At 36.5% G+C, this 143,913-nt stretch overlaps 1 protein-coding gene across 1 annotated transcript; it reads right to left on the minus strand.

Annotated features, from left to right (window-relative positions):
• Positions 1-7,909: 7,909 nt before the first annotated feature.
• Positions 7,910-108,348, minus strand: LOC150084964 (Golgi resident protein GCP60). Its single transcript, XM_090375673.1, has 8 exons — positions 108,119-108,348; positions 81,245-81,386; positions 74,497-74,637; positions 65,725-65,838; positions 26,541-26,628; positions 24,036-24,240; positions 14,401-14,685; positions 7,910-8,321 (listed from the first exon to the last, which is right to left on the minus strand). The coding sequence occupies exons 1-8, from the start codon at positions 108,321-108,323 to the stop codon at positions 8,098-8,100; spliced, it is 1,404 nt and encodes a 467-aa protein (XP_090231799.1). The 5' UTR covers positions 108,324-108,348; the 3' UTR covers positions 7,910-8,097.
• Between the last annotated feature and the right edge of the window lie 35,565 nt (positions 108,349-143,913).

The raw sequence follows: 143,913 nt of genomic DNA on the forward strand, positions 1-143,913 counted from the left end.
GAATATTTCTGAAATCAGCATAAAAAAACAGTTAACATCTATTAGTTTATAAGCATCAAAAACCATACAGAGGGTGTATCAGGAAAATAAGACCCTCATTCATTTTACTATCCTCAGAATCTTACACATCAACCAGATCTCTGTGCTTAGTTATCAAGCACTTTAGCAGCACATCACCAGTTAAATGCTGAATGTATAAACTGCAAACCTGCATGATGTCCCTTCACAGAACTATTCCTTGTTTATCATATGTGACCAAGAAGCCAGTACAAGTTTTGGAAAAAGTTTGGGGAGTGAACTAATATTTGGGAAATGAAGCTTATCAGCTATTTGAGTGGACATTCTTTTGAGTAGTCTCCTTGACACTGTGTACACCAATTCCTTATACAACTTTTGGAAGCATTCTTGATTAAGCTTTTTTTTTTTGGAATTACCAATAGTTCCTGTGTTGTACTGTGAATGCTGTTTGCTCCAAACAGCATCACACAATCACCCATAAAATTGTTTTTATAGTATTCCTGACTGACCTATGTGGGACAAATTATAATGAACAGTGCCATTCAAGTCAAAAAATACAATAACCAGGATCTTCACATTTAATTAAGATTATCTTGCTTTTTTGGGCCATGGAAAAGACATTCTTTCCTGATGGGAGGAATCATGCCTTTATTTATGAGTCACATTACACCCACAATTTATCACCAGTAATGATGGAAAAAACAAAGCATGTGGGTCAGCAGCACTGATGAAGATCCTGACAATGAGATCTCACCACTCTCTGTGATTATCATCCACAGTAATTGCTCTTGCAATTACTGGGGTAGATATGAGACACAAACTTGGCCAAAATGCACTGCATTAAAATTCAATGACATATCACACAAGAAATACCAGTTTCACTAGAAACCAGCACAGTTAAATAGTGACCACTCCTGATAAGATCAAAAACATTTCATTGACATCTGTTGCACTCTTCCCTGATTTGAAACAAAATTTGATGCAAATTGGCTATTTAGTGAAATCACTCATTTTAAAAAATGCAACAAAACACTACACACCTATTCAATACATGCTAACTCAGACTGATTGCAAATAAATGGGTGGTTCATGCATTATTATATCTAGGTGAGTCAAACATTTTGTGAAAACTTGCTATGATGCAATTTCAAGATACAGGCAAGTCAAACTCAGCCTAACTTGAGGATATGTGCGCCCTAGGCAAAAGTTTTTTGGGGCCCATGTAAAAATGTTTATTATGAAACGCCTTATTTTAATAGTAAAAAAATAGGGCATAGGGGCCTTTCGAAAATTAGGATTAGAAAATCAATATAAAAATGTAAAGCATAAAAATGTTAAGCAAATAAATCTGCATATATTTCTAAGGAAATGTATAGAAATCTGAATATATCGGCAGAATATATTTACAACAAACAAAACTACATTACAATTTTAAAGTATATTTTATAAGGAACAAGCACTCATGCTTGTCGTTACACTACTGGATATCACTGATTTTGGCTGTGTCCATTGCCTTATGGGCTCCAGGCACAAGCCTAGGCCTAAGATAGGCCCTGGTCAAACTTTTTAATCACACCCTGTATATGTTTTTCTGGTTATTTGGTTTTTAGGAGCATTAGCAACTAAGGCCATATTGCTCCGGGATATGCGGTGGTCATTCCTTAACCTTTCCGCATACTCCGTATTTGGTGGTGACGGGCTCGAACCCCGGTCTAATCAAGAAGCGTGTGCTACGCATTGCTGCTCCTTCCCACCTGGCTACGGAGGCGCGTGTTTTTCTGGTGGACTCTTCAGAGTACATATGTAAAAGTTTATCAAGATGGTTTCAAATAATGCATCCATTTAAGAATGAACTGCCAGAAACTCTGCTAAGTACTGCTATCACTTATCAGTGTTTTTGAGTAATAGCTCACATGTTTATAACAGATGGTGGCATAAAATTAGCTTTGAAAATCTGAGATCACATACCTGATAGCTTCAAATGTCTAATTTAAGATTATATCATTCAATTAATCTTTATCTTACAAAAGCTAAATTTCTCTGAATTCATATACAAAAGTTGATGAAACTGAATGAAATGATATCTCCAATCGGTAAATTGGGTTTCTCTTTTTATGAATAAACTTTTATAAATTTTTTTACAAGCATTATGGTGAAATTATTTCATTAAATATGAATTTGATCTTATTTTGATTTTGTTATCCAGCATTAGAAAGGCATTTATGTATTCAAAGTTTCACTTTTATAAGTTTTCTGCTAGGAACTGGCATTTCAGAGTGCCAGTTCCTAGAAGAAAACTAACTCTCAAGCCCACACATTTGAAGAATTCATTTGTGTAATGGTTAGCAAAATTGTTTATACTGTGGAGTATACATGTGGTTAATTAACATAAAATCTATGTGGAAACTACCCATAGAGAATGATTCTTCCAAAGTCATGATACGTAACAAGAGCCTCTTCACAGAAAATTGTAAAAAAAAAAAAAAAAACTTTAAAAACATGTTTTTAAGGTATTCATGGTGACAAATCTGTTACACCCAATGGGTGTAACAGATGTTACTTCCAACTGTATCTCTATCTATTACTTCCAACTCTCATTTATGAAGATTATTATTTTTTTTTTATCAATTCCTTTATCTCTTACTCAGCTTTCCAGGTCTTGAGCACTTCAAATTTGCATAGGTTTTAAAACTTTCATTAGCAACTAATTTTGTCGATTCACTTTTAGTGAAGACAAAATTAGTTGTTTAACCTTTTTAATTCAAAGTTTTAATTCAAAGATTCTTACACTTCCAGCTTTACTTATTGTTTATTTCCATGTTTATTAAACACTGCTCCTAGATATACAAGAAATTTTTAATTTTTAATTAATGCTGTCTGTAGCATTCAAAAATGGCAATTTTAAAGAGCCATTACCTCTTCTTTTACCAACAATTTTATGCCAATTTTTTATTATTTATTCTAAACTAAGTTTTCCTCGCATCTCCAAACTTTCAAAACATTTGCTTGTTTAACTAATTTTCATGACAAATTCCCTACAACTTTTATTTAATCAGTTTCCTGAAGATCTGTCAAGCTACTATTTAATAACACAATATCATCAATACACAATAATGACTAAATTTGACATCTCCTGTAATAAGCACTGTTAGTAATTTGCATTCTTCATTATACAGTCCATGAAAATTATAAACTGTGAGGTGTACCTTGCCTCACTCACAAGTTTAACCTGAAAACTGTTTTCAAATTATTTCTTCAGTCCTTATGGCAGATTTGCCATTTTTATACAAACCTTTTTTATCCTTAAAATGCCATATTTTTCCTAAAATTTGGAATAGCAGATGTCTGGGTATATTGTCACATGTCTTTTCAAGATAAACAAATCCAGGTTTTTATTATGTTCCTAAGACTTCTATAATTTACCTTGGTGCAAATTTGGACCCTGGTTGGCCTAAAACTGTTCTTCTACAAAGTTATATTTAACAACACTTCTAACCCACTTGGATTGATTTTACCTATTACATTAAGGGGTTAAATTTCTTTTTCTTTGATATATTGGTGCAAGTAATGCCTTGCCTCCAACCTGAAACTTGTAGTTTGAAAAAATTATCTCTGGATGATATGACAAAACCACCTGGATAGTTAGTGTCCACACTTAACTATTTTCCTCCAGCTTCCTGCATTTCCATATAATTTCATCTGCACTTGCTGTCTTTACCATGTTTGATATTTTCTATTGCCCTTTCTACCTCAACAATAATTTTCTCCATTTCTATCTGGATAATGATGCGGAAAGGTCAGGGAATGACCACCGCATATCCCCGGAGCAATATGGCCTTAGTTGCTAATGCTCCTAAAAACCAAATAACAACAACAAAATAACCTGGCCAATTAAATTTTCTTTCAAACTAGTTTTAAAGCTATAGTCGCAATACTTTTTTACCTATCTAATTCCGCCATTTAAGTTCCTGATGGTGGTATCTATCTTGGTAGTTGTTCTAGTTATACATTTAGTGCTGTTCTGGTATCCTGAAAAGCATAGTGAGGATCTTATCTTACCAGGAAAAGTTTATAAAATATAAACTAGCTGGGATATCATCTAGGGAGACTAGGGCTGAAAAACAGATCCCAACAAGTCTAACTTAGAAGATATCGGAGTCTCCTTCTGGTTAGATAGCTATAGACCCCACAAGCAGCTTAATAGTGATGTATACATGAATTAAAAGTATTAATAATTAATGAAATTCTTATTAAATTTTTTTTCTATATAAAACATATGAAGCATGAAATGCACCCATCGTGATCACTGAACTTTTTGAACACAATAATGGGAAAGTTAAGAGAAAATTTTTAATTTGTTTCTAGAATGTATATCCTAGAAACAAACACTAAAACAAATAATTTTTCTTATTTCTGGAGTTTTAAAATGTGTGCTGCATTTTGATAGTTTTGTAAAAATAATTATAGTTTATACTGCTGATCCCCCATACTTGGCAAAAAAATGGGATGATAAAATTTAATTGTGACTTTACTCACTGTAAATTCTCTAAATATGATCAGGATAATTTATTTTCAGACACATTAAGGAAGAGTGCTTGTTACAACTGGGTACATAAAATATTCTGTTATGCTATGAATTTATTTCCAAGTTTTAAAATAACCAAGACACAAAAAAAAAAAAAAAATCAAAGGCCATTCACTTTTAATCAACTGAAGTAAGTACAATTCTGAAGAAAAATACTGAAATTATTGCTACAAGAAAACATAAAAAAAAAAAAGAAGTAAACTATGACTGCATTCAGATATCTTTGAATCTCCATAATTATAAAGAAAATTTGATGCCTGCCACAAACATTTTTTTGATTGATTTACTCCCATTAGCATTATAATCATTTTAGCATACAAGTACAGCTTTCTTGATTTGAATCTCAAAGTTTAAACCATTAATATATGACTATTGAAGCGTATGCTGCAAAGATCAACAGCAATATAAAAGTTTATTAAAATTCTACAATGGATAGATACATGGTATGATTAGCTGTCTTATCAGTGCCAAGATACAAGAAACCCTACTGAGAGGGGTTTTTTTTTTGTACCACTTCACCTTCTCCAGAGAAATGCAAAGTATTCAATTAACAAATGGTACTTATCATAAATATTGCTATTCTTTGTGGCTAAAAGTACCAATATAAACAAATATAAGAAATGAATGTCACAATGAAATTTGAGATGTGTTTGAAACCAATGTTATCAAAAGGATATCAAAAGAGGTGATTTTTGTACCTCTTGATACCTTCCTTTATTTGGAGATTTCCTTCCAATATTCCATAACAACATCCACAGAGTGGTAACTAGATGGTAGTCAGTCAATGCAAAAGCTTTGATATGCAAAACTTGTCCATGAAAATTCTTTGTATATTTGGCTGGTCATTCAGCGTGTAATGTTATGAAGGTATGCTGATTATGAAGTTATATAAATCATATATTCTTACTGTTTGAATGAAATTTTTAATTTCAAGAATAGCAAATATGCTGCAAGTAGGAACACTGATTAAATTTGGACATCAATTCTCGGTCTCAGTTTTTCTCTCACAAAAAGTTATTTCTGTTTGTTTTTTTAACTAATCATTTATAAAAATGAATAATTAAAAAATAAAACAAATAATAAGATGGAAAACAAGAATGTTGTGGTTTGTCATCTTAAATTTAATTATCGCTTTTATATCACTTTTCACATGATATAAGAGTATTTTATTAATTTTAATAAATTTAATTATAATAGCATTAGATTTCATTGTACCTGGTGCAGCAGTTCACAACTTATGCTATATGTATAGATAGTGTGGTATATACTATTATGAAATGGTAGATGAGGCAAAAAATTGGTAAGTTACCTTTTAAATAATAAAAAAAATGTTAATGCAATAAAATGACAATTTAGTAGCTGGTACTTAAAAAAAAAAAAAAAAAAGGCTAAAACCCTTGATTTAATGAAATTTAATTGTGCATCACTAGGAATGCATGCATTCCTGATGAAAGGAGGCCACCTTTGCAAATTTAATGATGCACATCCCACAATTTTTGCATATAACCTATTTTTCCATTTGTTTTTGCTTATGAATCTAGAAATTTCATGCTTAATAACTGACTTGATAGTGATGTATCCATGTACAGAAATGGCTCTTTGTGTTGAATGTCAACAATTGGCCTTCCTTTCTTTTTAACTTCCAGAAAACAAAAGATGTACCTAAAATAATGTACCATTAAAAAAATTAAATAGGCAATTTATCATTAAAAAATAAATATCCAACTTTCAATCATTACTTCATGAAAAAAATTGCTAGCTGGATAAGATAGTGAATTAGTTGACTAGTTCTTTCAAACTGTAGTCAGCTTGAAAACAAAATATAATGCCAAATAGAATGTATAAAGTCACCGAGGATGAGATAAACAGTTTTGGAAGACTATGAAGAAATCTACTGAAATTACAGGACTTTGCTATATAACGACTCAAAGATTTCTGAAAACATTTCACATACGTCTACAAAAATATTTTCATAAAATTTTAAAGAAAATCCTTTAAAAAAGTGATTTTAAACACTGTTACTAAAATTCAACTGTCTTAACACAATTACTGCACTATATTATCCTTACATCTAAGTAAGCAACCCTATCATGACGAAATATGGACACACAAAAAATTACTACTATGGACATAATTTTGACATAGCAACCTATCATTAGTATGTTCTTAAGTCTATTATGATGATAAGTAAACGAATATGAGGGCAAAACTGATGAAAGAAATGAAAAGAAATATGTACCACATAATTTATTTAACATCAGACACAAAATTAAACTGTATGAAAGACTAGGTGTACTATTATAGCAAAAATTACACTTGGCAAATTGCTTGTAGATAAAGCTGAGTTTGAAATGTGTGTATACATATAAAAATTTATTAAAATAACATGACATATGTAACGTCTTAACTGAAACTACCACAATGTACTATACGTTATGAAATTATCTATAAGGATACAACTGTATACTAGTGTACAGTTGCAAACTAGTAAGTATGCAGATGTACTAGTTTGCAATGTAACTGTATATAAAAATTAACTTCTTAACATAATTATATTCCTACTAGCTGAAACACAAAGCTTAAAATCGGTCAATGTACAACAAAACAATCTTTAATAAAATTTTTTTCAATGAAATAAATGATCTCACATGTTATCCTGAAATACTTTTTTTCACACATTTTATCCAATACAATTTACTAGTAATGCACTTCAGGTGTCATATGAAACTAGCACTTTAAAGGTTTTATTATCCATTTTTAATGCAATAACGTTTTAATATATATCTCTAAAAAGTAATCTGCATTAAAGTTGTCAAATACTACACTGAAAAAAAAAATTACTTCTTTTTGCTTGGTAGGATTTCTCTTCTGGCATTATGGCACAACTAGAAAATTAAATATATATATATACACACATATATATATATTTATTTATTTTCAAACATTAGAATTCTGCTGCACTCCATTTGAAACAACATAACAAATGCAATTAAAATTTAATATTATGGAAGATTCTTCAGGAGACATTCTTGGGCACTTCCAGTTTTAGTGAGGAAGACTAAGTAATGCTATAAATATCCTGCAGTGCATTTCAAGTGGCAAATGATGAATGATATAAATTAAATCAGAAGAAAATACTGGCTACTAGTTTTTACCAAGTCAAGTTAAAAACACAATAAAAAAATACTCTATCAAGCGAGCAAGATATCGTGGCTTGTTATCTGCAGTAATACAGATTAAGACATTTTGAGAAAAGAAACAATTTATACTTAAATATTAAGATTCTACACAAAAAAACAAAACAAAACAAAACAAAAAATTTTATTCTGTGATGATGATTTATCTTTGGAGGTGGCCACCTGTGTGTCTGTATACACTTTGTCCTTTACCAGCCTGCACAGCAGTAACAGTTTTATACTTACTGAAAGGGACAGTTTCAGATTAAAGTTGGTTGTCCAGACAACAAAAAAATGAGTTAACGTTAGGCTGTACGCTCATTCACGGGTATAGTACACTCTATAATATAAAGTTTTTGATCTCCATAGTGAATAGGAATTATCAAATTTCAGCAGATAAACACCCTGACCAGGATACATATGACTACCTGCATATACTTCTTCATGACAGTCCCTTCTGTAAACTGGTATAATAATACTAACTGGTGGTCGATCTGCTTGTGGCACACCTTTCTCTACATCACTTGGAGTCTGGTCAAGGTCTAAACAGAAAAAAGGAATGAATGTTTTTTGTAATGCAAAATTATATACAAGTTATGAAGCAGAGCCAGTAATATGCTAGTTAATCACCAAGTAGATGGTTATATTTATGAGGCAATTCTCAATTAGATATCTGAATATTCAACAATAAATAGAGAGTCAGAAGGAAGTTCAGTAATGCCCAGAAATCTCACTGTGTGAGAAGTTTAGTCTAATTGAGTATTACCTTAGGATAATTTAATTCAAGAAACAAGTTATTTATTTATTTTTGGTTTTTATGAGCATTAGTAACTAAGGCCATATTGCTCCGGGATATGCGGTGGTCATTCTCTGACCTTTCCGCATCCTCCGTATTTGGTGGTGACGGGCTCGAACCCCGGTCTAATCAAGAAGCGTGTGCTATGCACTGCTGCTCCTTCCCACCTGGCTACGGAGGCGCCTAGGCTCCACTGGAGAAGAGACAATCACCAAGTTGTGATTTGTGAGAAAAAGATCAAGCGTGTTGGCTGTATGGTTAGGATTTTCCGGTATTCTTGTAGGTAAATGAACAATCTGTGCAAGGTCGTTAGTAATTGCAAAAGCCTCAGCATCTCGACCAGTTGGGTCGGTGTGACTAGAAAATGGAAGCCAGCTGGAGTTGTGAACATTAAAATCACCAAGGAAAATTACCTTACTGTTAGGAGAGAGGAAGTGAAAGAGCTCCAAGTGATTAGTGGAGTTGGGAGAACGGTAGAGACAACAGATGAATTTGACACAATGAGGTAGAGAGATTTTAAGCCAGAGAAGATCAAAGAGAGGAGATTACAAATTGCCAAGTCTCTGACAGGGAATATCAGAATGGACATATGCACAAGTACCACCTTTGAGGCGAAAGGAATTATACAGCGAATAATTTGGGCAACTGAGATGAGCAGTAGTTGAATTAACCGATAACTGAGATTCTGTCAGAAAAAGTATATGGGGTTTGGAAGACTGCAAGTGGAAATGGACACCATTGAGATTAGAATTGAGACCACGTATATTTGTGCAATGAATTAGGAAGTGTTTGGGAGGTTTAGATCTTTTCACAGATAAGCTTACTGTATTAGTTTGACAATTCATCGTGTATTCAATAGTAAGAAAAAGTGGGGGGGACATGCTGTATGAAGTAATGAAATTTTTGGATATGGCATACCATGATAAGAATATACTCAGATTCCTTGACATAACATGGCCTCGACAATGCCCCCCCCCCCCCCCCCCCCGCATACACACTACTCGGACTTCCTCCAGTCACTATCTGGCAGAGTAGAGGTAGCAAGATTATAGACTAGCTGATCTGGAAGCCTCCTAGAGAGTTACCAATAGGTTCGGTCCGGTGTACTAACTAGCAGCCGGCCTGCGAACACCGTTTTAGAGCTGTACCCTCGAAATGTAAGGAAGATTGGATCTCACCACGTTGTTCATCATAACCTCAAAAGTCATCAATCATACTGCATGATGGAAGAGATGGGGAGGGTTGACCGGAACTTAGCTCTGGAGACTAAATAGGGGTTCCACCACTTCACTAACAGTAAAACTTCACTAACTGCACTAACATAGTAAAATATCTGATAAGTGATGTAGCAATTGCTTTATACTTTTATATGAGACTTGTCTCTTTAACCACAAATTCTGCTGCATTCAGAAAGGTAAAATTAAAAATAAAATTGAAAAGAGAATTAAAAGAAACTTTCTCAATACAAAAGTGTACACATCTGCTGAAGTTTACTACTATTAAAAACTATAATGGATAAAAGGATGGTTGAGTGGGAGAAGACAGAGTGGTAATCAATGGGTACTAATCTTCGTGAACTAATGTTATTAGTGGAGTCCCACAGGGTTCGGTGTTGGGTCCACTGTTGTTTTGCATATTTATCAATGATATTGATGAAGGTATATCAGGCTTAGTGTTGAAGTTTGCAGATGATACAAAGGTTGGCAGGGTTGTTAATGACAGTAATGGAAGTGTGCTACTGCAACAGGATCTAGAAAATTTGGGCAGATGGGCTAAGAAGTGGCAACTGAAGTTGAACCTTGACAAATGCAAAGTACTGCATATGGGTAGAAATAACCCCAGAGAAACGTACCAACTGTGTGGTACTACACTTAAGGTGGTAGAAAATGAAAAAGATCTGGGAGAAATTGTGCAGTCAGGTATGAAGTTTTCTGAGCAATGCAGACAGGCTGCCAGGGCAGGTCATGGGGTGTTGTCAATGATAAATAAGAATTTTCCTAGCAGGGAAAATGAGGTGACTGTTCCTCTGTATAAGGCAATGGTCAGGCTATGCCTTGAGTACTGTGAACAGGTCTGGAGGCCTCATTTCAAGAATTTCAAGAAGGGCAACAAGATTGGTGAGGGGAATGAAGGGATCCTCTGACCAAGAGAGGCTTAAGTCCTGCAAATTGCAGTGGCTGGAGACTAGGCACCTGCGCAGTGATTTGAATGAGGTGTATAAGGCCTTGAATGGTTGAGCACGCTGAATTCTGATGGGATCCTTCCATTTGTTCAGATTATGAACCTAAGGGGGCACAAATTCAAATTAAGAAAAGACAGATGTAGAATAGATGTGTGGAAATTTGTCTTTAGCTAGAGGGTGGTTAATTGCTGGAACAAACTTCCATCTGTTGTTGTGGAAGTTGATAGGTTAAATAATTTTAAGGAGGAACTGGAAAGGCATTTGGAGGGAATGGTGTGATTTTTTTTTTTTTTTTTTTTTTTTGGCTGATGCTGCATAAACTCAAACACTTGCTTTCTTGCATCACATGGATGGCACTACTGCTACTACTACTACTAAAACGGGGAATATGAGGGAAACCAAGAGTTCATATGATCATTTGCATTTGGTTAAGAGACAGAAGTAAAACTTAACATTGTATTTATTCCTTAATTTGTATAAAATTCCACGATTCCTTGTTTTATACAAAAACAGCACACAATTAAGAACATAAAAGGCACAGACTGTTAAGAACATTAAAGGATAAATTTTGCTTGAACTATTTGACTGCTAGTGCTTCTATATTAGTGATTTCATTTCCAAATGGGATTTCAATTTTTACTAATATCTGTGCCGAACTTACCAGAGGGAAGTGAAAAGTAATGTATATGCCAACTGAGTTCCATTCTGGAGTAATTACTACTAAAACTTAACTAGTGGTGAGTATTCCCTAGTGTTTGACAATGTACTGGAACTGAATTAGACTACATTATTTATATCCTGAATGTTCCACTGAGATTAATCGTGATTTAAACTGGAGTACTTTATTGTAGTTTATAATATCTCTTGCTGAAATTTTAAGTAACATGCTAATTGATTATGGTAAAGAAAAATAATTTTAATGTTTTGTGCAAAGAACTCTTTGGTGTGGGTGAATTCTCTCTATGCTTATCTTCTAAAATGATGCTATGTATTAACTGTGGAGGATATTTTCTATTTCAAAAGGTATCAGTTTAATACTGAAACTCTTTTTATATCATTTTCATTAGAACTATTTTACTACATTGTAAACTTGTGCATATTCAGGTGGTAGATGACTTTCATCAACCGGTGAAATACCACCACTTTGCTTATTGGAGGCTTGAAGTGGTGAAACCCATGTTTAGTCTCTAGAGCAAAGTTTTGGCATCCCCCTCCCCCCATACTTCTCCTTCAACCCATGCATGGTACTAAGTACTTTGGTTTTGATACCTTTCGTGTTTGGGGTTTTCATAAAAAAAAAAAAAAAAAAAATATATATATATATATATATATATATATATATAAAAGAATTTTCATTTGTGTAGATTTTCTGTGGATACATATCTTAATAGGAGGTTTTCTTTGATAAAGTAAGCTTCAGAAAACTAATGTAATTGTGTTATTCTAACACAAGAGTGTGCTTTAGCCTATTATGAATAGAATTAAATTATTGAAAGCAGTTATTAATGGTTTGTGCTCATTGGTAGTCAACAACACAACTCATTGTCCACATAAATGAATAATTTAATATTTAAAGGAACAGGATTTAAAATGAAATCTATAGATTCCAAGTAAATTTCTGTTAATAGGACCAAAATCCCTAAATACATTAAATAACCCATAAACCTGTTTATCAATGGCTGAACTGAATTTGAAATGTTTTGCCCAAATAAGAAAAGTAATTACCATATTTTTCCAGCCAATAAAACACACACATTTTAGAAGGAAAATTTTTGGAAAAAATATTTTATTGTATATCTGAAATGCAAATTCAGAAGTATTCATTAAACAAAATGTCAATGAAAGGGTAGCCATTTACTCATTTACTAACCATTTACTTATTAAAATTATTTAATGATCAAAAATATTAAATTAATCCTTCAAATATATTTTGAAGGATTAATTTAATATACAAATTAATTTAATTAATTTGTTAATTTAATTAATTTAATATACAAACAAATTTAATATTATACAAATAATTTTGAACAAAATTATTTGTATAATATATAGTGATGGGAATCAAATATACATTGTCTTAGCAAAAGTCATGGAACATTTGTGGTTATGAACAAAACATCTATTTATTCCAGTGGGCTCCAAACTTTTTTGGTCGCGCACCCTTAATTTACTTAAAAGGACTAGCGTGCACTCCGGGATAAAAAATTAAATATATAAGTTTAATATATATTTTTTTATTTATAAATCATTTACATGGAAGTCATTATATCTAAAATCACAATTTTAAAAGATCACAAATAAAAAAATACAAAACAAAACTAAACGTGCATGATCGATGGCATGATCAAATAAAGCCATGAGATCAAACAAAGCTGCATATGGAAGTATTAAAAAAACATTTATTTATAATTTTTATTTTCAATTACGTTTCGAAAAACTAAAGTTTTCATAATTAATAAAGACAGCCATTTCCCGACTTCAATAAGGGTTGGAACTCTACGCAAGTCGGAATTTCCCTAAATGCTTATGCAGCACTGGCAAATTTGATTGAAGAAAAAAAATCATACATTTGGATCATATAATTTTAGTCAATATTTTCCAGGTAAAAAAACCTGTCTTATGGTCTGGAAAATACAGTAATTTAATATTGTTTAACTGGGGCTGAGTTGTATGGTTTTTAGTGGTGTACGAAGTTTGCATAATTGCATAACAGTGTGGTCAACATCAACATTAGTGTACAATAATGTCACCAAACATCCATTTTTTAACTGAACACTAATCATGCATTATTTGTAACTCTAAATTTTGAAAAATTCATAAGAGAGATGAGCTAATCTTAATGAAAAATGAGATATTAGCGGTCTTATTTCTTCTGGTCTGTAGATTACTACCACTCTCATTTGCTTCCAACTAACTCACAGCACAGATTCTATGCTGGCAGATGTAACCATAAATGGAGCACTTCCACAAAATCCATTTGCCAGTTTCTCTTCTGCTCTAAGGGACATTCAAAAGTGCAAAAATAATCAATAGGAAATATGTACCATATAATTTGCTTGGTTGTGAGTTATACAAAAGACCACATTTACAGAGATAGTCATGTTTCTTTACATTCCCTAATAATGTTCAACACAGCATTTTTTAGCCATTTCATGCTTCAGGCAAGTGTCACAATACTCTACCTAGTTTTCTTAGATTTATTGACAATATTTATAACATTTAACAGGGTTTTAAAACATGCCCCTCTGGTGACAAAATTTTGAACTATTTTTGATTTGTGTTTCTTAAAAAATTCCATTAAAATAAAGTATAATTATGAAACTTTTCTGGGGCTTAGTTTTTCCAGTTATTTTTTAAAAATACTTAAAAGGCTATAACCACGTTGATTTCTTTGTTTCAACAGCCTTACATTTTTAATTTATTTAATGATATGCATGAACATTTGGTATGTAAACATTTGTATTTATCCCAAGGATAAATACAAATGTTTACATACCAAAGAACAAGGAAATGTAAATTAGAATAACAAAGTAATGCAAGAAGCTTTTTAATATGGATTGCTTGTATGTGTGTGCATGAGAGAGAGAGAGAGAGAGAGAGAGAGAGAGAGACAGACAGAGTGAGAGACAGCGAGCAAGCATACCTTCTTCCTCCTCCTCTTCATCTTCACTTTCACTGATGTGTACTGATACTTGAGTGCCTGGATTCTTGGTCCATTCAAAGTACACTCCAAAACCTATATCATAGCTATCTGTTGAAAATTCCCAAAATAAACAGAATCCATCTTCGTGCGTGGGAACTCTCACTGTCACTGTTTCACCATGACCAACTTTTATAATACCATCACCACCTTGTTTTCTGATAGAGTCTTTGAATTCTTTAATATCTTTACAGGTCCACATAGAAGCTGCAGCTATTGGAGGCATATCTGTTGAGAAGAATTTAATCTGTCAGCAAATTTCATAATTATGTACATATAATTTCACAACTGAAAAGATATTCAATAAAATACTTAAGAAAAGTTCAGTAATTATTTTTAATAGTTTTAAGGCCAAAGAACGTCAATATTAAAAAGATAAACTAAAAATATCTCTCACTGCATTTTTTGGAAGTAATAAATGGCAAATTAATGGCTAATATCATCAAATAACTAATTATAATATCAAAAGAGCAAAATTATTATATAATAATCATAACACGAGGGGCATTGGAAAAGTTTGTGGCTTGAATATGAAATGGTGGCAGCACAGTGTTAAAAATTTCTGTACTTATTGTATAACACTTCAAATAATAACCAATCAAGTTTCATGCAGTTTCAATAATGTCTTTATTTAATTACAGGTCCTTAAGTCAACAAAGTTGTCTGAATGAGGAAAGATGTGGAGTCATCCAATATTTGAGGGAGAAAAGGGATTAACACCAAAGGCAATTCATGAGGATATAGTTACAACAATGGGGGAGGATGCCTTTTCCTATTCCATGGATAAGAAGTGGGCAGCAGAATTTAAACAAGGGAAAGAAAGCCTGGAAGATGACCTATGCTGAGGAAGACTTGCAACGTCTATCATTCCAGTTGTTCATGTGTGCATGATCTGGCATTGATTAATCAACGAGTGACAGTTTGGTACATTGCCACTGTCGTAGGCATCTCATCTGAAGGTGTGTAGCAACTAATAACAGAGGTTCTCATTGCAAAAAAGGCATCAGCATGATGATTTCCACAGTTGTTGACAGCAGATCAAAAATGTACAAGAGTTGTTAAGCGAAGTGAAGGGAAACGAACATCTGCATCGTTTTCAAGGTTTGTGACAACGGACGAGATGTGCGTCCATCACTTTCAGCCAGAGACAAAGGAAAGTTCAAACAGCAGAAACAGTTCTTCTCACTCTCAAAAGAAAGCCAAGTTAATTTCTCTGCTGGCAAGGTGATGGCATCAGTTTTTTGGGATGCTGATGGAGTGTTGCTAGTGGATTACCTTCAGCAATGCCAGACAGTCACAGGGGCATATTATGCAAACCAAGTAGAGATATTTTCATGAAAACATCAAAGACAAATTCTGAGATAAACTCAGCATAGGGACCTCATTCCGCCAGGACAATGCACCTGCTCACAACTCTGCCACTGCCAGGGATGCACTGCATGAGTGCAGCTTTAAAATCTTAGACCATCCCTCATATTTGCCAAATCTAGCACCATCAAGCTATTTCCTAATTTGAAAAAATAACTGGCTGGCATCCATTTTCCCACTGACAGTGACATCACTTCTACAATGGATGCATTTTTGGAGGCCCAAGAGAAAACTTTCTTTGCAGATAGAATCAACATATTGCAGTATCAGTGGAAAAAGCATATTGCCTCGAAAGGGGACTATGCCAAAAAGTAACATGTTACCAGTCTCCCAAATAAATAGTTCGTAATCAGGTCACAGGCTTTTCAAACACCTCTCATATAATAAGATCAGTTAATTAGCCTATCGGTACATAAACAGAATTTGGGCATTTTCTTTACACAGCTAGTGACAAACAGGGAGCACAAGTTTCAATTAAGTGACATCTAGGTGATGATACAAAATAATAGAATAACAACAAAGTATAACTGCTATATCATTATAGCCATACAAAATGATCAAATTATAGATAAATAATCAATAAAAGCAAAAAAATATATATAATAATAATAAAGTGTTTGTATCATGACATGGAATATGGTGCACAAAGGACAATACTTAATTACCACAATTAAAGACTGTAGCAATGCTCAAAGGAAGAGAATGTAATATAACTGATTATGATAGACAAAAACTGAACTGAGGAAGAGCTGACAGCACATGAAAACTAAAAATGAAAAAATAAACAGAAAAGTTGTTGTTGTTGTGGTGTTTTCTGGCGCAAGGGCTACTTAGGCCATATTGCGCCTCCCAAATTATTGCTTTTTTACCTATTATGCTATTCATAGAGAGGTTGCTGTAGATCTGAAATGAAACTAAAAGACATTCATCAGGCACTGCTGAACAAGTTACATTCAAGGAGTATATGTTTTACTGTAAGTGGGTACAAGCAGAGCGCACACTGCGGAGGATCGTTTCCTGTAAGCAGATAGAGATGTGTGAGGTGAGTGTGACCTATACGAGTTCTGGCTAAGATTACTTCTTCTTTTCTATTTTTACGAAGGCTAGAAGTCCATAATTGTGGTTCAGGTTTTATTTGGAATAGCTTGTTATTTGTTTGCATTTTCCACAGACGTGTCCATCGTTCCATAGATGTTCTTCGTATATTATGTCTATAATCAGGATATGGGACTAGGTCATTTGTTGAGGATATGATGGAAGGATACTTAGCAGCACTGTCTGCACGTTCGTTTCCTGGAATACCACTGTGGCCAGGGCTCCACGAAAAGATAAGTTTTCTGATGCTCATGAAGACGCATCAGCTTATGTTTCATGAGCTTTAATAAAGGATTTTTAGGTGGGGAAGTCCTTTTCAAAGCTAAAAGAGCACTCTATGAATCAGTATATATTATACTTTTATTTATTGACATTAGCGAGATGTTTTCCAGAGCAAGCTTAATGGCATGGAGCTCAGCAGTATAGCTGCTGCATTCGGTTGGAAGTGAAATAGAAACAGTTGTATTAGGGAAGACAGCAGCTGCACCCATTCGATTGTCAGACTTTGAACCATCAGTATAGATCTTGGTAAAGTGGGGGTACTTTTGTGAGTGAGCAATATGTAGTTGTTGGATGTTAATATTTGCTATAGACCCTTTACCCCATTGCTCAAAGTATTCATCAGAAGAAAGTGTGAAGTTAGTCCACGGGGGATCCGGATCTTTTGTTTCTCTGATGATATTATCAAGCTGAATATTCCAGCTTTCTGTTAGATTCTGCAGTCTGATACCAGAAGGCCGAATTGTTCTAGGTTTATTTGCATAATGAGTTTTCAATTGAGGATTATGCAACAGTGGCCAAACTGGATGAGTAGGCAGGCTTTTAATTTTAGCTGAGTAGTTCATCAGCAACATCTTTCTTCTGATGCTAAGTGGAGGTTCGTGAGCCTCAACATAAAGACTTTGAACTGGTGATGTTCTATATACACCTAGGGCTATCCTAAGAGAAGAATGTTCGATGGGTGCAAGACAGACCAAGGTGCTCTCCCTAGCTGAGTCATAAACAGGTGCTCCGTAGTCTAGCAGAGATCTAATTAGAGATTTATATAAGTGGAGCAGGGTATAACGATTGGCACCCCATGATGTACTGGAGATGACCCGGAGGATATTTGTTTTCTTTGTGCAAGTGGTTCTTAGATACTTGATGTACTCCTGGAAGTTTAACTCCTTATCAAAAATTAGCCCTAGGGGGTGAATACTGTTCACAATTGGTAGTGGATGATCGACCAAGTGCAACTCAGGTTCAGGATGCATTGTGCGCTTGATGCAGAAATGTATAGCTGTGATGTAATGTATAGCAGAAATGTATAGCTGAATGTATAGCTTGTGGCTTGACAATTTGTATCCATTTTGTGCCATCCATAATTCAATGTTATTAATGGATATTTGTAGATGCCTCTCAATATAGTTCATATTCTGGGAATGGCAGGATATGGCAAGATCACCTGCATAGAGATATGAGTCAATGGTATTTGGAATGCTGTTTGTGATGTTGTTTATTCGTATTGCAAGCAGAGTGGCACTAAGAACAGAGCCTTGTGGGACTCCTTCTTGAATGTATGTTTGAGATAAAACCTGCTGGTACCTCACTTGGAAAGATCTGTGCAGAAGGAAGCTTTGAATAAAATATGGTAAATGGCCTCTCATATGAATAGAATGGAGATCTCTTAGGATACCGTAGCGCCATGTGGTATCAAAGGCCTTCTCTATATCAAGGCATATCATGACGAGATGTTGATTCCTGATGAATGCATTTCTTATGATGGGGATTCGGCTTTGGTCATGAGGTCTAGGAAAGATCTATTCTTCGGAAAGCCAAACTGATTATTACTGATTATGTTTTCGGATTCAAGGTACCAGATGAGTCGATGGTGAACCATTTTTTCCAAAGTCTTACTCAGGCAGCTGGTTAGAGAAATTGGTCTATAGTTGTTAGGAATCGAATGGTCTTTTCCAGGTTTAGGTATGGTTATTACGTAAGAATGTCACCAGGAAGTAGGGAATATATGTTCTGCATATATTCTATTGTAAAAGTTTAGCAATGAAATTAGTGATTTCTGATTGAGGTGTTGAATCGTTATATTGTAGATTCCATCAGGGCCAGGAGAGCTATTTCTTGAGGTATATATAGATTCTTTCACTAATTTCATTGCTAAACTTTTACGATATGTTCCATGCTGTGTTTTTTTCTCTTTTCGCTTTGTTACAATCACCATTCCACCAGTGATTAGTATGCCGATGGTTTCTTATTTGAGACTGTGGGATGGCGGCTTTTGCAGCTGTTAGTATCTGCATTGTGTTATGATCGGTGACAGTGTCAATAGCAGAAGACTCTATGATGTCATCATCAAAAGATACATGGCTGGTAAATTTTGTCCAGTTTGCTTTGGAAAATTTCCATTTTGTTTTTGTTTCAGTTTGTTTGGAATGGGTGGTTTGAATACTACAGATCAGCGGATAGTGGTCACTATTTAGAGGACTGTCATGTACTGCCCACTCTATAGTTGGGAAGAGGATCGGAGAGCAAATTGAGAGATCTATTGCACTGGTTGACCCAGTAGGAAAATGGATATATGTCGGTAAGCCGATAACACAATTCAATAGTGTCAAATTCTCTCGGTCAAGTAACATTTCAATGAGTTCACCACGTCCGTCTGAGACCAGAGATCCCCATAATGGATGATGCCCATTAAAATCTCCTAGTAAACAAATAGCAGGAATATATATTATATAGGAATTTTTATAGCATTATATAGGAATTTACAGCATTATATAGGAATTTTTCTAGCAGGGATAAGGAGGTGATTATTCCCTTGTATAAGGCAATGGTCAGGCCACACCTAGAGTACTGTATACAGGCCTGGAGGCCTCATTTCAGGAAGGATGTAGAGCTGCTGGAACGAGTACAGAGAAGGGCAACTAGATTGGTGAATGGGACAAAGGGGTTCTCTTACGAAGAAAGGCTTAAGTTTTGCAAATTACAGTGTCTGGAAACTAGGCACCAGCGGGGTGATCTGATAGAGGTGTACAAAGCCTTGAATGGTTTGAGCATGCTCAATGCTGATGGGATTCTTCCTCTAGCTCAGAAAAATCACCTGAGAGGGCATAAATTCAAATTGAGGAAAGACAGATGTAGGATAGATGTGCGGAAATTTGCCTTTAGCCAGCGGGTGGTTGGTGGGTGGAACAGACTTCCATCCCTTGTCGTGGAAGTTGATAGCCTAAATAAGTTTAAGGCTCAGCTGGACAGGTATTTCGAATGAACAGAGGGGTGAAGTGGAAGTGGTTATTTTTATTTATTTATGTTACTTTTTTTTTTTTTTTTTGGCTGATGCTGCATAAGCTTGCTTTCTTGCATCAAATGCCTCTACTAATGCTAATGCTAATGCTAATGCAGGTGGTAACTGAGAAATTAGATTTAGCAGTTGCTGAATTGTACATGATTGGTTCGGCAGAAGATAAATTGAGGCCAGTGTCAATGTGATACCGATTACTATACGGGTAGCAACAGCTTCTAATGGTGTTTGCAATGGAATGTGCCTGGAGGGGACTCGTGATTCCACTCGTATAGCTACTCCTCCATGGGGGCTATTAGTTTCAGATCGATCCTTTCTGAAGATAGTATAGTTTTTGACTGAAACGGTGAATTAGTTCACATATATTATCAATATTGCTGCGAAAACCTCTGCAATTCCATTGTATGATTTGTTCCATTATTTGGTTTTGTGAGTGGAAGAGGAGACTGTTTGCTTTTTGTGAGTGGCTTGTTTATATCTGTCGGATTTTGATTTTTCTTTTCTTGAAAAATTTGGGCGTCTTGAGTCATTGCCTTCCATATCATCATCTGCATGTATTCCAAGCAGATCTTCTGAGTTGGTGGTATCATCTGTGTCCATGCTTGAGGGGCGAGATTTCTTCACCTCAACTGGATCTAATTTTTGCAAATTTTCCGCTGCTTGACAATGAAGATGTCTCTGGGATGGAACTGTCAGTGGTGTATTACTGCATTGATCGAGCCCAGTCTGAGATCGATGTATCTGGAGGGATGGACACTTCTGTCTGACATGCTACTGACTGGTGACTATAAGAAGCAGAGGCACAAGTACATTTTGGATTACTTAATCTTACTTGTTTTCTTGCCTCTTGGTAGGAAACTTTCTTTTTGACTTTATATTGTATTTTTTCCCCCAACTTCCAGAGGTTGCAGTCTTTGGAGTATGCCGGATGGCTGCCGTTGCAATTTGGACACTGTGGGGTTGGTGCCTTATGTGTGAGTTTGACACCCACAGTTTGCACATGTTGCATCTCCACGGCATGCTGTCTGGGAATGGACGAATTTCTGGCATTTAAAACATCTTAGGGGGTTCGGAATATATGGCTGAACACAACAGTTTAAATATCCCGCCTTGACTGAAGCTGGCAGGTTTGGAGAACTGAAAGTTAAAATTATACTCCGGGTAGGAACTAAACTGCCATCTTTTCGGATCATGATCCTCTTTGCCTGAGTGGCTTTTTGTTCTTTAAGTTCCTGGGCTATTTCATCTTCAAGAACGTTCAATAGATCCCATTCAGTGATCACTCCCTTTGAAGAATTGAGGGTGGTATGTGGTGTGATTTGAACTGGGATTCCACTCAAGGATGTCAGACTTAATAATAGTTCAGAGTGTCGAAAATTGGTGGTCTCTATTAATAAATCTCCAGATTGGAGACGTTTCACCATTTTTGGTGAACCTGTGGCATGTTTGAGGCATCTCTGAATGATAAAGGGGGAGAGCTTGCCCACAGGTTGTGTTGACAGAGAATGTATTATCAGGAATGCTGGTAATTCCTGTCTGCCAATGTCTTTCTTCATTCTCTTCGAGAGAGAGAGAGAAGTCATGGTCAGTGTTGTGAATGTCATTTGGTTGAGAGCTCTTCAGCTCTAAGAGTGGAAAATCACTTGTTTCCATCTCTGCTCCTTTTATCCCCGGGGGTTGTCTTATCCCCCAGGTTACCAGCCCCGCCACGTGGGGACAGGAGCAGTGCCACCAGTGACCAAGCGGTTGTTGAAGTAAGTAAAGGGTTAGTAATGAATATATAGAATAAAAAAGAAAGGTAGATTTCCTCTCTCGGTTCTTAGTTTTATCCTTTAAAGTACAAAACCACTTCAAGTAAACAAAAGAACAGGTGACGCTAGAAAACAAACAAAACTATAACACTTTGGGAGAGCACTATATATTCGCAGGAAGAAAATCGCTTGGCACTCAGGGCCAACATAAAAGATTAATATTCCAAATAGTAGTACCTTATTAAAAGTGCACAAAAGAGGTAATACAAGTTTACTGCTGAGGGCATTATGAATTTTCATTCTGAAATTGGAATTAGTTAAATATAGTGCAGTATCAATTTGTAGCCAGGTTAATCTGAGCATCAACAGAATTAGGAAAGATCAAAAGATTTCAGTTTGCTGACAAGGAGACCACCAAGGTTTTTGTTTGTTTTCTGGATGGGAAACATACCAAGATACAGTCAGACCTCTCCCTTTAACGAACTTCCATATAGCGAAATTTTCTATGTAGCAAACTTTTTTGATTTCCTCTTGGAACAAGGCATTATCAAGAATTTCAAAATGCACATACTGAAAAAAAATTATACTGAGAATAGAAACCAACCAACCTGTAGATTCTATTATAGATTTGTGGATGTGCATATCAGAGTTGGCACAAGTGTGGATTCAAAATGTCACTGAAACAACGATTAAGAATTGTTTTGTGAAAGCAGGTTTTGCTAAAATGCTAATTAACAGAGATGAGAGGGCTGAACTATTAGAAGACATTGAGCAATCTTGGGAAGAGTTCCAAGGGAGGTTTGATCGAGGTTCAAGGTTTGATCAGTGGAGAAATTGTTCTTGACGAATTTTTAGGAGTTGATATGATGTCATAGTAGCTGAATATCCGAGCAACTCCAACATTTTGGAGTGTTTGTTTGTTGTTTGTTATTTGGTTTTTGGGAGCATTAGCAACTAAGGCCATATTGATCTGGGGATATGCAGTGGCCATTCCCTGACCTTTCCGCATCCTCCGTATTTGGTGGTCACGGGCTCGAACCCCAATCTAATCAAGAAGCGTATGCTATGCACTGCTGCTCCTGCCCACCTGGCTACGGAGGTGCCATTTTGGAGTGTATTTAAAGAACCAGTGACAATATCAACAATGAGTTGGATGAAAATGAGGACAATATTAAACCTTCCAAACAAATGTTGGCAGCATTTGAAACTTTGCATCGAGGCCTTTAGTGAGAAGAAAATATAACAGAAAATATATCTGAGTGTTTAAAGTTTAAACAAATGTGAACATTTTTATGAACGGACAGTAGAATCCGGTGTACAGTAGAATCCAGTGTACACCAAAATATAGCCAAATATTTTACAACATAATTCTTAAAAGTGTACTAATAAATTGTGAGCATCATGTAAATAGTCATTTCTTAATATGTATGCATTAATAAATTGTTTTAAAATGTTAGAAAATTTATTCATTCGCAATTCTTTCCCATCTTTTACTATATTTCATTGTTGAAAAGGAAGGTCATATTTCTTTATAATGAAATTTCTGTATAATGAATTTTTTCAAGGGAACGATCAATTTCGTTATATAGAGGTCCGACTGTATTTCCGATATGTCAATTGCTTCCTGTAAAAGCTTAAATAGATGTTTAGGTTAGTTAGAAGGTAGGATACACTATTTTTAAGTGCAGGATGTTGGTGAAGAGGTGTATGCAATTAATGTAAGGGATTTAATTAATAGCTCACAAATTGTTATGACGCTTTTCCTTGTTGTTTGCCGATGAGTTAAATGTAATCTGCACCATTCCCCAAATGAAATGATAACCTCGCCAATTTCAATCTAGCCTTAATCTCTCATAAAAACAAAAAACTTTATATAAAACAGTGTGATTAAACAAACTGAACATTTTATATCAGATATTTAGAAAAAAATAAACATGTCATTAAACTTATTTGTTTTTCAAAGTACCTACCAAAGGTACTAATTATCATAAAAAAATACCTTGTTCCATTCACAATCACTGAAATATTACTAAAAGTTTTTATTTTAAAAATAAATTAAAAAAACTAACCTGATTCTTCTTCACTAGTTTCTCCTCCTGAACTTTCAGTTGGTTGGTCCTCAGTTTTATGTTTACTTTCAACGTCAGAAGCCATATTATTCTGACACTGCTGGTTTAGATGTTGGTTGTTTTGATTTTTAATTTGTTGCTGAAAAATTTGCTGCATATACTGCTGATAGTGCTGTTCCTGCAGTTGTCTAATTAATATTGCTTGCTATTAGCAAAGGGTTGGGTAGAGAAAGAAAAGTCATGAGTAACTTATTATAATGAATATTAAATGACAGAAAAAAAAAATCTATATATAAAATCTAACAAGTTTTACTGCCAGAAATCTCACTCATGCTTTTTAGCATGTAATCTTACAGACCTAGCCTTTATAAATTAATATAATATGAGATATTGACATTCTCATCCTTCCTGGTACAAACAATTGAATTTGCAAAATTTTTAGAAGAGTTAATAGAGATAAAAGTTTTGAAAGCTCTGCTCTCTTATGCTCGGTATCAAACACAAGCAAGGTTTAGTCTCTAAGCTGCTGTATGTTAACTTTATCGGGAATAATGTGAATAACCATACCCTTCAAAATATTTATGAGAATATGAACTGAAACAAATAGTTCACAGCAACCAGTAAAGTTGCAATAGCGTATGCAACAAATTTTATACTCTAGATTTTTTTTTTAGGGTAATTTTTACATCTGATATAAGTAATCTTTTTTAAACAAAATTAAAAATGAAAATTTGTAACTTTCAAACAAAGGTTCACTCAAAGAAGCATGAGAAATATTTGACTTACCATGGAAAGAATGAAGCAACTTTTATTCAACACAGTCATCTCTAAAGGCCAGAAACTCATGCAATGTTCCTTTGACTTTTTCTGGACCTCTATCCACTCCTGCATAAATGATATCATTATCTGTCCCAAGCGTTTCCCATTTCAAATGTTTTTCAATGCATGGGAAACAGATAGTAATGCAAAGAGACCATACCTGAAGAACACGTGAATGTGACAGCAATTCCTAACCTAAATTATTGATGATTTCTATCCAACTGGAAGCATTATCATACAGGAAGATGATCTCTCCCTGGAAAGTTTTCCACAATATTTGAGCTTTAACTGCTCAAGAAATTTCAGTAGCAAAGAAATATTTACTCATAATGGATTTACCTTTTTGAAGGTAATAAATGGGTATTGCATCACTCCCTTTTTTACCCCAATAAATTGATGCTACCACCCTAGTATCTGATGGTGCCTTTTGATCTTTCATGATACCCTTTATGGACTGTTCATCACAGTGGTCCCTGAATCACTGTGATGAATCCAAGTTTAATCCATAGTTGTCATCAGCTAGTTGGCAAACTTGCTTGAATCCTGGACAAATTCCTCAAGAAATCTGACCAGAATTCAAGCAAGTCTGCACAATTCACCCACCCCCCAACTTCTGATCTGCATTCAGATCTTTTTTTTTATTAAGTTTCCTTCAAAACCTTTTCACAATTTAACAGAAAATACAATATTAAAAATTTTGTAATAATACAATATGTAAAATTTTAAAAATTTTGTAATAATACAATATGTAAAATTTTAAAAATATTAAAAATACAATATTGAAAATACAATATTAAAAAAATACAAACTTTACTGAAATTTATGAAAGAAATATTATGAAAAATATAGAAATTTTTCATAAATTTTAAGATTTTCTTTTCTGTACTGCAGAAAACCCCAGACTATTGTGACATATATGAAATGCTCTTTTTATGGTCTTCTTGCCACATTTTTTTTTTTTTTTTTTTTTTACTGATGACTTCAGAAGAAAAAAATTGATCAGGTGACCATAATGCTCTTTGTACATATCACAAACACTTCCCACTGCTTCAAATGACCATACACTAAGTATGGCAGTACAACACAAACATTAATATTTTCATGTCTTTTTTCACAATAGCATGTGAACTATGAAAAATAAAATGCTTCACCAGAAGCACACTTTCTGATTCATTACATAGGGTTCTATCTTTAACTGACCAATATATTGTGACCAGTTTCAGAACTATCTGGTTTCATCATCAGACAAGTAGCTTCAACTATTGCCATGCTGAGCAGTGAATAAATGTATCAAATCTAAATGAGCAGCAAAGCAGTGTTCAGAAGAAACCTTTCAATTAAAAATATAACTTTATGATAATTAAACCCCTATTAGTAGGCAGTATAGGCTCAATGCATTAATCAAGTAAAGAATGCAGGGTACTATTTCAACACAGGAATTGAAATAATTTAAGAAATAACACTTTTTCTGTCTATGTAATGAATATAATGTTTTTCTGTAATAAATAAGGTTTACTACTGGATAACATTATCTGACCAAAAATGTTATATTAGTTTCTTCAACTATTTGATAAATGCTTTTTACTGATCGTAAATTTTAACTATAAATAAATTTCCCTTACATAATGAAAACAATTTTTTTTCTTCTCGTATATTCACAAATAACTTTATCTATGATATCCTTACCTGTTCGGGATTTCCTGGATCCTGTTGCTCAGCATAAGCTTTGAACTGATGGTAAGTCTGCCTATTAAGGGCTTCTTGTATTAATCTCCTGTAACGGCACACATACAGCCCCTTCAAATACAAGTTGGTAAAAATAACAAAATACAAAAAAACTTAATTGTGTAAACAAAAATAAAGAAGAAAATGCACATAATAATAAGAATTGGCCCTTTTTAGAGGTCAGGAAAGAAATACAAACAATATTCTTTGACACCGTCCAGATGTGAAAACTGCCTTAATTTTTAAAGTAGTAAAATAAAGTCTGCCTATAGAAAAAGACTTTTTAGCAGTTTCCTTCTTTTCCAGTTATTCTCTTTTATATATAGGGGACTTTATTTTTCTAACTTTAAAAATTTGTAAGTTAAATTTCCTGTCTGGTTAGTGCCAACAACCGTTTGTATATAAGAATCAGAGGCGGAATGGGTACACTGTTGTTTATTCTCCTGCATGTTGATTTATATCTGATGAATGTTTTTTTTTTTTTTTAAAACCAATATTAATTCTAATGCTACATAAACCGATATTCAAGTTACAAATTACATATGAATAAAAGCAATTTTCCACTTACGTTACAAACAAAAAAAATTTAATTCATAACTACTGATCACTATTCCGAAAGTAATTAACTCTAAATAATGATGCTAAAAAGCTTCAAAGTCTAAAAGTAGCCAACTTAAAGTTATCTAACGCATTTACAAAATGATCAATTACAAGGAGTGTACAGGCAACCCCTGTATAACACAGTTTCACTCTAACACGGTATTTTTGAGCTTTTGTGCAGGGAAAACTCTGCTATTATGTTGGATGTAATTTTTCAACATTTCCATTCTTTTTTTATGAGTCCCTGCTTTTGGCTTGCTAGTTGTTATGCAATAATATATATATATATTTAAATACATATTGGGAAATCCCAGTATTTTATTTTGTTGGGGAGTCCCCATGTTAGGTTCTGTGCTATTGAACTTGTGGAAAAAAAATCTAGATTTCAAGGTTTTATTACTATGCATAATGCGCCAGACCATCCAAAAGATTTAAATCATCCAAATGTTGAAAGTTGTTCTTACCACCTAATACAACTTCTTTAACTTACCTTTAAAACTCATTACACCAGAAAATCTTTACAATGTATTTTGGAAAAAATTTATTCCGAATCTATTGAAGTGATGGAAGAATGGAAACATTTTTCAATTGTGGAATGTATCGGAATCATAGCTTTATCGCTCAAAGTAAAATCAACCATCAACATTAACTGTGTGTTGGAAAAATGCATGGCCAGAGTCAGTCCATTCAGGAAATATGGTTGAACTGACAGAAAATAGAATTGGTGCAATAGTAGAACTTGCTAAGTTGGTAGGAAGGGAAGGTTTTGATGATATGACTACTGAAGATGTTCAAGAATTACTGGTAGGAAAAGAGGCTGGTGAAGCAGATTTGGTGTAAATGACAATGGAGGTAAATCAAATCAATTCAGAGGATGACAGCACAGATGAAAATTCCGAAGTTCCAAATTTTACACTAAAAAGCATACGGGAAGGCATCAACTTAGCCGAGAAATTAGAATCTCATTTTTTGAATGCAGATCCTTCGAATGAATGGAGCACAAAATTCAAAATGGAGCTTAAAAAAATGCTTAGCTCCATACCATTAAATTTACAAAGATCTATCAAGCAAAAGGAAACCAGCCCAGATTACTGATTTTTTAGAGAGAGCAGAAGATACACGAAGAGTAGATGCAAAAGAAAGTTCAGAAGATGTAGACAAAGAAAATGTTCTTGTTTGTGCTTAGCAGCGATGAAGAGGAAGAAAATTAAAAGAACGTACATTATCTGACATATACGTATCACAGTTTGTATGACATTTGTTAAGTTATTACTATTTTGTAAAAAAAAAAAAAAAATAATAATAATAAAAAAATAAATAAAAATAAGTTTCCAGTAGCTATAAAAAAAAAATGGTGTATTATTGTTGGCTTTTGGAATGTATCCCCCCTTTTTGTACCGGTTCTTAGTCCCATATAACACGGTTTCGCACTACACGAGATTGTATAGGAACCTAACTACCATGTTATACGAGGGTTACCTGTATGTCGAAGAAATGTCTATAAATGATGTGAAACATAACCTATATAAGCAATAACAATGGTAGGACACTTTTATGGGCCTTCTTCACAACGTGGTTGATTATCAGACTCAGGCAAGGGTAGCATAGTTTTTTCTCCCGGAAACTCTGCTTTTCCATCCAGAAAAACAGAAAACTGAACACACAGAAAACCTGTAAGCTGCTTCCTTAATGGAAGGAATCTGAATATAACAAATATAGAAACAAATTCAGAAAATAATTGATATAATAATCAATGATTAGAAAAACATTATGATTAGCGAGTCGTTATGCAAATCGATGCAACTGCAGGTGAACTACGGCACGTGCGCGGTTGTTGTTGTTGTTATTTGGTTTTTAGAAGCATTAGCAACTAAGGTCATATTGCTCTGGGGATATGTGGTGGTCACTCCCTGATCTTTCCACATCTTCCGTATTTGGTGGTCATGGGCTCGAACCCCGATCTAATCAAGAAGCGTGTGCTACGCACTGCTGCTCCTGCCTACCTGGCTACAGAGGCGCCACGGCGCGTGCGCAGGTCGGGACACGGTAAAGAAAACACACGATACCGAGTGCCATTAATCAGTGTTATTCTTGTTCTTCAGATGGGAAAGGCAGTGGACTTAGGTGAGTTTGACAAAGGCCAAATTGTAATGGCCAGACGACTGGGTCAGAGCATATCCGAAATGGCACGGCTGGTGGGGTGCTCATGGTCAGCACCTACTGAAAGTGGTCCAAGGAGGGGGAACCCTTGAACTGCTGGCGAGATGTTGGACGACCATGGCTCATCGATGCTTGAGGTGAGTGAAGGCTCTCCCAGATGGTACGTGGCAACAGAAGGGCGACTGTCGCACAACTCTCCGGTAATTGAAATGCTTGTGAAGGGAGTAATGTGTCACAACACACAGTACATCGAACCCTGCTGAAAATGGGGCTGCGTAGCCGCAGGTCACTCTGAGCACCCATGCTAACCACGGTTCACTGGCAACAGTGCCTACAATGGGCATGCAAGCATTGAAACTGGACCTTGAGTGACTGGAAGAAGGTCAACTGGTCCGATGAATCACGTTTCCTGTTGCACCATGTGGATGGCTGGGTACACGCAAGTCGTTTACCTGGGGAAGTGATGGTGCCTGGATGCACCGTGGGACGAAAACAAGCCAGTGGCAGCGGTATCATGCTTTGGGCGATGTTCTACTGGGATATCCTGGGTCCAGTCATCCATGTGTCGGGCACCCTGACGTCTACCACCTACCTAAATATCATTGCTGACCAGGTACACCCTTTCATGGCAATGGTCTTCCCCTCTGGTGGTGCCATCTTTCAGCAGGATAATGTGCCATGCCACACCGCCCAAATCGTTCGAGACTGGTTCGCAGAACATGAGGAAGACTTCCAGGTGTTTCCCTGGCCTCCAAATTCTTCAGACATCAATCCCATCGAGCATCTGTGGTTTGTGCTGGAACAGCAACTCCGATCTGTGGTGTCTCAACCACGGACCTTACAGGAGTTAAAGGATCTGTTGGTTATGTGTTGGTACCAGATGACACAAGACACATTTACAAATCTTGTAGCGTCCATGCCTACTGCCAGGTACAAGCTATTTTGGCTGCACGCGGAGGACCAACATCATATTAGGTAGGTGGTCATAATGTTTTGGTTCATCGGTGTATACCTTTGCAAATCATAAATTTCCTATGTAACTTCACAATTTCGAATACACTTCTTAGCATTATGTTTACCAACAATTAATGGAATACTGTAAATATTAGACTTGAAAAAGTATTTAATAACTTTTTTTATTCATATATAGTATAGGCTTTTTAACCATCTAGATGGCCCCCTGGTATATTTGATATAATGAAAACAGTGAAGCTTATGAATTTAAATATCTAATAGAATCACATTAGTGTGAATTTTAGTATTCCCCAAGAATGATATTCACGTTCAATTTCAAAACATTAACTATTTTTTAATTGTAAAATATTAGCCATAAAAAAATTCTTTATGGCACTACGTACATAAAAAAAAAAACACTGCTCATATAGTAAATTAAGAGTTTTAGTTTCATTATTTTTTATGCAAATGTAGCCCTGATTTTTGTTGATGTAAAGATGCTTGCTTCTTTTGGTTTAGTTAGAAAAAAAAATTTTTGGATAATCAGACCACTGTTTCTAATTAATGTTTTTGATCTTATTATATATTATACTGTCAGAATTAAAAATAAAATGTTTATTAAAGTTTCTCATTTTAAACTACATGTATTTTTTGTCATTTATCCAAAAAACTGTTTCATGAAGTGAAGACAACCACACTCCAGCTATTGTTAAGGTTTTTTTACACATTCCCTGAAGTGCTAAGCATCTCATGCCAACAATTATCTACTCATCAAGTAACAATGCAATCAATTACTTGGCTACTATCATACTACAGCTGCATATAACAGTCTGACAAGGTTTTCAGCTGGGACATATTCTATAAATTAAAAGAAAATCATCCAGATAAATTCATAACGAATCACTGAATAGATTTCATAGGTATTTCAGCTCTCACTATTAAAAGAATGAAGGTTGAAATATAAAAATAAAGGGATCATTTTCAATGTCTGGAAAAAAAAGTGGCCATTATGATGGAGTCTCCAACCATCATTAAGAATCAAAGAATCCACATAATCATTACATAATAACCTTCCACATTCTAAAAGCTGTGTTGCAGTTGCATGCTATAGGCTTTCATATTAAGGTTAGCACTGCACTAAGTATATAGCTAAATCATTACTGCCGACCGGGCTAGCCGGGTGGGCAAAGTGCCTACCTGGCAACCCAAAGGTCGCGGGTTCAAATCCCGCCTCGGGTTTGGATCAAAGTACTGCAAAAACCTTGGAGGTGTATTATGGCCACAGAAGCCAATGCGCCAATAACTACCAAAAAAAAAAAAAAAATCATTACTCTGATTCAACAATAAAAATATGGTTTAATATGTAACTTGCTTCAGTGCAAGAGGTGTGGTGTTTAATTCTACACGAAACTTTTTTTTCTCTCTTTTTTTTTTTAATTTAAACTCTGAAGCTGTTTTCTGTTATTTTTGAAATTATTACCTTCCTATACAATGGACATTTTAGTATGCTGCTCATTAGAATTTATCTGTATAAAATTCCAAGACCATTTAATAACACTAAGTAAAAATTGTATCGGGGACAATCGGAACTGCCCGTGACTCACGACACTTCAAGTATATATAAACAATCATACATTGCAAGATAAAAAAAAATTAAAAGAAACTGCAGCCATTATCAATCTACTGCAAGATGGAAGCTTCCTCAACAATTCGTATTGAGGGAAATGGACCATATTCTGCTACGCTGGTCCAGTACAGGTTGGCTGGCAGATCAACCATATTTAGAAGCCAGGGGCTTGAACCCCCAGTCTACTCAAAGAACATGCACTCCTGCTCCTGACCAGCTACAGAGGCCTCCAAGACCTCTGAGGCAATGCAAGATAATGTATATTAAGTAGTGAATTTATTATGGGGGGGGAAAGCAGCACTGCTCTTGTAGCAAAAAAGCATTCCCAATGCATATCAGTGGACAAGGACATATTACTAATTTAACTGTAGTTAGAACCATTAATATAATATAAACTCTGTCAATTTTATTTATGTGACATAGGTTCGTCACCATTGTCTACAATAATATGATCACCATTTATGAATAACTTCACTGCAAATGAGAATTTTGTATTTTTGTACAGAATACTTATGCTTTTTCATGTAACTATTATTAATGTTCTATTACTTGCTCCCATACATTTCAGAGAGTGAGATAATAACATTATATTAGTGAATACATGGTGTTACTCAAAGGTTATGAATATAACCTTTGAGTAATACCATGTATAACCTCTGAGTAACACCATATTTAAAATAAAACAGATGTTTCTTTTTTCAGATATGCTTCCAGTATCTCCTGTGAATTTTTCAGAATTTCCAAGACATCACTAAATCTTTCTTCTTGGCTTCAATTTCATCCATGGGAACAAAGTCCCAGAGAAAACCAGAGTGGGAGAGGGGGGGGGGGTTGCAAACACTTGGACAGAAACTGTGAGGCAGGATATGAATAACTTAACATTTGGATGTTGCAAAAATGGCAAAGGAAAGTGTTTTGACCATCATCAAGAGACTGTACAGAAAAATCTGTTCTTGGCAGGTGCCCAAGCTGCAAGGAAGGAGATCTGTAAGATCTTCTGGAGAGGTTTGGTGCTCAGGATAGTCCTGAGTGCTTTAAAGGGGTCGTAACATGTGATGACGCAAGGCTCTTCCATTATGACCCACAAACCAAATGACAATTCATAAAACGGGGACACCCAACATCACCTGTAAACAAAGAGCCAAAACTTTCCAAATCATCAACAAAACTATGGCCACCTTCTTCTGGGATCAAAATGGCATCATTTTTATCAATTTCTTGTAAGGTGGAACAACTATCAACAAAGAAAGTTATTACTATTATTGTAGCTACTGGGGTTTTAGGAGCATCAGCGACTAAACCCATATTGCTCTGTGTATACTGTCTGTAAATTGTGTGTGTTCTATGATCGATTTTTTGTGTGCTGGAAGAAAAAAAAAACCATGCTATGCTCACCTAAGACCAACTAACTCAGCCATGATATGAAAAAGGCCCACAAAATTCCTCTTGTAATTGATGGGACTCAAACTCAGGTCTTTTCCACCTGGTGTAGGGAGGATGGCAATCCTACCAACTGTGCTACGCATGAGGGCTAACAAAAAAAAAGATACTGCTTGTTCCTGGAAAAGCTTAATTGAGCTCTGAAAACCAAAAGTCCTGAACTGAATCAGCAGGACATCAAGTTTCATCAGGATAATGCAAGGCTGTACACAGCACAGATGACACCGTCAAAGACTGCCCAGCTGGGGTGAAGTATAATGCCTCACCCTATAGCCCTGACCTTAACCCATCAGATTTTTTTTTTTTCTTGTTTGGTAGATTGTTTGTTTGTTGTTTGTTATTTGGTTTTTAGGAGCATTAGCAACTAAGGCCATATTGCTCCGGGAATATGCGGTGGTCATTCCCTGACCTTTCCGCACCCTCCGTATTTTGTGGTGACGGGCTCGAACCCCGGTCTAATCAAGAAGCGTGTGCTACACACTGCTGCTCCTTCCCACCTGGCTACGGAGGCGCCTTGTTTGGTAGACTAAAAGCATAACTGCATGTAGGTGTTTGAGAGTAATAAGGAACTCATTTCTGATATTAAACACTGGTGTAAATGTCCTGATTTTTACCAAAGTGCATTCACTGCCTGGAAAAAACACTGGAGAAATGCAATGTGTGGTTGTTTTTACATTGAGTGATATTTTCATAAAGTTGAAAGACTACTTTACGTATGTGAAGTATGGTTATAATATCCCAGATAATAAAGATGTTACAGCTTATAGTGTGTTACTTATTGACTTGCCCTTGTATATTTGTGGTTTCTAACTTTTTTAGAAGCTGACAGACAGCTCACAGTTGTAGTCCATGTTCAAGTGTGTAAAAGTCACAGATCTAATTCTGGTTTTTGCATGTGGTGATGGTAAAATGTCAGTGAATGAACAGTACAAACAAGAACAAATTAAATTTTGTGTATACCAAAAAAATCTGAAATGCTAATACTGATATAAAGTGGTAGATGACTTTCATCAACCGGTGAAATACCACCACTTTGCTTATTGGAGGCTTGAAGTGGTGAAACCCATGTTTAGTCTCTAGAGCAAAGTTTCCGGCATCTCCCTTCCCCCATACTTCTCCTTCAACCCATGCACGGTACTAAGTACTATAGGTTTTGATACCTTTCGTGTTTGGGATTTTCATAAAAAAAAAAAATATATATATATATAACAAGGACTTGATGAAATTCTGAAAAGACAAAAGCAAAGACATGGCATATCTGAATTCTTTTTTGATCAAAACAGCATAATTCCCTTCAATTTCACATCAGAAGGCTGAACTGTGACCAAAGAGCTGTATATTGAAGTGCTTCTTTTTTTGAAAGATGTGACTCTCTCTCAAACAGAAGAAATCAGAGAAATAGAATTAATGGAATTGAATTTTGCTGCATGAATGAAGCTAACAGTTAAAGTATAAGAATTGGAACAGATGTGTACAAAAGAACCAGAATGCTTATTGCTGACTCCAATATTGTTTAATTACCCTTCTGAATAAACTGCTAATGAGAAGCATTAAAATGAACATTCATTATTCAGTTGTTTTTAAAGGAAGGGAATAAACCTTTTATCTTGTTTCTGTTTTAGTTGATATTAATAATGGATGCATATCTCAAACTATTACCTTTGAATAACATCATACATGAAACCTGACTATGAATATGTTTGAAGAATTTTTTGGCCAGTGCATTATTTCAAAAGGATTATTGCCACTACATTCTCGTAAAATCTGTAGATTTTTTTTATTTTGTGTGGAAAATGTTAAAAGAAAAAGCATATAGCAATAATCCACAATCATTGGGGAACTTAACATTGAAATTGTGATCAAAAATGAACCCTGTGCCACTTTGGCAAGTGGATGATATGATAATCTGGACAGATACATGTTTACATGCATAAAGTGGACATCTCCAACACTTATTGGATTAATGTATACCTACATAAAAGCATTATTATTAAATAATACCACTGCAAATTTTGAATTGGCATTATTTTAATTCTTGCATATAGAGTTTTGTTTTAACCTTTTCGTGTTTTCCTGAATACATATGTATAAGTCTTTCAAGGTTGTTTCAAGTACATTTCAAATAAAGTGTCCCTTGACAAATCGTCTTGAAATCTTTAAGTGCTGTTATCTCTTATCTGTGATTCTATAATTGTAGATAAAGTTAATAAGAGATCATTGCTGTCAGCCATCACTGTGCAATTTTGGCTTATAAGAGTTGAAATTTTCTGTAATTCAGATCCAGAAACTGAATCAAGTATTGAATGAAATTGAATCAATTGATACATAAATAGACACAGAAGATAGTATCACATAAAAAAAGAAAAGTAACAAGATTATGAAATTTTTTACCTTTTGTTTTTTTTAAATGATTTCATTCTAATATTAGGTAACTAAGTCAAAATAAAAGTAAATATTTAAAAGAATTTATGCAAACAGTAAAATTTATACCATACATATATATAAAAATAAAATAACACTATTATACCATGTGAAATTTCTTAACAAAGAGATTTTATTAAACTCATATATAATACAAGCTCAATACTACACTAATTTGTTAGCAGGTGACGTTTCAGGTTTCTTGCTGAACCCCCCCCCCAATCTTCATACCATAAATGATACACTTTGGAGGAACCAAACTTCTTGTTTCCTGTACTGTAATATAAATAACGGTGCCAACTTGATTTTATTATTTTGGGTTTCTATTAATTTTAACCTAAAATGTCTACAAATTCCATTTTATACTTATAATTTGTTGGCATGTATTTTACATCAGAAATAGAGACATTATGCTGCTGTTATTGATTTCAATTCTGGCAGGTTAACACTTGATGATAATGCTGGGGTTGTGACTTGTGCAACAACATCCTTTCTTGATTCAATTTATGTTTTATGTCTTATACATTTTTTTAAACCTGTCTTTCCTTCTCTCTTTCTCCCCTTTTTATCTCTCATTTTTCCTCCATTACTTTCTTTCTTTGTTTTTCACCTCATCAATCCTTCCAATTTTTTTCCCCTTCTTTCCTTTCATCTCCTTACTCTCTCTTGTTCTCTCCCTTATTATTTTTATTTTATTTTTGAGTTTAATAAAACATTTGTTAAGAATTTTCACATGCTATAATTGTGTTATTTTATTATTATATTATATTAATATATACAGTATAAATTTTTCTGTGTGGATAGAAGCTACGTAACATCCTTTCCCAATTATATCATTTATGCATAGTGTTTTCATTTTTACAAAATTTCAAAAAGAAACTTACTTCATTCCATACATCCCACCACTAATGAAAAACTCACTCTGGAAAGAGTTAAATGAATAACACTGTACTTCACATTGCTGTCGCTCAGAGTCTCATCAACTCCAATCAGAAAAAGGCTTGAGCCCTTTTCTGATTGGAGGTGATGATTTATTCATTCTAGTATTCCAACCTAATGTAACATTAGTAAATAACAATGAAATGCACAGCAGGCTTGTAACAGATTTTTCCTTATATAGACCTAATGTGGCTATTCAAGTCGCATCTGACATTTTTTTTTTTTTTTTTTTAATATAAATCTGGAATTGGGGTTTATATATACTATAAGGTCTGGAACACTTTTACTGATAAGTAGATCCTAATTAAGAAACAACATCTGCGTGGATTTTTAAAATTGTGTACTAATGACACAAAGATTTGTGTTTTACGCAGAATAGTGTTAGGTTAACTGGGGAGGGGTATACAATTATTATTAGTCTGAACTAATAATAAAAATAAGTCAATTAAAAAAATAAAGCTCATAAAAGTCAATTAAAAAAATAAAATGTAAATTACTGTTTATTCTTGATACAGCTGAGGCCAAAAGGAGTTGACATATTCATTGTGACTACAAACATACTGAACTAGTTATTAACAGCAGCCAGGTTTCAGGTGCTACAATTCAAAATGGAACATGCATTTTTTGTGGCAGCATACAGGAACCCACAACCTCCTTCCTTATGGCTGCACCTTCCAGCCACTGGATCACATAGCCAGCACCAAGAAGTGGCACAAGGCAACTCAATCTAGCAATCATAATTTATCTCTCACCCTACCCTCATGGGTAGGCAGTGCAAATTACAGGAAACATATCTGCATGAGCAGCCTTCAAAAATTTGGCTCATTGCAAGTAAATAGTTTTCTGAATTTTTTTTTTTTTCTTAAGGGGAAGTGGATGGCTAGATGAAATGTCAGAAATTAGAGGAAGGGAATAACAGAAAATTAGCAGGGGAAAATGCACAAGAAATATGAAATGAAATAAACTATGTAAATAATTAATAATAGGTAATTTTCAATTCAATAAAAAAATTTTTATAATAAACAAATAATTTTATATTATAGACTCTACACAACTGTTTGTGTTCCATTTAAGTTGTTGTTGTTTTTTGGTTTTTAGGAGCATTAGCAACTAGGGCCATATTGCTCCGGGGATATGCGATGGTCATTCCCTGACCTTTCCGCATCCTCCGTATTTGGTGGTCACGGGCTCGAACCCCAGTCTGATCGTTCCATTTAAGAGGCAAACTGAATGCTTAACCTAGTTTTCCTCTTACTATGAAATTCTTTTGTTGTGTTAATGTTTATATTTTTTATTGTAAATAAAGAAACCAATTTATGTTGATTTATTAACCAATAATAATAAATAATATTTTCTTTGATAACTGCAACTTTTTTTTAATATAAATCTGGAATTGGGGTTTATATATACTATAAGGCCTGGATTTAGTCCAAAACATGTATTTATCTTCAGTGGCGGATTACCCATTAAGGCAATAAGGCGCGTGCCTAGGGGCTTTTTTATTATTATTTTTTGGGGGGCCCCAATTATAATTTGCCTAGGGGCCCTAACTATCCTTAATCTGCCACTGTTTATCTTTCCCAAAGGAAACTAGATGTGTTTCTTCTTCCTCAGATACCACCATGACTTATGCCCTGTACACTGCCACTCCCTTGTGACCTTTAATTTTTTTTTTTTTTCCATTTCAATTACTTGAATTTTCTGTTGTACAGATCTAAAATAAAACTAGTGATCGTTTGCATAATACAAGAAACTACAGATCCCAGGACAGTCCATGAATAATCACAATAATTAATTAATGATTAAAAAGTAAAATTTTATAGTCGAAATGTAAATATTCAAACACCAAAAATTTTAATGGCATGGACAAATCTGGTTTTTAATAAATAACACACGCTACAGTAACCGTTCCGCAAAACGCATATGCTATGCGTAAAAGGATACATCCGGGTTATGTTTACAAACAGAAATCAAAATAATATAAACATAAAGTACACTAAAAATTGAATAAATAACTACGCTAATTGGGCCCAATCCTGGTTGAGAATACAACCTGTTTTTCAATATAACAAGAATTCTTAAAAGCCCTAGAAAAGAACTCAAATTACATTCTCTTCGCCCTACATTGATGATGACACAACCATCATTGCAAGCAGCAATATAAATTTCAAAGTTGATCGTGCATCTACATTATTTATTATTACTACAGGGGACACAAACGCCTCCATCTAATAACACTACAAAAATATCCTTAGAACGTATTGCCAAACTTCACGGGATCGATTACTGGCAGAGTAATTGAAACCGTTCCCCTCATCTTCTTACTCCTTTCCTAACATAATACTTACCAAAGCGTTACAACGACGCAACCATAAACCTGACTCCGAGATCACAGACTTTCTCATGCGTCAATTTAGTCTTGTATCCCTAATTTTGATATTTTTCCCTCCTTCGTACCCACAAAGAAACTTAAAATTAATATATCATATATATATCACCTTTTGTATAAGAATATAGAAATAGAATTTGAACAGAGAACACTAGTCATGAGAGTAACCTTCTTCACACGAAGTTCAACAGTGCATGAACTTTAGATCGATGGCAGCGTAAGGCGGCAAGCAGTCGGGAGCACCGAGCATTTTCGGACGAATGACGACACCAATATAATCTCTGCGTTGGTCTCAAACTTCTTGAGCATAAAATTTTCTTCGCTGAAATATATTCTCTCTGAATAACTAAACAAGTCTTCCTAATTAAATATGGATGAACAGTGAAGCTTTCACAGTATCATTCAAGCACAGAAAATGAAAACAAACTTGGTAACCGTTCCTTCGTTCTCTTTTGTTTTAATGAGAAGAATTATCACCCCTTGCACACACATACGAATCTTTGAGATATTAAAATAGGAGTATTTGAGGTACTCGTATCTTGTGCTTGTTTTATACTCAGTAAACAACTGATGTAACGATGTTGCAGCTTCTTATTCAAATTCGAATAAGAAGCTGGAACATCGTTACGGTTCGCCATACGAATTTGTCTGGCGTTTATGTATTAACTGCCTTCTGATCTGATTTGATTTGATTTCGATTTTATTGGCGCATTAGCAGCTAGGGCTATAATGCGCCAAGACCAACTGATCCTATAATCCTGACGAGAATACCATTTTGTAAAATTCTCCATTTCAAGTCGCCATTTTAGTAGTGACTGAATAAAAACTGCTGCAAGGCAATCATATCTGGCTTATTTTAAGATATTATTATTATTAGCCATAAGGTGCAAGGAAGCCTGAGGCTTATGCTGCACCAGCCAAAAAAAAAAAAAAAAAAAATCCCGTGTTACCCTGAGAGAGAGTCCGAAGTAGAAGGGAATCACCAAGAAAGAAGAATGATGATATCCAGCTCAGGACCCTGGGTTTGCCAGGCCTATACTCACCAGATGTGAGCCCCTGGGGTATTTATTATCATCGGACAAGGAAGCCTGAGGCTTTTGCTGCACCAGCCAAAGGGAAAAAAAAAAAAAAAAAAAAAAAATTTCAGAGTTACCCTGAGAGAGAGAGAGAGAGAGAGAGAGAGAGAGAGAGAGAGGGGGGGGGGGGCTCACATCTGGTGAGTATGGGCTTGGCACACCCAGGATCCTGAGGGCTGGATATCATCATTCTTCTCTTTCCTTGATTCCCTTCTACTTCTTACTCTTGTTCTTTCTCTCTCTATATATATACATATATGGTTCTGACCAGTCTGAACTATATCGTTCACTAAATGGATGTACACAATTCATTCAGTAATAGAATAAATTTTCATGGGAGGAATCATGATTTCAATTGCAGTCTGTTTATCTGAAAGTATTATGCTAACTTCAACTATTTTATCAAGTGATGAAAGAGTAAATGGAATTGGAGGAAATTTAGGATCAAATGAAAGATTTTAGTGATCCATGAATGCTACCACTAAGAAACCCCCCACTACTTCCTCACAAAAAAAAGTATATGTAGAAACAATTATAAATTATATTCCTTTCCCACAAGATTTTATAATCATGCCTCTTCTGCTTTGCGATAATCAAAAAAGTTCAGGGGCTGAACTAATATTTGGGAAATGATGTACTGGCTACTTGGATAAACCTCCTTCAAAGTAGTCTCCCTGATACAGCAATAAATGATTCCAACACTCCTGCAACTTCTGAAAGAATTCCTGACAGGTTTCTTTTAGAACTGCTAATAGTTCCTGTCTCGTGTTATAAATAACTGTATTCAGAAAATAGGATCAATCACATATATTAGTATATAGACAGACAGCAGTGTAGTTAACCTGTACACACCAGATTTTTTTTTTTTGATAAATAGCTCAAACACTAAACTACAGACTGAAAAAAAAAAAAAAAAAAATCTTTATTCGGTATTGAATTGGGCTGCCTTTGTTTCTAATAATGGCAAGTGTACGGAGCAACACAGATTCTATAAGGTATTTTCGTTTTGGTCTAATTGTAACCATTCTTCCAGCAGAATATTGCTTAGCTGCAACAAAGTTGAAGGAAGAGGACTTCATTGCCAAATAGCTCTCTCAGCATATCCAAGACTTTCTCAATAGAATTGAGATCAGATGAATCTGGGACCATGGAAGATGGTGGAAATCGGTGTCATGTTCTCTGAACCTTTCTTGTCTTGCATGACCCTAGCACGATGCACTCTCATCCACAAAGTGGCCGTCACCGTCGGGATAAAAGTGTAACACTGCAGGGTACAGTAGATCTGATACAAAATTCAGGTACTCCCTGGATGACATTCGACCTTCCACCAGTATCAACAGACCCAGTCTGTACCTACAAAACATTCCCTATACCTTGGTTGTCTTATCAAGGCAAGCTGGGTTCATCACTTCACAAAGTTCTCGAAACACTCTCTGCTTACTATCTATGCAAAACAAAGTATATCATGATTCTTCTGACCACATGACTGTTTCACTGTCCAATCATGATATTCTCAGCACCGCTGCAAGCAGATTTTTCTCTGAAACAAGTGGCAGGCAACTGCCAATACTTAATTTCTTCAATTCCTTGCAAATAGTTCAGGCTAAAATAGGACAGTTCTGGGCTTGGTTGAATTCAAATGTTATTTGCTGCACACTGGATGCGCAATTTTTCTGTACAGTCCTCCTTAGAGTATGACAGCTTTGCTCTTGAAGTATATCTGATACATTTATGTTTTGAGATGGGGAAGAACCACTCATCTTACAGTCATTAAAAATCTTTGAGATGGATGCTTTTGAGAAACCAGTTGTCTTTTGCTTTTTGAATTGTGGCTCATGCTAAATGTGTGCCCATGATAAGACCTTTTTTAAAGTCTGATAGATCATGCATTTACCCCTTTCTGGCTACAGATTTCACCAGTCTTTATACTCAATGAGGCAATATGTCATCACTCCACATCACCATCCTGTCATCACCTTCTGCCAGTAGCAAAAGTTGATGACATTGTAAAACAGATATCATATTAAGAGTAGGAGATCTGCAGATTTACTTAACAAGTACAGATCAATGATGAAAAATAGTCATGAGTTAGTTTAAATTTGAAAGTTTCTGCAATTCTGTCCAGACACGATAGGAGGGAGTACATGATGAGAGCCTTGTCAATCAAATCTGCCCTGGAAAGATTGTGCAAGGCTCATGGGGTAGAAATTTTTTCAAAGTGGTCTGTGTTTGTTAACAGGAGAGACTGCTTCTACAGGGATGGGATATACTTAAAATGGTCCTTGAGATTGTCACAGACATTCTCTCAGATATGCCAGACAAGCTGTACTTGCTACCTGGGAGTCTAAAACGCTGATGGAACTGATATTCGGGTGACACTCAAGTCACGTGGACCCAATTTCGGCGAAGTCCGGACGGTCTGTGGTAGCCAAATCCTCTGCTTGCACCTTCACGATGGTGGGACTGTTAGTAATCCTGGGTATAACCTCCATGCACAAGTACATGGTGGGTGACCACCCAGGTGTGAACCAACGTAAGCAGGGGTCCAGGTGTGGCGCCCACACCACATGGAGGAATGGCGCCCCTCTATGTTACCAGGCAGTACTAGGAGGTAGATGACTCTCATCAACCAGTGCAGAGGGTACAGCTCTTATTGGAGGCTTGAAGTGGTGGAACCCATGTTTAGTCTCTAGAGCTAAGTTCCGGTCAACCCTTCCCTATCTCTTCCATCATGCAGTATGATTGATGCCTTTTGAGGTTATGCTGAACATCGTGGCGAGATCCAATCTTCCTTACATTTCGAGGGTACAGCTCTAAAACGGTGTTCGCAGGCCGGCCGCTAGTTAGTACACCGGACCGAACCTATTGGTAACTCTCTAGGAGGCTTCCGGATCAGCTAGTGTATAATCTTGCTACCTCTACTCTGCCAGATAGTGACTGGAGAGAGTCCGAGTAGTGTGTATGCGGGGTGCATTGTCGAGGCCACGTTATGTCAAGGATCTGGGTATATTCTTACCACCATGTGTACGCCATATCCAAAAATTTCATTACTTCATACAGCATGTCCCACCCACATTTTCTTACTATTGAATACACAACGAATTGTCAAACTAATAGAGCAAGCTTATCTGCAAAAAGATCTAAACCTCCCAAGAACTTCCTAATTCATTTCACAAATATACGTGGTCTCAATTCTAATCTCAACGATGTCCATTTCCACTTGCAGTCTGCCAAACCCCATGCACTTTTTCTGACAGAATCTCAGTTATTGGTTGATTCAACTACTGCTCATCTCAGATGCCCAAATTATTCGCTGTATGAGATTCCTTTCACCTCAAAGGTGGTACTTGTGCATATCTCCGTTCTGCTATTCCCTGTCAGAGACTTGGCAATTTGGAATCTCCTCTCTTTGATCTTCTCTGGCTTAAAATCTCTTTACCTCATTGTGTCAAATTCATCTGTTGTCTCTACCGTTCTCCCAACTCCACTAATCACTTGAAGCTCTTTGACTTCCTCTCTTTGCAACTTGACTTTCTCCAGTCCAACTTTCCTAACAGTGAGGTAATTTTTCTTGGTGATTATAATGTTCACAACTCCAGCTGGCTTCCATTTTCTATTCACACCGACCCAGCTGGTCGTGATGCTGAGGCTTTTGCAATTACTAATGACCTTGCACTGATTGTTCATTTACCTACAAGAATACCGGACAATCCTAATCATACAGCCAATACGCTTGATCTTTTTCTCACAAACAGCCCTTCTAAGTACGCAGTCGAAGTGAGAGGTCCTTTAGGCACTTCAGATCACAACTTTATGATTGTCTCTTCTCCAATGGAACCTTTATCGCATGGCTATTCCCAACCTCGTGTTGTTTGGCATTACAAGAATGCAAAATGGGATGACCTGTGAGACTTCTTTTCTTCTTTTCCTTGGTCGGATTACTGTTTCAAAACTTCTGATGTCAACGTTTGCTCAGATCGTGTCAGTGAAATTATTCTTACAGGAATGGAATCCTTTATCTCACACTCCACTTTAAAATCTCGTCCTTTATCTAAACCTTGGTTTTTCAATAAATGCGCTAAGGCTGTTCAAGAGAAGAATGTTGCATATCGTAATTGGCTTGTTTCTAATTCTCCAGATTCATTTTCTGTGTACACCAAAGCTCGCAACAATTGTAAAGCAGTTAACCAGTCCAGACTAGAGTTTGAACAGGCTAAGAGTAGAAAACTTGCTTCTTGCCCTAATGGTAGCCGAGCATTCTTGTCTCTTGCCAAAGCTATTGGCCACAACTTTTGCCCATCTCTGCTACCACCTCTGTCCAAACCAGATGGTTCTGTTGTCACTTCAGCCAAGGATAAAGCTGACCTGCTAGCATCCCATTTTTCTTCCAACTCATGTATTAATGATCTTGGTAAAACAATTCCCAATACTCTCCATTCAATGCCCCCTGTGGTCTTCCGTCAAAAGAATGTCAGAAGGATTTTGACGAATCTTGATGCTAAGAAAGCTCCAGGTCCCAATGGTATTTCCCCACTTGTTCTCAAAACCTGTGCTCCTGAACTTACTCCTATTCTTTGCCGCCTTTTTTCACTTTCTTATTCCAAAGGTGTTTTTCCTTCTGCTTGGAAATTTGCTCATATCCGGCCAGTTCCTAAAAAGGGTGATAAATCACTCCCATCCAATTATTGTCCCATTGCAATTACTTCTACTCTTTCTAAAGTAATGGAGAAATTAATTAACCTCCAACTCTTAAACTACCTAGAAATCTTCCATCTGATCAACGATCGCCAGTATGGATTCTGTCAGTGTCGATCCACTGGTGATATTCTGGCTTATGTTACCCATTTATGGATTAATTCAATGGAAAGGTTTGGTGAAACACAAGTAGTTGCTCTTGACATCTCAAAGGCTTTCGATCATGTTTGGATCTAAACAAGCTTCCATCTTATGGTTTGCCAACTTTTTTTAGTAATTGGTTATCCAGTTTTCTCTCTGATCACTCATTGAGGATGATGGTAGATGGCTCTCTGTCTTCTGACTTCTCCACTAATGCCGGTGTCCCCCAAGGTTCAGTTCTTTCCCCCACTCTTTTCCTCTTGTATATTAATGACCTTCTTCCATTGAGTGGAAATCCTATCCATAGTTTTGCCAATGATAGCACATTGCATTCCACTTTCCATTTTGAGAAACCTTGTCCTGCTCAATCAGCTTTAACTTCTCGAAAATCTGCTACCAATTCCTTAAATGCCGATCTTCAGGTAATTCTCCAGTGGGGCAAAGACAACTTAGTTGATTTCAACCCTTCTAATACTCAGTGTTGTCTTATATCTCGCAAAAAGGATTCTTCTGCTCCTACGCTTATCTTTGGTGACACTCCGATTTCTAGGCAAAATGATATATCTCTTTTGGGGATTACCCTTACTTCTAATCTCTCTTGGCACAAGCACATTACAAATATTGCTTCCTCTGCATCTAAAAAACTTGTTTTTCTCTTTCGCTCTCGGCGTTACTTTTCTTCCAAACAGCTGCTCACTCTGTATAAATCGCAAATCCGCCCTGCATTGGAATATTGTTCCCACATCTGGGGTGGTGCCCCAAAAACCTCTCTCAGGCTTCTCGATTCCATTCAGAAGAGGGCAGTTAGGTTAATTAATGATTCATCTTTAACAAAGTCTCTGCACTCGCTGTCTCATAGACGTACTGTTTCTGCTGCATGCCTCTTCTACAGATACTTCCATGGGCACTGTTCTTCTGAATTGGTTCTATAATTCCCACTCTCTCTTTCAAAACAGTCCGAACACGTGCCGCCACCAGCCAACATCCATTTACTGTTCAACTCCAAACTCACAGAACCAACTTTTCATCTTCCTCGTTTATTCATTCAACTGCCGTTTTCTGGAACAACCTTCCTTCATACGTATTTCCTGAAAATTACAGTCTACAAAAGTTCAGGTCCAATGTGAACAAATATCTTCTTTTGACTTCTCAACCTCCAACCCAAGCACGGTACTAAGTACTATAGGTTTTAATACCTCTCGTGTTTGGGGTTTACATAAAAAATAAGAAGGGTGCAAGAGTGTTTGCTGATGCTATTGAGGTGTGTTAGGTGGGTCAGAAAACTGCTAGGTCGGGGATTCACAGACTAAAAGATTAACAGTAGCTGCTGTGGCATAGGTGAAAGTGATTCTTGCTCTGCTTCTATTGGAATGAGCAGCAGCCTGGAAAACAAGATGCAGGATATTTCAGAGACTGCAGGGAGTCATTGTGGTACAAGTAAACACACTGGGTTGTGTTAGGGTAGCTAAGAATATGAACAGGTGCATGTATACTTGCATATACACCAGTGCTAGGATTTTGGTAAATAAATTTGATGAATTTGAGGTATTGCCAAAAACATCAAAAGCAGATATTGTTGGGGTATCAGAGACGTGGTGTCTCACAGATTCTTCACACAGAACATACTTCCATCTATCGTTGTGGAAGTTGATAGCTTAAATAAATTCAAGGAGGAACTAGACAAACTTTTAGAGGGAATGGATGTGTAAAATGTATTTTTTTTTTTTTTTGGCTGATATTACATAAGCTTTCTTTCTTGCATCACATGCTTCTACTACTACTATCACAAATTTTCTTTCCATCTATTGCATTTATTCTGTCTGCAACTGTCTTAATACAAAGGTTTGTATTTTTTTGGCCACAAGAAATCTTGTGCTACTAACCAGAAGTACAATTTTATTTTTTTCTACATATCTTAGTTTAAGTTTAACTTGTATGTAGGCGCCTCCGTAGCCAGGTGGGCAGGAGCAGCAGTGTGTAGCGCACGCTTCTTGATTAGACCGGGGTTCGAGCCCGTGACCACCAAATATGGAGGATGCAGAAAGGTCAAGGAATGACCACCGCATATCCTCGGAGCAATATGGCCTTAGTTGCTAATGCTCCTAAAAAAAAAAAAAAAAAAAGCTTGTATGTAATCTACACCTAAAAATTAACCAATGCTACTTCACATAGCAATTCAGTTGCAATTATTAGTAGTAGTTAAACTTTTTTTATATGTGTGTAATTATATATGTATTGTATTGTATAATAATAATTAGCTTAATCATATTTAGCGCCCAGACATACACTCTATATTTTATTTAACTTAACATATAATAGCACCGTAGTAGTAAAATTATTCACACATCTTAGCATAATTGTCTTTAAGACATTTGTATTAGTACTTAGACAACAAACACACATTACATTAACCTTAGTACCAATTGTTTCACATAACCTTTCAAATGCAATTATTACTAGTAGTTAAACTTTTTTTATATATATATATCCTAGTATAATTGTATTTAATTAAATTATTTGTATTTGGTACTCAGACAACACTCACACTACACTAAATTATAATAGGAGTATGTTTTCAGAGCATTGGATCAACCAAATATGGTTATCACATAGATAACGCCAATCCTGTTCTCATATTTATATATATATATAAATATCAGTATGTATGATAAGGATATTGAATAAGAATGTATAAAGCGCAATATCTTACAATATCAAGAAAAGTAAGTACAATATCTTTCTTTTCATTATTATTTATTTCTTAAATGATTAAATACAACACACACACACACACACACACACACACACACACACACACACACACACACACACACACACACACACACACTAAATAATAATAAGAGTATTGTTTCCAGGTAATTGGATCAGGTAGGTATATTTCTTCTTTTCATCCATAATCCTGAAGCTCGCCCAGCCAAACTAAGGAAAGCCTCACCAGAGACATTACAGTAGGAGGCCCAGGTCCACATCCAGGAATGGATGCTAGGAGATTGCACATCCCAGTAATAAAGAAGCCAGTCACAACTGAACGATACAACCCACACATCATATGCACTGACTGACTCAGCAGAATTTGCAAAAATCATCACCTAAAGATATCAAGAGAAGCTGAGGAGAACCTCAGGAACATCTCAAAAACACCTAACACCTACACAATTTTTTTTTTTTTTTTGGTAGTTGTTGACGCATCGGCTTCTGTGGCCATAATGCACCTTCCAAAGCTTTTCCCCATTTACTTTGATCCAAGCCACAGGCAGGATTCGAACCCATGACCTTTGGGTCGCCAGGCAGACACTTTACCAACCCGGCTAGCCCGGTTGGCACCTGCACAATTACGCTTATTTTATTCATATTTAACTATGCTCAATTTTAAAATCACACCAGTTTTGTTTTCCATGATTTGATACATTTAAAAACAAAAAATACTTTTTTTTTTTTTTTTTAATAATTAAAAAAAATTAAATAAGAGTCTCCAATAAACAGATGTTAAATCACAGGAACTCCCTGACTTGAATAATACTCGACTTATGGAAATTCGACTTTATGTAAGTTTTTGCCGGCCGGTGCAAACTTAAAAAAATCTTGAAAACGTATTTTGCATCCCATAGGAATAAATGGAGGTATAATGACAATTATTGTAATGTGAATCCAATAACACGTTTTTTTTTTTTTTTTTGTAATTCGTTCCAAGCCTTTGGAAGTTGAAAATTTCGCTATATTACTAAGCTATTTATCTCTCTCTAAAAGGTCATATTTATAATGGAAATTGCACTACCCTTTCATCGTTATCATATGTTCCATTCTAGGAATCAGTTTTGAACGCCTTTGTGATATTTTTCTAAAGCACGTTTCTGGAAGTCATGACCATAAAAAAAACTTGCACTTTCCAGTTTATTTTGCTTTTCTGTTAGTGCAATCTATTATAAACGGGTAGTAAACTCGATCTTATTGCATTTGCGATAATACCGATAACTGCAATTGTGTGAGTTTTTATGTTATTATGGTGAAATGCATTCCCCTTCACTGAAATCTTCAATCATATAAAAAACAAATTTTCAGAACCTTCTCTTCATTCCTATTTACTTATTACAATTGTGATGTGAAAGGGATCAACAGAAAGCGCAAGTGCTGGCAGTGCCAGGAAATGAAACAAAATTGATTTAGAAATGAAGATGAAAATGATTAAGAAGTATGAAGCAGGACAAAGCGTATCATCTATTGCAAGGGAATTAGGTCTCGCTGCTTCAACAGTGAATACTATTTTAAAGGACAGTGTGCGTATAAAAGAATATGTCAAAGGATCAAAGCACTTATGATCAACAGTGATCACAAAACAGCGTTCAGGTGCTATATCGAAGATGGAACAGCTGTTAATAATATGGATGGAAAATCAGATTCAGAAGCGAGTGCCTCTGAGTCTAGTGACCATTCAAGCAAAAGCAACAAGTATTTATAAAGATATTAAGGATAAGTACGGCAAACCCCAACCCACGTTTGTGACAAGCAACAGGTGGTTTAATAGGTTCAAGCATTGCGCTGGTTTTCCACAACGTTAAAGTATGCGGTGAAGTAGCCAGTGCCGATTCTGCAGCTGAAGAGAAATTTTTTTATGCGTTGGAAAAAATTATTGATGAAGGCAGCTATTCAACGCAGCAAATTTTTAATGTTGACGAGATTGCTCTGTATTGGAAAAAAATGCCAGATCGAACATATACATTGCCAAAGAGGAAAATACAATGCCAGGTTTCAAGGCATCAAAAGATAGGGCCATGCTCTTGCTTGGGGCTAATGCAGAGGGAGAGTACAGATTACAACCATTGCTTGTGCACAATTCTGGAAATCCACGTGCATTTAAGGGCATCAATAAAGCCACCCTACCCATGCATTTCCGATTGACCCAGAGAGCATGGATAACAATATCTCTCTTTGAGGATTGGTTGAAATGCTGCTTCATTCCCGAGGTTGAAAAATATTGTAGACAACGACATTCCTTTCAAGATTTTACTTCTATTAGATAATGCTCCTGGACATCCTAAGCATCTAGATGATTTCAATTCAAACATGAGTCATATTTCTACCGCCAAACACGACTTCACTCATCCAACCTATGGATCAGGGTGTTATTCCGAATTTAAAAGCATACTATTTACACACAACATTTACTCAGGCAATTTCTGCAGTAGACAATGAGAAAAATTTTACGTTAAGAGACTTTTGGAAATCTTACAACATTTACCATGCCATCTTAAACATTAATAAGGCCTGGGCAGAAATTACTAAAAGTTGTTTAAATGGTGCATGGAAGAAAATATGCCCACGGCACGTAAAAGGCTTCAAAGGATTTGAAATAGACGAATCATACGAAGAAGTTATAGAAGATAAGATTGTAAAGGTTACAGAGCTACTTAAGTTGGAGGTTGATGCCAAAGATGTAGAGGAGTTAATAGAGGAAGAAGAGAAGGAATTATCTAACGAAGAATTTATAGACTTGCAGGCAGTGATAGTGAAAAAAGAAAATGCTGATGAAGCTCAAGATGAACCAAATGAGGAGCCAAGATGCTTCATCACCAGAGAGAGAGATGGCAATGGCATTTTGTGAAATTGCATCGGCAATGGTGAGGTTTGAGAAGATGAATCCTGACAGCAAACAATTCTTAAAAGTTAAGAGGAGTGAATGATATGCTTGCTTGCTACAAAGAAATCTACGATGAAAAGAAAAAAGCCACCATCCAGTCATCCATTAATATGTTCTTTCGTAAGGTTGAGCAGCCAACCCCTTCTAAATCTCTACAGCCCTCAACCTCTGCAGCGGCATACTTATCAGCTGAAGACATCGATTCTGGCAACGATGCTTAAGAGGTAAAACTTATTGACATTATGCCTGTCTCCTCTCTTTTTTTGTAATTTTATAATTTTGAAATTTTTTTAAATTGCACAGTTTTGTAATTTTTCCTGCGCTTGATATAAAATATTGAATAAATAAAATAAATAATTCTATTTACATGTTCATCGAACATTTCTTTTTTGATTCAATCAATTCAGCGAGCAAAGTTGCGAGTGCTGCACAAGCATGGAGGAAATCCCAACTTACCTAAAATTGACTTGTGTACTGTTCCGTTGAACGCAACCCTTACGTAAGTCGGGGAGTTCCTGTATCTTTAAAATTACATTTCTGGTCTCCACAAAAATCCCATTCAAACAGTAATTATCATTTCATAAACTGAAGTTCTGTGGAGTTTGCATATTCCTTTGTATTTATTACTGCAAAGCATAAGTTATATAAAACTGCATAAATTAATAATAATAGTTATTTTCAGATATTTACACAAATAACACTAATTTCAGGATATATCACAAAATTTTGGTTAATATCCCACCGACAACTGGTTAACCAAAAACTATTGATTAACCAAACTGAATTAACACTTTGATTAACTTAATTTGGTTTATATCATGTACAACGGTTGCTACTAACTGTAACAAGTTATATTTGTGAGACGCTACTACCACCCTCAACAAAGATATAGACAAACTAAGCAATACAAAGAGAAATTAACCTGCAAATTTTTACAAATGATATAAAAGTTAATTTCATTTGGTTAATCATTAGTTGATCAGACCACATAATTCCTAATTTTAAATTACATTTTTAACAAATATGAGCAATCATTGGATATTATAGCAGATGTCCTTCCAATCCATCTTGTCTAGGCACAAAAGCATACTTCACATCTCCAAACACATTGCTTACCTAGTATATTCATAAATCTGGCTGTCACCACTGCAATCAAACCCAAAAATAGGATGAAATGTAGACATCTCATTGCTACTAAACTGTTACATTCTTTTACTTTCATCAGATCAACTACTAGATGCCATCTCCACACATGACCACAATTTTCCAAATGACATCCCCTGACTGATGCCCCTCTGCTCCTCCTCCTCCTCCTCCTCAGATGCAGGGATAAAGTAAATCCTCAAAAATACAATGCCTGAATTCCTGACCATCTACTTACACAGCATGCATCTGCCTGTTGTGTAAGTAAATTGCCTAAGTAGCTGGCCAGGAATGCTGGTATTTTGCTTACTCTGTCTATGTAATCATAAAGCCAGTCATTCGGTCATCAGTACGATAAACTTGTTCAGAATTCAAACACAATTCAGTTATCTCCTGAAGGAATTTAAACTGAAAAGGCTCTACAACATCAATCATAACCAGAAAAGTTTTCACTTCTTATTTACAGCACTTTTTAAATTCATTGATCTGCCCATCAGTAGCACTGAAACTGCCATTATACATAATACAGGATATTCATGCAGTTTAGCATTTTTTGCCTACTCAGTTGTAGTCTTTTCTGATGTATCACTTTAACTTAAGCACTCACAAACAGAAAAAAACAAATTCCTAGCAGAGTGTAATCTTATTTACTCAATAAAGATAAGTTTAATTGAAACAACTTTTCTGTATTGAATCACAAACATGTAATATACTTATCAACTTATTTTCTTTAGCTAAAGCCATTTCTACTAAATACAAGACTCAATTTATCTTCACACTTCTCTCACCAAATATTAATTTATATCTGTTCATTTATTTTTGTAACCATTAATTTCTTTCTTTAGTTCACCACCTTATTTCCCTCCATTTTATCAGACAAGATCTAAACTATTAAGCTACAGTTATTATACCTCAAAAACCTCAAAAATCAAGAGGGCGCTGACTCTCTTTAAAAATTACAGCTGTGAATTACAGGCTCCGAAAAAGCGATAAGTGTTTGCCTTTTTATTTACATAATTGTTATTTTATATTGTACTTTATACATAGTCTTATAGTTATAGTTAAGCTGGTTCTTTTTATTTTAATTTAGATAAAGAGTTTTTGTGGATTACTACTTAATATACGTAAAACCGTTATTTTGTTCGAATCTTGCAGCCATTGTTTTTGTATATAGTGGTAGAGAATTCAAATTTTTAATTGAGGTAACTAGGTAGCTCTAACGTATAATTTTATAGCGTAATACGCTTCACTGTTTCTATTAGATAGTGTAGTATTGACATTTAATTGATTTAATTTATTGATCTTATTAATTTTAAATATATCATGCCCCAAACTAGAGCAGTAAAGCAACGGGCACAAAGTGGCAGGAGTGCTGTGACTCGGGGGAGAACCGAGGGGAGCGATTCTCCAATGCATAACATCCTAAAAAATTGTGCAATTTGTGAAATGTTTGCCGAACTCTCTGGAATGGAACATGATATTGCCATGGGGGATGTCTTTGTGTGTGCGCAATGTAAGCAGTGTAAGGAAATCAGGCGACAACTCAGCATTGTTATGGGCCTATATGAGAGCTTGAAGGACAGGGTGGATGCCCTCGAAGGATCTAAATTGAGGGGCCCATGAAGCTCTCAGCTGCCCACATCAACGCCAGAGCTTGCACTTGGTCATCATGCAACACAGCGGCAACCCCCAAGGCAGAATGCGCTGGTCCCACAGGAACTAGTAGTTGTTGGTGACTCTATTGTCAGGGAAACGGGGAACATGTTTTGTAAAAAGGATAGATGGAACAGGACCAAGGTATGTCTGCCAGGGGCAAAGGTTGATGACATTGTAGAGCAGATATCATCTTTTAAGCGCACAAAAGGTGATATAGTTGTACACGTTGGCACTAATGATGTTAAGAGTAGGAGACCAGCAGAATTACTTAGCAAGTACAGGTCACTGTTGAAAAAAAGCAGGGAATTAGGGTTGAATTTGAAAGTGTCTACAATTCTGCCCAGACACAATAGAAGGGAGTATATGATGAAAGCCTTGTCGATCAATTCGGCCCTGGAAAGATTGTGCAAGGCTCAAGGGATAGAATTTTTTTCAGCTTGGTCTGTACTTGTTAACAGGAGAGACTGCTTCTACAGGGATGGGATACACTTAAATAGAAAGGGTGCAAGAATATTTGCTGATGCTATCGAGGCAGTGTTAGGTGGGTCGGAAAACTGCTAGCTTGGGGAGATACAAGGACTAATAGTTTAACAGTAGCCGCAGGCAGAGGTGAAGGTGATTCTTGCACAACTTCTATTAGAATAAGTAGCGACACCTGGAGTGAGGGGTGTTGGGGATTTCAGGGACGGATGGCAGTCATCGTGAAATAGGTGAGTATATGGGATGTGTTAGGGTGACTAGGAATAGGAGCATGTATGCTTGCATGTATACCAATGCTAGAAGTATAGTAAATAAATTTGATGAATTTGAAGTGTTGGTCAAGACATCAAAGGCGGATATTGTTGGGATAGCAGAGACGTGGTGTCACAAAGATATACGGAATGCAGAACTGGAATTTGGGAGTACAATGTGTACAGAAAGGATAGACAGGATAGAAAGGGAGGAGGTGTTATGCTGTTAATTAAGAAAAACAAATTCGAAAGAAGTGCACCCAGTTGATATCGATGAACAGTGCACTGTTGAGTCAGTTTGGTGTGACATAAGCACTGCGAAAGCAAAAATAAGACTAGGAGTGTGTTATAGGCCTAATGACTCAAATGAGTACAATGAACAATTGTACAGAGAAATAGAGTGGGCTAGTAAATTGGAATGTCTTATAATTGGGGATTTTAACTTCCAGATATTAACTGGAACTTGTGGGTTGGTCACTCACACACTAGTCAGACTTTTGTGGATTTATTGGATGATTGTTTTTTGCAGCAGCATGTTCGAGAAGCAACCAGAGAGAGTAATACTCTTGATCTGGTTATCAGCAGTGAGATTTAATTACCATCAGGGGTAAAGGAAAGGGTTTTTGCTTACATAAAGGTGAGTACAGTGGTCTCAGAAAGTTTTTAAATTCTGTACTGTGGGATCAACTGACGATGCTACCAACAGTAAATTCTAAGCGGGAAGCATTCAAGGAATTAATCGTGGATGCTACTAAAAGTTTCATACCTATTAAGAAATATTGTTCAAGGTTTAGGCCTAAATGGTTATCAAATGAACTAATGGGACTCGTAACAGAGAAGAAAAATGCATGGGATGCATATAAATTATCAATCGACTCAGAAGCCTATGGCAGATATAAGCTAGTCTGTAATCAGGTCACAAAGCAGGTTAGGCAGGCAAAGGCAGATTACGAGAAATCCTTGGCAAAAGATGCTAAGAAAAACAGCAAGAATTTCTTTACTTATAGGGGATGAATCTGATTGGTCCACCTGACATCGATGGTTCGACTGTTGATGATCCTGCTCAGATAGCAAACAAACTGAATGAGTATTTTGCATCTACATTCACACATGAGGAATTATTAAGATTTGAAAATGGCAGAAGGTTATCAAATTGTAGCAGGATACTTAATGATTTTGTAATAACTGAGAGCAAAGTGGAGGAGAAATTGTTGAAGTTAAACATAAGAAAAGCCTGGGGTGGATGGGATCTATCCAGTTATATTAAAGGAGGCGGGAAAGCAACTAAGCAAACCCTTAGCTATAATTATGAGAGCATCCTTGGACTCAGGGGAGGTTCTCACAGACTGGAGATATGCAAATGTATCCCCAATTCACAAAGGGGGATCGAAGGGTGGCACGAGTAATTACAGACCAGTTAGTTTAACTTCTGTTCCGGGTAAAATAATGGAGTCACTGGTTAAAAATGCATTGCAGGATCATCTAGACAAGACTGCAGCAATGGCGCCTCCATAGCCAGGTGGGAAGGAGCAGCAGTGTGTAGCACACGCTTCTTGATTAGACTGGGGTTCGAGCTCGTCACCACCAAATACGGAGGATGTGGAAAGGTCAGGGAATGACCACCGCATATCCCGGAGCAATATGGCCATAGTTGCTCATGCTCCTAAAAAAAAAAACCAAATAACTGCAGCAATAATTCAGACACAGCATGGGTTTGTTAAGGGAAAGTCTTGTGTGACAAATTTGACAGGATATTATGTTGTGGTTACAAAGGAACTGGATGCAAAAAATAATTTGGATATCATATATTTGGATTTCAGGAAAGCTTTTGACACTGTTGTGCATGGAAGACTATTGTACAAATTGGAGCACAATGGTATTAAGGGTAAGTTGCTACAATGGATAAAAGGATGGTTAAGTGCGAGAAGACAGAGGGTGGTAATCAATGGGTGCTGCTCTTCTTGGACTAATGTTATTAGTGGAGTCTCACAGGGTTTGGTGTTGGGTCCACTGTCGTTTTGTATATTTATCAATGATATTGATGAAGGTATATCAGGCTTAATGTTGAAGTTTGCAGATGACACAAAGGTTGGCAGGGTTGTTAATGACAGCTATGGCAGTGTGCTACTGCAACAGGATCTAGATAATTTGGGCAGATGGGCCAAGAAGTGGCAACTGAAATTTAACCTTGACAAATGCAAAATACTGCATATGGGTAAAAGTAACCCAGAGAAACGTACCAACTGTATGGTACTACACTTAAGGTGGTAGAAAATGAAAAAGACATAGGAGTAATTGTGCAGTCAGATATGAAGTTTTCTGAGCAATGCAGACAGGCTGCCAGGGCAGGTCATGGGGTTCTGTCAATGATATACAGGAATTTTGCTAGCAGGGAAAAGGAGGTGATTGTCCCTCTGTATAAGGCAATGGTCAGGCCACGCCTTGAGTACTTCGTACAGGTCTGGAGGCCTCATTTTAGGAAGGATGTAGATTTGCTTGAGCGTGTATAGAGAAGGGCAACAAGATTGGTGAGGGGAATGAAGGTATCCTCTTACCAAGATAGGCTTAAGTTCTGCAAATTGCATTGGCTGGAGACTAGGCACCTGCGCGGTGATCTGATTGAGGTGTATAAGGCCTTGAATGGGTTGAGCACGCTGAATTCTGATGGGATCCTTCCACTTGTTCAGATTACGAACCTAAGGGGGCATAAATTCAAATTAAGAAAGGACAGATGTAGAATAGATGTGCAGAAATTTGCCTTTAGCCAGCGGGTGGTTATTTGCTGGAACAAACTTCCATCTGTCGTGGAAGTTGATAGGTTGAATAAATTTAAGGAGGAACTGGACAGGCATTTGGAGGGAATGGTGTGATTTTTTTTTTTTTGGCTGATACTGCATAAGCTCATACGCTTGCTTTCTTGTATCACATGCCACTACTACTACTTCCTGCATTCACACACTGCATGCAACAATCACGAAACAACTGGAATGATTAGTGGAAGGCCGTGACTGGTATACTGTTAAAAGTTCTCACCACAGCTCTTTGAATAGTGTTGACATCATCAAAATAACAGCCTTTCAGTGGTGCCTTGAGCTTTGGGAACAAAAAGGAAATTGCATGGGGCTAGTCTGGTGAATATGGTGGGTGCATCGATGAGCAGACGTTTTTGATAGCCAAAAACTCCAAAACAATGAGAGCCTTGTGGCTTGGTGCATCATCGTGCAAGAGCAATAAACTGCCATCTTCTCCATACTAAGGCTGCACACAATGGATTCTCTGAAAAACATTTCAAAATGTCAAGATAGTAGACAGCAGTAACACTTTGGCCACCGGGCATGAACTCTTTGTGCACAATTCCCTAGCAATCGTAGAAAGTGATGAGCATGGTTTGATTTTTGACCTTTCTTGACAAACATTTTTGGCTTTGGGAGGGTTTGCTGACTTCCAGTCCACACTTCTGATATGACTCCACAATGAAGTGTCATTGTGGAGTCATACCAAAAACACCACATCTCATCACCTATAATGATTGAATTCAGGAAGCTGGGTTTGCTTTCAGTGGCCTCAGTGAATTCTCTGCAGTGTTCAACTTGTACCTGTCATTGACCATTTTTTAATAAATGTAGACCAAACCATGCATGGACCTTTGTGTTCTTCAAATCCTGGGTTATTATTTGTCAAATGGTTTCCTTATTAAAGCAAAAATCTTCTGAAATCATTTGAAGTAATGCACATAGGTAATGATTTCCTGGACATTTTCAATTAACTCTGGCATTCAAACCATTTTTGCTGGCCCCAGATGTTTGTCAACTTCCAGTGATTCTCTCCCATGGGTAAAACATTTATGCCGCTCACACATTCATGAGACAGGCAATTCTCTCCATACACTTGCTTCAACATTTGAAATGTTTCCATGGCAGTTTTGTCCAGCTGGAACAGGGAACAACCATCAAAACTTGATATTGGTCTTTGTTCCATTGTCCTCCCACAACACGGACACAGGAGAGATGTGCAGTTCAGCTCACACTATGTTCTGAAATGGTGGAAATTTCCACAGACCCTGACTAGTTCTTCCTTGACTTTATTTAAGCTATCAACTTCCACAAAAACACATGGAAGTTTATTCCAGCAATCAACCACTCGCTGGCTAAAGGCAAACTTCCGCACATCTATTCCACAACCATCCTTCCTTAATTTGAATTTGTGTCCCCTCATGTGTGGGGTCTGAGCAAGAGGAAGAATCCCATCAGCACTGAGCTTACTCAATCCATTAAAAAGCTTTAAACACTTCAATCAGACCACCTAGCAGGTGCCTGGTCTCCAGATGCTGCAATTTGCAGAACTGAAGCCTTTCTTGGGAGGAGCACCCCTTTGCTACCCTCACACCAATCTCGCTGCCCTTCTCTGTACTCATTCCAGCAGCCCCATATCCTAAAATGAGGCCTCCAGATCTGTATGCAGTACTCAAGATGTGGCCTGACCATTGCCTTATACAATGGGATAATCACCTCCTTATCCCTGCTACCAAAACTCCATGAGCTGTCCCGCCAGCCCTCAGAGAACTTCATATCTGACTGCACAATTAACCTCAGGTCTTTCTCATTTTCCACTACCCTGAGTGTAGTACCGCACAGTTGGTACATTACTCTGGGGTTACTGTTACCCATATGCAGTATTTTGCATTTTTCCATGTTGAACTTCAATTGCCATTTCTCAACCCATCTACATCCTGTTGCAGTAACATACTGACATTAACTGACACTCTGTAGCCGATTGAGCAGGAGCGGGAGTGTAGTAGTATACGCTCTTTGAGTAGACCGGGGTTCAAACCCCTGAATACGGTCGATCTGCCAACTCGCACTGGACCAGCGTGGCAGATTATGGTCCATTTCCCTCAACATGAATTGTTGAGGAGGCTTCCATCCTGCAGTGGGTTGATAACGGCTGCACGTTACTGACATTAACCACACTGCCAACTTTTGTATCATCTGCAAGCTTGGACATTAAGCCTAACATACCTTCATCAATATCACTGATAAATATAGAAAACAACAATGGGTCCAAAACTGAACCATGGGGTACTCTACTAATAACATTAGTCCACAAAAAAACAATGTCTATTGATTACCACTCTGTCTTCTCCCACTCAACCATCCCTTTATCCATAGTAGCAACTTGCCCTTAATGCCACATTGCTCCGGTTTGTACAGCAGTCTTTTATGTGCAATAGTATCAAAATTTTCCTGAAATCCAAGTATATGATATCGAAATTATTTTTTGCATCCAGTTCCTTTGTGACCACATCATAGTATCCAATCAAATTGACCAAACAAGTTTTCTCCTTCAGATCCATGCTGTGTCTGAAGTATAATTGCAGCCTTGTCTAGAAGGTCCTGCATTACTTCTTTTACCAGTGACTTCATTATTTTCCCTGGAACAGAAGTTAAATTAAGAGGTTTGTAATTATTTTTCCACCCTTTGATCCCCTCTTTGTGAACTTGGGAAAAATTTGCAAATCTGCAGTCCACAGAGTCCTCCCCTGAATCCCAGGATGCTCTCTTAATTATGGCTAAGTGTTTGCTTATTTCCTTTGTTGCCTCCCTTAATATAATTGGATAGCTTCCATCCACCCCAGGTGCCTTTCTATGTTTAACTTCAATAATTTCTCTTCCACTATCCTTTCAGTCATTACAAAGTAATTTTGCTAAGTTTTCTGGAACGAGCTTCCTTCACAAAAACTGCAATCTACAGAAATTAAAATCTAATGTCAATAAGTTATCTTCTGTGTTTTCAGCTTTAGACCTATGCAACTTAGTAAGTACCTATAATTTCTAATACCTTTCATGCTTGGGTTTTCATGAAAAAAAAGTTAACATATGCAATACATTACAATTCAGGCATGTTCAAATTTTTCCTTAAATTAAATGAACTTTTTCTTTTTCTGTAATTAAGAGAAGTGAAAAAATACAGTTATCTCCTTATCAATTAATTTCTAAGATTATAACTTTATAGAAAACTTAAAACTGTACAGTTTTAAGTTCTCTAAATGAAGCTGTTCAGTTTAATTACACTGTATAATATTTATTACTCTCCTCTATGCCTTTTTTTTAGTCTCTTTTTCTCTCTTTAGACATATATCTCTCCACGAGTCTTGCATAACAATCATGCGATGCATGCACAAAATACTTAAAAGTAAAAGTAAATACATTTTATTATGGTACTTTGGTCAAAATTAATTTTTTTATTTTTTAAGTACAGGTAGTTCTCAACTTTACGAGTTAATTCGTTCCTAGTGCACGCTCGTAAAGCAGGAATTTATTTCCCATAGACATAAGGTTAAAAATATGGGTTACGTTCTCAACAATGAAATTAGTTAGCAAATTAATTTATGTTTAAACAATGATTGATTTATCGAAAGAAATGAAAATGTAGCCTGTAAAATCATGCAAATTATAATAATAGAGAAATTATTTACGACTTACATATGTCAAAGAATATTTATTCTTTGTCATCATCGACTAAATGCACACTCATTGATCACTCATTATTGGCTCGGCACTCGTTGGTTTGTTGCACAAGGAGTCGTCTTCTTCAGAAATGTTTCAAGAAGCGTTTGTTTCCAAGATAATCTTCTCTTTTAATTATAAATTTCACGATTGCATGCATAAGCATTTTTTAACGGCACACACAAATTGCAACTAACACGATTCATGTGGAGTAACAAGATTACGAAGCTAAAAAAAAAAAGGAATGAAAAGAAGATTCTGAAAATTGATGTTTTTTATATCATTGAAGATTTCAGTAAAAGGGAAACACATTTCACCATAACTTTTTATTTTTTAAGTACAGGTAGTTCTCGACTTTACGAGTTAATTCGTTCCTAGTGCACGCTCGTAAAGCAGGAATTTATTTCCCATAGACATAAGGTTAAAAATTCCAGCTATTGGCATTTTCGTAAATGCAAGAAGATCGAGTTTACTACCCGTTTATAATTGCTTGCAGTAACAGAAAAGCCCAATAAACCGGAAAGTGCAAATTGTTTTTATTGTTTTATGGTCGTGACCTCCAGAAATGTGCTTTAGAAAAATATCACAAAGGCGTTTAAAATTGATTCTTATAACAGGAACATATGATAACGATGAAAGGGTAGTGCATTTTAATGATTTGAATTGGTAACTAATACAATTTACAAACCACGCTCACTACCTTTTATATGGCCTTAAGGCCACGCTCATGACCTTAAAAATGACATTTTAGAGAGATAAACAGCTTAGTTATACAGTGAAAATTTCAACTTCCGAGATCTTGAAACCAATTACCAAAAAAAAATGTGTTAGTGGGTTCACATTACGATATTTTAACAATACGATGGTGTCTCTGGAACTGATTAATATCGTAAAGCGGGGTACACTGTATTGTATAGCTACACACGTGGTTTGGAATGCAGTATTTATGAATGTTTCACATTACCCAGGAACTCGTAAAGCAAAAACTGCCTATACTCTCAATATATTTTTATCAATGCAAGTTTAAATTAATTTGATCATTTCCCAAGTGATTGAATTAGTTTATATTTAAGACCATACCAAACAACCTTGGACCTATGAGGAAGGTATATAAAACAGCACAAGCAGTTTAGGTTTGACATTTTAATTAATTACCTGCCAAAATTGGAAAAAAAAAAAAAAAAGATGAGGGTGGGGAAGCTTCAGTTAATTACAAAAATTGAATTATCAAAGTGTAGAACAGGACTTGAAGATCATGCTTATATTCCAAAGAACTTGCATTATACAAACATCTACCATTATAGAAAGCTCTAATGAAGCTTTAATCCTGTGCACACCTAGTGAAATGTAGCAGGGCTCTATAATGGAAGGAGCCCATAGGCATATAATCATGAATGAGACTTCTACAAGCTCAGGCAGTTTTGTGAGGATACCATATTTCTCCATGTATAAGATGCACCCTTTTTCGAAAAATTTAGGGTATAAAAACTGGGTGCATCTTATACAGTGGTTGTAGATTTTTTTGTTTGCATTTCCCGCTTTTTCACACTTGTTGTCTTTGCGCTCATTGTTTCGCACTTGTTACCGGTATATTAGGTTACGTTTTGCCATGTTCTGCCCAGAAATGGCTCAGGAAAGATTTTCGTGCAGTGCTGAATTCAAGTTAAAAGTGATCCAGTTTGCAAAAATGAATGGAAATCGTGCTGCTGAACGTAAGTTTGGTCCTCCTCCAACTGAGAAAACAATCTGAGACTGGCTACGGGAAGAAGAAACCTTACTGAAAACGCCACGGCAGAAGAAGGCCATGAGAGGCAAGTCAGCAAAATGGCCTGATTTAGAGAGGGAATTGAAGAGCAAAGGGCAATTGGAATTTCTGTGTCCACAAAGATGGTTCAGCATGAGGCAAGAAGAATTGCTTATGAAAAACAAGTTACTGATTTCAAAGGAGGACACAATTGGTGCTTCAGGTTCATGAAACGGAATGGATTAAGCATGCGTACACACACTAGACTTGCCCAAAAGATGCCTGAAAGCTATGAGCAAATGGTCCTTGAATTTCATCGTTTTTGTCATTCAATGTCGGAAGACACATCAGTTTGAGTTGGGACAGATTGAAGGGGGACTTCATCCATATTTGCAATTTGATGTCCCAAGTAACAGAACTGATAAGAAGGGGGTCAAAACTGTAACTGTGAAGACAAGTGGACAGGAAAAGAGCCATTATACAGTTGTTCTAGCTTGTTGTGCCGACGAAACCAAGCTGCCTCCTATGCTGATTTTCAAACGCAAAACAATGCCAAAAGAAGACATTCCTCGAGGAGTGATTGTCCACGTTCATGACAAGGGTTGGATGGATCAGGATGGGATGAAGATCTGGTTTGAGAAAGTTTGGAGCAGGAGACCAGGTGGGCTCTTACACAAACCTGCCCCATTGATGCTTGATCAGTTCAGGGCACACATAAAAAAAAACACAAAGATTGCTGCAGAGCAAAAAACAAAACTTGCCGTCATACCTGGAGGCTTGACATCCCAGCTCCAACCACTTGATGTCAGCATTAACAAACCCTTCAAAGCTGCCATGAGAGACGAATGGAACCAATGGATGAAGTCTTCTGGGGACAATTTGACACCAGCAGGAAGAGTGAAGAAACCAACTACAGGAGAAGTTTGTACCTGGGTGAAAAGATCCTGGGATAATATCAAGATTGAGATCTTTGTGAAGTCATTTAAGAAGTGTGGCATTTCAAATGCCATAGATGGAACTGAGGACGAGGCAATATATGAAGACAGTGATTCGTCATCAGACACAGATGAGGACAAGCTAATGGATGGGAGTTTTGACAGTGATGAGGAGTTGTATGAATTTTATAATGAATAAAACTTGAGTTCAATAACTTTATGTAATACATTTTTTTTCAAATTTCGGGCCCCAAAATTAAGGTGCGTCTTATACATGGGCAAATACAGTAAGTGTTTCCTGCAAACAGGCAGCCAGTATAACAGCTAATCACATGATCACCCAGAACAGAAGCCCAGATCAAATATGATGAAATAATGCAGCTGATGCCTTGCAGCATTTACTATATATATATATATATATATATATATATATTTTTTTTTTTTTTTTTGCTCACATGTAGAGAAAAGGTAGATCAGGATTCCATCCCTTGCTCTATAAGATAAGTTTTATGCACATTTCATAACTGAAGAACTTGACTAAGAAAAGTATAAACACATTAATAATAGCAAACAACTTTTATAGCACTTTTACTTATAATAAAGTATGACACTGCTGTAAAATAAGTAAATTTCAATCTGTACATATATATAAAACAGATATATATATATATGTGCACCATATATAATCAACATATTTAATCCATGTTGCTGATGTTTAGTAACCTACAACAGCAAGTTCCATTATCTTTAAATGCACCTTGAACACATGCACAGTAAGTATCAATATCAAGACCCTGAAACACATAGTTAAGATCTGAAAACTATTTAGGTGAGTTATTTATATACATAAACACAACTGTGCAATTTTTATAGGAATGATAATGCAATTTCTGAGAGTGCATTTAACTGTGTGTGTGGAGAAGAGGAATAAGAGTTCAGTATGACGCATCTGACTTTGTCATGATGACTTTCGGTTATCAAGGATGAATGAATTAATGGGGCAATGGCATCCTCCAAATCAGCACTTCAACCTTTTTAAGAACTCATCTCACTTAATCTTTAAGAAATATGTAATGATCCACTAATAAATTATTATAAATACTTTTGGAAACTTTTTTAACAATTAAGAGGTTCTTCCCATTTAATATATTAATATATATATTTTTAAAATATAAATAATACATAAAGTATATGCACGCACACACTTTTTAATATTAATTGTATTCAAATATGTAATCAAAAACACAAACAGACATAATTGCCATGATCGAATACTGAGGGGGGACAGAAATTTTTACTTTTTTTTTTTTTTTATCTTACGTCATCAAGGAAATAAATGAAAATAAAAGGACAAAAGAACCTCTGTAAAACACTTTCTGAAGTGTTTTACAGAGGTTCTGCTATACTGAAAGCAGCAGCTAAAAGAGTGAAAAAACTTTTTTTTGCAACTTGCTATTTTATATGAAAAAGGAACTTAATCTAACTTGTGCTATGCAATCTAGAAGCTAAGAAATTTTTATGGAATGAGTGGTTTCAGGGGTTATTAATGCTGTATCTATGTCTGAGTTACTGGTCAGAGATGAACACAAAATATGACATCCCTGCACTAATACTTCATTCAGCATGTATCCAGAGAGATCTTATTATTATTTATTTAAAGGGAAACTAAAAGGAAAAGTCTGATATATTTAAAGAAAGGTCATATGTAATCAACATTAAGAAATGTGCTTTTCCAAAACAATCTGAGTGCAGTTTTAATGATATAAAAATTAGATAGTATGAACCAGAGCTATAATGCTCAATACGTTCTACATTGATATCAATATTTGTAAAATAATAAGAGAAGTTTACCTCAATATAGTACGTAGAACACTTCCGTATAATACTCTCCAGAAATTAAAACGAAAAAATCAAAAATCTTGCATTAGAGTAACAAATAAGTAATGTAAGATTTTTGATTTTTTCATTTTAATGGAGAGTATCATATGGAAGTGTTCTACGTACTATATTGAGGTAAACTTCCCTTATTATTTTACAAATGATATAAAAAGTATGGTGGATTTTGGTACTCACTCTATACTCATTTTATCCCCAGGATCTCACATCTAGTGAGTATGGGCTTGGCACACCCAGAGTCCTGAGATGGATATCATCATTCTTCTCTTTCTTGGTGATTCCCTTCTAACCTCCCCCCCCACTTTCTCTCTCTCTCAGGGTAACTCGGAAATTTATTTTAGCTGGTGCATGCAGCATAAGCCTCAGTCTTCCTTGCACTATATGGCTAGTAATAATAATAATAAATACAATAAAAAATTATTCAAGCATAGCTTACTTCTGTTGTGCTTGTCTTTGCCTTTCTTTTTCCTCCTGCAACCTAGCCTCTTCCTCCAATCTCTGCCTTTCCCTTTCTTCTTCTTCTCGCCTTTCTTGCTCTTCAACTTCTCTCCTGTGAAAAAAATGTTCAAGAGTAGATGATGGTCCTCTGCTTTATTTATTTCTTAGTCTACTAATTTTAATCTACTGCTATTTTCCAGTTTAGTTAAACCTCCTTCTCTCCCTCAACTGCTACTGTTCAACAGAAAATAATCATGGAATAAACAAGGATCTGGTTTTAGATTATAAACATATTATTGCATTTGAGAATACCACAAGATGTGGCATACAAACATTTGTTTGTGTTTTTTTTGGGTGTATTACTGCTTGAAATAAGAACCAAAAGCAGCATTCTACTTTGTCAATTATTTTAATTAATTAACTACAAACTAAGGAAAAATATAGTGTGGAAACTAAGGCAAAGAGAAGTTTTTTTTTTGCATTTGAAAAATAGTCTAAATTTTTAAATAAATTTGAGGTTATCTCATATAATGTGGAACCTGTTTCCTTTATCAGTGGTGTAAATAGATTAGATAAACTTAAGAAGGATCTAAGGGCACTTTTCTGATGGTATGAAAAGGGCAATGGAAGCAATCAAGAACACAAACAACTGCAACACATACATGACATGAAAAGCTGACAACAATGCAGAAATGGTTAGTCTAAACAAACCTATATACCAAGGGTGGGCATGCATGAGGTCAATGAGAGCCGCATTCCGGTTTTTCATATATTATATTAATTATAAAGAGCCACACCATAGTTACATAGTATTAAATACACAAATTCAAATTTAATTTAATTAATATGATTACATATTCTACACAAGTCTTAAGTGCTATGTAAAGTATACATATATAAGAAAATACAATTAAGAGAAAGAAAATACAAAATAATTATTTCAAAAATTTAATAATATAAATAAAATATAATAAAAATGCATTAATAAAAAGTATAACATTTAACGAAGACCTTTGGTCAAATCTTTGAAATTTGGCGTAAAATTTGTTAAAGCCGTTCGCAGCAATTCAGTGAGATGATGATTTGTCAACTGTGAACGATATTTCGACTTCACGAACTTCATTGTGGAGTACAAAGATTCACAGCAATATGTTGTACCAAAAATTGAAATTAGACGGCAAGCAACTTTCTTTAAATGTGGATATTTTGATTCTGGCACGAGTTTCCAAAATTCAATTATAGAAGTAGATTTGTGCTGCATTTGCAATGCCTGATCCTCTTTCATCTCTAATAACTCCAATTCCCCAGCCGCTTTTTCAACAAGTATTATTTCAGAAATTGGAAATCCATCTTCAATAATATCACAAATAAATGGGTTCACAAAATATGCAAATATAAATTTCAAATCTTCAAACCTATGTTTGAAATCTGCTTGCAATTCTTCGAATTTTTCTTTGTATTCGTCTAACTTTTCTTCTTTGATATTAATTACATTTGCTTTACTCGTGGAAAATGATTAAATATTTTGTTCTTAAGATCGTACACAAAAAAGTCGAAGTTTAGCTTCGAAACTAAATACAGTTTGTGACAAATCAATAATAATTTTTTCCTTTCCTTGTAAAGCCAAATTAAGTGTTTGCAAATGTTCTATAATGTCTGTAAGGAACATTAAGTCAGAAAGCCAAGTTTCATTTTCAAATTCTGGGTATTTTTTCCCTTTTTCTTTTGTAAATGTTATGATAGGTATTTTGAACGAACAGAGGGGGTGAAGTGGAAGTGGGTTTTTTTTTTTTTTTTTTTTTTTTTGGCTGATGCTGCATAAGCTTGCTTTCTTGCATCAAATGCCTCTGCTAATGCTAATGCTAATAGGATTTAGGAGTTCCACAAAACAGCTCAAAACATTGTAAGTTGACAGCCATCTTACAACACACCATAAGGATAAATCACTGGGCAATTCATGTTTCGTCATTCACTCGCAACTCTTCTAAAAATTTCTTAAATTGACGATGTGTTTTGGCATTTGTTCTAATTAAATTCACAATCTGCAAAACAATGTTCCACACATTTTCGTATTTGAAGTACTTCGCTATGAGATGCTCGTGGTGTATTATGCAGTGAAGAGGTAAGAAATGTGGAATTTTAGGATCGTTGTTTAAAAGACCAATAAGACCTTGGTTTTTTTCTCTCATTGCAGGCGCTCCATCAGTTGCAACACTTACAAGTTTATCACGAGGCAATTCAAACCTGTTCATTACTTCAAGCGGATTTCTAACATTGATACCGCAAGTTGTTTCGATAAGAGCTACTAGGTCTAACATTTCTTCCTTCACATTTACGTCTGCAGATACGTAGCGGACAAAAACGGCCAATTGTGGAACATCCTGAATGTCTGTAGACTCGTCGAGAGCTAAACTAAATGCTGTACAATTTTTCAAAACACACATCAAACTATTTTCAACATTTTTACTAATTGCACCAATACGATGCTCAGTTGTACGGTGTGACATAGGAACCTGTGCGATCAATTTATGCAGTTTTGTATTATCTGGATCCAAAACTTTAACCACTTCTTCCAAGTTTCTTTTAATAAATTTTCCTTCTCCATATGGACATTTGGCATGAGCAATATTCCAAGCTATCAAAAAATTAGCTTTGTTTGCTCTGTCAACTTCGCGACTAAAAGAAGACAAGAGTCCTTATTGCTTATGAAGACCAGATTCCTAATTCCTAATTTTAGGACCACTTCCTAATTCATTTCACAAATATAAGTGGTCTCAATTTTAATCTCAACGATGTCCATTCCACTTGCAGTCTGCCAAATCCCATGTACTTTTTCTGACAGAATCTCAGATATCGGTTGATTCAACTACTGCTCATCTCAGATGCCCAAATTATTTGCTGTACGATTCTTTTCCCCTCAAAGGTGGTACTTGTGCATATGTCCATTCTGATATTCCCTGTCAGAGACTTGGCAATTTGGAATCTCCTCTCTTTGATCTTCTCTGGCTTAAAATCTCTCTACCTCATTGTGTCAAATTCATCTGTTGTCTCTACCATTCTCCCAACTCCACTAATCACTTGGAGCTCTTTGACTTCCTCTCTTTGCAACTTGACTTTCTCCAGTCCAACTTTCCTAACAGTGAGATAATTTTCGTTGGTGATTTTAATGTTCACAACTCCAGCTGGCTTGTGTTTTCTAGTCACACCGACCCAGCTGGTCGAGATGCTGAGGCTTTTGCAATTACTAATGATCTAGCACAGATTGTTCATTTACCTACAAGAATACCGGACAATCCTAATCATACAACCAATACGCTTGATCTTTTTCTCACAAACAACCCTTCTAAGTACATGGTCGAAGTGAGAGGTCCTTTAGGCACTTCAGATCACAACTTGGTGATTGTCTCTTCTCCAATGGAACCTTTATCTCATGGCTATTCCCAATTTGCATTGTTTGGCATTACAAGAATGCAAAATGGGATGACCTGCAAGACTTCTTTTCTTCTTTTCCTTGGTCGGATTACTGTTTCAAAAGTTCTGATGTCAACGTTTGCTCAGATCGTGTCAGTGCAATTATTCTTGCAGGAATGGAATCCTTTATCCCAAACTCCACTTTAAAATCTCGTCCTTTATCTAAACCTTGGTTTTCCAATAAATGTGCTAAGGCTGTTCAAGAGAAGAATGTTGCATATCGTAATTGGCTTGTTTCTAATTCTTCAGTTTCATTTTCTGCCTACACCAAAGCTTGCAACAATTGTAAAGCAGTTATTAACCAGTCCAAACTAGAGTTCGAACAGGCTAAGAGTAGAAAACTTGCTTCTTGCCCTAATGGTAGCCGAGCATTCTGGTCTCTTGCCAAAGCTATTGGCTGCAACTTTTGCCCATCTCTGCTCCCACCTCTGTCCAAACCAGATGGTTCTGTTGTCACTTCAGCCAAGGATAAAGCTGACCTGCTAGCATCCCATTTTTCTTTCAACTCATGCATTAACGATCTTGGTAAAACACCTCCCACTATTCCCAACATGCTCCATTCAATGCCTCCTGTGGTCTTCCGTCAAAAGAATGTCAAAAGGATTTTGACGAATCTTGATGCTAAGAAAGCTCCAGGTCCCGATGGTATTTCTCCACTTGTTCTCAAAACCTGTGCTCCTGAACTTACTCCTATTCTTTGCCGCCTTTTTTCACTTCCTTATTCCAAAGGTGTTTTTCCTTCTGCTTGAAAATTTGCTCATATCCAGCCAGTTCCTAAAAAGGGTGACAAATCCCTCCCATCCAATTATCGTCCCATTGCAATTACTTCTACTCTTTCTAAAGTAATGGAGAAATCAATTAACCGCCAAATTTTAAACTACCTAAAAACCTTCCATCTGATCAACGATTGCCATATGGATTCCATCAGTGTCAATCCACTGGTAATATTCTGGCTTATGTTACCCATTTATGGACTAATTCAATGGAAAGGTTCGGTGAAACACAACTAGTTGCTCTTGACATCTCAAAGGCTTTCAATCGTGTTTGGCACAAAGGTCTTCTAAACAAGCTTCCATCTTATAGTTTGCCAACTGTTTTTTTGTAATTGGTTATCCAGTTTTCTCTCTGATCGCTCATTGAGGGTGATGGTAGATGGCTCTCTGTCTTCTAACTTCTCCACTAATGCTGGTGTCCCCCAAGGTTCAGTTCTTTCCCCCACTCTTTTCCTCTTGTATATTAATGACCTTCTTCCATTGACTGGAAATCCTATTCATAGTTTTGCCGATGATAGCACATTGTATTCCACTTTCCATTTTGAGAAACCTTGTCCTGCTCAATCAGCGTCAACTTCTCGAAAATCTGCTACCAATTCCTTAAATGCCGATCTTCAGATAATTCCCCAGTGGGGCAAAGACAACTTAAGTTGATTTCAACCCTTCTAAAACTCAGTCTTGTCTTATATCTCGCAAAAAGGATTCTTCTGCTCCTATGCTTATCTTTAGTGACACTCCGATTTCTCGGCAAAATGATATATCTCTTTTGGGGATTACCCTGACTTCTAATCTCTCTTTGCACAAGCACATTACAAATATTGCTTCTTCTGCATCTAAAAAACTTGGTTTTCTCTTTCGCTCTCGGCGTTACTTTTCTTCCAAACAGCTGCTCACTCTGTATAAATCGCAAATCTGCCCTGCCATGGAATAGTTCCCACATGTGGGGTGGTGCCCCCAAAACATCTCTCAGGCTTCTTGATTCCATTCAGAAGAGGGCAGTTAGGTTAATTAATGACTCATCTCTAACAGAGTCTCTGCACTCGCTGTCTCATAGACGTACTGTTTCTGCTGTATGCCTCTTCTACAGATACTTCCATGGGCACTGTTCTTCTGAATTATCTTCTATAATTCCTGCTCTCTCTTTCAAAACAGTCAGAACACATGCCACCACCAGCCAACATCCATTTACTGTCCAACTTGAAACTCACAGAACCAACTTTTCATCTTCCTCGTTTATTCATTCAACTGCCGTTTTCTGGAACAACCTTTCATCATACGTATTTCTTGAAAATTACAGTCTACAGAAGTTCAGGTCCAATGTCAACAAATATCTTCTTTCGTCTTCTCAACCTCCAACCCAAGCACGATACTAAGTACTATAGGTTCGAACACCTCTCGTGTTTGGGGTTTACATAAAAAAAAAAAAAAAAAAAAAAAAGATTGCAAGGACTTAAGTTTCTCTGTTCGCAATTTTGAATTGAGCGGATATTGAGTTGAAAAGTGGGGATGACTTACTTCGTAATGTCGACGTAAATTGCTTACTTTGTAGTTTGCAATTGTAACTTTACAAATAAAACATAACGACTTTCCATTATTGTCAATAAAAGCAAAATTTTCTACCCATTCTTCTTGAAAGATTCTATTTTCTTGTTCGTATTTTCGTTTTTTGATATTTTCTGAGGTCATGCTATCAAAAAATTTAAATAAATTTAATTCCAAAGTCTGAAATTAAAACTCTTATGGGAGGTTTGGTCGCATTTTCTACCCACTACCGGTGTAGTGTTGCACAAGTCCGCTGATGGCGCCAGCAGTGTAAATGCGCGCGGATTTATTTATAATCAAATAAAAATAACAAAATATCTAGACATAAGAAAAAAATAATAATAAACACAACATAAAATCCGTATAACAAAATATTAGTTACTTAGTTAATTTAACAAGATTTAGTGAAAAAAGTTCTGAAATAATAAAAAAAACAGATTTAAATTTTCAATGGGAGCCACATTTGCCCACCGTTGCTATATACCATCAGAAGATCCAATACTTACTGGATCACACAGAAAGATAAAATCTGATTCTATCAAGACACCAAAGGGGGAAAAAGAAGCATGCTGAATGCCTAGTAAATAGACCAAGACACCTATATTTAATTTTTTTAATGAAAATCCAAATATGAGAGGTATTAGTACCCACAGTACTTAATGCCATGCAAGGGTTCAGAAGGCAGAAGATATTTGTTAACATTAGCCTTGAATTTCTATACATTTTAGTTTTCAGGAAATACATGTGAAGGAAGGATGTTTCAGAGAACAGAAGTAGAAGGGATAAATAAGAAAAAGTTAGTTCTGTGAGTTTGCAGTTGGACAGAAATGGACGTTGGCTGCTTGAGGAATGTATTCACTCATTTGGAAGAAAGTGGTAGAATTACAGATGCCATTTCAGAAGAACAGCACTTATGAAAGCATCTATAGAAGAGGCATGCAGCAGAAACTGAATGCCTATGAGTCAGAGAATGTAAATATTTTGAGACAGGCCTTTAATTGACCTGACTGCCCTCTTCTAAATAAATTCAAGGTTTGTTTGTTATTTGGTTTTTAGGAGCATTAGCAACTAAGACCATATTGCTCCGGGGATATGCGGTGGTCATTCTCTGACCTTTCCGCACCCTCCGTATTTGGTGGGCACGGGCTCGAACCTCGGTCTAATCAAGAAGCGTGTGCTACGCACTGCTGCTCCTGCCCACCTGGCTACGGAGGCACCATAAATTCAAGGAACTTGAGAGAGAGAGAGAGAGAGAGAGAGAGAGAGAGAGAGAGAGAGAGAGAGAGAGAGAGAGGTCCTTGGGGGGAACAATCCATGGTAGGGTAGATTTCAGATTTACAGAGAGTAACCATTTAAAAGAGTGACAGTGAGAGCAAAAAAAGAAAACCCAGTTTTTTAATGCAAAAGAAGCAATATTTGTGATATGCTTAATGCTAATTTCTATTAAGAAATTACACCAAAACAATAAATATAAAAATCTTAACGTTATAAAATGTTATATTTGATATTTACCATATATAGCAGTACTGCTTTTGATTCAAATGTGGGCATATTATTCAACATTACAGTACATAACACTCATAATTTGTAACCAAAACTAAGTTTCTCCCTCCATTATTAGTAATAGAATTACACAAATTCATTCACAATGCAAAGAGGTCAATAATGTATAAAGTATAGAGTTAATCTAAATTTGTATAAATTACAAACTATTTTCTATATGCATTGGACTGTCTCCTTCCTGTAATGTTATTTAAGATTTCCTGTTTATGATAAGCTTCCATCGGAGTAGAATATTGGAAAAGGAATGGAAAGAAAGTATGCTATTAATAGGAACAGTGTTATAAAGTTGAGTTGTTTTAAACATAAAACTCTGAATTTTCTTTTTAGAAAACCCACTGTTCAAGTGATAAAAATGTAATAAAAAGAGAATTGAATCATATTACTTCCTGCTCCACTTTGCTATTCCTTTGAAGTTAAGGTGGGTATTCAAAAAAATGTGTTCAGTGACAGTCCCATAAAACAATTCAAAGTACACTGATTTCTAAAACTAAGTAAACAAACACTTAAATTTAAGTATCTTGAAAGCCATAAGAAGCAGCAGCCAAAAAAATTTACTGTCATGCTAAATTAAAAATACAAAGATATTCAAAAAAAATTAATACTTTTTTGGCATATGTAAGAAAAACGTTTTGATAGAATCAGTGAAAAATAAGAAAAGCAAATTGAAATTTATATATATTACCTAATTGATATATAAGCCTCAGAATGTAATGCACACTATTAACAAGTGAATTTTCTCTTCTAAATCACACTTATGTGCCTGTACATGTGGCTGGAATAATGGACATATAGTATTCAAAAGATTTATATAACCTGCCATTGCATCTTGTTTTGACATCAGCAAGAGCTGCCCATGCTTGCCTATAAGGAAGAAAAATATCTGCTCTTACAAGACTGGATGGCTGGGTAGAGGCTTCTTGATGAATTGGCTACAATGGTCATAATATACCAGTTCTTATGGTAGTAGCAGATGGGTTATGTATATTTCATCTGTGTAGTGTGCATGTGTGATCATACACATATATGTTCATGGGCCAATTTGCATGCTTGTGACCTTAAAAACCCAGGATAACTCATGGGGAAGGAGCTATATGCCATCTGCATAAGAGTGGCCAGTTACAGCATGAAGAGGCCTATAGAAATTTTGAATTCATGATACACTTCATATGATCTATAATGACTAGACATTTTTAACTAAGAACCATCCTTGGCTCCATCCTGCATATTAGTCTACTTAAGAATCATCCTATATAAAGATATTTAGGAAATGATACGTTAATGTTGGAATTTAAATTTTTAGAATGGTATGCTCTCTCTCTCTCTCTCTCTCTCTCTCTCTCTCTCTCTCTCTCTCTCTCTCTCTCTCTCTCTCCAAAGTAATGTTTAGTTTCTCTAAAACAGAATAAAATTTACCTGCTTACCTTATCCTCTCTTTCTCTTCTAAATCACACTTATGTGCCTGTACATGTGGCTGGAATAATGGACATATAGTATTCAAAAGATTTATATAACCTGCCATTGCATCTTGTTTTGACATATCAGCAAGAGCTGCCCATGCTTGCCTATAAGGAAGAAAAATATAACTGAATATAATGTTAATTTTAATGAAAATTATTTTATACCTTAAAATTATAAAGTAATCATTTTCAAAATTGTAAATCGAAGCCTTTATTTCTGTCTAATAAGGAATATGAAATAACATTCAACAGAATGATAAAGTTCTTACCAATAGTTTATTTTTATGAAAGCTGTAGAAGAAAGTTTATCCTTGAAACAGGCAATTGAAAAGATGGGGTTTTCGTTATTATGATTATCATATGCTTATTTTCACGTTTTCCAAGTATGAAAGACAAGGGTAGACAAAACTGTGTTTATCTCCTTCCTCAGGTTGATCAGTTATGAATCCAAGTAAAACGTAAAAATGAAAAAAGAACGGTGCACACAGCATGATACATCATACTGTTTGCACTGGTTGTGGGGTGTCAGAAAAAGACCCAAAAGTCTACAAAAATTAATACTTATTTAACAAAGATAGATATATACAGGTTTCACCATTTGCAGACTCCAAAATTTTATTATATATATGTAATATAATACTTTGCTATGGCAGTCACATATAAGACTACCATAGCTGAGTGGGAAAATGTCAGGGGACAGTATTACACATATTTGAGTTGACTATGGTTCTGGCCCATGACTACTAAAATACAGTGCTGTTCTTCTATTTTCTTTATATTGTAAACTCCTCTGACACCCACTTGGCTGTCTCAGAGTATAAATAAAAAATTTATTTTATATATTGATACACACACTTTTTTTTTTCTAATAAATCTGGATGGGGGAACCTCACTGGTGACCCTTAAGATCTCAAGATGCAGTCTCTCAGCATGTGTTTCAAATCATAACTGAAATAAGCACATGGTGTTTCCTATCTGAATCTTTGATACAGCAATACCAACAATATGTGACTAGTGTACCAGATCTTTAACATTACCCCATAATCAGTTCACTGTTGATTGTAGTTCTTTAAGATATGGAATTATAGCTCAAGCATAGTTTGACAGAAAATTTGCATGGGGAAGGGAAACAAGTTGATAATGTATGTAGTGAATTAAATTTCATGTACATTCTATTTTTATTTCTTAAATTAAAAGTAAATAACTAATTATCTTGTTATGAATTAATTAATTACTAATTAACTAATGATAAATAAAAGTAATTGTTTTCACTTCACTACACATTTTCCTCACAGTTCAATATCCACTCAACATTTTATAATACTTTACTTATTTCTCCTGGATCTTTAATAAATATTTAAATGCAACATGTATTATTTTTGAAAAAGAACACAGCTTTACACGAATAAATGCAAAATACAGGCAACCCCCATATAACACAGTACTTCTACAACATGGTTTTGCTCTAACACAATTGATAAATTGCGGCAATCCTTGCACAACAATGTACTTCTACAATAAGGTTTCGCTCTAACAAATTTAAGAATTGCTGGAAATCTCGCATAACATAGTATTTTTGAGTTTTTGTGCTGGGAAAACCCTGCTATTCTGTTAGATATAATTTTCAACGTTTCCATTCCTTTTTGTGAATCCCTGCCGTTGACTCGCTGATATTTTTCTAAAGCACATTTCTGGAGGTCACTACCGTAAAACAATAAAAACAATTTTCAGTTTCCAGTTTATTAGTCTTTTCTGTTAGTGTAATCAATTATAAACAGGTAGTAAACTCGATCTTCTTGCATTCACTATAGTACCGATAGCTGGAATTCTGTGGGTTTTCATGTTATGATGGTGAAGTGTGTTTCCCTTTCAATGAAATATTCAATCATATAAAAAACATAAATAAATTTTCAAAAACTCATCACTCCATATCATGTTTATTGCCACTCATGCGTTCCGTGTTCTTTGTTATTAATTGCTTATCTTTTTTTTTTATTTTTATGAAAACCCCAAACACGAGAGGTATTAGAACCTATAGTACTTAGTACCGTGCTTGGGTTGGAAGAATCCTTTTTGTGAGATATAAGACAAGACTGAGTTTTAGAAGTATTGAAACCAACTAAGTTGTCTTTTCCCCACTGGAGAATTACCTGGAGATCGGCATTTAAGGAATTGGTAGTGGATATTCGAGAAGTTGAAGCTGATTGAGCAGGGCAAGGTTTTTCAAAACGGAAAGTGGAATGCAATGTGCTTATCATTTTTACTGTTTTAAATTTTACAAAAAAAAAAAAAGTCAGTGAACAGAAATATCAATTAGTACGTACATATTACAGTACATATTAATTAAGCTATGCATGTAAGCGTAAATTTATTTTTATTTTGCTAACTGGAAATATTCTTCCGATTTTCACATATCATTTAAAGCGGGGGTCCACTGTATTTTGTTGGGAGATCCCTGGGTGATATTGAACTCGTGCTTGTTTAAGTCCGTAAAAATAATTGACTTTGAAGAGTGCAGTTCGTGACTTTTAAAGAGAGCAGAAGGTACACAAAATCTAGATGCTGCAGAAGAGATTGTGCTTAGAAGCGATGAAATGAAGAGCAAGAAAATTAAATGAACGTACATTATCTCACACATAAGTATCACAGTTTGTAAGGTAAGATGTTTGTTCAGTTATTACTATTTAAGTTACTACTATTATAAAAATAATAGTAGTTTCCGATAGTTAAAAAAAAAAAAAATGCCGCATTTTTGTTAGCTTTTGGAATGTAACCCCCCTTTTTGTATTGGTTCTTAGTCCCGTATAACACGGTTTCGCATTACATGAGATTTTGTAGGAACCAAACTACTGTATTATACGAGGGTTACCTGTACATCTATTGAACAGTACGAGTCAACAGATGTATTTCTTCAAAGTAAAGAGGCCAAACAGTGGAAAACTAAACAGAAATACAGTAAAATAAAAAAAGTAAGAAAACAAAAAAATAAATAAATAAAATAAGGAATGGGGAGGAGTTTACCATATTTTATAGCCAAAGTGTTATGGCCTTTAACAGCAGATTTATGGGATTTTTATAAAAAGAAGAATACACGACATAGAGTTTTCGTGAGCAACTAGATCTAGTGATAGTAGCAAATGAAGTAGAAGGAAGATTCCGAGGGCTTGAACTTGTGGACATCTGTGGGAGCTGTAAACACTCACCAATCAATAAGAACTGTAGAAATCTGGACAGCTGTGTACTCCAACACCCTCAAGAGAAAGCTGAAGTTGACTGACTGGCTATGGCTTTTCTGTTTTGAATGTACCAAGATCTATACAGGATGGCAGGGGAGTGAATAATGGTGGTGAAGCTTGGTTTGATTGGTTGGCTGCTAAGGGTCACACAAGTCTGTCTTGGATTTGTTGGGACCTCCCCCCACCAATTATAGTACACTTTATAATCTTCCTCCCCTCTCTTGTGGGGGAGGAAAGGTACCATAGTTTACAATATTTTCTAGGACACTATTCTGAGTTGAGGAAGAGGGCAATCGAGGAAGTAAGATGGTATATCTGCCAATATTTCTGTTGGTCAAATATGAAACCAGGTTGTTCCCTCTTATGCAGGCACAACCTAAAGGAGTGACTTTAGGGGGTGGGGAGGTGATGTGGCATTATACAGCATCTGTGAGAGTCATATATTTATCTTCAATCAGTTGGTAATGGTCAAAATGCCCTTCCTTCCTTCATGGAAGGAAGAAAAAAGGTGAACCTTTAAAAAATCCTGAGGAGAAATGAAGAGATGGCAATGGATGCCAGTCTTAGAACTGTTGAGGTTAGGCTTTTAAGAAATTGGGAAGATTGAGTAGCTTTACTGAGGGGGGAAGAATCACTCAGAGAGATAGCAATACCTTTGGAACAAAATTAGGAATCAGAACTGAACCACAGGATTAGCAAGAATAAGAGTTAACAACTTTCTTCAACATATCACACATCAAAGAAACATAAAATAAGGTAAAGCAGCTGTAAGGGCTATCTGGCCAGAAGAAAACACTATTCAAATCATTACACACACATGATTTAACCATTCAAGAGGGTTGGGAGCAAACAATTTCAAGACTGGTTACAAGTACTTTCTGTTTGGAATTTTGGAATTAAGATACATAGGAAATTTTTAATTTTTTTTGGCCAAATAAATGTGGATAGGATTCTTGTTTTGCTAAGATGGACTAATCTTTTTTGTTCTGAGCATTTTTTTTTTTTTTTTACAAAAGAAATAACTTTGTGTTTCACAACCCATCAGAATTTTGGAATAGAAAAAAAATCATGCAGCCAAATTATTAGCTATATAGGATAGCCAGGAATTGTCCTGGCTATCCTATATAGCTACTAATTTAGGGGAAATTCTCAAGGAAACATTTAAAAAGGCATTTTAAAAACCAATTTCCAGTTGGTTTGCATACAGAATTCTCCAGTCAGTTTCTGACTTGAAAATGTCATTTGGTGCTATCTAGCTTCAGAGCATGGTCATGAGGTTTTCTTCCAATACTGTTCCAATTTTCTACTTAAAATGAAAAATAGCAACCCATTCCAACATACACCATAAAATTATAGATTTATTTAATCACTGCTGCTTCATGATGTCCCAGTGGCCACGCTTCTTTTGCAAAAATTAAACTGCAAGGCGTCTAACTCATTATTTCCTATATATCAAAAGAAATCAAAATCATAGGAAATGTAGTGATCCTGTAAAAATGGCAGCAACCGAGATAACAAATATTGCAATTGACAACTCATTTATTTGCACTTATATTATTCAAGTCATTTATACACATATATATAAATTTACATACACTGTCCTTCTCCTCCAGTTAAAAGTTTGTTTTAATTTCTGAACACTGAAAGTGATATTAAAGAACTGAGTCAATTTAACATTAACAGCTGCTGTGTATGCTGGTCTCATCTCAATGTTATCTCTTACTCTGAAATAATACCTCCACTCTAATTGTGACATAGGTCAGCAGAGATTGTATGATATCCAAGTTCCTATTGAAAAATCAATTCTACTGGTTATAACATAAAAATGTCATTGCCCTGCAAAACACCTGTTAGGTATTAATATATAACTGAAAGGTATTGTTAAAATTTCATCTTTGCAGTACATCTAATCCAGCTTATATCAAAACTAGTAAAACTATCTATTAAATTAATACAGTGTAATAAAACTCACGGGTATTGTCAAAAAACAATATCCACATATCAACAAGTCTTAATGTCAATTCTGTTAATTACAATAGCTATCCAGGTGTTACTGAAACAGTTAATCCAATATTTTATTTTATTCATATATTTAATCTACCATACTGAAATGCTCACTTATCTACCTGATCCACTTCTTTACTGAAATGCAACTCCTAATGTAGTTTAGCAATTTGATAGTCACCTTTAATTTCTTCACTTTAACTGCTTTGAGCCTAAAAGTGGTCTCAATGATGTCCAGTGTCAACTCTCTGGCTATAAGTTATTCACTATTTTTCCTTCTGTTTTCTACTTTCATCTCTATTATTTGAATACTGCAAATAATATTATTTTGACAGTTGCTTTTACTTATGAAGGGTTGTACAGAAAAGCTCACTCAGAAAAGTTCTAATTTCCTCCTTCATGGTAGCAATGCACCAGCAGACAAGACCTCATAGCCTTCTTTATAACATCAACCCTTTCTTTCACCCAATAATCAACTTTCTTTATTTCCATTCAGGTATTTTCAATTTGCCTGTGGGATTTGGGAGAAACACTTCAAATTTTATTTGTGTCTTTTTCATGTTACCAATTTGTGAACAGGGTACTGCTAGTGTCATTTGCTCACTCCCATTGGAGGTGTGGGGGATGCATTCCACTTAGATTGTTTTTGTGTGGTACTACTGCTCAATCCTGGAACAGCTATATTAGAGGGAACTTATATTGAAAAAACAATAAATAAATATGTATTCCATAAAACATAAAATATACAAATCTTTCAACTATAAAAACAAGAGTGTAAAATATCATATGTGGATCCATCATTTATAATCAAATTTATGACAATATTTTTGAATAAAAGAATCAGTTAATAGAATCCATGGTACACCTTGATATTTGAAATTTAGATCAGTATATTACAACTATATGGAAAAATCCATAAATGCTTGTTTTATATATTCCCTTAAATGAGGCTTGCATAGCTGTATATAGAATATTTAAGATAAAATCCAAACAGTGAAATAACTACTTACACCATAAAATGGTGTAAAAATTACTGTATATCACTGACAGTACCCCATGCAATGTACCAAACTGTATTACAATCCTTGGACCGTTTCATCTTCAACAGTGTGTTGAGTGTGCTACCCTCCCTACCCCAGTTAATAATTTAACTTGGCATCACTGTGACCCAGATGCAGAACATATAAAGAAGTCTACTGCATACAAGAAAAATGTGCAAATCCTCATGCTCCGATCAAGAATCACTAATGCCTAAACATTTGTAAAGAACTAAAGAAAAAATCTGGTGATTTCCTTTACTCAATACAATTTTACAAAAGAAAGCTCTAATGAATCAAATTTTATGAAACCACGACTTGCAGCACTAAAGATTTTTAAACTTGAGAAATGGTAAAGTTTATACAAAAATAAACTGCTACAGAAATGTAAATGTAATATTAAAACCCAAGGCTAAGTAATATTGTTCATCTTACCTTCTATCTCGTCCAATAACATCAAGATAACCAATTGGTGGTGAATTCTCTGGTGCATATTTACCATGGGAAACTTGCTGGCTAAAAGCAACAAGTACCAATTTATCCTGATAGCTGACATGTAAAGCTTTCCCTTCCTTCTCTGTAACAATCAAAATAAAAACCAATTGGTTAAAATGAGTAAGGTAATTTAGAACTGAAAACTAAACCTAATATTCATTGATAAAAAGCATCACATTTAAGTAATATATGCTTCATAATTTTTTACCTATTTTCACATAAAAAGTTTGTATTAAGAGTAAGCAAGAGATTTCCAAGGAAAAGGATTACAGACGATGCTGAATCTCAAATTAATCAACTGAATGACTATTAAAAAATGTAAGTACTAGCCACACTATAAACATGCCTTTATATTCATATTGAGAATAAAACAAACCACTATATATCAATACTGCATGTCCAAATGCATACATATGCTTTTTTCTTGAAAGTCACACTGGAGGATACATCATTCATGTAAGCTATTGTCAATTTTCCATTTCTGCTGCACAGATGAACACTCACTAAAATTTTTTTAAAAAATCAAGTAAATCAAGCATTTCTTCTGTTTTACTATTATCAAGAATGGCAACATTTCATATAAAAGGCAACTGAATGTATATCCTGTTGTTATTTTTGCTCATTTAACCCCAGGGGTTCATATCTGGTGAGTATGGGTTTGGAACACCCAGGGCCCTGAGCTGGATATCATCATTCTTCTCTTTCTCGGTGATTCCCTTCTACTTTCGACTCTCTCTCTCTCTTTCTCTCAGGGTAACTCGCGGAATTTTTTTTTTTTTTTTTTTTTTTTTGGCTGTTGCAGCACAAGCCTCAGGCTTCCTTGCATCATGTAGCTAATAATAATAATTTCAAAACAACTGAACTTTATTTATTATATTAAAAATGCATTAAAATATATTATTAATATATTTTAATATCATTTTGAAGTTTTAGGTTTTAATAGCAGCCCTAACTAAGTACAGAAGTGTCAGAATGATGTTAGGCTAACTTTCTTTTAATTATTAAACTCAAAATTAATGAGTATATTTATCATGACTCCTTGTTTAATGTCACATTTGTGTGTAAAGGACGATAAATAATTAGAACACCTTTTAATAACAAAGTGAAAAAAAAATAATAATAATAAAAAAATGAAGTATGTGCTCTCCTTCACTGAAAGGTTCCACTTCCCAAGTAGCTGTTTCCCCAGTTATTTCCAGTTTCTTAGTTTCTTATTGCTGTCTGCAGTGTTAGACACATTTTTTGTGCTACAAACTCAAAATTAATCAGTATATTTATCATGACTCCTAGTTTAATGTCAAATTTGTGAGAGTGAAGGAAGATAAATGAACATGTAATTATTTATTTAGAGACTGAAGTCTATATAGCCAAGTGATCAGTGCAGGTTTGCAGTAGCAAGTGTGAATTGACCATGTTTTAAGCCCACATGAGTGCTAAATAAGGCTAATGAATGCATTCTTGTCAAAATTAGTCATCAACTCCTCTGACTGACTGACATATTTGTGCCTGAGTATAAAATGAACATTTATTCTGCTAAATATAAAAAGTAAAATGTTATTTTTTATACGTAGGTAATGTAAAAATTATCCAACAATTTATTTAATTGTGAATAATACTATAATACACTCAGTCAAGGTTTATTTCCAATTGGTACTATTCCAATAAATCAGATTTATTGATTAAAAATAGGAATGGCAGACTTCACAATATGTTTTCAAATCAGTATTCCTCCCTCCAGCCAATATACCAGGCTACAGTATTATAGTTTCAACAACTTTCTATATTTAGCAGTCCATAACAAGGCATTGGCAAATAGAGCAATCATACATGTAAAAGACCAGAAGAGTGCAGAGGAATTTTACAAGGTACATTCAGATCTATGAAAGTACTATAATCCTAGTTAAAGATGCTGATTATTACAATGAAAAATCTGATAGTTGATAGTCTGGCTGGGAGGACAGTTCCTTGGCACAGACTATTTTGATCATACCACAGCAGTTCATATGGTACCATAAGTTATCTTTATCATGTATTATATCCATTCAAGTGTATATGTGTTCCTAGGTCAATCTGCATGTTAAGTGAACCTAAAAACCTAATATCTCACAGAAGGGTCCCTGCATCCTCCACCTGAGTAGTTAACTACCATCCAATCAAAGAGGCCTTGAAGAATTCCTCCATTCTTGAATGTGATTCAACCTCAGACCTCTCCAAACAAGAGGCAAGTGAACTCGCTTACTGTTACAGGATGCTGAAAGGTCTGAGAAGACTAGTCACTATAAGATTGACTCCAACAGCTATTGGCCATGATCCTATATTAACTTCTCTGCTCCTCCTTTCAAGTAATAGGCCTAGTTTATCCCTTATAACACTTAGATTTGTGCAATGAAGGGTTCTGTAAAGTAATGGTACCTGCATGTACCTTTATACCTTACAATAAAGACCATTTATGTTTTTACATTCCACTTGTTATTACAGTCTCCTCCAATCTTTTCTGGGGTTTACCTCAGTCTCTTATGCCCGTGAGCCAGGTACATGCAGGTTACCACAATGTGGGTTGGTTGCAGATTGTGTCTTCAGAAATTTTGTAGTTAATGGGGATCAGGTGAGATTCCAGTTTTTGAATAAATAATTTACAATAATATCAAAAAATTAATATATTAATTCATAAAGTAATACCTGTTTTTATTAGGTTCCCCCCCCAAGTAATATTATTTACTAAATCATCAGATATGCAATGTATTGTATTTTTTTTGTGTGATTTGAATTACACACAATGCTACTCTATTACTGGTATCTTTATAAATTGCATACATCTGCCTAAAAGGTCTTCTAGATTTAAAAAATTATTATTTTTTAACTCACCCCTCCCTCAATATCATATTGTCAGATATGAAAAAAGTAGATGAAAATATGGGACTCTTAGATGTCATTTTTTAATTCCTGAATTTTCTCTAATTATGATGTTAACGTTGTTGTTAGATTATATTGTTTCTGATTATGAAATTAGAACCAGTGCTGCAGAATTAGAAATTGAATCGCCATTAAAAATGAAACCATTCAGCAAAAACTAAAGAATATCATTAAAAGTTTCCAAAAAAATTGCAGTTAAAAGAACACTAATTAAGGGTTAACTATCGGCATACATAGAACATAAACTGCATTTTTTTTTTTTTTACCATTCATTAAAACTATTTTTTATAAATTGTATATTCATATCCAGTCCCCTTTGAGGTAATGAAGACATAAATGTGGATATATAAAGATTTGATTTAATTTGAATTTTTATGGGACATGGGCAACTTAGGCCATATGAGCCACATCTAAGGGTATAAAATCAGATGTAAGGTATATGAAGGTATGAAATAACTGAGTACATAATTAAGAAAAAAGAGTATTTAGAGTGTAAAATCATGGCTGGAAATTGGGATGAGGAGGTACTGATGACAGAGCTCTCCCTCACTGTGAATTTTTTTTTAGTTTTAGCCGATTAAGCAACTTGAGTAAATTATACAGTGTAATCCAGATTGAGATGGCAGGGGTAACATTATTTTAGGATATAGTTTCATCTGATCTTTGTCAAATATGTTCCACCTCTCTATTGCAGAATGAGAAGAATTTAATTACTTTCTGTCTGTCAACAGTGCATCAAGTTAAAGAGTTTTCTGCATCTGGATTTCTAATCCAAGGAAGAAGAGTACAGATAGAGCCAGAAACTGATGATGTCCTTTTTCCACACAGCAACTTAAAAAAAATTGTAAGTAATATTACAAATGTTTAATTTTTCATTTATTTTGTTTATTTTTATATATTTTATACAATACAATTAATATTAACATTATTAATTAATTTATTTTAATTTAAAGCAAACTATTGTATTATTACTGACACGAAGAAAATTTAATACAAATTTACATATCATTTCTTTTATTACAGGTTCTAACAATAAGGATCAGTGCGGTTCTAGTTACAGCAGGTGCGGGTTAAGTCTAAGACAGTGGACCAGCACAGATCTACCTGGGGGGGAGGAGTCTATACTCTAGTATTACTTTTTGATATATTCCACTTTCCATCTACATTCCTATGCAGATAATCAAGCTAACATTTCCTACATGTATGAATATAAAACAGAGTTAATGTAACCCTTTTAAAATACCCATATTTCTTTTCTTATCCAAACAATTGTAAACTGCAGTTTTATGCATAAAATTCATTCTGAGATGGTGTATTTTCTTATCTTTTTCACACATAGTTCAAGCTTCCAGTACACATATAAGAACACGTCTTGACCGTATGTCATACAACCCAATTTTCTTTTTCTGGATTAATTAAACTGAGCACCACAAAATAATTATCTTGTATTTTAAGAACATATATTGATAACGTATATTATCCTGTATGTTGTGAGTAAGAGCTGATATATATATATATATATATATATATATATATATATATATATATATATAGCTGCTCTGAGAAATGTGAAAACAGATTCCCAGAACACAGAAGTTTTTACTGTAGTTTTCAATAAACATTTGTTTGTTATTTGGTTTGTAGGAGCATTAGCAACTAAGGCCATAATGCTCCGGGGATATGCGGTGGTCATTCCCTGACCTTTCCGCACCCTCTGTATTTGGTGGTCACGGGCTTAAACCCCGGTCTAATCAAGAAGTGTGTGCTACGCGCTGCTGCTCCTGCCCACCTGGCTACGGAGGCGGCATGAATAATAATAGAGAAGAAGTGTGATCATACATAGATTAGTGTGCTAAGACCAAGGTATCATTTCAAGTGATATGCAATGGAACCTCCTAAATCTGGTACACCATTATGCAGCACCACCCACTTTCTAGCATGTTCAGGAAAATGAGTGAATCCAGCAAAACAGAATACAGCAGAATTGGTTATTGGATTGACCATTCAACAAAGCAGCATTACAGATATTGAGAGTTCAACTCAGAGAAATAAGTTTTTACAGTATTTTTACTCTAAAAACCATGACATATTTATTAAGTATGTAACTGTCTAAGTGCTACTGGTAAACAAGACTGATGACTCTTCAATAATAAGCAATAAGTTGCTCAATTTTTTTTTAGTTTACTGATTCCATATGAAGCAGACTAAGGTAATGATTCTTTAATGAATATTTAAATATTTTAGATTGTCATTTGTAAACAATATTGATGCTGCAAATTTCATCCATTTATATTTTCTCATATGCTGCCTAAAAGAAAATCAAGTAGCCCAGAAAATAGTATCCTTTCAACGCGAATGCACAGATCCAAGGATGTATCGTCACAAGTATGAGGTTGGGCTCTACAACATTATTTTTTTTTAAATGTAACTTTCTCTCACTTTTCTATTTTCCTTTTGTGCTCCCCCTGATCATAAGAGCCTGGTGCTGCTGCACCTACTTGCCCATTGGATCATACACCACTGCCTGGTCCATATCTATTGTGGAAGGTTGTATTTTCAACCACTCGACAATGGTTGCATTTTCAACTGCACAATCACTTTACTGGGATTCTAGTGCAACGATCATGCAAAACTTTTCCCCTTCCAAAATTTCGTATATTTTGGAGAAGCAAATAAGTTTATTTTTACTGTAGTTTTCAATAAACATTAAGCTCTCCTGATGTATATATCTTGACGATACTTTCCACTGATTCTCTTGATTATGTTTTTGTGTACTTTATATTACTTTTCTCTTGAAATAAAAGCTACACCTGCACAGAAGCTATGTACAATAAGATGCAGAATAGAAATACAATCATTCATGGCCTTTTTTATGAATAAGATACAAGGCGGTATCAAAAAGGTTCGTACCCTGACATAGATAAAACATCAGTAAGAAGATGCTGTTTTTAATATAAGTTGTCTACATATTCAATAACTAACATGTGAAATTTCACATGTTAGTTATTGATCACCCGTAGGTGATCGTACACCAGAAGTGGAGCCCGGAATCTGAGGATACTATGGTTGACAAAGTGGAGTATCGAGCAGTGATCAAGTTCTTGCATTTGCAGGGCAAGAAAGCTCAGGAAATTGATAAAGAAATGAAAGCTGGGTATGGGCAAAATTGTCCATCCTATGACACTGTAAAAAAGTGGAAATGGGAGCTCCGGTGCGGTTGTACTAGTGTCTTTGACGAGCCAAGAGAAGGAAGGCCATCAACATCCACAGACAGTGAAATGGTTGCAAAGGTTGAACAGCTGGTGCTGAGTGACAGATGTGTGACAATTCATTTCATCGCAAATGCAGTTGGAATTTGTTATGGATCTGCCCACAGCATTTCACACGACCATCTGCATGTCTAAGGTCTCCGCACAATGGGTTCCAAGATTGCTGACACCTTTGCAGAAGCAATGTCAAATGCAACGTTCTCACCAACTGTTGGATTTGTGTAATACAGATATTGAGAACTTTTTTGATCAGTTGGTGACAAATGACGAATGCTGAGTGTACCAGTATGATCTGGAGACTAAAGACATATCAAAGCAGTGGAAGCACACCTCCTCCCCACCATTCAATGAAGTGGAATCATGGTTTCAGGCAAAAAAGTGCAGACTTCTAGGATCAAGGCATTAAACAACTGATCCATATATGGGAGAAATGTGTTACTATACATGGAGAATACACAGAAAATGATTAAAGTTCCTGTGAGGTTTCACCTTCCTAGGGCTATTATTTCTAGGTAAAGGTACGAACTTTCTGATACCCCCTCGTATGACCATCTGGAATCCAGAAATTCCAAGATCTGGTAAGAATCAGGTCCCAAGGTTGACACATTTGGGAGGTTCAACCAACCTGTCCATCCCCTCTAATAATTTGTTTAGCCCTTCCTTGAATTTATTCAAACTACTTTTACAATACCAGACGGAAGTTTCTTTCAACAATCAACCACCTGCTGGAAATTTTCCACCATTCTTCCTTAATTTAAATTTATGCCCCCTCAAGTGTTGTCTGAGCAAGAAGAAGGATGACATTAGTATTTAGCCTACACAATCTATTCAAAGCCACAACCCCCTCAATCAGCTCTCCTTGCAGGTGACTAGTTTCAGAACTGAAGCCTTTATGGTACAAGTACTCTCATTTTCCCCCTCAATATCTTTGCCTTTCTTTGAGCCTGTTTCAACAAATCAACGTCCTTCCTAAAATGAGGCTTCCAGACCTGAATGCATTACTCAAGATGTGGCCTAACCACTGACTTATACAGAGGGATAATCACCTTCTTAAGCTACTGAGATAATGAATTATAATAAATCAGAGATTGCTGAACACTGGCATTAGAATCTATATGATATAGGTTTATTACTGTGGTGTATAAGGTAGGGAACGGTAATGAACAGTAGCGAAAGTTTCATGCTGAAACGGGATACAAAAGCCAAGGGCATTAATACAAATTACTAGGGAAAACTAATAGACTTGTCTTCAGAAAGTTAGCATTAGTGGTAGCATATGATGCAAAAAAAGCAAGCTTATACAGCATTAGAAAAAAAAAATTCCCATTTTACCTATCCATTCCCTCCAATAGTTTATCTAGTTCTTCCTTGAATTTATTTAAGCTATCAACTTCCACAACAACAGATGGAAGTTTGTTCCAGCACTCAACCACTCACTCGCTAAAAGCAAACTTCCATACATCTATTCTGAAACCATCCTTCCTCAATTTGAATTTATGCTCCCTTATTTGCATAGTTCTGAGCAAGAGGAAGAATCCCATCAACAATGAGCTTGCTCAATCCATCTGACAGGTGAATAGTTTAAAGACGCTGCAATTTGCAGAACTGAATTCTTTCTGGGTAAGAGTATCCCTTTGTTCCCTTCTCCCACAAAATGTAAAAGTTTACATTTCATCAGCATGTTTCAACCCTTGAAATAAACTGCCTCCCTGTATGATCAAAGCTGACACTTTAATGAAATTTAAAGGGTTTAAATTTCGTTTATCAAAAAATGCAGCAAATATGTATTACACAGTTTGTTTTCACCCTGTGAGAAATAAATATTGTTATTTTGTATGTTTAATACAAATCTTGGCACAGTTGTCCAATTATTGCCCCTATTATTGTCTCTGTCCACCCAGTTCCCCAAAGGATGGCACTAACCTGTTATAATTTACTTTTGTGTAAACAAAACAAGTTTATGGTAGCTACAACATAAGTGCACTCTGAAAAACATCACTGTGAAGGATGAGCTGTTATATTAACAAAAGAATAAAAACAGTTTTTCTAAGTTGTTTACATATACTCCCTCGCTCTCCATGAGATTGAAGTCAGTTGCAATTGTTACGCCAGTTCAAAGTCTTTTGCTACAGTACAGTATAATCTATTTTTTGTGCTATTTTATCTGAACTGGTGTCTTTTTTGGAATTTGTGTCTTTAAATCAATTTAAAGTTTGTTTATATTAAATCTCAGCTAGCAGTATTATGGCAACAAACGGAATTAGTGACCTCAAATGCAGCATTGGCTGGCTCCAAAGATTTAAAGACAGGAATAACTTGGTTTCGCAAAATTTTTGAGGCAAGTCTGGATTAGCTGACAAAGAAAAGGCTACAGATTGGTTGTATTCTGTATGGTCCATTCTTGAAAAATATGAGGCAAAGGATAATTTTAATCTCGATGAGACAGGTTTATTTTATAATTTGCTGCCAAAATAAAACATTTGCTGTTCCAGGAAAGTCTTGTCATAGTGGAAAATTAGGTAAACAAAGACTCACTGTTCTGTTATGCTGCAATTCAGATGGCAGCGCAAAACTATGCCCACTTGTGAGTGGTAAGTTTTCCAAGCCAAGATGTTTTAAAGAAGTTAATCAACTTCCCCGTGATTATGAGGCCAACAGACGTGCTTGGCTTATGGTCAAAATTTTTCAGTCTTGGTTATCAAAAGTGGTTAGAAGAATGCCTTCAGAAAAAAAAGGAACATTTTGATGATTCTAGATCATGGTACAGCATATTCTGCTGGGACACTTAAGCTGACAAATATATGGTTGTTTCCTCCCAAGTGGGAGGTTGTTGTAACTTTCCAACAACACCAGTTTTATGCAACCACTGGATCAAGGCATTATTTATAACCTGAAGAGAGCATTATAGAGGCCACCTGTAAAGGTACTTGATCTGCAACATAGAGGGGGGAAGGGAACAATTTGCAGACAAATTGGAATGTCTTGGATGCTATCTGTAATTTTGGTATTGCTTGGTACAGTACTATATCATGTGTAATAATCAACTGCTTCAGAAAGAGTGGCTTTGGAGAGAATATCATCTAAAAACATGTTGTTGTTATTTGGTTTTTAGGAGCATTAGCAACTAAGGCCATATTGCTCCGGGAATATGCAGTGGTCATTTCCTGACCTTTCTGCATCCTCCATATTTGGTGGTCATGGGCTCGAACCCCGGTATACATCAAGAAACATGTGCTACGCACTGCTGCTCCTGCCCACCTGGCTATGAAGGCGCCTCTAAAGACATGGTCCAGCAGAAGAATGTGATAGCAACATTGAGGAATGGGAGAATTTGAAGGAGCATATGGATTTTGTTGGCAAATCTGAAGAGTTTGTGAAGGTGGACGATGACATTGTTACCACAGCAAAGCCAACACTAGAAGCCCTGCTGAGTACCAAACAAAATGTTTTTGTTACCAGTGGCAGTGAAAAAGCACACACACTGCCATCTAAAAAAGATGCCCAAAATGCATTGATTGAGCATAATAGAAAATATGTTGGCCTGCAGTAACACTGATAAAGAAACAACTATTTCATTTGATAATGTCTGTGTTGTAGTTAAAAATGCATATAGGACAAAAACTGAAAACAATATTGGATTCTTTCTTTAAATTAGATTAATTTATTAAAAAGTTAATGGTTTGTATATCTCCTTTTATATTAAGATTGCAATTCTTTTTACTGTGATACTAAAATATTGTATATATCAAAATATATACCGTACAATATTTTCATTTCCGTTAATTGCTTTTTTCTTAGTTTATCTTACAAATCAAATAAAACCTTTAAAAAATGTGTTATTCCTATTACTGTATTGTTAGACAAGGCACTTGTTTTTATTATTTTTTTATTTTTATTATCCTTAGATGTATAAGAAAAAAAAACAAACACACCAGTAAAATTTGGACACTTTTGGGGAACCTCATTACTACAAACCTCGTCATTACAAAACATGAAACACTTGGTCTGTAACCAAGTCACAAAGGAGATTAGGCAGGCAAAGGCAGACTACGAAAAATCCTTGGCAAAGGATGCAAAGAAAAACAGAAAGGAGTTCTTTACATACTTGAACTCGAGAAGGAAAGGGATGAATCAGATTGGTCCACTGGATATTGATGGTTCAACAGTTGAGGATCCTGCTCAGGTGGCTAACAATCTAAACGAGTATTTTGCATCTACATTCACGCATGAGGAGTTATTCAGGAAGGAGAATGATGTAGGTAAAGTAAACATTGGCAGTGAGCTGGATGATTTTGTAATAACTGAGAGGAAAGTGGAGGAGAGATTGTTGAGGATAAACATAAAAAAGGCACCTGGGGTGGATGGGATCTATCCAGTTATATTAAAGGAGGCAGCAAAGGAAGTATGCAAACCCCTAGCCATAATTATGAGAGCTTCTTTGGACTCAGGGGAGGTACCCATAGACTGGAGATGTGCAAATGTAACCCCAATTCACAAAGGAGGATCAAAGGCTGACACAAGTAATTATAGACCTGTTAGTTTAACTTCTGTTCCAGGTAAATTAATGGAGGCACTGGTTAAAGAAGCACTGCAGGATCATCTAGACAAGAATTCAGTTATGGCTCAGACGCAGCATGGTTTTGTTAAGGGCAGGTCTTGCCTGACCAATTTGATTGGATACTATGATGTAGTCACAAAAGAACTGGATGCAGGGAATAACTTTGATATTATATATTTGGATCTTAGAAAGGCTTTTGATACTGTTGCACATGGAAGACTGCTGCACAAATTGGAGCAGTGTGGCATTGGAGGCAAATTGCTGCTATGGATAAGGGGATGGTTGAGTGGCAGAAGACAGAGAGTGGTAATCAATGGACACTGCTCAACGTGGACTAATGTTATTAGTGGAGTTCCTCAAGGTTCAGTGTTGGGTCCATTGTTGTTTTCGGTGTTTATGAATGATATTGATGATGGGATATCAAGTTTAATGTCTAAGTTTGCAGATGATACAAAGGTTGGCAGGGTCGTTAAGGACACTACTGACGCTATGCTGCTGCAACAGGATCTGGAAAGGTTGAACAGATGGGCTGAGAGGTGGCAAATGAAGTTTAACATTGACAAATGTAAAGTACTACATATGGGTAACAGTAACCTCAGAGCAATGTATCAACTCTGCGGTACTACACTGACAGTGGTGGAGAATGAAAAGGACCTGGGGGTAATTGTGCAGGCAGATATGAAGTTCTCTGAGCAGTGCAGACGAGCTGCAAGAGTAGCTCATGGTGTCGTGTCAATGATATACAGGAATTTTTCTAGCAGGGATAAGGAGGTGATTATTCCCTTGTATAAGGCAATGGTTAGGCCACATCTTGAGTACTGTATACAGGTCTGGAGGCCTCATTTCAAGAAGGATGTAGAGCTGCTGGAACAGGTACAGAGAAGGGCAACAAGATTAGTAAATGGAACAAAGGGTTGCTCTTACGAAGAAAGGCTTAAGTTTTGCAAATTACAGAGTCTGGAGACTAGGCACCGGCGAGGTGATCTGATAGAGGTGTATAAGGCTTTGAATGGTTTGAGCATGCTCAATGCCAATGGGATTCTTCATCTTTCTCAGAATAATCACCTCAGAGGGCATAAATTCAAATTGAGGAAGGATGGATGTCGGATAGATGTGCGGAAATTTGCCTTTGGCCAGCGGGTGGTTGGTTGGTGGAACCGACTTCCATCACTTGTTGTTGAAGTTGATAGCCTAAACAAATTTAAAGCTCAACTGGACAGGTATTTCGAACGAACGGAGGGGTGAAATGGGAGAGGGTTTTTTTTTTTTTTTTTTTGGCTGATGCTGAATAAGCTTGCTTTCTTGCATCATATGCCTCTACTAATGCTAAAATGCTAATACTAATGCTAAAATCGAAAATATGAACATTAATTGCAAAAAATGAATGTTAAACATTCATAAATACCGCATTTCAAAACACCCTCGTAGCTATACAATACAGTGTACCTCCACTTATAATATTAATCTGTTCCAGAGGCACCATCATATTATGTAATGTGAACCCAATAACACATTGTTTTTTGGTTATTCATTCCAAGACCTCGGAAGTTGAAATTTTCACTATATAACTAAGCTATTTATGTTTCCAAAAGGTGATTTTTTGTAATGAAAATTATTATTATTATTAATACTAGCAATATAGTGCAAGGAAGCCTGAGGCTTACACTGCACCAGCTAAAAAAAATTTCCGAGTTGGCCTGAGAGAGAGAGAGAGAAGTAGAAGAGAATCACCAAGAAAGAGAAGAATGACACCCTGGGTGTGCCAAGCCCATACTCACCAGATGTGAGCCCCTGGGGTTGAATAACCAAAAAACAATGTGTTGTTGGGTTCACATTATGATATTTTCAAGGTACGATGGAATGGATTAATGTCGTAAGCAGAGGTACACTATATTGTATAGGTACGAGGGTGGTTTGAAAATGCGATATTTATGAATGTTTAACATTCATTTTTTGAAATTAATGTTCATATTTTTGATTTTGTTGATACTTGAGAAAAAAATTGTATTAGTTACCAATTCAAATAATTAAAATGCACAACACTTTCATTGTTATCATACGTTCCGGTATAAGAATCAATTTTGAATGCCTTTGTGATATTTTTCTAAAACACATTTTGGAGGTCACTACCATAAAACAATAAAAACAATTTGCACTTTCCGGTTTATTTGGCTTTTTCTGTTAGTGCAATCAATTATAAAGAGATAGTAAACTCTATGTTATTGCATTTGCGAAAATACCGATAGCTGGAATTGTGTGGGTTTTTGTGTTATTATAGAGAAATGTGTTTCCCCTTCACTGAAATCTTAAATCATATAAAAAACAAATAAATTTTCAAAATTTTCTCTTCATTCCAAGATTGGTTTTTGCATCACTTTGTGCCTGAAGTAAAACAACATTGTGAAGATAAAAATATTCCTTTTCAGGTGATTCTGATTTTAGATAATGCACCTGCCACCCACCATTTCTGCAACATCACCACCCTAATATCAAAATAAATTTTTTGCCACCAAATGCGACACCACTTTTGCAGCCAATGGACCAGAGCGTTATTTAAAAGTTTAAAGTGCATTATCTTTGAAAGACATTTGACATGCTAATTAACGCAACTGATAAGGAGGGAGGTCCAACCGTTAAAGAATTCCATATTTTAGCTGCAATTAAAATAATACAACGAACCTGGAACAAAATTTCAGAGAACTTGAAGGGTGCTTGGAATAAACTGTGTCCTCAGTTTATTGATAATTTAAGGATTTCAAGAACCAGCAGAGATCGTATAAAATGAAACGGACGCAGATTGCTAACTAATTGCAGCTTGACATTTCTTCCACTGATGTCACTAATCTATTTCAAGCACACAATGGAGAGCTCACAAATGAAGACCTCTTTGAAATAGCAAAATGTGAAGCTAAAAAAGAAGATTTAACAGCTGAAACTCCTGTTCGTTCCTTCACTCTCAAGGGGCTAGACGAAGCTTTTCAACACAGAAAAAGCAATTGAGATTTTCGATTCACAAGATTCAAATTTGGAGTGTACTAGGAAAGTTGCTACCGATTTAAAAAACGTATGCATGCTATCGTGAAATTTATAAAGAAAAGAGAAGACTATCTTGGAAACAAACATCTCTTGACACATTTCTGAAGAAGACGATTCCTTGTGTCTCCAACAAACCAACGAGTGGCAACACGACAGACCAACAATGAGCGATCAATGAGTGTGCATTTAGTCGATGATGATGAAGAATAAATGTTCCCTAACATTAACGAAACAGGCCTACGCGCTCTGGATTCATTAAGAATTTATTATAGTTACACACAGAGCGTACAAATAAAGAAGAAATATATGAGCTTTCGGCTATATGGTAGCCTTCATCAGAATTAAAAATACATGAATGGCAGTTGGAATGAAGATGTGCACTGCCAGGTGCGTGAGACGCGAGGTTTAATTGTTTGTTGACGTCTGTGGCTGTGACGCATGATGACGTGGCCAGCGCTTGTCCAATGACAGAACTACTGACTCTGTGATCGGGTTGACTTGGCAACCACTGTTCCTGTTCAAGGATTTATCCGAAGATTTTATATTTAACGATTCCAACCAGGTACGTTTTAGGTAATGGTGGGATCTGTCTACCACCACGACATCGCGGTGTGGGTCGATGTCGTGGTGGGTTGTCCAGACATGTTCGGCGATAGCTGAGTGTTCTATATCCGCTAAACGGATCGCTCTTTTGTGCTCCGAGAGACGTTTCTCGAGTCGACGTCCAGTCTCTCCAAAGTAGCAGCTAGTGCAGTCACGGCAAGAGATGCGGTAGACCAAACCGCTCTGCAGAAGGGTGGGGACAGGTGTTTTCATGTTGGAAATGAAAGAACGCAGTTTCTTGCCTGGGAGTTGGATGCACTTTATTCCGTGCGTTCTCAGGATTCTACCGATCTGTTGTGACAGGTTGGGGTAGTATGGGATGAATGCCCTCGTGGATGGCTCGTCACTGTTAGTGTTGTAGCTGGTCGTCACGATGTCACGTGTCTGTAGATCACACCTGTCGAGGACGTCAATGGGGTAGCCACACCTCGTAAGGTCTACTTTGACCCTAGTGACCTCTTTGCGTCTTTCATCAGCGGAGCTGGAGTGTGTCCAGGCGCGAGTAAGCAAGGTTCGGGCAGTGGAGAGGAGGTGGCCTCGCGCGTGTGCTGACCGGAAGTTGGTGAACTGGCCAGCACACATGGGCTTACGATAAACTGTAGTCCTCAGGTATGTGCCTTCACGTCGGACAAGTGTGTCTAAATATGGTAAGGAGTTGTTCGACTCCAGCTCAATCGTGAATTTTATGAAGGGCGATAGTGAGTTGAGGTATGATAGAAGTCGCTGACCTGAGTCTCTAGGGATGACCATGAACACATCGTCAACATAGCGACACCAAAAGGCGATGTGATCTGGTGCGTGTGCAAACGCACGTCCCTCTAACTCCTCCATCACGATGTTTGCTGTGACCGAGCTGACAGGGGAACCCATGGCCGTGCCATGTATCTGCTGGTAGACTGAGTCATTAAATATGATCGCACCCCCTGTTAAGCACAGTCTGAGGGCGGCGGAAATGTCATCGGGTGTGAGACCAGTTCTTTCGTTGAGGGTTCTATCATTGTCCAAGAGTTGTTTTGCACAAGAAATGGCAAGTTCCACAGGGATGGAGGTAAAGAGCGATATGACGTCGAACGATGCCATAACTTGATCCTGCGAGATGGATACAGTGCGAATCCTCTTTATGAATTCAACACTGTTGGAGACGGTGTGGGTGGTCTTGCCAACTAGAGGAGAAAGAAGTCTCGAGACAAATTTAGACAGCTCGTAAGTCGGTGATCCACAGCAGGATACAATTGGTCTCAGTGGTGTGTCTTCTTTGTGCACTTTCGGTAGGCCGTAAAACCGTGGGATCTGACATCCGGAGGCACGGAGGTGATTACGGGTTGACTGTGTGATCTTCCCTTGTTTCAGCCAACTGTTGATGAGGATATTCACCTCTGATTCCCATCGTTCTAAAACTCTGTTGGGGTTGATGGTCAGGGGTTTGTATACGGTAGTATCCCGTAAAAGTAGTAGCGCTTTCGCCATGTAATCGGTGTGATCCATTACAACCGTACGGCGGCCTTTGTCTGCCGGTAGAATGACGATGGACGAATCCTGTTTCAATGCCTTGAGGGCAGAAAACTGTGTACGGTTGAGGTTAGAAGAGACGGGGCGAGCACGGTGTAGAACTGCTGCAGTCTTCAAGCGGATTGTGTTGGCTACATCTTCTGGGAGGCGTGATAAGCTGGCTTCCACACCTAAGGCGATGTCGGTGATCGGCGGGTGCTTAGGAAGAACGGCAAATGTCATGCCAAGAGTCAATAAGTTTATTTGGTCCGCAGATAACTGTTTGCTGCTTAGGTTCAATACGAAGTCCGTGGAATTAGTGAGAGGGGTATTACGTTGGCTGCGAAATTGACGGGATTCATTAATCAAATTACAAAACTTACGTTTCTGTCGGGCACAATAAAGATCTGATTCTCTGACGGCCTGGTGACATAAAGTGTTGACCACATCGGTGTAAACGGGATCGGGAATCAGAGTCTTAAGGTCGGCTAGTAGGGTTGCCTTGCTCGCTGAAGCACATTGTATGTCATGATGGAGGCAGCCGATCCATATACGTAGGGTTTTGAGGCCGAAGTTCCGACAGGCACGTCTCATGCGCTCATTAGAAAACGGTTGTTTGTAGCGAAACCCTTTCGGTATAATCTCGTTAGCTTTGCACCTATGCGCAAACCTCAGGTGTTGTCTACTACGGGCTATAAAGATAAAATCTTTCTGTAGTCTCACGACCATGTCGTATGCTGGTTGGCCAAGAATAGTACGAACATAACGAAACAGGCCTACGCGCTCTGGATTCATTAAGAATTTATTATAGTTACACACAGAGCGTACAAATAAAGAAGAAATATATGAGCTTTCGGCTATATGGTAGCCTTCATCAGAATTAAAAATACATGAATGGCAGTTGGAATGAAGATGTGCACTGCCAGGTGCGTGAGACGCGAGGTTTAATTGTTTGTTGACGTCTGTGGCTGTGACGCATGATGACGTGGCCAGCGCTTGTCCAATGACAGAACTACTGACTCTGTGATCGGGTTGACTTGGCAACCACTGTTCCTGTTCAAGGATTTATCCGAAGATTTTATATTTAACGATTCCAACCAGGTACGTTTTAGGTAATGGTGGGATCTGTCTACCACCACGACATCGCGGTGTGGGTCGATGTCGTGGTGGGTTGTCCAGACATGTTCGGCGATAGCTGAGTGTTCTATATCCGCTAAACGGATCGCTCTTTTGTGCTCCGAGAGACGTTTCTCGAGTCGACGTCCAGTCTCTCCAAAGTAGCAGCTAGTGCAGTCACGGCAAGAGATGCGGTAGACCAAACCGCTCTGCAGAAGGGTGGGGACAGGTGTTTTCACGTTGGAAATGAAAGAACGCAGTTTCTTGCCTGGGAGTTGGATGCACTTTATTCCGTGCGTTCTCAGGATTCTACCGATCTGTTGTGACAGGTTGGGGTAGTATGGGATGAATGCCCTCGTGGATGGCTCGTCACTGTTGGTGTTGTAGCTGGTCGTCACGATGTCACGTGTCTGTAGATCACACCTGTCGAGGACGTCAATGGGGTAGCCACACCTCGTAAGGTCTACTTTGACCCTAGTGACCTCTTTGCGTCTTTCATCAGCGGAGCTGGAGTGTGTCCAGGCGCGAGTAAGCAAGGTTATATTTCTTCTTCTTTATTTGTACGCTCTGTGTGTTCCCTAACATTTGTAAGTCAGAAATAATTTCTTTATTATTATAATTTGCTTGATTTTACAAGCTATGATTTTATATCTTTGGATAAATCAATCATTGTTTAAGCATAAACTAATTATCTAACTAATTTCGTTGTTGAGAACGCAACCCCTGATTTTAACATTACATCTATGGCTATGGGAAAAAATTCCCACTTTACGAGCACGCACGAGGAACAAATTAACTCAAAGTCAGGAATTACCTGTAGTTAAAACTGTTGCCCTACACAACAACAATAACATAGTCTTTGCAGCACAAAATCCCATAACTATAGTCATTTATTGTAAATGGTTACTTCAGTTTAACAGCAGAGAAAATGGCCCAGCATTAACATTTTTTGACTCTTCCCCCAAGATGAGGCATGGTTTTATTTGAATGAACAAGTAAAGAGGAACTGAAAGTAGTGTCTCTTGGCTCTGATGTACTTCATACATATCTGAAAATATTCTAGCTGGAATGCAGTGGTAGTTCCCCAGATATGTTAGTCACTTCAATTTGAATGTTTTCCTTTAAGTTCATCATTCTGTATAACATGTCAGAGCTTATAAAAAAGTGCAAGGAAAGTTATCGGGCCTATGTTCTTTATGGAGAAAACTGAGATACAGAAGTGTGATAGTGCAACCATTTTTTAAGAAATTAATAAAAAGTTCTATGGCCATTTCCAGCAAGATTCTGCTACCATGCAATCACTCAATGAAGACACGTGTGTTAAGTGAAATAAATCATGGATTATGGCTGCCTCATTCTCCAGATATCACCTCCCTGTGAATAGAGAATGAAGAACTCAGGGAAAACATTCACATTGAAGTGGCCAACATACCCAGTGAACAACTGCAGTGTGCAAGTCATAATGTTATCAGAAGATGTATGGAGTGCAGCAGGTAAGTAGGCATTAATTTTTGTAATAAATACTGAAGGTAATTGGCACTATTTTTGTAATAAATACTGAAGGTAATTGGCACTATTTTTGTAAAATTAAGGATTACCACAGTATTTCTACAATCATGCTATTGCATTTCTGCACTTGTGCTAATCATGCAAAGTTCCAACACCTGCATGGCAAACTGCAATTAATAGCACATTGTGTCACAAAACATTATGCTGACAAACAAACTTTGACAAACTTTGGGTTGCCAGACAGGCACTTTACCCACCCGGCTAGCCCGGTCGGCAGGTCTCAGTTCTAATCTCAATGATTTCCATTTCCACTAAGTCTGCCAAACCCCATGCACTTTTCCTGACAGAATCTCCAGTTATTGGTTGGTTCAACCACTGCTAATCTCATCTGCCTAAATTATTTGCTGAATTAATGCCACCTTTCGCTTCAAAGGTGGCAATTGTGCATATGTACTTTCTGTATTATATTGGTGTAAATACACCATAGAAAACTCTTAAACAAAATAACTACATTTGTAGTGTGAAAGGGCATCATTTTATCTGTATCTCACATTGTGCTCATCCTTCACAATGAGTTGCCATGTATTGCACTACCTCGAATAAGTAACGCTTCACTAAAAGAGAAGATTATTGTTACTTATTCTCAGTGGGCACCACCACTCACATGCACTGTTTCAGGGCTTGTTGTCCCTTCATTGGTGAGTGGGCAGGTACCCTGGTATTGCAGACATGACAATCCAGTTCTGAAGATAATCACACAATATGAGAGATGCCAAAAGATGTACATAATAATGTTTGAGTGAAAGTCAATGCAACAAGGCATCATATATTTAAGAGTATAAATAATCTACATAATATTGGTATAAATACACCATAGAAAACTCTTAAACAAAAAAACTACGTTTGTAGTGTGAAAGGGCATCATTTTATCTGTATCTCATACTTACACTAATGTGGCAGACATTATCTTTTCCAAAAATGTTCAAATAATGTTTGTCAAGTAGAATTACTAAATTGATAGTACTCCGGGGAATTATCTAATCAGCCTGATTTCTGAATTTGCTCTTACTTATCTCATTAAAATGCACCTAAATTTCATTTTTATTTATCTTTAGGCACAAAAACTGACACAAAAGACAAACCTTAATTTTTATAGGGGTATCAGAGATGAGTTTACATTTCTTGAAGATTTTATTTCAATGCAATCACGCAATCACTCAAATTAACAATCATGAAGATTTTTCCCAAGTTTCAAACTGTATTAAAAAAAAAAAAAAAAAAAACTAAACCAAACTGGAAAACTAAAATCAAATGTTAAATAAGAAATTCATTTACACATAATATAACTGTCTGATGTTTCTTAAAGTAAAAGGCACAAAAAGACATGGAGCAGCATCTAAATACAGTGGTAAACATTAGAGAGTGTTATATCATGTTCTAATTTAATGCCATAATTAATTTGTTTTTTCACTAAAAAAGTTTCTATAGTATATTGGTATATTGTTGCTACATTCATTAATGGCCTATAGTTTAATGAACAATATGGTTCATTAAACTATTGTTCATTAAACTTTAAATGTATAATATTGGTGCAAATACATCATAGTTTACCCATAAATTTAACTACATAAGTAGTGTAATGGCATCGTTTGATTTTATCTCATTGTGGCTACCTTCACAATGAGATACCAGGTATTGCACTACTTCCAATAAATAATGCTTCTCTAGTAGAGGAGACTACTGTTATTTATTCTCAGTCAGCACCACCACCCAGACACATTTTGGAGCTTGTTGGCTCACTATTCGGTTGGCGGGCAGGTACCCTGATAACGCAGACATTGCATCTCAGTTGCGAACTTAAATTAAGTTTGCAACCGAGATGGCATGTCTGCATAGCCACAATATGTGATAAAATCAAATGATGCCCATTACACTACTTATGTAGTTAAATTTATGGGTAAACTATGGTGGATTTACACCGATATTATACAGTTAATTTCAACCCATAACATATTATGCCTTGTGCATTTATGTATTCAAAATATTAAACTTTAATGAAGAATATGGTTCATTAAACTACAGACAAAAGTTTCCATCAAACTTTTGGATTATGAAGTATGATAGCACTGGTAACATGAAAAATGACTTGAAGTAATGCACACATTAAAAAATCAGGTCAGTATGTTATTAACAGAAATGAGAAAGGTGGGGTGTAGGAAATTTGAATATCCATAATATATTGGAAATAGTGTACAAGTTAGTGCAATTGCATCATTTCTGTACGTAGCCAACTACTTAAGTAGTTATAAATTGGCTATTAAGTAGTTGGCTATGTACAGAAATGATACAATTGCACTAACTCGTATGCTAGTTAACTCCCTATGTAACCTGAGTCTTTAGCTCTAAACTATTCTATAATATATTGGAAATAGCAATCCTACAGTTATGAGAGGAAGTAGCAATGTACATGTATGTACACTGCTACTTCCTCTAATTTATTCCTCCCCAAAGTTCCAGTTCATTTCACTAAATAATGTCACTCTGGGAATTATGAAGTATTATGTTTACTGAACAGCAGTTTTATCTTGTATTTATCATTTATCTAAATGACAACTGGCATTTGTTATTGAGCATACTTTTTAATATTATATGCACACATGTAAAAATGCATTTTTTGACACATTCTAAGTTTGTATTCTGTATATTTAATTTTCATTAAGTTTTATTTTTTAGCTAAATGTTATAGTGCCTAGTTTTATATATACAATAGATGCCACTTATTTTGATCACTTCAGAGATCAGCTAAACTGATAAAAAGAACTGATTGAATAATAATAACTATAATGAAACAAGGATGCAGCTGTTTAGAGTCGTTTATTGATGCAGAATGGACATATGTACATAAAAAAGGTATATGTGGACAAAAATAAAACATTAAAAATCAAGCAATATAAAATATTTTAATCTGACTGCCCACTAATTCTTCGAAAAGTCATCAATGAAACTGAAACAGACAATGTTTCTGGAAATCCATACAAATCATTAAAAACAAATAAAGACAATATTAAAATCAAGAATTAGAAAGGGTTAATGCTCTACTGTAAAATCAGATTGGTAGAAGTGTAGACATAGTACTTTCTTTCACAAAATAGTGACACTGACAACTATACAAAGTGTATGAAAAAACAGCAATAACTGGACACACGATGTGTTGGAGTTCAAGAACAAATTCAGATGTTACATAATCACTTCCACTGCATATGCATAAACCATGATAATGCAAAAAAGCGATAACGTAAGCCGAAGCACTGATTACATAAATGTTTTTCCTAAGTATTAGCATACATCTGATCAGGACTTCATAAAAGTGATATTACACAAATGATAACATTATCTGTGATCACAGTAAAGTGGTGTGCAATGTATATTATTTTTCCCCCTTTCTCTCGTACAATGAGAGTGGGGAAATAACAGGGTAATTCAGAATTCCATCTCAAATTCTACAGTGGATTCGTGACAACAAAAGAACTGAAAATTTTCTTTTTGGAAGTGGCATAGTTTCTAAGGAAGACAATGTTAAAGCTCTGCAAAGTCACTTCCGGTATCAGAGAAAAGGATGCAAAACACACAAGATACAATTGACATGAATTCATAAAATAAAATTTATTAAAAACACATGAAGTGACTGTTGATTTACAGGTTGCCGCTTCCCACATTTACTCAACAGAAAGTAGTAAGTCCACAGGTCTCAGCAAAAGTACACAGTCTGATAATACAACCATTCACAATGGAAAGGAGTGTAGGGTGCATTAGCAAAGCTTTATGCAAATGTTCAGAAAAAAAAATTGCACTTTTAAAGGTGTTTGCTTAATTCATCCTGTTTGAAAAAGGTTGAATTAAGGCAACACCCAAAGTGGGGAGAGAATTCAAACTAGATGAATTAGATTATTATTCAACAAAAACTGAATGCTCTTTAACTTTTTTTTTTTTTCTGATTTCATATTCAAATTCTATATCATAAAAGAGACAGAATAACTGACATAACGAATAAATTTAAATACTATCAGTTAATATTAAGGATTAGCAATTTAATCAGATGTCAACTTCATATTAAATTTAAAACTACAGAGAAACAATCAGGTTTTGATCTAAAAGGCTGGCAACAGGATTTGTTTACAACATTGCATACTTATCGTATATTGTGTTATTCATAGTATGTGCAAAACAACACCATCACAAATATGCAAATCACAACTATATGGGATGTTTGCACACACACACACCAGAACAAGTAAGAAAGTGCTTATAAAAATGTGTCCGATCCTGAACAGTTGCCAAAATTTGGCTGTTTGAATTTTAAAATGTGGCTATGGAGTTTTAAATGGGAAAAATAATAAAAATAAGAAAAGAATAAATAAGAATAAGGAGACATGCCTTGCAAAATTACTCATACTAGATATACCTCTGCTTATTTTTATTGATATTTATTAACTATTTTATCATTTTCCCCATTCAAAACTCCAAAGCCATGTTTTAAAATTCAAGCAACTAACTATTTTTGCTTATGTAAAACAGCTACAGTGGTCTCAGACAGTTTTTAAATTCTATACATTGACCAACTAATGATGTTACCAACAACAAATTCTAAATGGGAAGCATTCGAGGAAATAATTATAACAGCTACTAGGCTTTTCATACCAACTAAGAAATACTATTCATGGCTTAGACCTAAATGGATGTCAGTTGAACTAACAAGATGTGGCAGAGAAGAAAAATGCATGGGATATAAATCTTTGGATGATGCTTCATAAAAGGGTAAACGTAAGCAGCAGCCATTATCAATCCAATGTGGGATGGAAGCCTCTTCAACAATTCATGTTGAGGGAAATGGGCCAAAATCTGCTACACTGGTCCAGTGCAAGTTGGCAGTTCGACCGCATTTAGTAGTCAGGTGCTTTAACCCCAGTCTACTCAAAGAGCGTGTGCTACTGCACTCCCACTCTTGACAACTCAGCTACGGAGGCTGATGCTGCATATAAATTATCAAGTGATACAGAAGCTTATGGTAGATATAAACTAGTCTGTAATCAAGTCACAAAGGAGATAATGCAAGGAAGATGACAAATATTTCATAAAGGATGCAAAGAAAAGCAGCAAAGACTTCTTTAATTATGTAAACACAAGAAGAAAGGGGATGAATTCAATTGGTCCAACTGTTGATGATCCTGCTCAGGCTGCTAACCAATGAATAAGTATTTTACATCTATATTCACATATGAGAAATTCTTTAAGGAAATGGATGCCAAATGTTTATCAAATACTAACATGGAGCTAAATTATTTTGTAATAACCGAGAGGAAAGTGGAAGAGAAATTGTTGAAGTTAAACGTAAGAAATTCATCTGGGGTGGATGGAATCTATCCAATTATATTAAGGGAGGCAGCAAACCCTTAGCCATAATTATGAGAGCATCTCTGGATTCAGGGGAAGTCCCTGTGGACTGGAAATGTTCAAATATATCTCTAATTTGCAAAGGAGGATCAAATTGTGATGCAAGTAATTACAGACCTGTTAGCTTAACTTCTGTTCCAGGGAAAATAATGGAGTCACTGATTAAAGAAGTAATGCAAGATCAGCTAGACAGGACTGCAGTTATACTTCAGACACAGTAGCAGTTTGTTGAAGGGAAATCTTGTTTGACCAAGTTGATTGGATACTACAATGGGGGTCTCAAAGGAACTGGATGCAAAAAAAAATAATTTTAATGACGTATACTTGGATTTCAGGAAAGCTTTTGATACTATTGTCCATAAAAGACTGCTGTATAAATTGGAGCAATGTGGCATTAAGGGCAAATTACTGCTATGAATAAAGGAAGGGCTGAGCGGGAGAAGACAGAGATTTCAATGGACACTGCCTTTCATTGAATAATGCTTTTAATGGAGACCCCAAGGTTTGCCGTTGGGTTCACTGTTCTTTTCTATAGTTATCAACAATATTGATGAAGGTATATCAGGCTTAATGTTGAAGGTTGCAGATGATACAAAGGTTGGCATGGTGATTAATGATAGGAATGACAATATGCTACTGCAACAGGATCTAGAAAAGTTAAGCAGATGGGCTGAGAAATGGCAGTTGAAGTTTAGCCTTGTCAAATGCAAAGCACTGCATATGGGTAGCAGTAATCCCAGAGCAACATATCAACTGTGCGGTGCTACCCTCGGGGTGGTGGAAAATGAAAAGGACCCAGGGCTAAATGTGTAGTCAGATATGAATTTCTTTGAGCAGTTTAGACAGGCTGCCAGGGCAGTTCATATGGTTTTTTCAATGATATACAGGAATTTTGCTAGCAGGGATAAGGAAGTGATTATCCCATTGTATAAGGCAGTGGTCGGGCCACATCTTGAGTATTGCATACAGGTCTGGGGACTTCATTTTAGGAAGAATGTAGAGCTACTGGAACAAGTACAGAGAAGAGCAATGAGATTTGTGAGGGAAACAAAGGGGTGCTCTTTACATATTTGCAGCATCTGGAGACACCTCAATCAGATACACCTGCGAGGTGATCTGATTGACGTATTTAAAGATTTGAATGGATTAGGCAAGCTCAATATTGATGGGATTCTTCCCCCCGCTCAGCCTATGTATATGAGAGGGCATAAATTCAAATTGAAGAAGAATGACTACAAGATACTTGCAGAAGTTTGCTTTTAGCCATCAGTGGTTGTCTGCTGGAATAAATTTCAATCTTTTTGAAGTTTTTTCTACTTGTGGAAGTGGATAGTGTAAATAAATTCAAAGTAGAACTAGATAAACTATTGGAGGGAATGAAAAGGTGAAATGGGAAGGTTTTTTTTTTTTTTTTGGTTGATGCTGTATAAGTTTGTTATCTATTGTCATGGTCCAAAAACTAAATTTTATGTGCCATTTTTTTATGATTCCGTTTTGTTTCATGAATAAACCCAGTCTGCATACAATCATTCTCACCAAAAAAAAAAAACCCCAAGATGTCAAATTATGGTAACAGTGCAAGGGATATCACATGTACATAAAGAAAACACATTTCAATATTTTTTACATTTTTAACTTTTATTCCTATATTTATGTGGTATCGTTTTAGGCTTTCATCAAAATCTGGAACAAGGTATTTCATTTTCTCATTTCCACAAGCAACATTAAATCCAAATTTCTCTGCTGAAAAAGTTTCTAGGTACATTAATTTAATTTATACCACAAATTCTACATTTAGATAACCTCTAGATTTCTGCTTAGTATAATCTGGAAAAATTAATAACTGGTCAATATGTATACAAAACATTAATACAGTATCAAAATTATTTTCATGCAAAAATATCTTGTACATTGTGAATGTAATCCACTTTTTTCATAAGCCCTTAACCTTGCCATCTGCAGTTCATGCACATTTCTGGGAATGTAATTGCAACTGTCACTGGCTTAATAACAATCAGCATGTCAAAAACCTGATTCCACTAATTATTCAGTAACTATCATCCAATTCCCAACTTGTAAGGTAATAATACGCCCAGGATTTCTTTGAAAGTGTGTATGTCAAGGAGAGGAATCAGAAGAATCGAAGCTCCTGCTTTAACTTGTGAAAAATTACTCAGCTTTTGTTTTTTCGCTTTAATAAAGTCCCTTTGGGAGGGGCTGAAAATATGCGCTAGGACAATCATGCACCCTTTTAAACTAAAACAGCAAAAGAACAGGTGGTTACGTGAAATTTGAATACACCAAAAGGGTTAAAACTTTACTATTATTAATGTTTTTAAAGTACAACTAGATTCAAATCTTCTTAATATATTGATTTGCTATTACTTGGCATCTATTATTATGCATCTTTAATTCCTCACCAAATCCAAATCCAAGCATGCACCAGAGAGGATGGCAGTGTACCATTTTTTTTTTTTTTTAAATGTCAGGTGACAGTAAAACGTAATAAAATTTCTCAAAAGGAAAAGCACTTTCATATTAAAACTTAATACAAAATCATGAAACGTTTTTTGCAATGGAAATTCTGGTTGACAATTAAAACTGACTACTGCTGTCAATTTTGTGGACTTAAATGGTTTCGATTTAATTCTAAAATATAAATTTATTTAATAAGCAAGCTTATATTTTTACGAATCTGGCTATTTTGTAGTTCTGAACAAATGATCAAAGCGAATCATTATAAAAGAAACGTTTACTTTATATTTCTACAAATATCAACGCACGTGCTATAACAACTCAATATTACTCCATTTATCCCCCCCCCCCCAATGCCTTAAGCACATCAGAACTTTCTTACACTCGGCATCATACCTTTTAAAAAAGTAGTCGCCAGTTTATACAATTCTTCTGTATCGAATCCCCATTCTTCCTTGAATCTCTCATCTTCGTTGTCTATAGTAATTTCTGAGTCGGCATTGCTATTGATTTCCGTCATTTTTTTATATGAACTGTCATTTTTCAAGTCATCACTTGAAGTGGACGTCAAAGTTAGAGGTCCATTCATGGAAGCAGCCATCTTGCTACGTTGGTTCCATCCACGTCCTGTAAGTCCTGTGATCAACAACATCGCTTTGCAAAACACAGGAGAAACAATGTCCAGCGCCGCATATATGAAAATATTGTTGAAAATCTTAAAAAAAAAAAAAAAAAAGTGATGGCTATTATGCTGTATTTGTAATTCAATATAACCTTCAAGACATACAATAAAATTTTAAACACTAATAGAGAGCTTATCATCCATAAAAAGGAGCAGTAAAACTACAGAACAGGATGCTCACTTCAGCGTGGCTCACATCTGGTGAGTATGGGCTTGGCAAACCCAGGGTCCTGAGATGGATATCATCATTTCTTCCCTTTCTTGCCTTCTTGGTGATTCCCTTCTCTCTCTCTCTCTCTCTCTCTCAGGGTAACATGAGAAATTTTTTTGGCTGGTGCAGCATAAGCCTCATGCTTCCTTGTACCATATGGCTAATAATAATAATAATAATAATTATTATTATTATTATTATTATTATTATTATTATTATTATTATTATTATTTGAAGTACAGTATATGATGCAAGAAGGCAAGCTTACAGAGCATCAGTCAAAAAAAAAAACAAAAAAAACAAACATTCCCATTTCACCCATCCGGTCACTCCAAATGTTTGTCTAGTTCAGCCTTAATTTAATAACCTAATCATTTTTCACTAGCCTGCTTGAACTGGCGAAGTAAATTAACCTAACCTTTTTTCACTAGCCAAAAATGAAAGTCTATTATAAAACCATACTTCTCTTGCCTTGTTCTAAAGTTTTACCGATTACAGAAATTATTAGTTGCTTGAATCCGTTCCGAATTAGTGACATAAACTAACATAAGTTTTTTTTTTATTAGCCTGCTTGAATCTGTCCCGAATTAAAGGCTTAAACTAACATAACCTTTTTTGACTAGCCAAAAACAAAAAAAAATTTATATATATATATATATACACACATACACACACACACACACACACACACACACACAGTGGTGTTCAAAGAAAGTGCATCACCTAGGGAATTTCATATTTCTAACCCTTTTTTTGCCAATGGTATGTTACATTAATGACTAGCATCACAAATAAAAATATAAACAAAAGATTATTATTAATAGTTAAAGCAAAGCTAAGTAATATTTGACAGGTGCTCTCAAAATATTCCAAAATGAGCATTTGCAACCTTCATACAACAGTTTTCGTAAACACGACAATTATGGCTGAAATGTTATCAGGTTGCAAATCCTCAATTTGCTTCAGTCTATCATTTTAAATGGAAAATAAAATTAAACGTTCACCAGGTGGAAACTAATATTTAGTTCAACCGCCTCTGGCCCTCATGATAGCAGCACACAGTCGAGGCATTGAAAAGATCAATTTCTGAAGATAATCAACTGATAGTTCGTTGTTCCAAACACGAATTATGGCTGTAGTTCATGAAGTTTCACACTTTTCGCCCGATGACAAGGAGCAGAATCGTCCTGAAAGATGCAGTTACTTGGCAGGTTGAAATCGTCACTAATGATTGGCAACAATTTGCCTTCCAATATAGCCAGGCATCCATTGTCATTTACGGAACCTCTTATAAAGTGCAGGTGACCTACTCCGCGATGCGAAATGCACCCCCATATCATTAAGCTGGTAGGGAATTTTACTGTAGACACCATACAGTCTGGATGGTATTCTTCACCACGTCTACGGCGAATCGTTTGTCTCCCGTTAGAGCCATGCAGGTTGAATTTCTTCGCATCCGAGAAAATAACTGAACTTCCACTGCTCATTTGACATGCTCAACCCAAAACACAATTCACAGAACATATCTTGAATGGAATCAAAGAAAACACCAAGAGGATGTTGATTTTTATCCTGACATAAAAGGAATCTCTCGACGTTCACAAAGGAAATTCTCTTACAAACCCACCAACCCTAAAGGATTTTTATGCAATAGACAAGAACTCCAAGCAATCCTTGAGCTTCATGAATCCATGTGCCTCCTCTCATCCCCTAAGAGAAGATGATTCACACCCACTGCCCAGCATGGAACACTGCTCATTGCCTACAAGTTACCCTTGGCTGAAGAAGATTTAATTGCTGACGCTGGGCCCTTGCCCAATGTGGGACCCACTAACTTGCTGGCATCTCTTCTCTTCGAGGTGTAGGACAATATCTGATTTTCCTACTTGGGTAGGAACTCACATAAACACTCCTACGGGAGTGGGACTGGCATTTGATTTGTCAAATGCAGGGTCATGCCATTAGGCAACCTGACTTTGTGGGTGACTTGACTTCCCTACCCTACCCCACCCTCTTTCTTCTGCTTACCTTCTTTCTTCTCCTGAGTCTCTCACCCCTTCTCCTATTCGAAAAAAAAAATTTTTTTTTTTTTTTTTTGGCCCTCCTTGGGAAGCTCAGGCTACCCCAGGGTTGGCCAGCCAGAGTTCTTTTCCCACTTACCTGGTCCGGCTCCAAGTGATAGTGACAGTAACTAGCGGTCTGTGGTGTTCCACAGAATCTAGGCTAAGCGGCCAGATGAATAACAAACCCATGCTAAGCAAACATGAACATACACTAATATATGCAATCTGGCCTTAACAGTACTGTCTTATTTCACAAGAGATCCAAATGCGGAGTTGTGCGAAAGCACTGGTGCCGCTTGTCAAAAAACTCTATATCACTATGCTCGTTACACCAAATTACTTGGGCCTTTTTTATTTTTTGTGTGAGGAGTGGCTTTTTCTCAGGGTGACGGCTACAAGTCCATTTTTGAAGGGGAGTCTTCTGACTGTTACTGCACTTGCTACCACTCGTGTATGTTCTTCCCATTCTCTTTTCAGCTCAGACGAAGAAGCTTTACGGTTTTTAAGGCATAAGTGCTTCAAAACGTGGTCCTGTTTTGGCGTAGAGACTCGTTTGCGTCTGTTCCTTTTTTCCTATCAGCAGAACCAGTATTCTTGAGTTTGTAAAGAAATCTACTCACTGTCGACTGATTACAACGCACTCTTTAAACAATATGATGGGAAGAAGATCCTTCCTCACGTAAAGCAACAACAGCACTCTTTCTTCGTGGCGTCAACTGCACGTAACTCGCCATCCTGACACAATCAAGGAATGGTTTGAGCATGCTCAATGCGGATTGGATTCTTCCTCTTGCTCAGAATAATCGCCTGAGGGGGCATAAATTCAAATTGAGAGGAAAGACAGTTGTAGGATAGATGTGCGTAAGTTTGCCTTTAACCAGCAGATGGTTGATTGTTGGAACAAACTTCCATTTGTCATTGTAGAAGTTGATAGCTTAAATAGATTCAAGGCAGAACTTGACAAACATTTGGAGTGAGTGGATGGGTGAAATAAGGGTTTTTTTTTTGTTTTTTTTTGGCTGATGCTATATAAGCTTGCTTTCTTGCATCATGTGCCTTTGCTAATACTAATGCTAATGCTAAAAATGCTAATGACTGCAACTCATGCTGAGCGTGTTTATACAGTATAGCTTAAAGTAACAGCTGATGCAATATTACGTCATCACCTACGCGTGTCAATCTTATCTGATGCAACCTGTAAGAAATATTGCCATATACTTGCGTTATTCGTACGACAATTACAATTTTAAGGGGTGATGCACTTGTGTGAACACCAGTGTATATATACAGAGTGTTTCAAAAATGATGGTCAATAATTTAAAGGTGAAAAGTACAAATTAAAATAAGAAAAAAAAAAGTCTCAATGAACATCGGACCGCAAAAGAACCGTTTTCGAGATAATGAATATTTTCTGTTAAGGTCTGCCACTGACTATGGGAGCACTAGTTTAGCAAAACACTGTGAATCCTTTGCTAAGGGTGGTTTCATTAAACATAAGATAATACATTTTTAATTTTTGGTTTCAACACCACAGAATTTTACAGATGTTACACGTTACAGGATGTTCCGTCTAACACCCTTTCCTTAACATCAGGTGTTATGCTTCTGGGCCTAGCTGCTCGTACTCCATGTGCGAAGAGCCCACGGTCTCTAAGGCGTTGATATACATTGATGACTGTGCGCCTGTTGGGCCGCTTCCGGTGGCGAAATGCTTCGTGGTACAAATGTGCAGCCTCGAGTCGAGTGCACTGCCGTTGGCTTTACCATACATGAAGTGCATGTCTGCATACTCTTTGTTGCTGTAACCGCTTTCCATGTTGACTATCCTTTGACAAGTACTAGTATTACTGTTATGTCTCAGAGCACTGAGAGAGGGGAAAGAGAGAGAGAGAGAGAGAATGAGCATAACCTAACCTAAACAAACAAGTCAGTGGTGGATCCCAGCCCTGTACAGTTCACCTTGTCAGTGTTGGGTCCCAACTAGAAATGTGCAATATCTCGAAAATGATTCACTTAAGTCTGTACAGTTCACCTTTAAATTATTGATCATCAAATTTGAAACATCCTGTATATTAGAATGACCTGGAATGTTAATTCAACTAACCATGTGTATTGTCTGCGGGGTAGCACAGTAGTATCGTCACCGTCCTCCCCACATCGGACGGTAAAGGCCAGGGTTCGAATCGCATCGATGACAGGAGAAACTTTAACGGGCTTTTTTTTCACTCAGTGTCTGAATTAGTCGGTCTCATGTGTAGATCACAAGATTTTTTCCCGAGACACAGGAGTTTTTCAACCAGAAGACCCACGCAATTTACAGACACAACTCGCATGGGCATATCTAAGAAATTACTGGGTAACCCTAATATACAGTGTCTTTTTTTTGCCCATGTGTATTGTGTCTGTAATTTGGGTGCGTTCTCTGATCGATTTGCCTGTTTGCTGGACGAAAATCCCAGTTTTTCCGGGGAAAAAATCTTGCTATCTACACCTGATACCAACCAACTCAGCCAAGGAGTGAAAAAAAAGCATGTAAAATTTCCTCATCGAAGGGATTCGAATCCGGGTAATTTCCACTTGATATGGGGATGACGCTGACGATAAGACTGTGTTACCGCGCAGACTGACCAAAAATGAAAGTCTATTAAAAAACCCACACAATTGAAAAACGCCCATAGTCTGAAATGGGCACCCTGTTCAGAACTTAACGAAAAGAGCTAAAGTCGGACAAAGTCAGTAAAATAAACACTGTGTTGCAACTTTATTAGGTACACCTACTTAGTAGCGTGTTGAGCCTCCTTTAGCCTTCAAATCAGCCTGAATTCGTCTAGGCATGGATTGAACAAGGTGCTGAAAACGTTGTGCAGGAATGGAGTACCATGCAGACATGAGTGTGTCACGCAGTTCCTTGAGATTCGACGGAGGTGTAGGCCTGCAGCGAACAGCCCTTTCCAGCTCATCCCAAAGATGTCCATTAGGATTGAGATTCGCGGACTGAGCGGGCCACTGCAGCATAGAAAAGTCATTGTCATGTTCTGGAACCATTCCATAGTAATTCGGGCTTTGTGCACCGGCGCATTATCCTGCTGGAAGTAACCATCTGACTGAGGATAAACTGTCAACATGAACGGATGCACTTTGTCAGCAACGATGTGGCATTCAGACGTGAATCTATGGGTATCAATGGACCCAACGTGTGCCAAGAAAACATTTTCCCCACCACCTTGCACAGTAGTCTTCAGGCATGACGGGTCCATGGATTCATGCTGTTTTCGCCAAATTCTGAGCCCTTCATCAACATGATGCACTAGGAACTTCGACTCGTCAGACCAAGCAACTGTTTTCCAATCCTCGATAGTCTAGTGCTGGTGTTGCTGTGCCCACAGGAGGCGTGCTCTCTTGTTCTTCATTGATAACAATGGTACGCGATGTGGCCGTCGGCTGTTGTAGCCCATTCGCAACAAAGTGCGACTAGTGATCCGTTGCGATATTTTGTTCTGTGCACCAAGGTTGTATTCTGACTTGATGTGCGACATTGTAGCCCATCTGTTTGCTTGCACAATTCTAGCCATCCTCCTCTGGCCTCTCTCATCAATAAGCAATTTTCTTTCACAGGAATGGCGTTGAGAGGATGTTTTCTGTTCATTGCACCATTCTCGATACACCCTTGAAACTGTGGTGTGTGAAAAGTTCAGGAGGACTGCCGTTTCAGAGATGCTTTGTCCAGCACGTCTTACACCAACTACCATGCCACTTTCGAAGTCCATTGGATCACTCCTTTTCTCCATTCTTGCTACGGTTTGTACGTTTAACTGATACTAGAATGGTTGTTCTTCTGCATTTATATCCACAACTGTGGTCATGTGACTTGCAACGTTGTGGAACAAACCATTTGTGTGCACAGCAGGGGTGTACCTAATAAAGTGGCAGCATAGTGTATATCGTATATGGAAAGAAAATAATTTATTAGAGTGTTATAAATTACTGTATTTAATTTCATGGTGGCCAAATTTTCAGCAAATTTCGTATCGTTTAAAAAACGCCACAAATGGTGATGACAATGCAAAAAAACCGTTTCTCGATACGAACTACAGATTTTGAATTACTAATTTTTAAAACTGGGGAAGGAGTTTACAGCCACTCTGTACATAGATTCTGTAAGATCCCATTGAATACTGTCAACTAGGAGTTGACGGAGAGTCACAGAATACTGATATTAGCACAAGGACAATGTTTGGGGAGCTCTATGGCATTGCATTTTAAGGTAGAGGTGCAGTTAGGGCACAACCCATCATATTACTCACTGTAGCACTAGTATAGCAGCGAACTTATTATGTCGTCAGGTAAGCGAAGAGTCAAGAGCACCCGACGGCTGGTTTTCTATAGTTCTTAAAAATCACGTGGATGCCATAAGAAAATCTGTTAGGGTTAAAGAATTTATACTTTCGCCTCGGCCTTTGAAAGCTTCTTTACAAAGTAAAGAATCGCGTTACGTAGTTTTACGATTTGATGGTTATATTTGGGTGTTAGATGGCTGGCGAACGGTTTTACCAAAGTGTAAATCCAACAACTCTGGAATGTGACGGTCTGTCACATTCCAGAGATCTTTCTTGTGATATTGGCTTATAGCATCAGTTTAGTCTGCGTGGGTAGCACAGTGGTACCGCCACCATCCTCCCCACACCGGGTGGAAAAGGCCCGGGTTCGAATCCCGTCGATGACGGGAGGAACTTTAGTGGGTTTTTTCACTCCGTGGCTGAGTTAGTCGGTCTCAGGCGTAGATAGCAAGGTTTTTTCCCTCAGAAACTGAGGTTTTTTCGTCCAGCAAAACAGGCAAATCGACCAGAGAACACACGCAATTTACAGACACGAATACGGGTTAATGTAATTTCATTTACGGGTAACCCTAATACAGTAATTTAATTTTATAGCATCAGTTTTGAACTCCTGCAAACATGAACACTATGCTGTACATTTTATTGTGCGGGAGCGTAGCACAAGGAGTTATAATCTCACAACGCGTGGAAGAGGCTCAGGTTGGAATCCGTCAATGATATGAAGAAGGTTCTGAGTGTAATGTTGAATGACTGCAATATAAGCATCGGGAAAACAAAATTGAGAGTAGGAGGATGCAAGAGGCCCAATGACTGTGATGAGTACACCAAACAGATATACAAAAAAAAAAAAAAATAGAGTTGGCCATCAAAACAGAATGTCTCATAATAGGGGATTTTACCTTTCTAGATATTGACTGGAATTTGTGAGTTGGTCACTCGCACACCAGCAAGACTTGTAGATTTCTTGGATAACTGTTTTCTACAGCAGCTTATTGGAGAGGCAACAAGAGGATGCAATAGTCTTGATCTGGTTATCAGCAGTGATTCTTCATACATTAAGAATCTTCAGGTAAAAGACCTACTGGGTGGCAGTTATCATAATGTACTAATGTGGAATTTAATTAAAGACATAACTACTGTCAAGGGTAAAGGGAAAGGCATTTGCTTCGTAAAGGTGACAAAAGAGGTCTCAGGCAGTTTTTAAATTGCAGTGGAACCAATTGATGATGCTACCAACATAAAATTCTAAATGGGAAGTATTCAAGGGCATAATCAAAGAAGCTGCTAGCCTTTTCATACAAACAAAGAAATACTGTTCAAGACTTAGTGGATGTCAGATGACGGTTGTTGTTGGGTTTTAGGTGCATCGGCAACACAAAGCCAGTGTTCTGAGGTGGAAATTCGGTTTGGTGAACGAAAAACAAGAGTTTCCGGGAGAAAAAAAAAAACATGCTACCCTAGTCTGAGACCGACTAACCGACGACGTTGTGAAAAAGACCCACAAAAAGTCCTCCCGTCATCGACGGGATTCGACCTGGTGTGGAAAGGACGGCGATCCTACCAACTGTGCTACCCCACGAAGGCTCGATGCCGGTTGAACCATTAAGACACAGCGCACAGAAGAATAGTGCAGAGAAAACATACAAATTACAGACACAAAATACTGATTTTGTAATGAATTACGGGTAACCTTATACAGTATAATAATAGTATTAATTTTAAGGTGATACAGAAGCTATGGTATCAACTTAGTCTTTATATCTGGTCTCTAATTAAGTCACAAAACAAGTTAGGCAGGAAAAGACAGATTATGAAAAGTCTCTGGCAAAGAATGGAAAGAAAAACACCAAAGACTTCTATGCTTACATTAACAGTAAAAGGCAGTGGTTGAATCACATTGGGCCACTCGATGTCTAAGGGTTAACTGTTGATGACACTGTTTATATTGCGAACAAATTGAATAGGTATTTTACGTTTACATTCACACATAAGGAATTCTTTAGGGTAAAGGATGCCAGACGTTTATCAAACTGTAACAAGGATCTAAACGACTTTGCGAAAACTGAAAGGAAAAAATGGACATGATAAGAGCAAACAGGGCAGATGGAATCTATTCAATTATATTAAGGGAAGCAGGAAGTAAGCAAACCCATAATTATGAGAGCAGCCTTGGATACAGTGGGGGTCCCTATGGACTGGAGAAGTGCGAATATATCCCCAATTCATTAGCATTTGCATTAGTTGAGGCATATGACGCAAGAAAGTAAGCGTATATGGCTTCATCCAAAAAAAAAAAAGAAAAAAAAAAAAAAGAGAAAAGAAAAAACCCTTTCCATTTCACCAATCCGGTCACTCCAAATGTTTGTCTAGTTCGGCCTTTAATTTATTTAAACTATCAACTTCCACAACAACAGATGGAAGTCTGTCCAGCAATCAACTACGTGGTGGCTAAAGGCAAACTACCATACATCTATTCTACAACTGTCTTTCCTTAATTTTAATCTATGCTCCCCAGTTTCGTAATCTCAGAAAGAGGAAGTATCCCAATAGCATTGACCCTGCTCAAACCAGTCAAGGCCATATACACCTCAATCAGATCATCTCGCAGGTGCCTAGTCTCCAGATGCTGCAACTCGCACACTTTAAGCCTCCATTGGTAAGAGCATCCCTTTGTCCCACTCATCAATCTTGTTGCCCTTCTCTGTACTCGTTCTAGCAATTCTACCTTCCTAAATCCTTCCTAAACTGAGGCCTCCAGACCTCTACGCAGTACTCAAGGTGTGGCCTGACCATTGTCTTATTCAAAGGGATAATCACCTCCTTGTTTCTGCTAGCAAAATTCCTATATATACCATTGACAAACCTCCATGATTTGCTCTGGCAGCTCGTCGGTACTGCTCAGAGAGCTTCATATCCCACTTCAAAATTACCCTCTGGTCTTTTTAATTCTCCACCTCCCTGAGTGTAGTACCACACAGTTTTTTTTTTTTTTATGAAAACCCCAAACACGAGAGGTATTAGAACCTATAGTACTTAGTACCGTGCTTGGGTTGGAACGTTGCTCTTGGGTTACTGCTACCCATATGCAGTACTTTGCATTTGTCAATGTTAAACTTTAGTTGCAACTTCTCACCCATCTGCCTACCTTTTGTAAATCCTGTTGCAGTAGCGTACTGTCTTTACTGTCATTAACAACCCAGCCAACCTTTGTATCATCTGCAAATTTGGACATTAAGCCTGATATACCTTCATCGATATCATTTATACATACACAAAACAACAATGGGCCCGGCATCTAACCCTGGGGGGGCTCCACTAATAACGTTAGGCCACTTAAAGTGTCCATTTATTACCATTCTCTGCCATCTCCCACTCAACCATATCTTTATCCGCTGCAGCAACTTGCCCTTAATGCCATACTGCTCCAATTTGAAAAGCAATCTTCCATGTGCAACAGTATCTAAAGCTTTCCTTAAATCCAAGTATATGATATCAAGATTATTTTTTGCATCCAGAACCTTTGTGACTACATCGTAGTATCCAATCAAATTGGTTAGACAAAACTTCCCTTTAACAAACCCATGCTCTGTCTGAACGATTACTGCAGTCTTGTCTAGATGATCACGCATTACTTCTTTAATCAATGACTCCATTCTTTTCTCCGGAACAGAAGTTCAACTAATAGGTCTATAATTGTTTGTTTAACCTTTTGAACTCCCTTTTTGAATTGGAGATGTATTTGCATATCTCCAGTTCATGGGGACCTCCACTGAATCTAAGGATGCTCACATAATTATACATATGGGTTTGCTAACTTCCCTCGCTGCATCCTTCAGTACAACTCGATAGATTTCTTCCACCTCATGTGCCTTTTTTATGTTTAACTTCAACAATTTCTCCTCCAGTTTGCTCTCTGTGATTACAAAATTATTTAGCTCCCCGTTAGAGTTTAGTAAACTTCTGTCCTTCCCTTCCTTACAAAATTCCGCATGTGTGAATGTAGATGCAAAATAATCATTCAGATTTTCAGCTATCTAAGCAGGATCATCAACAGTTGAATCACCAACATCAAGTGCACGAATCTAATTTCGTCCCCTTCCTTCTAGAGTTTACATAAGTAAAGAAGTCTGTTGTTTTTCTTCGCATCCTTTGCCAAGGATTTCTCGTAATCAGCATTCGGTTGCCTAACCTACTTTGTGACTTGATTAATTACAAACTAGCTTACGTCTGCCATAGGCTTCTGTGTCACCTGTTAATTTATATGCATCCCACACATTTTCTTCTCTGTCACAAGCCTCGTTAGTTCATCTAACATGCATTTAGGTCTAAATATTGAACCGCATTTCTTAGTTGGTATGAAAAGCCTAGTAGCTTCCAAGATTAATTCCTTGAAGGCTTCTCATTTAGAATTCGCTGTTTTAAACATCATTGTTCCTACTGTATAGAATTAAAAACTGTCTGAGACCACTGTATTCACCTTTACAAAAACAAAAACACTTCCGATTACCCTTGATAATTGTTACATCTTTAAGTAAATCCCAATCAGTACAATGTGATCACTGTCACCTAGTGGTTCCTTTACTTGCGAATTATTAAGGCATGAATAATCATTACTGATAATGAGATCAAGAGTATACTGATAATGAGATCAAGAGTATTATTCCCTCTGGTTGCCCCTCGAACATGTTGCTGTAGAAAACAATCCTCCAATAAATCCACAAAAGTCTTGCTAGCGTGAGAGTGACCAACCCACAACTTCCAGTCAATATCTAGAAAGTTAAAATTCCCCATTACAAGACATTCTGATTTATTGGCCTACTCTTATTTCTCTGCGCAATTTTTGTTGTACTCATAAGAATCATTATACCTATAACACACTCCAGGCAACATGAGTAATTACGGACCTGTTAGCTTAATATCTGTTCCAGGATAATAATGGCATCACTAGTTAAAGAAGTAATGTAAGACCATTTGGACAGGCGTGCTTTATACTGCAATCACAGCATGGATTTTCTTACCAATCGGATAAGTTAGTATGATGCACTGACCAAGGTAATGGACGAAAAAAATAATTTTGACATCATATGCAATCAACCCCGGTATAACACAATATTTCTACAACACGGTTTCGCTCTAACAGGATTGATAAATGGCAGCAATCCTCGCATAACACGGTACTTATATAGCACAAATTCGCTCTACCACGGTTGGTGAATTTTGGCAAACCTGGCATAACAGGGTATTTTTGAGTTTTGTGCAGGGTAAACCCTGTTATTATGTTGGATGTAATTTTTCAACATTTCCCCTCTTTTTGAATAACCGCTGTTGACTCGCTAGTCACAAAAAAAAAAAAAAAAAAAAAAAAAAAAAAATATATATATATATATATATATATATATATTGAGAAATCCCTGTATTTATTTTGTTGGGAGATCCCCGTGTTATGTTCTGTGTTATTGAACTTATGCTTGTTGAATTTTTGGAAAAAATTTAGATTTCAATGTTTTATTATTATTGGATAGCACGCCAGGCCATCCAAACATTAAAGTTATGTTTCTACCACCACAGTTGTACTAGATTAATACAACTTGTTTCGTTCAGCCAGTAGATCAAGATTATATCCACCTTTAAAACTCATTACATCAGAAAATATCCTTACAATGGATTTTGGAAAAAATTGATTCAGAATCTATTGAAGTAAGGGAGGAATGGAAAAATTTCTCAATTGTGGACTGTATCGGAATCATAGCTTTTATCACTGAAAGAAGTAAAACTGTCAACAGGTGCGTGGTGGAAAAATGTATGGACAGAGTCAGTTGATTCAGGAAATATGGTCCAACCAGCAGAAAACGGAATCGGTGCGATAGTAGAACTTGCTACGTCGGTAGGAGGGGAAGGTTTTGATGACTACTGAAGCGCTCGTGGGTAGCACAGTTGATAGAATCGCCCTCCTCTCCACATCGGGCGGAAAAAACGCGAGTTCGAATCCCGTCGATGATAGGAGGAATTTTTATGGATCTTTTTCACAACGTGGCTGAGTTAGTCGGACCCAGGCGAGGGAATCATGGTTTCTTCTCCCGGAAACTTGGGTTTTTAGTCCAGCAAAACAGAAGATTGACCTCAGGACACATGAAGTTTAGAGACAATATACGCAGAGCAACATGGTCTTAGTCGCCGATGCTCCTAAAGAAATAAAATAAAATAAGTTATGTTTACTGAAAACGTTCAAAAATTACTGATATGAAATTAGGCTGGCTGGCAAAGCAGATTTGGTGGAAATGGCATCGTCGGTAAACCAAATAAATTCAGAGAATGATAGTGTAGATGAAAATTCTAAACTTCCAAATTTTACACTAAAAGGAATACGGGAAGGCAAAAAGTTAGCCGAGCAATTATAATCTTATTTTTTGAATGCAGATTATTGAATGAAAGGATCGCAAAATTAAAAAGCGAGCTTCAAAAATGCTTAATTCCATACGATGAAATTCACAGAGTTATCAAGCAAAAGCAAACAAAACCAGATTACTGATTTTTTAGAGAGCAGAAGATACACGAAATTTAGAATGGTGTATTTTTGTTAAAGAAATAGTGTATTTTTGTTAGCTTTTGGAACGTAACCCCACTTTTTGTACTTTTTCTTAGTCCCATATAACACGGTTTCGCACAACGCAACATTTTATAGGAACCGAACTACCGTGTTATACGAGGGTTACCTGTACTTATATTTCAGGGAGGTCTTTTTATGCTGTCAGACATAAAAGACTGTTGTACAAACTGGAGCAATGTGGCATTAAGGTCAAGTTACTGCTATGGATAAAGGGACGGTTAAGTGGAAGAAGACAGAGTGGTTATCAATGGGCACTGCTCTTCATGGACTAATGTTATTAGTGGAGCTTCCCCGGGTTCATTTCTGACTCCACTGTTATTTTCAATATTTATCAATGATATTGATGAAGGTATATATCAGGTTTAATGTGTAAGTTTGCAGATGATAGAAATGTATGTAGGTTTGATAACGAGTCATCAGGGTGAGCTACTTCAAAAGTTCTAGGAAAATTGGGTTGAGATATGGTAATTGATGTTTAACAATGACAAATGCAAGTAGTGAGTGCACATGGGTAGCAGAAACCCAAGTGTTACTTATCAATTCTGTGGTTCTATACCCAGGGAAGTAGAGAATGAAAAAGACCTGGTGGTAATTGTGCAATCAGGCATGAAATTATCTGGATAGTTCAGACACAATAAGGACAGCTCATGGGGTTTTGTCGATGATATACAGAAATCTTGCCTTACTCACCTATTATCCATACAGAAGTATGGATAATAGGTGAGTAACCCTTTGTATAAGTCCATAGTCAGGTCGCAGCTTGAGTATTGTATACAGGTCTGGAAGCCTCACTTTTGGAAGCACATAGATCTGCTGCGGATGAGAAACAGAAGTTGCTCTTACCTCGAAAGGCTTCAGTTACGCAAATTGCAGCATCCCAAGACCAGGCACCTGTGGGGAGATCTGGTCGAGGTGTTGAAAGCCTTGACTGGATTGAGTAAGTTGGATGTTAAAGGTATTCTTTCAATTGCTGAGACTACACCATGAGTGGGCATAATTTCAACTTGAGGAACAATGATGGCAAAGATGTGCGGAAGTTTGCCTTCAGCCAGTGGTAAGTTGATTATCGGAACAGGCTTGCATCTGTTGTAGAAGTCGATGAGTTGAATAAATTCATAGGGGAACTATCAATTTCTTGGAGAATACGGATGGGCGTACTGGTTTTTGTTTGGCTGACCAGAATATTTGTTGATGCTATCGAGGCATTGTTAGGTGGGTCGGTAAACTGCTAGCATGGGGGGGAATACAAGGACTAATAGATTAACAGTAGCCACTGGCAGAGGTGAAAGTGATTCTTGCACTGCTTCTATTGGAATGAGTAGCAGCTTGGAAAACAAGATGCAGGGTATTTCAGAGACTGCTGGGAGTCATTGCAGTACAAGTAAACACATGGGTTGTGTTAGGGTAGCTAAGAATAGGAACAGGTGCATGTATACTTGCATGTACACCAATGCTAGGAGTTTGGTAAATAAAGTTGATGAATTTGAGGTATGCTCAAAACATCAAAGGCAGATATTGTTGGGATATCAGAGACGTGGTGTCACACAGATATAAGGAATGCAGAACTGGAATTTGGGGAGTACAATGTGTACAGGAAGGATAGACAAGATAGGAAGGGAGGAGGGGTTATGCTATCAGTCAAGAAACACATAAAATCCAAGGAAGTGAAGCCAGTCGACATTGCTGGACAGTGCAGTGTCGAGTCAGTTTGGTGTGACATAAGCATTGGGAGATCAAAATTGAGAGTAGGAGTGCGCTATAGGCCTAATGACTCTGATGAGTATAATAAGAAACTGTACAGGGAAATAGAGTGGGCCAGTAAATCAGTATCTCTTATAATGGGGATTTTAATTTCCCAGATATTGACTGGAATTTGTGGATTGGTCACTCACACACTAGCAAGGGTTTTGTGGATTTATTGGATGATTGTTTTCTACCTCAGCATGTTCGGGAGACAACTAGAGGGAGTAATACTCTTGATTTGATTATCAGTAGTGATTCTTCATGCATTAAGAATCTGCAGATAAAGGAACCACTAGGTGGCAGTGATCAGTGTGCTGAAGTGGGATTTACTGTGATCAGTGTGCTGAAGTGGGATTTACTCAAAGAGGTAACTACAATCAGGGGTAAAGGGAAGGGTTATTGCTTTCGTAAAGGCGACTACGATGGTCTGAGACAGTATTTAAATTCTATATAGTGGGACCAACTGATGATGTTACCAACAGCAAATTCAAAATGGGAAGCATTCAAAAAATTTATCTTGGAAGCTACTATGCTTTACATACCAGCTAAGAAATATTGTTCCATGTTTAGGCCTAAATGGATGTCAGATGAACTAATGAGACATATGGCAGAGAAAAAAAAATGCATGGGATACATATAAATTACTGGATGACATGGAAGCCTATGATAGATATAAGCTTGTCTGTAACCAAGTCACAAAGGAGATTAGGCAGGCAAAGGCAGACTATGAGAAAGTCTGCCTGTAGAGAATGAAAAGGACCTGGGGGTAATTGTGCAGGCAGATATGAAGTTCTCTGAGCAGTGTAGACAGGCTGTAAGAGTAGCTCATGGTGCCTTGTCAAGGATATACAGTTTGTTCCACCAACATTTGGTTGGTGGAACAGACCTCCATCCCTTGTTGTGGAAGTTGATAGCTTAAATAAATTTAAGGCTCAGCTGGACAGGTATTTCGAACTAACGGAGAGGTGAAACGGGAGTGGGTTTTTTTTTTTTTTTATGGCTGATGCTGCATAAGCTTGCTTTCTTGCATCATATGCCTCTACTAATAATGCTGTGTAAACTTGCTTTCTTGTTTGATTTGTCATTACTGCTGCAACAGCTAGTACGTAGTAGTGAGGCATAACACAACCTGTAACCCTACAGCGCAGCCACGGTGTAACTCGCACACGTTTACATTTTAAATCACCCTTTCTCAGCTTCTAGGAGTCCAATTTTAAAAACCTAAATATTTCTTTGGTCATCTTCTCCCTTATTTCATAAAAACTTGTACGGAAAAAAAAAAATATATATATTTACGCTTGTAAGGCTCTTTTTTTCTTCTGCTGAATGGGTTTGTTGAGTACCGTACATTCTTTTAAAGGCTCGTTTAAATTCTCTTCCGGGTATACTGCTTTTTAAGGTTTCAACGAGGAATAAACTTATATAACCCTCGACCCTCTTGATTTTTGGCTTTGGAAGGAGGATGATAAACCGCATTCTAGGAATCTTTAATCGTGCAGTGTTGTTTATTTCACAGAAATTCTTTGTGGTGTAAGGTTATTTATCTTTTTAAAAAATTTCTCCCTAAAAAAAAAAAAAAAAATTGACAGTGCCGAAAAAGCAAATGTAGTACATTAAGAATGCAAGTTTTAACTTAATACAAATCATTGCAAAACAAAGTTAAATCAATATTTTCTATCAAAATATTGATAAAATTGAAAAATGGCCTGCAACGACGGTTGGGATCTTGTTTATAAATAACACATTCCACTTATAGTGGTTATTAGGACGGGTTAACAAATTTAACGTATCTTTGGGTGCTTTTTTTTTTTTTTTTGAGATTAACATATAATTTCATGTAAATCAACCTTTCCAAGGTGGCAGATAGATCGCACAAGTTCCAACCCCCCCCCCCCCACATTCACTTATCACTACAAATAGAAAAATCTTCTGCTTTCCCATCTTCAAAAAGGCGCAATTTTCATAATTTATCCACGAGCTCATAAAATATTTTGAAAACATTGAAAATACTTTATGAGACATTTTATAAAATATTCGCAATGTTTATCTTGAATTATATATCTGCAATTTGGCACAACACACTGAATGTTACACGAAAAATAATCGTATCGCGCATCTGCATAAGCACGTGTATTCTTAGATTTGTAATAATGACCAGTAGTAGGTCATATAAATAAAAGCTTTACGATGTTACTTGGTAAGATTAAAATGTTAATTGAAAGAAAGTCTTGTCCCATTTACAGTGTAATATTAATCTTTTTAATTGTGCAGTGCATCTTAAGTCTTGTTAACAGCCAATTTTTACCAAGTAAATTTCTTTCTCATTTTGAAACCGCAAAGCTTTTTACACAGTTTGTGAACGATGACAGCAACAACGTACTGCCTTTGAAATACAAAGCCGAATCCAGGCTTCAAAATATTTATTTATCTTTCAACGCTTTTGGAAGATGGTTTAGTTTACTTCTATCAGAAGATATACCTTCATCTAATACTACGGTAAAAATTTATCAAAGTGATGGAACGATTAAGAAATATAATATAGAAGAATTAAGCAAAAACAGTTTTGGTCTCTACAAGGGGAAAATCAAAGCCGATCCCATGTCCAGAATTACAGGATATTTTAGTCGTAATTTGTTTACAGGAATTATAGATACTTACAATGAAACTTATTATGTGGAACCAGCAAAAAAATACTTGAACAGTTCCGATCCCTATGGAATTATAGTTTATCGTGACAGAGATGTGATATATCCTGATTGCACAGGAAAGGTTAAAACGTGTTCTCAAAAACATGACGCGTTGGAGTTCATGAAAGACAATAAAAATTATTCAGCTGTCGCAGCAGAAATAATGGGGCCACACCCGATTGACAACGAAGTATACCCCACGGAGCAGAGTAGGTAAACATTCCGTTTTTATATAACATTCGAAAAATATATTTATTGCTTTCTACATTGAATTACAGTACTAACCACATTTTAAGAAATGTCTGTCTGCTGTATCTATCTAATTCAGCTTTATATATCCTTGATTAATATTTTTCTTAGTGGTGTACAAAAGTGCGATTTTCATATTCGTAATTACAGGTACTATATTACAGAAGTACGGCACGAGATAATACAAAACGATTATGGCTGTATATTGTATAAAATCGGACCCCAAAGGCTAACATCTGGTATGGGCTTGGCACACCCAAGGTCCTGAGCTGGACATCATCCTTCTTATCTTCCTTGGTGAATCCCTTCTACTTGTTTTCTCTCAGGGTAACTCAGAATTTTTTTTTTTTTGGCTGGTGCAGCAAAAGCCCCAGGCTTCCATGCATCATATGGAATATAATAAAAGGTAAAATAATAAAAGGCCTAGGGTTATATAGCTACTCTCGCGAGTAGCACAAATCATCGTTCTCGCACATTGTGTGGAAAATTCCCCATTTCACCAACGCGAATAATTTTTATTTTTAACTTTTTTTCCCTTCACAATATGGCTGGATTAGTCGATCCCAGGTGAGGATGGCAGTTTTTTTTTTGTCTCTCTCGGGGCTATTCGTTCTTCAGACAGCAAAACAACCAAAGTAGACACACTGACACCTCCTAGCCTTAGTTGTTCTAGCATACATTAACATACATCTAACCTAACTTCATGCGCATAAACTTAAAAAGGTGCCCTATAAATAAAAAACAAAATTTACTTAAAACATGCAATAATTATTGTTTTGTGCATAATTTTACAGTTAATTTTTCGTGATTTTCAAAAATTCTTTATGTTGGCGGTATCAATGTTTTTTCGAAATATATTGCTAATATTGCTAGAACACCAAGTCTTTCCTGAAGAATCATGGAGAAACAAGTCTTCAAAGAAGTCTTAATTAATTAAAAATAAATAACTTTCTCCGGCTGTAATAAACAGAAGTCAGAAATGCAAAGCAATTGCATTATTTGATATTGCATCTATAAATTATGTTCACATATTAGTTTTAACAATTCTTTTGAATCGAAAGGGTTAATCTGTAATGGTTTAATGATTTAGTTCTTTAAAAAGTTCGTTGCCGTTTAGCATTAGCATTAGTAGAGGCATATGATGCAAGAAAGCAAGCTTATTCAGCATCAGCCAAAAAAAAAAAAAAAAAACCCTCTCCCATTTCACCCCTCCGTTCGTTCGAAATACCTGTCCAGTTGAGCTTTAAATTTGTTTAGGCTATCAACTTCAACAACAAGTGATGGAAGTCGGTTCCACCAACCAACCACCCGCTGGCCAAAGGCAAATTTCCGCACATTTATATTATATTTCGTTCAAGGGCGCATCTATTAAGTTTGTACATCAAATTACATCAATGCGATTTAAGATCTTCATCATTCATCTCTGAAAACATTTAACTATAATTGATAAAATACACTTCACTGTTGATAAGATTGTTTTTCATTATTTGTTGTAAACTGTCCCGAATTCAATAACGGAACTTTATTGTTGCCTAAAGTTTATTACTTCGTAATAAATTTTCTGTAGTTTTTCCGGATTTAATCCACTAAATACGTGTTGATCACTCAATTCCCGTAATATCCAAATTCAGCCAATCGACGTACATAATTTATAGATTGCAGCATTAATGATCCAACACTATTCGTCAAACTGTGAGTTCAGTTCAGAAATAATATAGAAGTGAACTATGATGGGCAAACGCAGAAAAAAAAAGAAAAGGGAAAAAATACTTCTCGTGTAAATACAGTACTAGAAGGAAGGGGATGACTCAAATTAGTCCACTCGATATCAATAGTTTGACTATTAATGGTCCTGATCAGGTTGCTGACAAAAAAAGTATTTTGCATCTACATTCACACGAGGAATTCTTTAGGGAAGGGGATGTCAGAAGTTTATCAAACTCTAACCAAGAGCTTAACCAAGAGCTAAATGTAATAACCGAGAAGAAAACGTAAGGGAACTTGAAGTTAAACATAAGAAAGGCACCTAGTGTAGATGGGATCTATAATTATATTAAGGGAGGCAGCAAAGGAAGTTTTTTTTTTTTTTTGTAGTTGGCGCATCGGCTTCTGTGGCCATAGTGCACCTCCCAAGGTTTTTGCAGTACTTTAATCCAAGCCTAAGGCGGAACCAGCGACCTTTGGGTTGCCAGGCAGGTACTTTACCCACCCGGCTAGCCCGGTCGGCATCAAAGGAAGTAAACAAACTTCTGCTATAATTGAGAGCAATCTGTGGGGATTTCCCCTGAATCCAAGGATTCAGGCACTTCCGTAGCCAGGTGGGAAGGAGCAGCAGTGCGTAGCACACGCTTCTTGATTAGACCAGGGTTCGAGCCTGTCACCACCAAATACGGAGGATGCGGAAAGGTCAGGGAATGACCACCGCATATCCCGAAACAATATGGCCTTAGTTGCTAATGCTCCTAAAAAAAAAAAAAAACCCGAAACCGATCCAAGGGTTCAGGGGAAGTCCCCACAGATTGGACATGTGCAAATGTATCAGCAATTCACAAGGGGTTAAATGATGAATTACAGACCTGTTTAGTTTAACTTCTGTTCCAGGGAAAATAATAGCGTCACTGGTAAAAGAAGTAAGAATCATCTAGACAAGGCTGTAATTATACTTCAAACACAGCATGGGTTTGTTAAGGGGAATCTTGTTTGACCAATTTGATTGGTTACTACGATGTCACCGCAAAGGAACTGGATGTAAAAAATAATTTTCATATATACTTGTATTTCAGGAAAGCTTTTGATACTGTTGCACGTAAAAGACTGCTGTACAAATTGGAGCAGTGTGGCATTAAAGGCAAGTTGTTGCTATGGATAAAGTGATGGTTGAGTGGGAGAAGACAGAGTATAGACTAATGTTATTAGTGCTGTCTACCAAGGTTTGGTGTTGGGCCCATTGTTTTCTGTATTTATTAATGATATTGATAAAGGTATATCAGGCTTAATGTTCAAGTTTTCAGATGATATGGTAGGGCTGTTAATGACAGTATGCTACTGCAACAGGATCTAGAAAAACTGGGCAGATTGGCTGAGAGGTGGCAACCAAAGTTTAACATTGACAAATGTAAAGTACTGCATATGGGTAGCAGTAACCCCATAGTAACATACCAAATGTATGGTACTACATTCAGGGTAGTGGAGAATGAAAGACTTGAGGGGAGGAGTTAATTGTGAAGTCACATGAAGTTTTCTGAGCAGTGCAAATGGGCTGCCAGAGCAGCTCATGGGGTCTTGCCAATGATAATTTTGCTAGCAGGGATAAGGATGTGATTATCCTCTTGTATAAGGCAATGGTCAGGCTACACCTTGAACAATGCATACAGGTCTGGAGGCATCATTTTAGGAAGGATGTAGAACTGCTGAAAAGAGTACAGAGAACGGCAACGAGATTGGTGAGGGGAACAAAGAGTTGCTCTTACCAAGAACAGCTTAAGTTGTGCAAATTGCAGCATCTGGAGACTAGGCACCTGCGAGGTGATCTGATTGAAGTGTATAAGACCTTGAATGGTTTGAGCAAGCTCAATGTTGATGGGATTCTTCCTCTTGCTCGATTACAAACCTAAGGGGGCATAAATTCAAATTGTGGAAAGACAGTTGTAGAATAAATGTGCAGAAATTTGCCTTTAGCCAGCAGGTGGTTGATTGTTGGGACAAACTTCCATTGGTCATTGTGGAGGTGGATAGCTTGAATAAATTCACAGAGGAACTAGGCAAATGTTTGGAACAAATGGATGGGCGAAATCTGAAGGGGTTTTTTTTGTCTGATGCTGCATAAGCATGGTTTCTTGCATCATATGCTTCTACTAATGCTAATATTGCATATGGGTAGCAGTAACCTCAGAATAATGTAACTGTGTGGTAATACATTCAGGGTAGTGGAAAATGTAAAAGGATTGGGGGTAATTGTGCAGTCAGATATGATGTTCTCTGAGCAATGCAATTAGGCTGCCAGGACAGATCATATGGTATTATCAGTGATATACAGGAGTTCACTGTATAGCTAGCGATACGGTGATTATCCCATTGTAGAAGGCGATGGTGAGACTACATCTTGAGTACTGCATACAGGTCTGGAGGTATCATTTGAGGAAAAATGTGGTGCTGCTGGAATGAGTGTAAAGAAGGGCAATGAAATTGGTGAGGGGAACAGAGGGGTGCTCTTACCCAGAAAGGTTTAAATTCTGAAAATTGCATGATGCCTGGAGACTAGGCACCTGTGAGGTGATCTGATTCAGGTGTTTAAGGCTTTGAATGGATTGAACAAGTTTAATGCAGATAGAATTCTTCCTCCTGATCAGACCAGACAGATGAAGGGACACTAATTCAAACTGAGGAAGGACAGTTGCAGAAGAGATGTGCATATGTTTGCCTTTATTCATCAGGTGGTTGATTGCTGGAACAAACTTCAATCTGTTGTTGTGGAAGTTGGTAGCTTAAATAAATTCAAGGAAGAACTAGGCAACTATTGGAGAGAATGAATAGGTAGAATAGATGGTCATTTTTTTTTATTGGCTGATGTTGTATAAGCTTGCTTTCTTGCATCAATTGGCACTGCTAATGCTAACCCTGTTACCAATAAAATTTCAAGGTACATATTCCACTGTTTTTAGATCCTTCTCTCCCCTAAATAGCAGTTTCCATGAATCCTTACAGTATTCACAATGATACTGGAAAAAACCCTTCACCACCATTGTTCAAATAAATACCATCTTTCAAAATAGAGTCCTTCTACCTACAAGTTCAGGTAGAAAGAATCTATTTTGAAAGATGGTATTTATTTCATCCTGATAATTTTTATCCTGATAAAAATTTCCCTTACAGCCCTGCAGAGTCTTTTCGGTCTTGAGTTAATCTATAAGGCTTTCAGCAAGTCTTCTCATCGTGTCTGAGCTGAATTGCAGACACATACACATTCTGACCTAACTTGTGGCATTTTTTCAGCATGGTCCTATATTTATCCAACAAATGATCAGGTCACGTTCATTTAATATTGTTGAATGAATAGTAATGCTCCCCACATGAATAGTAATGCTCTCTTTACTTCTCCCCCCCCCCACATACTTAAAATCTGACAATTTGTTGGTAACATCAGCATCAGTTATTGTTCCCAGAAAACACATCCTGGTTCTGGTCCACCTATCTTTATTATAAAAAAAAAGTTATCCATTTTTCTGGAAATAGTCTCCCAATAAAACTCTGGTTGAAGGAGATTTAGTTTTATTGGGGGAGATTATTTCCAGAGAAACGGATAACATTTTTTTGATATGCACTTCTGTTCTAGGATCTGAATTAGGGATGCATCACTTGGCAGGTCACGAAATACTTGAGTCACTGGAGAAATGGGCAAGCACCCATATCTCCAGTGACTCAAACTCTTCTAGTAAGGCACCAAGTTTTAGTTTGAGATTGGTATATTTCTTACATTGGAGTGGAAAGAAAAGAGCCATGAGTTGAGCTTGGTTTGTCTACTAGACTGACCTTAGAATAAATGCCCAGGTTATACAAGGAACAACACAGTGGAAATGCCCAAGCATTTCTGTCCGATTCATGGTATCCTTGGATAATGCATTGAAAGTGGAGCTTGTAACAATCATTATTTAGGTAAAATTTGAATTTAAGATTATAAAATTTAAATATTATAGCAATTATAAACAGTTACCAAAACTTTATCACTGGTTAAGTTAAAATTAAGTTTCTGAAGAGTGAGTGTGTGTGTGTGTTATGGAGGTTTAATGGCGTATAAGCTTCTGGGGCTAAGATGCACCTTGTTTCTGAAGTAAGTGGAAATTTTGTGGACATTGGTTACAATTTCATTATGAAACCGTCCTTTAGTGACAATTTTTTTTTTCTTTTTTGTATAAGTATAAAACATTGCAAATTATCAAAACTATTTTGAAAGCAGTATCTCACCAGAAAATGCTCTCCTTTTATAAATAAACAAAAATTAAATTCTAGGCACATCACTCACTAAAAAACCTCACAATACAACAACTACAATAAAAACCGATTCAGACTGCATAGAAAACTTCATATCTGACTGCACGATTACCCCAGGTCTTTTTCATTTTCTACCAATCTTAATGTAGTACCACACAATTGGTATGCTCCTCTGGGGTTACTTCTACCCATATGCAGTACTTTGCATTTGGCAATGTTAAACTTCAGTTGCCACTTCTCAGCCCATCTTCCCAAATTTTCTAGATCCTGTTGCAGTAGCACACAGCCATTACTGTCACTAACAACCCTGCCAACCTTTGTATCATGTGCAAACTTCGACACTAAGTCTGATATACCTTCAAAAATCATTGATAAATATACAAAACAACAGTGGACCCAACAGCAAACCCTGTGGGACTCCACTAATAACATTAGTCCATGAAGAGCAATGCCCATTGATTACCACCCTCTGTCTTCTCCCACTCAACCACCCTTTTATCCATTGTAGCAACTTACCCATAATACCAATTTGTACAGTAGTCTACCATAAACAACTTATAAAGTAACTTTATATGGTTGGTTTATGCAACATTGATAGTTTATGCAACTATCAATTAGTGTTTGTGAATTTTATACACCATTCAGGTTTTTGGGGGGAAAAAAGGCAAAAAATAGTTTAAAATGGGAAATTTTAAAATTTTATTAATTGTGACATTATATAAGATAATATGAGGAAGGAAAAAAAAAAAAAAAACCTTAAAAACAACAGTTTTGTTATGGAAAAAAATAAATAAAAATTCCTGACTACATCGACACTCGTGTATGTGGATGGTCAAATCCTGTGGTGTAAAGAGGATTTAAAAAAAGGAAACCAAAAAAATCTATAGATTTTTTTGGTTTCCTTTTTGGTTTTATTTTTTGGTTTTTGGTGTACACAATATACTAGCATAATCACTAATGTGTTAATATATTGAATATATATTTTAGCAGTACAAAATAAAGTATTATATGTGCATTTGTAGCATACTTTTTTGAACCATCACATTTTTATATAATTTCAGCAAGGGCTCCAGTCAAAGAATTCTTCAAAACCAGGTGTGTAGTATTGAATTAGTGGCTGATCATACATTTTTTAACTATATGGGGAGAAACAGAACTGAAACCATAGGAACACTGATGTTTTATGGTAAAAGTGTGGACAGTATCTTTAGATCAACTGATTTTGATAATGATGGACGAGATGACAATATAAGAATAATTGCTGATGAAATAACAGTTTATGAAGGTGCACGTTCTGAAGGTTATCCAATGAAAGATATGTTTAAAGATGCTACTCATTTCATTGCAGCTTTTTCTCAGAGGATCCAAACATTTTGTTTATCAGTATGTTTCACTCATAGAATATTCATAGAAGATGTTGTAGGAATGGCATACCGTGCTGATCCAGATCCTTCAGGTAATACTGGTGGAATATGTCAAAAACCAGTGATTCTTCAGACAGGAGAGATTTATACCACAAATACAGCAATCATTTCTACTCAGACAGCAATGAGCATATTACCTGTTGCAGTTGTTATCATTACTGCAGCACATGAGATTGGGCATAGTTTTGGTTCTCACCACGATCCAAAAGGAGATGAATTATGTAGTCCTGGAGGAAAAAGAGGAAACTATATTATGGCTGACTATGCTATTGATGGAACAAAACCTAATCACAAGTATTTTTCACCTTGTAGTCGTAGATCAATGTATGATGTGATCATGAATAAAGGTAAGCTTTATTTTTACTGTGACAAAACTGTGGTTCTTTAGAGTTCTTAATTTTTTTTGGAGGGGAATATGTACACATTCTATTCAATATAGTAAGTCTGCTATAAAATAGCCAAGAAAATAAAAAACTTATTTTAATGGATCTCATTACAGCCAAATTACATTTTAAAAAAAGTGCAAGAATAATTACAAGAAATGAGAAAGATTACCATACTCTCACCTCTAATCTCCATTCATTATAATAATAATAATCTTTTTTTGCAGTCAAATAAAATAAATACAGCTTATCTTGCAAACAAATGTTATTCAGTGAACAGCTGCACCAAAATTTATTCAGCACCTCATAATATTTCTTTTTCCCTGGAACACTTTAAAGTGAACTCTGTTTTTCCAGGTGCATAGCTCACTGTACAAACAAGGCCATAATCAAAATTAATGTCAGCTACAGACTTGAAGCTAAGTAGCAAGAAGGGTCCTATAGCCCTTCTCTCAACTCTAAGTAAATTGTACGAAAGATTACTTCACAGCAGAATACTAGCCCACTACACTGCAGCAAACTTCACAAACTCTAATCAATTCGGATGCAGTCCTGGTCTGTCAACCATTGAAGCCATCCAGAAACTTCAGACTGAGGCAATGTACCAAGAAATACTTCCTCGCCATCCTGGTCGACTTCGCCCCAGGGTGTTTGACTGACTTTGGTGGCAGAAACCCTCCCCCTTAACCTCTACTAGAGCATAATGACCTACCTGAAGGATAGAAGGATAGAGGTAGTCACACCATTCCAGAAAGTGACCAAGAACATCCACAGGGGCTGCCCCAGGGATCAGTCCTGGGGCTGCTTCTGTGGAACATTGTCTTTGATGAATTTTTTGCTATGGACCTGGGGGAGGTTGGATCCCAGGCCTTTGCTGATGACCTAGTCCTGACTGTGGCAGTGGACTCAAGGGCAGGACTGCAGGCCCTGGCCAATCACACACTGGTGATCCTGCAGGAATGGACAACTCACTGCCTAAAGATATCATCGACAAAGACTTGCTCAATCCTACCGAAGGGCACACTTGATATCAGAAGACTACCCAAAATTAAGCTCCAAGGGAACACGATAAAACTGATGAAGCAAGTGAAATATCTCGGACTTATCATAGACAACATCCTGTCCTTTAAACCGCACCTCTTATACTTAAAAGAAAAAAATAAGGAAATACGCGGCCATGATTTCCAGGGTGTCAAGGCAATGCTGGAGGCTAAAAAGACGCACCCTGTCTCTGTACTACATGGCGGTTTTTATCTCTGTGATCACCTATGGGGCGCCCATCTGGTACAGGAAAGTGATCACCGTGGTTAATAGAAAACCTCTCAACACTATACAGCGAACTATACTCCATAACAAGAGCCTGCAGGACAGCAAGTATGCACAGCTTGCAGGTCCTGGCTGGGGCCCTGCCGCTGGACCTGGAGGTCGTGCACTGCCGTATGTTATACCACCTTTCCAAAGGGAAAACAACAAATCTGATTAGATATACTACAGACCCGGCAAATGCCTACAATAAAGAAAAGTTACTGCTGATGCATTTACAGCACGTGTGGTAGAACTGTTGGTCTGCATCTACAAAGGGAGAAGTAACGAAAAAATTCATACCGCACGTAGACAGAATGTATCCCCTCCCCCCAGTTTTCCCCAGGACTAAATGCAACCTTCTTGCTGACGGAGCAGGAATCAATAAAGGCCAAACCTACAGTGCTTGGGATTATTGAAGATGGGGCATGCACCTGCGGCAAAGAAGAATCATGGAAACACTTGATGTATGAATGCACATTATACAAAGACCTAAGATGTACAGCTAGGTCGCGATTAGTGCGACTAATGAATCCCATGAAGTAGTCGCATTATTCAAATTCACACTATTCGAAGTTATAATTATGTGTAAAATACGGTAATTGGTTCCAGCTCGACGGAAATAGGTAATGAAAAATTTTAAACAAGTTTTTATATGTTTATTAACGAAATATTGCAATAAAGAATAAAAAGAATATACATGTACTTATAATTTAAATTTATTATTAACAGAGTCATATAGTACTGTAATTATAGAAAGCAAAATAAAAACAAAAAAAATTCTAAATATCATTCATAAAGGTAAGCCTACACTGATGAAAACACCTTTATTGTCTTTTGAAATATTTTAGCAGCGTAGACTGAACTGGTTTCTCCTTCTTTAAATCTTCATACATATGCTGGTAGATGCAGAGTGCTTTATCCACATCTCGGCAAATTTGCATGCTTTGATCGAGGTTAGGGTCAGCATCCATAATTTTTTGCTTCACGACTTCTACAGCTCGAAAGATAATTCCTTGAGAGTGAACTCCTTCACTTGCACATTATCTCATTCTTTGGCATTATTGTCGGTTTCTTCAAATGCTCTTTGTTGATCTAAAAGTAGGAGATCATCACCAGTCAATTCTTCCAAGTGTGAATTGAGCAGTTCCCGAAAGTCGTCATTTTTTAGTTCATCAAATCCAAGTTATCTTCCAATATTTGTTATTTCTTCTATAACAGTTTCTTCGAAACCACTACTATTTGCACAATGAGGCAAAATGCGCTTCCACACTCCACACAAGTTGTGTGCAGTTATTTGTTGCCAAGCATGCTGAATATTTTCTATTGCATGTCTAATGTTATAATTTTTCCAGAACTCTGTTAAGGAAATTGCATCGTCTCCTGTAGTTTTAGCAGTTGCCTGTTCAAATGTTTTTCTTATGTAGTAGGCCTTAAATGTTGCAATGGTCTCTTGATCCATGGGCTGCAATTTCGCACTAAATCGAATATCACATTATTCGAACTCGCATTAATTGCAACCTAGCTGTATACTTAATACACAAATCATGTACCTGCCTAAAAACCGGGAACACCAGCTTGTTGAATCCGAGGATGAATATAAAGTCTTCAGCAAATATGCACCAAAACTATTTGCAAAAAGAAGACAGCAAGCGGTCCTGTAAAACAACACGCAAAACACACTACCAGCACATGGATGGACACAGGCAAGTAAAGGAGATAGAACCATGGAGCTGACAGAGGCTGCTACCTGATGATGCAGGGAACCACAAAGCAGAACTATAAACCCAAGGACTAAGGATTAAAGTGCACCCAACCATGCTGACAAAACACCAATGAACTGAAAGGACAAAGGTCCATGAGCAACCGCAAGACTGACCGTCACTGAACTTTGTCTTTCACTGAGCTATATCAGAGTTCTGACCTCCACCCACTCTCAAGTGACAACTGGATAGGAGGGGGGGGCAGCACCAGCATGAGGACAAAGAACCTCCCAGGCCTCACCTACCACAATACGTCCACACAGATGAAGATGACTGCACCTACAAATGGATGAGACCGTACCTCAAGTGCAACCAAAGCCTATACGGTCCTGACCACACTGGACGGGAATCTGGTCCCATGAGTGACTCCCAAATTCTGGCAACCCAGATAGGAATAACATGATGGCAAAAAGAGAGAGGCAGCATTGCTGTATGGCCAAATTGGCTTTCCTGACTGTGCTCCCTTATGTGGTCCTATCTTTTCTCTCCCCCCGGTGGGTGGGAGGAGACAGTTTCTGCAGTCTCTTCCCTCTCCGTTCTTAAATGGGCCTGCCTAACTGACAGTCTGTGGCCTCCTCTATCGTCCCCATACTTCTGCCTTTCACTCCCCAGCCTTCAGTCTCCCCCCACTCTATGTATATGTGAGCATGTCTCACACTGTAAAACTCTTAACACTGTCTAAACTAAGTACGCAAACTTTCAGGCCTTACAGAATTTAGTGTTTACCCCTACGACACTTTTTTTTTTTTTTTAAAGGTCCTAGGCATTGTTGGGTCCCAGCTGGGGTCTAGCGGCTAAATGGCCAGAAGAACAATGATACATAACACTACACTTACAAAATCCATACACTTTTAAATCTCTGGCCTTTGCAGTGAACTGTTACGTCCACAATGAAAGCAACGCGGAGATGGGGGAAACTCCTGGTGCTATCAGACACGAATACACTTTACACTAACTAGCAATAACAATGGTTAAAATTAAACAACAGATATGCTATTTAATGCAGCAGTTTTCAAGGTGTGGGTGTACCCTACTGATGGAGTGTGAAGCTATTTAAAGTGAGGTGCAGTAAGATAACATTTTTATTCACAAGATTTGAAATGCAATTCTCTCTCGCTCTCTAAGTAGCTTTGTGAAAACAAAAGAGCTTGGTTCCAATATAGTTAAGGAAGGATGCTAAGTGGTTGTTTTCCATTAAGGTTATTACTATATTAAAACCACTCTTATACCACGTGAAAATTAATAATATAGTTTATTAGGCTGTTCGCCTATATTACTATACACTAGGGTGAAATTTTGGGTATCTTACCCAAAGCATGTATGCACATCAGGTTTCTGGACATCAGCAGGAGGAGTCTGTTAGCAGGTAAGAATTTAATTTCTTTATAGTTTACCTTAGATTTCCTGTTTTCTATTGTAAAGGCAATTAAAAACTTAATACTTTAGAACCATAACTGGCAATATTGGTAATTGTAATATTCTAAATGATTCAAATTTGTAATCCATTCTGTTTTCAGTTCCCCGAACAGCCAGCTTGGTCTGATGATGGGTATCGGTAAGATACCTGAAATGTCACCCTAATGTATAGTAATGTAGGCGAACAGCCTAATAAAGGTTTTTAGGTTTTTTTTAATTAACAGTTTTCTTAAATTAAAAATTTAACAAAAACTGTTAATTAAAAAAAAAAACTAAAAACCTGGATAAAAGTATTATGATGCTGCAATAATTGATTCAAATTAAAAATATATTAGATTACTCTGAGAGCATCTACACACCAGGAAGAGACATAGAATAGAGTATTTGTGGGAAGATCTTAGCAGTCAAAAAGTATCAAAAATATTTATGCCAAACAAGTGTTACACTCTGCATATATAAATAAATATGTTACATAATAAAGAAACATTTATTCAGAAAATTTGGATGTAAAACTTGAAAAGGGAAAAAAATTGAGTAATTTTTTATATATGTATGCATGCATACCAAATACTATATTTAGTATTTATATTACTGACTTCAATACTTTATTAAACTTTGTTATCAATGTTTAGTAGCTCACTGTTATTAATTTTTCCAGGTGATTGTCTAGAGAAACAACGAAGATCTTACTGTGGCAATGGGATAAAAGAACCAGGAGAAGAATGTGATTGTGGTACTTACAGAACGTGTTATCGTATAGATCCTTGTTGTACTCCACGGGGTGGCAATCACTGGGATAGAGAATGCACCTTTCGCAGATCTAAGGGTGCAATGTGCAGTCCAAGGGAAAATCCATGTTGTACAAATGACTGTGGTATAGTTCCTGAAAGTTGGAAACGACAATGCTTAAAGGAGGATAATGACTGTAAGCAGGGTGTGTGCAATGGAAAATCATATTCCTGTCCAGAAGGAAAGGACCTTCCAGATGGAGCTCCATGCCAAGGAACATCAATGACGTGCAACAAAGGCATGTGTAATAGTACAGTGTGTAGAGACAGTAACATGACTGACTGCACATGTTCACCACAAGGTGAATATGAATGTCATGTCTGTTGTGCAAATAGTACTGATCACTGTACAACTGCTTCCCATTTAGGATTCTTTACACCAGATAATCTTCCTTTTGTCAGGAGCATTGGCAGTGCTTGTGATTATCACAAGAAAGAATGTGACAAGTTGGTTAAAGTTTTCAATTTTTGCATATTTTTATTATACTAATTTTAACTGTCTTGTCTTATTATTTGAAACTGGTTTTATGTTACCCTTTGCTTATTAATTGCTAGTTTTTTTAACAGTGCCTTTATTTATTTTTGGCATTATGGAAAAATAATGTCTGCTGGCTCTTTCACCTTATACCAATTCTCTTTTTTGTGCTGAGATCTCTGATTTCTACATTATGTAAGGGAGCTTCAAGAACCTCCCTTACATAATGTAGATCCCAGTAGCATAGAAAATTATTCTTTAGGAAGAATAATTTTCTATGCTACTGGGATAGCCACTGTGATAGGACAAACTTGGTCTTCCTAACAATATTAATTACAGAATTGATTTATGTATGGGCTTTAGAAATGTCTTTGTAATTTAGCCTTTAGTCTAACATATGTGTGCAGACATTTAAACTGAAGGTTTTTTTCTCTCTACTAATGCAATGTATTATTCTAGCTTGGTAAACATATTGATGAATTTGATGTATTATGCAAGAATTACTTTTTCTTGGATAATTCACGCCAATGTTGGCATTGTTTCAATTGCATTAGAACCCACTGAGGTCTACCTTTAAGGTAGCTCTTTAGTGGGTTCTAATACAACTAAAACAATGCCATCAATCATATGGTACCGCTAATTAGAACAGAGATAAAGCTGCTAATCATGGCTAAAGTTATTAACTATGTTAAATCTTATGGAAGCTATCAACATACCTGCACCCACACAACCCTTGTATTTCTTTGCAGTATGATTACAATACAAACAAAGTCTTTCTCTATCCTTCCCATTCAACCCCATCTGTTGTTATTTAAAAACTCATGCTCAACAAATTATCTGACGTTTTGATAATTTCAAGTAACTGATATCCGATCTCCCTTCTCTTTATTTTAGTTTTTTTTTTCTTTTTCCATATGCAGTTTCCCAAAAGCTTATAGCCAGAAAGCTTTCAGTTACTGTGTGATTGATATGAAAGAGGTGAGGTACTATTATAGAAGCTCTATTATTAATTTATTTGTACTCTTCAGAGTAATACACAAACTGCCTCACATGACTGTTTTGCATTTTCTGGGTTAACTTTCCTTATTTAGAAATCAATCCACAAACAGCAATTAATTCTCCAAACCGGTTGATACTAATGCTAAATCTTGAAGTTTCTTATCCACTAATGTAAATTAAAATACTTTGTTCTAAATGTGTTCAATTCCTCTAGCTATAGGAGTATTTCTGCCACTGTTTTCTAATGCCTGCTTTATACTTCTGTTTATTGCACTCAATGTGCATATTTATGTATTTGATGATAAATTCTTATAGCACTAATCTAATATTAGTAGAGGCATATGATGCAAGAAAGCAAGCTTATATAGCATAAGCCAAAAAAAAAAAAAAAAAAACCACTACCCATTTAACCCATCTGCACATCTATTCTGCAACTGTCCTGCAATTTGAATTTTTGCCTACTTTTGTGTATATGGTCTGAGCGAGAGGAATAATCCCATCAGCATTAAGCTTGCTCAGTCTATTCAAAGCCCTAAATGCATCGATGGGATCATCTCACAGGTGCCTAGTTCCAAGACACTGCAGTTGGGAGAATCAAAGCCTTTGTTGGTAACAGCAAATCTTTGTTTCCCTACCAATCTCTTTGCTCTTCTTTGTACTCATTCACGCAGCTCTACATCCATCCTAAAATGAGGCCTCCAGATCTGTATGCAGTACTTAAGGTTTGTCCTGACCATTGCCTTATACAAAGGGATAATCACCTACTTATCCCTGCTAGCAAAACTCCTGTATATCATTGAGTATTGTTACTCTGGAGTTACTACTACCCATATGCAATACTTTGCATTTGTCAATTAAACTTCAGTTGCCACCACTCAGCCCATTTGTTCAACTTTTCTAGATCCTGTCCATAAATATAGAAAACAACAATGGGGAACTCCACTAATAACATTCATGAAGAATAATGTCCATGAAGAACAGTGTCCATTAATTACCACTCTCTGTCTTCTCCTATTCAGCTATCCTTTTATGCACAGTATCAACTTGCCCTTAATGTCATACTGCTCTAATTTGTACAGCAGTTTTTTTTCAATGTGCAATAGTACGAAAAGCGTTCCTGAAATCCAAGTACATGATATCAAAATTTTCTGCATCCAATTCCCTTGTGACCACATCATAGTATCCAATCAAATTCGTCAGAGAAGACTTCCCCTTAACAAACCCATGCTATGTCTGAACTAGGGCTTACAATACCAGGATCCCGGTCATTTTTTTCCAGTATTGAAATACCGGTATTGATACAAAAAATACCGGTTTTTCGGTACTAATTTTAAAAAAAAATAATTGTTTATAATTTAATGACATAAAGGTTATAAAATCACCTTTATGTGATTATGATGTCATTATCTCTACTAGCAAATGTACGATAAATCATCAATACCACACCATGCAACATTACAACCTGTCCATAATTCTCGGACAACTTCATGTCTGACCGTATCGTAACTCCCAAGTCCTGTTCCTCCACTACAGACTTTAGTTCAACTCCACCAAGTGTATAAGCTATTTTGGGGTTGCTGCTCCCCAGGTGTAAGACCTTGCATTTTGCTGAATTATCCAAAGCTGTCACTTTTCTGACCATCAAGGAAGTCTATCTAGGTCACTCTGAAGAAGATCTGCTTGGCAGTAATCATTAACTACTCTCCTGATCTTTACATCATCTGCAAGTTTAGACTTCACTCCCTCCATCCCTTCATAGATGTCATTTAAAATAATCAAAAACAACAGTGGTCCCAATACTGATTCTTGGGGAACCCAACTTCTTACATTAACCCAATCTGAGAAATAACCATTTTCACAACCCTCTGCCTGGTGCCATCGTGCTATCCATCTAAGGATTTTCCCTATGATACCAGCCTGCTCCAACTCATAAAGTAACCACTCATGTGGGTCTGAGTCAAATGCTTTGCTGAAATCCAAGTAAACAATGTCGAAATTATTCCCTAAATTCAGCTCATGAGTGACCTGTCAAAATGACTAACCAGATTTGTTAAACATGATTTTCCCTATATAAAACCATGCTGTGTATCCTATAGAATTCCATTTCCATCTAAATGATCCTGAATTCCACCCTTGATCATTGCCTCCACAATTTTCCTTACTACTGAAGTTAGACTGGCCGGTCGGTAATTTCCAGTTACACTCCTAGAACTGCCTTTATGTTCCAATTTACACCAATCCAACGAACTCTCCTGAGTCCAGTGATGCTCTCATATCTAGCTTTAATGGTTCAATGCACTCACTTGCCGCCTCCTTTAAGATTATAGGGTATATGCTATTAACCACAGGAGCCTTACTCACCTGTAGGCATGAAAGTTCTCATTAAATAATCATTTGAAATTTCAACATCATTAATTACATTTTTATCAACTTCACTTCCATAATATCTCATTGACACAAAGGGTTTTTTTTAATGTAAATATCGATTTTTAGTAACTGCTGAGTTCATCTGGAACTTCAGCTGGGGTATCTAATACTATCCCACATCCATTACATAAGGGTCCAATCTGATTTGTCCTCCTGTTCTTTGCATTTATATATTCGAAGAATTACTGAACTGCACTCTTTGCTCTCTTCTTCATTCCTTATCCTCACTTTTTGCTCTCTCCCAGACTCAGTAAAGATACTATAGTAAAAATTATACTTCGCTGAATAAAACTTCTTTCTCCTTCAGAAAATGATAAACATAATTCAACCATGGAAGACCAACACGGAACAGAACATCAGTGTTCCGGAAATTCTTTCCAAAATAAGAAATTGCCTGACTCCAATGAGATTTTAAAAGATGAACTTGAGTTGAAAATTAATGAAATACTTTTAACTATTTTTGCTAAAAAAGTTCAAAGCCTACAAAATATGGACTGAGATTGTCTACGATTATCTCAGTAAAATAATACCAGAATAGAATCGAAAGGGCGTTTTCTGCCGCTAATCAAATACTGTATGTACCAAAATTGTATCCATTTTAAATGATAATACTATTGATTGCTTATGCTTCTTAAGAGCTCACTTTA

Source organism: Mastigoproctus giganteus, chromosome 6 (assembly GCF_048544385.1).
Source record: "Mastigoproctus giganteus isolate SK-2022 chromosome 6, ASM4854438v1, whole genome shotgun sequence".
NCBI classification, from domain to species: domain Eukaryota; kingdom Metazoa; phylum Arthropoda; class Arachnida; order Uropygi; family Thelyphonidae; genus Mastigoproctus; species Mastigoproctus giganteus.

Coding starts and splice junctions, on each gene's coding strand:
- LOC150084964 (XM_090375673.1), bottom strand. CDS start 108,323: ATGGCTGCTTCCATGAATGGACCTCTAACTTTGACGTCCACTTCAAGT. Junction 65,839..74,496: donor GAAGAGAAAGAGAGGATAAG/GTAAGCAGGTAA, acceptor TTTTTTTCACAG/GAGAGAAGTTGAAGAGCAAG. Junction 26,629..65,724: donor CAAAGACAAGCACAACAGAA/GTAAGCTATGCT, acceptor GTGCCGTTACAG/GAGATTAATACAAGAAGCCC.